The sequence below is a fragment of the Notamacropus eugenii genome, chromosome 4 (genome assembly GCF_028372415.1).
Source record: "Notamacropus eugenii isolate mMacEug1 chromosome 4, mMacEug1.pri_v2, whole genome shotgun sequence".
NCBI lineage: Eukaryota > Metazoa > Chordata > Mammalia > Diprotodontia > Macropodidae > Notamacropus > Notamacropus eugenii.
Window position 1 is genome coordinate 196,101,743 of NC_092875.1, and position 144,179 is coordinate 196,245,921.

A 144,179-nucleotide genomic window follows, 5' to 3' on the forward strand; every position below is an offset into this window, starting at 1 on the left:
GTGTGCGTGTGTATGTATGTATGTATGATGAATCTTTAACTTTTTCCCCAACAGAGTTTACAAAACAGACATAATACCAAGATAAAGATCTGTTTACATAATAGAATTATCATTTTTGCTAAGAACCTGTCTCCTACGCCTTAAAAAAAATGCTGATCATTTAATCCACAAAACAGAGGGCAACGGCTACTTTGGTATGCATTCTGAACAACAAAGACAAAAGAGTTGATAAGAGGAAACAAGAACAACCTTAGAAGAAAGTGACCAAGCCATTTTAGGATTTGTATTTGAAATGGACTCAAGGAAGCCAGACTTTAAGAAATTCAAAGGGAGATAGGCTTGAATTATTTCAGTGTCCCCTCCCATAGTACTTCAGTAGGCCAAACTGGGCCTGAGTCAACTTGAGTCCAACAAACATATATATGCTACTAACTGCTGGAGGAAAAACATTAAGATCATTCAGAAAAACAAACAAACAAACAAACAAACAAACAAGCATGCTCTTTCATAAGCTTTGCCAGAGATAAACATTTTTGGTGAAATGACTGGATGAGCCAAAGGAAGGATGATTCAAGTGGTGATTAAAAATGAATTTCTCACACTTCCATGAAAATAATTGCAATTCTTTCTCATTTTAAACTTTAAAAACACATAGTACGTACCAACTATGTACAAGTTACTATACTAGACTCTGAGGCCAGGGAAAGTGATTAGCATGTAAATAAAGCAGTGGTTACTCCAAGAGTTCTATGCTGAGTTCTGAGGTCAATAACACATGCTCAAAAGAAGGAAAAGAGTTTATCATTAAAGATAAATATGAGTGAGAAAATTGCAGCAATAGTATTGTTAGACTTGTGTCAATTTATATTTAATTTTAATTTAATTGTAACTAAAAATCACAAAGGATAACAAAAATAAAACAATTCCTCTTTTCCCCCTTAAATTTGCTATTAAAGAATAATACTCATTTGGAGAGAATAAAATAAGCCTAGTTAAGAAAGAACTGAGTCCTAGATGGGTAGAGTTGGTTAAAGAAAGAAAGAAAAACAAAGCAACAAAAACAAAAAGAAAAATATACTCAGCTTCTTTAATGAGTTTAAATCTAGTTTTTAATATCACGGCTTCATTATCCCTCGTGGATATTGGACCATGAGTTCCAACATGGGCATAGCTGAAAAAATGGGAAAGAGCTCAAAAGAATACAACTGCAGCTGTTCTTGTGACACAGTATGACTGTTGTCCTATCTCTGATATAGGCTGTATTTTATGAACTCTGACATATTAAAGTATAATCTACTCCAGGATACTCTCTTCAGGGATGCACACTGCAACAGAAATATAGACACAAAAGGAAAACATTCAAATAGCCAGGTTCCTAATAGCCATACTACTCTGACACTCCTGTCAGTATGACCAACATAACATGGCCACAGGTCCAGTTTAGGAACATGAGCCCAGAATGCAGGTTCAGCCTGCATTTATACAGTCTTATATAGTCTTTTTCAGAGGAAAATAAAGCCCAGTATCCTCAATGGTTACAAGCAAAAATTTCTACCTTCCTACCAACCAATCAATTTTCCAGTATTCTTAATTATGAATTTTGTGCCAACATCATTGTTATTTGCACATTTTCAAAGAGGACCAATGACATCATGTATAATGACTTGCATGTGAATTTGATGTAAGTGAGGCAAAGTTGCACAAAGTTGTCAGTCTCATTCTCTCTTCCTAAGTCATGGAAGTCCAGTGGCATAACAGAAGTCAAGATGATTGAAGATGGCCTGGGGTACAGTGGATGACCTTGGTGTTTTTAATTTCTGACCAAGCTCTAAAGCGCTCCATAACACTGCTTTAGCTGGGTCAGTGGTCATTGGAACAAATATTCTCATAAGCCCATTCCACAATGGGAAAATTTCACATGACTAATTAGCCAAAACATATCCCAAAGAATGAAGACACAACAGCAGTAGCAGTAGTAATATTTATACAGTACCTGCTATGCTTCAGGCACCGTGCTAATCACTTTATAAATATTACCTGATTTTGTCTTCACAACAACCTAGGGAGGTAGGTGCTATTATTACCACCATTTTATAGATGGAGAAATTAGGGCAAATAATATCAAAATTCATCTTGAAGAACAAAAGGTCCAGAATACCAAAGGAACTAATGAAAATAAATGCTGGGGACGGTGGCTTAGCCCTACCAGATCTCAAGTTGTATTATAAAGCAGCAATTAACAAAGCCTCTTGGCTAAGAAACAGAAGGGCAGATCAGTGGAATAGGTTAGATACCCAAGACACAGTATTCAATGAATATAGTAATCTATTGTTTGATAAACCCAAGGACTCCAGCTTTGGGGATAAGAACTTAGTGTTCAACAAAAAATCGCTGGGAAAGTAGGATAACAGTGTGACAGAAACTAGGCAGATATCAATATCTGACACTGTACACAAGAATAAAGTCCCAATGGGTACATGATCTAGGTATAAAGATTGATACTATAAACAAATTAGTGGAGCAAGGAATAGTGTACTTATCAGATTTACAGAGAAGTGAAGAATTTTTTATTAAACAAGAGATAGAAAACATTATGAAATACAAAATGGATAATTTTGATTACATTAAATTGAAAAGTTTTTGCACAAACAAACCCAATGCAACCAAGATTAGGAGGGAAGCAGAAAACCAGGAAAGAATTTTTGCAACTAATGTCTGTGATAAATGCCTCATTTCTAAAATATATAGAGAAATGAGCCAACTGTACAAGAATACAAATCATTCCCCAATTGATAAATGGTCTAGGGATATGAACAGGCAGTTTTCAGATGAAGAAATCAAAGCTATCTATAGTCATATGAAAAAATGCTCTAAATCACTATTGGTTGGAGAGATGTAAATCAAAACAATTCTGAGATATCACATCACACCTATCAGATTGGCTACCATGACAAAACAGAAAGATAATAAATGTTGGAGAAGATGTGGGAGAGTTGGAACACTAATTCATTGTTGGTGAAGCTGTGAGCTGATCCAACCATTCTGGAGAGCAATTTGGAACTATGCCCAAAGGGCTACAAAAATGTGCCTACCCTTTTACCCAGCAATACTGCTTCTACGACTGTATCCCCAAAAGATCACAAAAATAGGAAAGGGTACCACATGTACAAACACATTTATAGCAGCACTTTTTGTGATCGCCAAACACTGGAAATCAAGGGGATGCCTATCAATTGAGGAATAACTGAATAAACTGATGAATGTATATGAATGTAATGGAGTACAGTTGTACTATAAGAAATGATGTACAAGCAGACTTCAGAGAGATCTGGAAAGTTTTATATGAACTGATGCTGAGTAAAAGGAGCAGTACCAGGAGAACTTTATACACAGGAACAACCACAGTGTGGGAGGATTTTTTTCTGGTAGACTTAGAACTTCATTGCAATGCAGGGACTTCAAAACTTCCCAATGGTCTCTTAAGGCAAAATGCTTCCACATACAGAGAAAGAACTGTGGAATTTGATCACAGAATGTAGCAGATCATTTTCTTTTGCATTACATTTTCATTTGTTTTATGATTTTTTCCCATTCATTTTAATTCTTCTATGCAACATGACTAAGGTGAAAATATATTTAATACAAATGTATGTGTAGAACCTATATAAAATTGTATGCTGTCTCAGGGAGGAATTGGGGAAGGAGGACGAAAACCGGGGGAGGGAGGGAGAAAAATCTAACTTATATGGAAGTGATTGTAGAACACTGAAAACAAATAAAATAATAATACAAAAAGAAACTGGGACAGAAATTAAGTGATTTGTCCAGTATTGCATAGGTAGCATGTGTTTGAGGCTGGATTTAAATTCAGGTTATACTTACTGCAGACCTAGCACTGTGCTGCCTCCTTGCCTCAAGAATTGCCTGCAAGAGTTGATATATATAACCATTCTATAAATAGAGTTTTATTAAAGGCTTACTATATGTCAAGTGTATCCTAGGTTTTGAGGACACAAATTAAAAGAAAAAATAATTTCTATTCACAATGAATTTGCATTCTAATAAATAAATACATATGTAATTGTACAGAGAATAAATATAAAGAAAATAAATACAAATAGCTAAAAGTGAGTTGAGTGCAAGGCATTTCAGGACGGAGGGCACTAAAACCTGAGGAAATCAGGTTGCATATGGAAGGCTGTACTTAAGCTATATCTTGAAGGAAGATGGAAGTGAGGTGGAGTTTATTCCAGGCATGGGTGACAGCCAGCACAAAAGAATGGTGATAGGATATAGAACATCATATGTAAGAAAAGGAGAGAAGGAGAATAGCTGGCCTTGAATCACATATACAATATACGGCAAAAATAAAACTTGATCCTAGGTCTTCCAAAATCCTAGGATAGCTCTCTATCCATTGTACCATGCTGTCTCTCCAATGAAATGCTAGGCTGCTTTAATGGAAATATAATGTACTAAACAAAGGAGGAAATATTTTACCACACTCTGCCCTTGTCATACCACATCTGGAGAATTATGTTCAATTTTGGGTGCCACATTTAATCAAGGCTATCTACAGAGTAAATTTCATGCAGAGGAGGAAGCTGACTGGGAGGCATATGACAGCTGTATTCTAATATTTAGAGAACTGCCATATGGAAGAGACATTTGACTTATTTTGCATGGTTCTGCAAAGTAGAATTAGAATCAGTGATTGAAAGTTATTACCTGATAGATTTAAATTCACTATGAAAAAGAACTTTCAAGCAATGAGTTGTTCAAATAATAATATACCTCTCAATGTAGTGATTTCCCTGCCCCTACTTGGAGGGATGAGGGGTGGGGATAATTAAACAAAAATTTGTGTTAACAGCTGTTCAGAATATTAGAGAAGCTATTTTGGCATTCAGTGGGAATTTGGAACACATAAGTGTTAAAGTTTCTTCCATCTCTAAGGTTATTTGCTTTTCTTCCCTTTGTTTGAGTTCTTTTAAGATTACTATCCAAACTGGAGGAATTCAAAGAAGTTTAATCCTCAAAAATACATTATGAGTTTGGGAGAGATGGTTTAGAAAAGATTCTGCATTCCAAATTTTGTATTTTTTAGTTGTAACTGATATCTGTATACATTTGAATGTCTCCAAGTAGGTTGTTTAGCCAGAGAGAGGGCTCTGTAAAAGAATACAATGATTTGAATGCAAGTGGATTCAGATAAAAAATAAGACGTAAAATGATATAAGGACCAAAAGACTCATAGCTCACACGCATACACACACATACATATACATACACACACATACATATACATACACACACATATATACATACATACATTTATAATATATGTGTATACATATAAATATATATATATTGCTGTATGGTTCACAAAGCAAGATGATAGAGACCAAAACCTGAAAGATAAGAAGTAGAGGATTGAATCCTGAGAAAGATAAATGAAAAAGAAGTTAAAATGAGGTCCATAATCACAGATAAAGGGATAAAGAGGATGGCTATCATAAAAGGTAAAAAAAAACACTGACATAAAGCAGAATGAAAAATTTATATTGATCTTAAATTTAATATGCCTGGAAACATAACTATATTGGTGGCATTCCTCAACTATGTTTAATTTATGCATAGGAACACTTTCATACTATAGTGAAAATTGCTTTTTCAGTCACTAAAGCTTTCAATGGTCCTTAGGTCCGATGGATAAAGCAGGAATGAGGATTCTTTCTGAGAATCCACAGGGGTCTTTTATAGAGATGAAGTAGACTGACATCATAGACATAAGATAAATTACAATAATATCAACATTAACAAAGACAACTCAAATTTATTTAATATTTTAAAATTTGTAAATCACTTTGCATACATTGCCTTCTTTGATCATCCCATGTTATTATCATCTGTTCTTTTATTTGTCTGGTAATAATTGAAGCAATGGAAGTTAGAGAATGTTATCTATATAATAGATGAGAAGGCCTGATTTAGAGATGCTAGAGCTCTTCTTATTATCCTTAAGTAATATGGTCAAAATATTCTAGGAAATAGTGTATAGTAGACTTAGTGCCAGGTTTGGAGTAACAGGGATAATTGTTCAAATCCTTCTTCTGATACTGATTAGCTGTACAAACCAAGGCAAGTCATTTAACCTTTATACTCTTCAAGTCATTTAACATTTTGACGCTTTGTTCTTGTTCTTTTCCAACTATGGACAATAATAATATAGGCTCTATCGCGCTTATGCTATTTCCTTGCTCTATCAATCTTAGTCCCAGGAATGACACCATTGATTTGATCCACATATTCTGGGCTTGCCTATTCTGTCATATAAAATACTCTAAAATCCTATATTCCAATAGAGGGTCAAAACAAAGGACTTTCCCAAGGCATTGACTGTGCCCAAAAGCATGAGAAACAAGAAATGAAAAGAATCACAGAGAAGATATTTTTTATCCTGTTGAACAGGTGGGAAGGGAAGCTTTAAAAGGGTGAAGAAAGAAGGGTGGTAAACTTACTACCGGTTACAATTTGTAATACTAAACCTCTCCAGACTCTAAAGAAATTCTCCCATTTTGCTTCTATTTTGAAAGTGATCAGAATATAATTTATAGAACTGAAGTATACTTGAAAAGACTTCATAGTTTTCAAGACATTTTTAACAAAAGAATTCCATTTTGATTCATTCTTTCTCTTTACTTTACAACCACTTCTCTTTTCTCTTACACTTTTTTCCAAGCTATTTCACCTTGCAATATGTTAGTGATGATGATTTGCAGGAAGATGCAATATTAACTCATTTTCTCCTAACTATTTGAGTTTAAGACTCTTTTATTTAAAGTACAGGTAGGATCATTACTAGAGAAGAATCTCTCACTTAAAAAAATGAATGATGTTGCTTCAGAATTAGTTGTTTTAAATATGTTCTCCTTTAGTTTTGATTTCAGGATGCCAGTAAGTCTCTTAATATATTCAGCCACTGTTTACTCCTTGATAACATTAAATTCAATGTATCATTACTATTATTATCTTCATCATAATCAATAATAATAAATGCTGACATGTATTACCTTGTTCTTATTCTGCTTTCTTTACCATGCAAATGTTTCTTTTTGGAAATTATAGGTCTATTAGATCAGGTCTGATAATATTGAGGGCAGGGAGTGAGGAATTTTTCAATGATGTTCAAAGTCATTCAAAAGAGATTTGTCTGAAAATCCACAAAGGAAACAGCAAGGAGATGAAGAATCATGGAATTTAGTTAAGGCAATCTAATTCAATAGAATTAGTCTATCAGCACAAATATCATGACAATAAATTGGGTCCAAAGTTCAAGTGGGTGATCAGAAGGCCATATTGAATTTGGAAAATTGTAAACATTTCCAATGATTCTAATGAATACCCCGACATAAAAACCCATCTTTATTTTTTAACACATCTATTTTCAAAGCAATGTTATTTATTAATTATGAAATGTCCTGATCTCTTAAGTAAGGAAAATTTTGGGTGATTCAAAAGATAAAAGAGAAACATATGGGGAATAAATTACAGGGAATAACAGAAAATACATTATTGAGGAAATGTATTATTAGCAACAATTGGGGCCCATCATCTCAGTGATGAATCATATATGACTGTGAAAATGATGCACAGGTTCCATAGATCATTTAAGAAAAACAAACAAACAAAAGTTCTAGCCTGGAGGAAAGCCTCCAAGTGAATCATCTTTGTTTTTGGAAGCATATGAAAAGAATTACAGAGGTTGAGAAGCCATGAATGGGTTATAATCTATGTTCATGGTAGAAGTACTCACATCAATGAGATTAGGGATTCATTGAAATCTTAAAGTATGCTGGAAGATACCCCATTTTCAACAAATATAATTCCTTCCCATGCCTGAATTGCACTCTCTCCTCTGTTGCTTCTTCGTATCCATTGTTTTCTTCAAAACTCAGTTCAAGTGTATTTCCTACATGAAACCTTTCCTGATCCTCTCATCAGCTAATGCTCTCCTACTAAACTCGACCAAAAAAAATCCCTGTGTGTATTCTATACATACTCACATATGTATTTGTTTTCTTCCATCTTTACCCCATTAGAATGTAGGCTCCTTGAAGTCAAAGACTGGGATCAGGAGAGAGCAGGAGTTCTCTTTGTATCTGTAGCAATTAACAAAGTATCTGACACATAGTTGGTTAATTGATCCCACATTACAGCTTAGACACTCTTCTTATCAAACTATTACTTCTTTGAATTCCCTGGACTCTGGGATTTCCAGGACCCTCAAGTTTAGAAGAAACACAAGAGAGGATGAGTTGTTTCTTTGCTATTGGACACAGTCAGACAAAAAAAGAGATATTCCTTGTTACCTTTTCTGCCCACCTACCTCCACACCTGCTACTTGTGCTCCCCACTATTGCCACCAACAAAGAAGAGATGTCTATTTGACATGCTTGGTAAAACATTTCCAAGAGGTTGCAAATGGCAGATGTAAATAAATAGCTAAGCCAAAGCAAAGGTACAAAATACCACGAATGATTTCAGGAATATCTATAGGTTCCTCAAAAAGACTGCTTAGATAACTAAGGGGCAAGACTAAAAAATTCATGTTTTTTCTACATTGCAGATATATCCTTATTGCTGGAATAGGCATTCTCCATTGAAAAGATGAAATAAAGTTCCATTTAAAGTATAAACAATTAAAATAAAGAGCTGCACCAATCAATCATATCCTTTTCTGGTGGTATTTTGATATGCAATGTAATAGAAAGAAAAATGCCATGTATTTTCTTCCATTTAATACTAAACTTTCTTATTTTTCATTAGTAAAAATTAACATGAGAAAAAGAGTGGTAATATTAATCCATTCATCATGCCTAAGTTACTTCTAAGGATATGAGTTAATTCTATTTCAATCAATTACATAGCAGTGTCGTTAGTACCAGACAATTAGTGTTTTGCTCCAGAACAATGAAGTTTAGAGGCTATAAAACATTTAAATGATAATTTAAAAATATTACAGAATTTAGATATTTGCAATATTTAACATTTTGACCACATGCATTACTTCAGCAATGCAGAAACAAACGTCAACTCCCTATTTTAAGTTATTCTTTTTGCTAACTGGTTATGGTGTTCGATCTTTACTCCCATTCAACTAACTTTTCTCTAATGATTTCTTGTACTACTTTCCCATTATGAAATCAAAAATTTAAATGAGTACCAAAATAGTTAGTTATGACTCTCTATAAGTAGAAAATATTTTAAATGCCTACTATGTGAATAAAAGTGTCCCTACCTTGAAGAAATGGATTCACAATTACAGTAGAAACACTTAGATACAAAAAAAGTTTTGTGCCTGTGAGTTTGGAATTAATTACCTCATTTAGCTTTAGCTAAGGTACTGATTTTTTTTTTTTTCTTGAGAAACAAATACACCTTTGTGGTTTTGTTTCATTTTCAGGGTTTTTTTTTTTTTGTCTTATAAAGGCACTAAGCAGAACTAAATGCTTTTCTGGGGATTACATCTCTCTCTCCATTTCTGTCTCCGTCTCTGTCTCCGTCTCTGTCTTCGTCTCTGTTTCTGTCTTTGTCTCTCTGTCTGTCTCTCTGTCTCTCTGTCTGTCTCTCTGTCTCTGTCTCTGTCTCTGTCTCTGTCTCTGTCTCTGTCTCTCTCTCTCTCTCTCTCTCTCTCTCTCTCTCTCTCTCTCTTTCATGGTCTCTCTGTCTGTCTCTTTGTGTGTATATCTCTCTCTCCTTCACTCTCTTTCTTGCTCAGTGTAATCACTTGGTCTTTGGCCTTGGCCTACACAACATGCCCAGAATATACACTAATCACCCAGAAATATATTGCCTGTCACTTCTTACTACTTGCTGCTTAATTAAAAGGCATGTCAGGCATTTCTGAAAAGACTCTGCTAAATTGTCAAATTGAACAAAGAAGGAAAATAATTTTAGATAAAAAAGAGCCTATGCAAATTATATTTCCCCTCTTCTCCCCCACCTCCATCACCGCTTCCTTCTTCTATCCACTGTTACCATCATTTTAGGTGACTTTTGTCTGGCATTTAGAAATGAAACATGATTCTCTTGTTCTCCTCTTGGCAATATTCCCTGAAATTTCTGTTAAGTGTTTTCAATTATATGCCAGTCCCCATAGAATCTCAGTAAGAGTTTTAGAAAGAAAATTTACCCAGTTCTTTGTCTTTTGCAGTTTGAATGTTACCCATATCGCAATGAATATTGATAAATTAAGTACTTTTTTAAAATTAGCTTCAAACCAATAAATTTCTGAAAAACTGAGCAGATATTCAAAGAGGTGGTCTTGTTTTATTATTTTCTAATTGTTGTTGATTTTTGGAAGGATTTTTTTATAGATTTTTATTTGAGAAATCATTTGGTTAAAGGTACTCGTAGAAAAGAAAATTTTTAAAAAATGTTCAGATCATTCTTTGCCATTGTGTGTGTTGTGTATTAATATGAGATAGTTTAAATTTCATATAGAAATCAAAGGTTGATCATCAATTAGACAGTCAAACAGAATTCATTAAGCTCCTACTATGTTCCAGGCATGGTTTCAAATTCTGGGGATACAAAAAAATGGGAAAATCCAAACAAAAACAGAAGTCTACCCTCAAGGAGTTCAAAGTCTAATAGAGGAGACAGCATGCAATGTATGTACAAAATATGTGCAAAGAATATGATTGCTGTCTTTCATCCTTGAAGAAGACCCAAAATGGCATCACTGTGTTAGAGTCAAACTACAATGTGTCTGACTGTGGCTGATCAGACCAACATGAGCTTAGAATGCTCTGTCACAGGTCAGACACAAATAGTCCAGGTGAACATTTGGGGTGGATTCTCTAAATTTGTGCATCTAAGCATTTCTTTTGAGCTACTTCATTTTTGCTTTGCTTATAGAGCACAGCATCTTCTCTGATGTGGGCACGCCATGCTGAGCAGTCCTGTGCCAGTGTCTCCTGTGTCACACAATCAATTCCAAAGTTAAGAGAGAGTTTTAGTGTGTCCTTATATAACTTCTTCTGATATGTGAGTGCTTGTCCTCTATGAGCTCTCCATAAAATAATCTTTTAGGCAAGCATACATTTAGCTTTTAAACAATGTGACCAGTCCATTACAGTTGCACTCTTTGTAGTAGAGACAAAGATGATATGTATGAAAAATTATGAAGAGTCTCAGAGGGGAGATACTAAGGGTAGGGAAGACTGAGAAAGGTCTTGCAGAAGGGAGAACTTTAGCTGAAACTTAAATCAGGGGAGTTTAGGAGATGGAGATGAACACGAAGAACATTCCAGGCATGGGAGATTGCCAGTGAAAATGCTCAGTCAGGAGATGAAGTGTCCCATGTGATGTGTGAGAGAATGATTCCCACATTTTTCTAAGCCCATCTTGATGTCATTGATGGCTTCTGGTTACTTTTGGCTACTTGCTCACCCAATGAAAGTCTGAACATCTGTCATCATTTTCACCTTCCCTTCATCTCTCTTGGGTTGATAGGCAAATAAAGGAAACTTCCACCATAGTCTAGTTCAGTTGGTTGCAACCTTTTCAGCTTGTTGTCATATTTAACGAAGATTTATAATGTGTTTACTACCACAGGACCAAGGGTTCAGAAGAGTAAAACAGAAAGGGGAAAGAGGAGAAGGAGTATGGGAGGGAAACACAAAGCTGTTAATAGAAATGTAAGATTGCATTATGATAATTAGTATGAAATGAATTAGAAATGTGCAGATTTTCATAAATCACATATCTATTTTAATTATTTTTGAGATGTTTGTAATATTAAGACATGGTTGTGGAATATCTAATTAGAACATAAATGAAAATTCTAAATGTATTTTTATATGAAGGAAAACCATTGTATTAAATCATGAACTTCCAAATTCTTGTTGTTATAATTTGGAAACATGCAAATTAATCAAACATTTATTATGTGAACCCACCCTTGTCAGATGTCTATTTTGATGGATTAACTAGTTTGGGAGTTTTATTGCTGAGGAAAATATATCGTTTGGTTCACTTAAAGAAGGAGAAAAATCCTTTGTCACTTACCATCACAATAAATGCTATGACAAATAATTGGTCTCTTTTTACAAGTGTCATTTTGCTCTTTTTTGCATGTTTTACAAATTTGAATTCCTTCAAGGACAATAGTATGTTCTGAACAAGAATGAAATGATTATAGGATGACAGAATTTTTTCTTCCGAGCCATTTCAAAGAGTCATTATGTATACTTTATCACCTTGTAGGAAAATGCTAAGATCATCAAACTAAAAGGCTACCTACTTAGAATATGCACAAAAGGAAATAATTGTGCCAATTGACCAGTTGTAAATTGGAAGTGGGAGTGAGGAGTTTCTGTCTGGAAGTCCTTGCAAGATCACTTTAATGTTATCTGTGCTTGGAAGCTTTTTCCATTTCTCTTTTCTTTGCTGTTCAGTCATTTCAGTCATACCTGACTCTTCATAACCCCATTTGGGGTTTTCTTGACAAAGATGCTGGATTGGTTTGCCATTTCCTTCTCCAATTCATCTTACAGATGAGGAAACTGAGTTAAATAGAAGTCAAATAATTTCCCCAGGGTCATACAACTAGTAAATATCTGAGGCCAGATTTGAATTCTGGTTTTCCTGACTACAGGTATAGTGCTCTATCCACTGCAACACCTAGCTTCTCTTCCCTAGGCTCAATTAATATCAATCTTTGAACAAGATTTCTCTCCCCCTCCCCAATTACATGATAGTGAACACACATCTGAAACTTATAATTGGTTATGGTTCATATTAATGAAGCAATTCAATCAATCAGTCAATCCATAAGCACTATGCTAGGAATTGGAGATACAAAGACAAAAGATAAAATACCTCCCATTTTCTAGGACCTTCTAGGGCTATGCTATGTAAATAGTAAGCAGTGAAAGCTTGTTGAATGAGATTGGATGCTTCAGGAAAAGTTGTCTTTAGTGGTAAGACAAAAATGGAAAAGTCCATGCTCCCAAGGAGTTTACATTCAAAGCCCACAGAGAATAGAAATATTTTCATTCTTTATTTCTACATCCCTAACATCTAGCACAATCCCCGATATTTATACACATTTAATAATTTGTAAAATGTTCATTCATTAAGTGGTTGATTAATTCTGTCAGGAGAAGTAAGCACACACATGTGAGTATGTACAGAATCCACCAGAGATTTTTGTGTTTAAGTACTGCCTCAGACACTTAGTTGTGTGATTCTGAACAAATCACTTACCTCTCCTAGCCTCAGTTTCTTCATCTGTAAAATGCAGATAATTGCACTTACTTAACATGGTTGTTTTGAGGATCAAATTAGATCAAGGATGTAAAGCAAGTACTTTGCAACTTTAAAGTGACATTTAAATTCTAGTAATAATGAGGATGATGGTTAAAAAAAATAAAACATTTAATTTCACATTCCTCCATTCCATGTTTTTGCACAGGCTGTCCCTTATCACCTTCTTTGATGTGGTCATTCCACCCTGTGGGGTCATGTGCCAGTGTCTCCCATATCTCACAATCAATTCCAATATTTTCCACAGAGATGTGAGAGTGTTTTTGTATTGATTTTCCTGGTCACCATGTGAATGCCTGCTTTCCATGAGTTTTCTGTAAAATAGTCTTTTAGGAAAACAACACCTTTGGCATTAGAAAATCCCATCTGAGTTGTGTTCTCTGTGGTAGAGTTTGAACACTTGGCAGTTTAGTTCAAAAAAGGGCCTAAGTGTCCAGAACCTTATCTTGCCCAGTGATCTTCAGAATCTTTCTAAGACAGTTCTAATGGAAGTAGTTCAATTTTCTGGCATTACACTAGTAGACTGTCCAGATTTCACAACCATACAACAAGGAGATCATCACAACAAAGAGATTTACAGTTTAGGAGGCAGTCTAATACCTCTTCCTTCTGAGTCTCCCAAACACTGAGCTAGATTAGGCAATGTATGCATTAATTTCATTATCTATATGTACATTCCTGGAAAGTATATTGTTGAGGTGAGTGAATTTGTCCACAATATTCAAACTATCTCCATTTGCTATAACCAGTGGTTTCATATAGGGATGGTGTGGTACTGGATGGTGGACCTGTGTTTTCTTGGTGTTAACTGTTGGACCAAAATTAGCACAAACAGCAGAGAATTGCTGCATAATTTGTTGCATCTCAGCTTCATAGGCTGCATTGAATTCATAGTCATCTGTGAACAAAAAATCATGCACCAGCTCTCTCCCCTTTAGTCTTGGCTTGCAGTCTTTTCAAGCTAACCATCAGTAAGATGAGAAATATTATTCATTAGGAAATAAATAACATTTAAAATAAAAATATGGCTAATAGAAAGCCTATGTACAAACACATATTCTTATTTATCATTTTCAGTGAAATTTGGTTAATAGAACCTACTGTTTTTCTGTTGTGGAGTGGTGGTGATTAGTTTTAGGGGAATTGTGAGAAAGTTACGGTTGTTCTGATTCAAAACTATTTCTTCATAAGCTGCTTTTTATTGGCAAAAGAACTACAGATAAGAGTTGGAGATTTCTGTTATTTTCATTTAGCCTCAGAAAACCTAGATTTTCTTACCATTGTGTAACTTGATCAGACATAGCTTTGACACCACCAAGTAAGGACTCTAGTAGCCCTACTAAATCAATTTTCTGCTGCCAATAAATATACATGTGCCTTCTTGGTAACAGGCCCTGTAAAAGCAGCAAAGACAAGCGTACTGGTCAGGCATATTCTGTACTTGCACCCTTCTTTCCTTTGCTGACTATGTTAAGGTTGTGTGATTACCAGAGAGAAGGGATCTGGGTAGCTCCTGAAAAGAGCATCATGCTTGTCTTGGAAGCATCATCTCCAACATTTTTTTTTTTTTTTTTACCAAAGGAAGATGCCTTAAAAGAAGTAATATATTGTAAAACTAGGGGACATAGCATTGTTGTTTATTGTCTGATGTTAGGCTATTGGACTTGTAGAAACAGGTCAGATGAGAGTAAAGGAAGACTAGTCGTACCTTCTATGTATTTTTTGCTGCTTTTTCCAAAGAGCATTGGTCTACACTCCTGGAAACTTGGCTTAGTGGCATGCTTTGATGGGAATTTTCCCAACTTTTGGCAGTTATTCAATAATTCCTAAAGAAGACAGATTCCATAGAATTAAGATTGTTGGGCCAGATGTACTGATTCAGGATGAATGAAATACTACTCTGATGAGTGGTATCTGAAATAAAAGATGTTCCTCATTCAAAGTGATATGGAATTCCAGGCAGACAGTGTTGTGAACATCCTGAGATAGCTAGGTTTCAAGTGTCATGACCTTCAACTTTAGAAGGGCTGAATGGCTCCTAAAAGATAAACAATTCTAAGCAGTTGGTTCTAAAGCAGAAAAAAATGCTATCCTATCTCATCACAGAGGGTAGATGGATGTGTATGTGTGTGTGTGTGTGTGTGTGTGTGTATGAGAGAGACAGACAGAGACAGAGAGACAGAGACAGAGACAGAGAGACAGAGGGAGAGACAGAAAGACAGAGAGAGATAGAGAGAGAGAGACAGAGAGACAGAGAGAGAGACAGAGACAGAGAGACAGAGGAAGAGACAGAGAGAGACAGAGAGACAGAGGGAGAGACAGAGAGACAGAGAAACAGAGAGAGAGACAGAGAGACAGAAAGAGAGACAGAGAGATGCAGAGAGAGGCAGAGAGACAGAGAGAGAGGGAGAGACAGAGGGAGTGACAGAGAGAGACACAGAGGGAGACAGACAAAGAGAGACAGAGAGACAGAGGAAGAGACAGAGAGAGACAGAGAGACAGAGGGAGAGGCAGAAAGACAGGGAGAGAGACAAAGACAGAGAGACACAGACAGAGACAGACAGAGAGAGACAGAGGGAAGGAGAGAGAGACAGAGAGAGAGAGAGACAGAGAGAGAGAGATTGCTAATTTAGGAGGAAACTAAAATATCTAACTATTGATTCTGTTCACAGTTATCTCCTTCAATTCTTGGTCCATCTTTCATGAAACATTCTTATTTCTCATTGTAGCATCACCGCTTTCAGTCATATGGAACTGGCAAATGCTATCATATAATCATAGGCTAAGAACCCAATAGAAGCAGAAGAGGTATATGTTCAATGTAGTAATAGGCTAAGCCTTAGGGGTTGTTAACATATCAGCCTACCCTTCCTATATCCATTCTTTGGATGGACTCATTACTCTGGACCAGTGTTGAAAACCTTATCAATTAAAATTTTCTCTCTGGTTTAATTTCTTTTCAGTATCATATTTAAAGTTTAGTTCCCATGAAAGCAATGATGACTATACGGAACTTAAACTTTTAAATCCTTGAAGTAGAACTGGTGAGATTGGAAGTTGATTGAGTCAGTCTTCTATCCAATCCTTGTGCTTAACTGGTCCCAGATGATGTTTCATGCCATCTCACCATTTTCTAAGTCATCAAGTTCTAACCATGCAATCATCATTCCATCTTTTCTTCTTTCCAGAACAATAATTAAGTCAATATCATCATCCCTACTGGAAAAAGACATGATAATTTACTTCTTTGTGACTCCATTCACAGTTTCTATGACTGCTTAAACCACTGACTTTCCAAAAAAAATTTTTTTAATGACATAGCATTCATAGTCATGAGAAATCCACACAGTGAATTTTAAAAGTGGTGTAGCTATGGGACACTTGGGAGAAAACTCATCCATAGACATACTCTTTTCAATAAGGAGAGTCTTCTTTGTTGAATTCTTTGCAAATTATAGTCTGACATATTTTGAGATTAGTACATATGTGTAAAAGGTTATTCCGGTTTAGTAAAATGTAAATAAATAAAATTGTTTATATATTTTCTGTTAACTGGAATTATAAAATAACTCACTTTTTGTGGTGTGCCTTCCCACATAGGTTGCATACCTAGATTCAAATCCAAGCCAAGAACTGTTTTGCTTTTATCTTTGCATCTCCAGTGCCCAGTATAACACCTAGCACATAGTAAGAGCTTAATTAATGCTTGTTGATTGATTGGTGATTTTCTACCTGCTACAAATAAATAAATAAACTAAATTTATTTGGATAGAACTGGAAAGACAAATATATTTTTACTTGAAGCTAATGTGGAGGAAAAAAAGATTCCATTTTAATTAAATAATCCATGAATTTTACAGCATTTGCTGCATCCCTCCTGCTAATTTGAAAGAGGTGTTGCAGCAGAATGTAGTTCCCCATTGAACACTGAGAAAAATTAATATCTAATGTACCTCATTTCTCACCACCATCACAAATATCTAGATCCACTGCTATGGATTTTAAAGTTTTGTTTTCCCTTTCATTGTAAATAAAAGAGCTAGTAACTAAAACAGTTATAAAAGAGGTGAGACACTCAGCAATTTTGACATTTCTTTCTCACTATATTTTGCAGACCACCATTTCCCTAAAAATACTGTGATACTCATTAAATGCAAATGAGATTTTGATATCATTGGAGAAAAATATGCCATGAAATTGAAAAGCTGTTGAATGTAATTTTGATGGAGTTATATAAATTGAGGACATCTATAAGTGCCAAATAATTAATAAGACATCTTGGTATGACTTCCTCTTTAACTGGCAAGCTATACTAAGTTATGTTAAAGACAGATGATAATGACTTGAAAGCTAGTCAGAAGCATAGGACCTTAAATCTTCTCCTGGAAAGTTGCTTTGCTTTATATCAATTGTTCTTGACAATGCTGCGTTGATGGAATGTTTCAATATAAAAGTCTCCCATGCAGACATCAAACACTGGCATTCTCACTACATTTGTGTCTGTTTTATATAGTATATTTATAATACACAAATGATCCTTGAGTGTGGGACTGAGTCAATGAATTTGTGATAATAAAGGTAGTATAAGTGTTATGGAACTTACAGTAAGCTCATTCAGTAATTATAAATCCATAAAATTGATTTTTGTGACCCTAGGATATTTTTGGCATAATCTTTATAGTATTCAGCCTTTATATTGTTTTCTTGTAGACACTTAAAGGTGTTTCTACTAATACGATGAATGATTTTAATGATATGTGAATGATTTTTTTCTAAAATACATAAATATACTTCTCCTATATTTATATGAGGCAACTAATGCTCTAATAGGTTTTTTTTTGAAGTTATATGATGTCTTCAATTAAGCTAGCTGAGAACATGGTGGGGATCTGTGAGGAAGTTGGTAAAATTCTTTACCAGTCACTCATGTACAACTGTGAAGTATTTCAGTCAATAATTATGAAGCTTAGTTGTCTCCCGTCCATTGTCAAGAAGGCAGAGACGCTAAAATTTCAATTTCCTCTCTTGATGTTGTTTTTCTGCCATTCTTTATATCAATGGTATACAAGTTTTCTGTTTCTTATCTCATTCAACCCTCATATTTTCTGTTGTGCTGAATTGTAGTATGTGAAACAATGACAACAAAAAACCTTATGTCACCTTTCTTCAGAGATTCTGTCTTTTATTTCTTTGCTTCTGAAGCCTCTGCAATAGAGATTTGAAGTATTTATTTTGTACCTTTTACATCTTTGATTTCTTTTATTACCTTCATCTTTTGACTTCTTATTTCAAGTGCAAATTGATTTCTAATGCATTTTTGTTTTTCATGATTCTTCCTTTGTTTCTTTTCCATTAATACACCTATGGACAGGTATCAAGTACTACCATGACAAACACAAGTTAAGAAAAGACCTGTAAGAAGGCACTGGAAAATTACATCATTACGTGACTGGTTCACATTTGAATGTCATAGGGACCACCTAAAGGCAGTGCCTGGTTAGCTCTATGGTGTACACTACCTTTAATGCTTCTATATAATCTCTTAAGTGCAGTATTGTATGTTTGTTGATAGTTATAGCAAATGCTATATTATGTCAATAATTCTGGGTACAGTTGGTATCTTAGTTAGATTCATGTAAATAAATTCAAAAAGAGTTGTTGAAATTCCAGTCTAAGTATGTTTATTTCATCTTCAAAATCATTTGAGGTATTGGCATTATTTTTGTCTTCTGACTATTATTAAATAGAATTATTAGATTTTCATTAATTATTTTTAATGACCAACATTCTTCAATTTTTCCCTCTTAGATTTTAAGAGATCCATGATTTGAATTCTTTTTTTCAACTAAACTGAATTTAAGAATAAGATTATTTTTTAGAATTGTCCCTATTTGGATGGCAGCACATTGTGTATCTTATGAACGTGGGATCTTGGCTCCTGTATGGAAAATTTCTTTGCAATTTTGATATGACATAATAACAAAAACAATACTTTATAAAGTACTTCAAGTGATTACAAAATCTATGTCATTTTTTTCCTGAGGTAGATTCTATTATTAGCCCCATTTTATAGTTGAGGATACTGAGATAAACAGAGGTTAAGTGACACTAATTATAAGTGTCTGAGACAGAATTTGGACCTAGATCTGCCTGTTCTGTGTCAAACCTGTGATGTCATTATGATGTTTTATAATAATACTAACTTATTAAAAACATTAATCATGAAATAATAAGCATTCAAGAGGGGTGGAAGTCTTGCCTTCAAGGAACTTGTATTTTGATGATAGTAAACACATACACATGAATAGGTATATACTTGATATGTTCAAAGAAGACAGAAAATTGTCTTAATGGGAATAACATGCATCAGGAATAGCAATTTGGCGAATATGGCTCAGTTGTGTGTGGAAGAGAGTCAAGCTTCAGAAACCTGAAAAGGTATGAAAGGGATAGGTTGTCTTGGGCTTTAAATGCCAACAGCAGAATGCATATTTGGTCATAGAAACAGTAGAGAGACCTTGGCAGACCAATACTTTAGGAAAACTGCTTTGTTAGATGTGTGTAGAATGACTTGGAGAAAGACTTGATGTTGGGATGTCAACTGAAGAATCTTACAAGAGGGCAGGTGAGGAGAAAAACGCCTCAGCACCATATTTCAAGAAATTATCAAATTGGCCATATCTAATAGAAAAAAGATGTCAAACTGAAAAATAATAGAATACATAAGATACCAGTAAAGAGGAATATTATGTTAAAATCACAAAGTTACAGAGTTTTATTTTAAAAAGAAAGAGTCATGTAGGGAACTATAAGGAAAACCTCCATATGTCAAGGATATTCAGTTTTAATTTTAAATTACTATGCATTGATAATGAGAAAGGAAAGAAAATGTTTCACCAGGATACACTGAAAGCAAAACATAGACTATAGGTTGGAATAAAATATCCTGTAAAAGAGCATAGTCCTACATTAATTTTAATCATTCCTTCACAGAAATTCAAAAAGATCTTTGAAATGCAAACTAAAATAAAGGAATATAATAAATAGAAATAAGTCAACATAGTATGAAAAGGCTCGGAAATTAAATCTCTAAATTCTATAAGTGAGAGACAAAGCTATTATCCTTTAAAAATTCTACCTTTTATAGATGTCACTTAGGGAAGAAAAAGAGAGCAGTTATGGGTTAAACCCAGGAAGATTGATTAGATAGAATTATCCTAGAAGTAGGAAGGAGAAATCAAATAATAGTTCTTGAAATGAGGGCATCATAGATAAAGATCATTTATCTCAGCTGAATAAAGAGAGTGTAAAAAAAAAAAAGACATGCCAATAGAAGTACTATAGCATCATTAGATGTGGATCTGAGTTAGTTAGGGAAAAGGTATGTGAGGGTGATGGTAGAGACCGGGATAGAATTGTATTAAATAAAACATTTCCCCAGTATTAATATTTCTGATTTTTTGAGGCTAGTTCATGTCATCTGTGACTGGTTTCCCTTTACCCATATATCTAATTAGCTGCCAAATCTTGATGCTTCTATATCCATAACACCTCACATATCCAACCACTTTTCTTTACTCACACAGCCAGTGTCACTATCACCTGTTCTCCCTTAGGTTATTGCAATGACCTTTTCATTGATCTTCTGGACTCATCTCTTCCCATTTCAGTTAATCCTATAAACTGAGGCAGAAGGGATTTTTCCTTAAGAACAAACATGATCAGTTCATTTCTCTACTCATTAAACTCCAGTGGATACCTATAATAATTGAGAACATACAGAATCACATATGTTCACATATATGTTTGCACATATGCCTATGTATGTACAAACACACATGTATGTACATATGTATATATGTATGTGTGCTCATCCCTCTATGTATTTTCATTACCATCAGCATGTAAGTTTCTTTGAGGGTGGCAACTCCCTACCCCCTTTCTCTTAGTATCCCTAGCATTTAGCACACTGTTTGGAATATCATAACCTGACCCTAAACTATCTTTCTAGCCTCACTGTATATTATCCTCCTCCCTTCTCTTTCTGAACCCAGCTAAACTGGTCTTCTCTTTGTTCCTTACACAGATCACTCCACCTCTTGCCACCATCTACAGTTTTGTACTGTATTTCCATGCATGGAATTCAATCGACCTCTATTTCATGGAATCTTTTTTGAAGATGCAAGTAAATAAAGCAGCACAACCTTCTAATTCCTGCAATTGATAATTCTTCCAATAACCTCCCCCCCAAAAAATACCAAACCTACCTTATATTTAATGACATATTTACTTTAAAAATACTTCTATGTAAATTTATTGCCTCCATTAGAATATCAACTCATTGAGTGGAGGAATTATTTCACTGGTATTTCTATTACCAGCTTTATATGTCTATATACAGTATGTATTTAATATTTATTGACAGAATTATCGAGTAGGATAGGCAGGGAGTGTCTTTGCATATAAAGAAATAATACAATATTAGACTATTTTAAGCAAAACAAGACACAGGGTACCTAGTGCTTTTAAAAAAAAAACAGAAGTTAATAAAAATGGATTCATGAAGGAAGAAATAATTATAAAATTATAACTTTCAGTTAATGTATGTACACATATACATGGCATAAAAAAAACTATTTTGTTGTTAAGGTCCTAAAAAAAATATCTCATGTATCAGATAAATCTGAATAAGTTGGAGCTATGGTATTTATTTGAAACCAAAATCTCTGGAGTCTTTCTCAACATATGTCTTGGGTAAAACAAGGTTGCATACTCTCAAATATTTACTAAAGCAATAAACCAAGAAAAATAAATGTCAAAAATAAGCAATGACAAAAGGAATCAAAATTAAAAAAATAAAAGAAGCAAAATCGTTGTTTATTCCAGATGAAAAGATGATTTGCTTAAAACAAAATCTCCAAAGAGCAACAAGTAACTAGTTGACCAATTAATAGATTTGTTAATGAATTTAATAAAATTTTAATCAATTAAATTTATTATTAGTTAATTATTATCAATCAACAATATATTGGACTAATAGTACTTATAATTAATTCATTATAAAAAATTAATCTACAAAAATAACAGCATTTTTCATTTGACTAACATTTTTGGAAGAATTTGGAAGAAAAATATAGAAGTTATTTTAAGATCATTTATTATATCAAATAACTTAGAGTTAAAGTAGCAAAATTATTTTCAGAAAAATAAAGGCCTAAATAATTTAAGAGCATGCAGTGTTTATGTCTGAATCTTGTCAATATAGTTGTTTGGCCTTCATTTTTTGAAGTGAACCAATGATATGATGTTGAGGTAAAATAGTGAAAGATGTCTTGACTTGGACATGAAGTGAATTTAAATTAGGCAGAGTTTCACAAAATAACCAGCCTCACTCTCTCTTCTAAAGTCATAGAGGTCTAGAGGCAGGACAAAAATCAAGATGACTGGTGATGGCCCAGAATGCACTAGATGAACTTGGCACTGTCAACGTCTGATTAAGCTTCAGGAGCACCGCAGCATCTGCTTTGGCCGCCTTCGTTACTTCTGGAACAAATTGTTCTCCTCTGCCTATTTTACCAGGGGAAGTCTTCACATGCTTGAGGTAAACACCCCCTGACTCATCCACAGGTTTGAGACTACTGGGTTACCCTCAACTGGTTTTAGCCTGTCTACTGAGATGATTTATCAGAGTGTAGCTACTACATATGATGCAGCTTCTTGGAGCCACTGGTGGGGATGATGCTATCTAAATTATTCTATAGATTTAGTTCCATAACAGTCAAAGTTCTAAGAATTAATCTGACAAAACTGACCTAGGCAGAGAAGCTATCAAGAACATCAAAGGAAATTACGAATAAAGATAGAAAGGAAGGGTGATTTGTGTTATCAGGGACTAAACAATATTACAATATCATTATTATAAAAGCTTTTTTAGAAGTCGAAAGATAAGTAAGAAATATAAACAAACTTATACAGCTGCCTGGTGTCTGAAAAACCTAAGAAGACAACTTATTGGAAAAGAGACCCTATTTAAATGCAAACTTATGGGAAAAATGGGAGCAATTTGGGAGAAAATAGGTTGAAACTAGAGTCATATCATTTTATAACAAATTCTAAAGGGATAAGAAATCTCAATGTAAAAAGTCAAACCACTAAAATTACAAAACAATAGAAATTTATACCTTTCTCAGCTATGGACGATCAATTAATTCTTAACAATAGATGAGCTAGAGAGCCTTATAAAAGATGAAATATATAATCTTGATGATATGTTTTAAAATGTTTACTTAAATCAATTAAATATACTTAAATTAGAAGACAATATCATTTAGGAAAAGACCTTACTTTAGAGACCTAAGAGGGGTGGGAAATCTGGTATCCAAAATTTATAACAAAGTGACAAAAATACTTAAGATCCAGAGTCATTCCCCATTATACAAGTGGTCAAAGGATATGACATCAGAAAAAAAATACAAACTGTTGTTAATTATTTTAAAAATAATTTAGAATCACTAATATTCAGAGAAATGAAAACTTAACTCTGAGGTCTTACTTCATGCTTTTCAGATGGAAAAAGATTGGAAAGAGATAGCAAAATTCAGTTCAGAAGGAACTGTATTGGGAAATATTATGCTAGTTCACTGCTGAAGGAGGCACAAATTTTGTTCTGGAAATAAGTTTAGAATTATATGAGATTAGGTGATAAATTCTTTAAACCTCTCCACCCAATGTTTCTTCAATTGGATTTATACCCAAAGGAGGTTCATTATATAATTTTAAAAGATCCATATCTATAAAACTACTTATAAAACAATTATTTATTAAGACACTCAAAATAAGTCTTTCCCAATAATAGAAGTATTGCCAAACTAGCATATGGAAGTAATGGAATATTACTGTACCATAAGGATAGATGATTTAGAAGAATTCAGAGAAATGTTGGGTAGACAGATGTTTAATGACATAGAATAAAGAATCCACACCCAAAATAACACTACATACAATGTCTATGGTAAGGTAAATAAGTAGAAAACTAAAAGTAAACAAAACTAGGGTAAATTGTAATGGACAATGCTGGTACCAAAGATAGGAACCTTAGTTTTTATTAAGCATTTATAAATTGCAATAGTGAAAAGTGACATAGACCATGCTTATATAGTCTATAAGATATGGGTGAAACTCATTTTTGTTTTTGTTTTTGTGAAATGACGTCATTTGAGTGTTTTCTAGGAGGCACCTATTATATAAAAAACAAATTAAATTAATATATTCTGGCTTAGTATAAGAAAAAAATTCTTTTCTACCCCTAGATAATATCTTTTATAAGTATACAAATGTGAAAAAAAGGTCCTTTGGAGGTCATGGGGTTCCCTATTCCACTGAATATATTTAATCTAAGACTAGATAACCATTTGTCATTCATAATGTCTAAGGAATTCTTCCTCAGTTCTGAGTGGGATTGGGTGGTATCAGCACTGGATAAGATGATGTCCTCACCAACTCTGAGATTTGGTGATTTTAGAAATTAAAGGAAATACTAAGTTCTATTCTTTTTTTTTTTTAAGGCGGCTGGATGACACAGTGGATAAAGTACTGGGACAGGGGTCAGAAAGACTCATCTTCCTGAGTTCAAATCTATTTGCACACACTTAGTAGCTGCGTGACCCTGGGCAAGTCACTTAACCCTGGACGCTTCAATTCTTCATCTATAAAATGAGCTGGAGAAGGAAACAATAAACCATTCCAATATCTTTCCCAAGAAAACCCCAAATGGAATCATGAAGTTTCAGGCATGACTACATAACTGAACAACAAGAAAAACAATAACCATTCTTTTTTAAATACCATGTCCAAGAATCCTGATGGGCAATCCTGTGATTAAAAGCTACCTACCTTCTTTGCAATCCAGAAGCACAGAAATACATGAAGCAAGAACTGTTTGTCCAAGAACATCCTGAGCCAATTAATTATAAGGGCTAAAGGGGAAGGGCCAAAGCTTGAACACCCAGTCTATATAAACCCTTATCCAAACGTTATAGATTACATAAACAGAGGGTATGAGAGGGAAGAAAAGCAATTCCCAGAAAGATATGAATGATTTTCAAGCTCAAATTTTTAAAGATTTCTGAATAAGGCATAAACTAATGAAATTGGATCAAGGTCCCAGGGAGAAAGTGGATTTATAAATTTTTAATAGTTAACTTTTAACAAAAAGCAAAAATCAGCACAATTCTATTACTATAAAGTAATAAATACTTATTCAGAATCAATGGATTATTGACATGTGGTAGCCATACAATTTAATCCATCTTTTATTTAATATGTCAAATGTGATATATTTAATTATTGCCACAATAGTTTAGGCATATCTTCGTAGCTTGTTGTGTTTTATGGAAGAACCTCATCTTCATTTTGCAGGCTAGACTGACCACACTTTGGCAAATAAATATTCAGCTTGTAGTGGCAAATTAATCATATCTTGCTGCAGGACACTAAAACTATTGTATTCCTTTCCATAGAAAAGAAAAGGTATTTCACAGAGATTAATCTCTGTTGCCAGTAGAGAAGAGAGCTACTATGTAAATAAAGTTAAATAAATAAAGTTAAACAAATGGTTGTGTATGTGTGTATACACTAACTTACATGCATATGTGTACATGTGTTTCTATGTGTATACACACAGAGCCACATGGATAGAGTACCAGTCAGGTGTCCCTAGTTATACCAGAACAAATATTTCTCACTAATTACTAAATTCACACTTATGTTAAAGACATTTTATTTTAGATAGTAAGAATACTTATTTCTATTTATTTAAACACAGATTTACAAAAACAGAAAAGTCCCATGTTGGAGAAAAAAATAGAAGTGGAAATAATACATATAGTAATTAAAGAGGTTTTTTGGTTAGAGAAGTCATTCAGAACCCTGAATGTGGTTTGTAATTGATTTGCTTTTTCTGCTGTTAAAGGAAGCATTCTTTGTATTCCTCAACTTCTTTTTATTTTATCTGTTTGCTTCATCAAGATTTAAACAAGTCTCCTATGTGGGTTTCACTGTCAGAGGCAGCAACCTGAGGAAACATCTGAGGTGAGCCATAGAATTTGAAGCTTTTAAATATACACAGCTCTGAAAAGTAATTTCAAGCAAGTATCCTGTTGTGGTCCCCACTGATGAGGTGACACAGTCTGTGATGACCCGCATTTTCATCTCTAGTGAATGGACAGCTCCTGTCTCTATAGAGTAGCCATGATAAAATCAATCGTAGTCGTAGGAGAGCTGGTGCATGGCTGCTGGCCTTCTGTCCCCTGTTGAATACACTCGTTCCATATATACCATGTACTTCATATAGATTCTGTTTAGACCAAACTGGGAGCACACATACACACACACACACACAAATATATAATACACATATACATGTATGTGTGTATTATACACACGTGTGTGCGTGCGTGTGTGTTTTGGTTTATTGACTAAATCTGGACACAGAAGAGAAAGAAAGAAAACGGTTGTTCGAATTTTCAGATTACATATTATATATATATATTTTATTTAGCATACGGATGGTAATTATAGGAGGTGTTGGTTGCAAGAACTGAGTTGATCAGGAAGATTTGCTTGAGTGAGTTTTGATTTTGCTTCCAGCAGACCTCCTCACATGGCATTGTTTATGCAAATAGACCCTCTTTTCAGAAACCGTCTGGCTTCAGAAAACCCCTGGCAGTGTAGCATAAAAGCTACGTTGTATAGCAGCAGTTAGCAGACCTGAAAAGGCTGGCTGAATAGACTGATGGATGCAATACGCAGGCAGGCCAACAAACAGAAGTGGCATTCTTTTCGGGGCACCAATGGTGTGTGGAGAAGGCAGCCTACCCCAGAAGTGGAAAGAAAAGGCCTGGAGAAGGGCATAACTGGCCTTCTCCTATAGAGAAAGAAAAGGATCCAGAGAGCGTAGCCAGGAATTTCATACACGAGTATGCTGAAAAGATTAAGGGGGTGGGGGAGCTTTAACCCTTTGCTGGGCCCTCATCATTAGTTAGGATTCAAGGCCATTCGAACGCCTGTGTGTATGCCTGCTGCCTACTTGGCAGACTGGGTATTTGAGACTCTTAGGAAGGCTGAGAATAAGCCTTCTGTTTAATCATATTTCAACAACAGTAACAGCAGCAACTTTGTTTCCATTTTCTTTAGCATTTGTGTCCTGGCTTCTATTTCCTTCGGGAACAAATAAGTCGATTTTATTTACACTGTTGGCTGAACCAAAATAGGAAACCTGAGCATATTTTCCTTGGTAAGAAGGACTTCAGTGAATGATCTTTGGGGCCCTGATAGCTAGAAATCTCCATTTTTAGCCTTTTTTTTTTTTTTTTTACAGAAACACGAACATACACAGAGAATTCGCATAGAGAAATATCAAGGCATGTGGACATGAACACTTTACTTTTGGGGGGAAGACGTTAAAATTAGCAGTTAATCCCAAGAACAAAAGATTAATGAAGCAAAACATCACTGGGAACCAACCAGCAGGAACAACGTATTGTATAAATTTGTAAATATAATTTGATTTTTAGAGTTGTTTTTTTAAAATTCTATCTGGAATGCAGTTTTTCCCACAGAATTTCCCAGGAATCTGTAGCATAAGGCACAGAAAAGAGACATTGGTGAAGACTTTTCTTGACAAAGTAACCAAATAACTGTTGATTCACTGTCCCTGTCATACAATCTCTCACCTTATTCAGTTTTCAGAAATCTCATATCTTCTTCTGGCATGTGATTTTCCCCCTTATTGCTAATTATCAAACTATGTATAAGTAAGACTAGTCAGTGTACTGTCATGTTCATTGAATCTACAGGGGCTGGTGATTTCAAAGCTTCTTAACAGTATTAAGACATTATCTACCATGAAAATTAAAAAAAAATCCAGGCTAATACTACATAAGAGAAATGAATGATGAATTTTTAATTTTAATAGTTCTACCTCCATTGCTTCTGCACTTTTTGAACCAATGAACAAGTTCAAGGTGTATGTGTGTGTCTTTGTGTGTGTGTGTTTCTCCCTTAAAAGGCATTTGGTGATAATGCTCAGGGATTTGGGGGAGTTTTCTCAATGTAAGATTTGGAAATATTGGATCATTATATCCATCTTATACCTTTTTACTTTTTCTTCCCCCCCTCAAAAAAAAGATAAAGCAAGCAGAGAACATGGTTGGATGATTCGTATTTCTGGGGGTTTGACCTTCTTTATAATGAAATTTTTCTTTGTCTAGGTCTTTATCAGATTCAAGAAAAACACATTTGGGGAAGAAAGTTATGGGGCTGGGAGGGAAGGGTTATTTGCCTTCTGCCATCAAGCTAGAATTTTGCATATCAATAAAAAATTAATAAACTAATTTCAGGCATATATGACATGGTTAGTGTGGAAGGCCTATTGTTAGAGAGAAATAGTATATTCTTATCAGTGGATTTAAACAGCTATTCATCATTTCTAAAGGGCAATTATTTGGAATCCATTAAAGTAGAATTCATAATACCCCTGCATACTGAATTTTAAATAGAAATCTGTATTTAGATGAAGGAATACATTAGTATAAGTCATTAGAGCACTGAAAATCCATGACTTGTTCATTTTTCATTCACGTCCTTTAAAAAAAATATACAGAAAATATGAAGCGCTAGGGCTATACATACTCAAAATCAAACAAAACGAAACAAAACAAAAAAAAGAGCAAGAAAGAAAGAAAGAAAAAAGAGAAAAAACCCTTTTATACTCCCTTTGATGAGTATAGTCATGGAATGAATGGGATTTTCATCTTTTTTTGTTATCGTGCTTTAGTTAGCAAAATAACTCATCTATGACAGAACTGCCAGCAATTCAAAACAAAATAGAGGTTGGAACACAGCAGCACCTGTCCTCAGGTGTGTTTCTTCTGGATCTGTCAGCATCTATACATTGGAAATGATTGCTACAGGTAGTTGATCTCACACAGGGCAAAGACCAAGGAATGGCATCCAGAGACTGTTTCTAGCTAGATAATCCCATCCCCTGACTCAGATGGGTGGGGGTGGGGGAGAGTCAAAATTATGGAAGAATTAAAAATAAATGTAGCTTGTTTTACTTTCAAACATAAAGTTACATAAGCCAGTGTTAGAGTACCAACATTCTGCCTTTACAACCAGATTCGATAAAAGGGGGAAGGCTCTTAATACATATTCTTCTTGTACAAATGGTGCCACTGTTCAAAGGTGTGGATATTTGCTCTCACATGTGAACTGTTCCCAGTCTCAATCCATCCACCTCAACATTTTTGTTTAGCACATTTCTAACAAATAGATTGTGCCTAGGTAAATTTCAGTCCAGCCTCTTCCTGAGTAACCATACCTTCCACATTAATGGGGTCCAGTTACTTGAGGTTTACTAGTATGTCTTATTTTTGTTAATGTAAATAGACTAGCTTTTTCAGAATGATTTCTTAATGAATTGTTTATCACAATTAATTGCATGAACATGCATAAGCAAAAGATGACAGGAAGGAGTACCTTCCACAACTTCCTAATTTTCATTAATACTTTGTAATTTTCCTGTCTCTCCTTCTCAAATATATTCGCTACCAAAGGCAAATCATTTTAGAAAATCAAACTAAAAATAATAGTCATATCCTCCACATGTATTGATATGTGTTGGCAATAAATCTGACTTTTAAAAAATACAGCATATGGCCCTTGTGACTTGCAGGCTCATTCAGAATGGTGTGAACACAGTCTGCTCCAGCATCCATACCATTAAAAATGTTTCTTGTCAGGCTACTGAGTTTTAAACACATGCATAAACTCATAGCCAAGGCCCTGTAGGTGCCCCAATGCATCTGTACAACCACCCCTTACCCTTTACAATCCCTGTTGCAGATTAATAACATTCTAGCAAATAAAACTCAAATTACTTTATAACTTAAAAAACTGATATAAAAACACATCTTTTTAGAAACAGTTTATAATTTTTCTTTGTTTATAGTAATCTATTACCCATATGTACACACACACACACACATATATATATAATATACATATGCATTCACATATGTATATACGCATGTATAGATATATAATAGCTTGGGCTGCACTGGATGTATATATGCATATGTGTGCATATACATGTATGCAATATACAAAATATATAATCAATTTATAGATTTATAACATATAAATCTAGCTATAGATTTATATCTACAGAGAGAGCATTGAAGTTTCTAAAGACCTTTGGAACACCATATCCATATGTGTGTGTGTTTATATGTGTGCACATTTACATGTATGCATATGTATATATAAATATATGTATATGTAGGTATATAGTTGTGTATGTGTGTGTATAAAAACCCATTGAGATAAGAAGATCCCAAGAATTCCCGCCTGTGACAATCAATCAATAAGTGCTTTTCTGTGCCCATTTGAGGACAATAATGTTTCACTCATTTTTCTAGAGATGAAGAAATAACCACATATGTATTTGACAGCATGAAATCAGGCCCATTGGCTAAGCACTTTTTTATTTGTTTGCTCATTTTAAAATTCCAGGAAAACATTGCTTCTATTTTCTTAAGCTATGACCAGATAACCGTGCTACCTAGGGAGAAAACTATGCTACTGGAACAAGAAACTATGGTGACAGACCAGAGAATATACCTGAGAAGAGTTCATGATGAGCAGAGTCAGGATTAAATATTGGATTGACATCTAGCAACAAATGTGGTATGATGGGGGGAAATGAGTCAGAATCCAGTCATCTATCATTGTGACCTTACACAATACACTGAATCCTAAACAATATTTTAATTTTGTTTAATTTAAATTTTTAATTTTTTTGTTTAATTTTAATTTAATTTTAATTTTATAAAATAATTTTAACACTGCTTCCATCTTAAAATGCAGTGTTTCAAGTTTTCCAAAAACGTACCTCCAGATACAAACAGCATGTCTGATTTCATGACATTTATTGTCAACACCACTAACAAAACAAAACAATATCATTTATATTATCATGTTTATTGACCTGTATAGTAGAGAAAATATGTGCCTGGTTCTATAAAAGTTTTGTATGCTTTGGAAGGGGAGAGGTCAGTTTTAAAGAATTTCCATGGGTCACAAGAGTTGCAAACAGGTATGGGTGAAAAATAGAAGTAGCACATAGCAGTAGAAGGTCAGCTAGGCGGTACAGTGGATAGAGTTCCAGGGCCTGAAGTCAGGAAAACACTTCTTCCTGAGTTCAAATGCAGCCTCAGATACTTACAAGCTGTGTAACCCTGAGCAAGTCACTTAACCCTTTTGACTTCAGTTCTCTCATCTATAAAATGAAAGGGAGAAGAACATGGCAAACCACTCAATATCTTTGCCAAGAAAATTCGAAATGAAGAAGTGGACATGACTAAACAAAATGATAGGAAGAATACTAGATTAGAAGTAGGAACCGCCAAACCTGTGTGACATGTGGCAAACTAATTAATTTCTTATTCACTTATTTTCTGTATCTTTAAAGTGAGAGATTTGGACTAAAGGATCCCTAAGGTCTTTTTCATCTCTAGATCCTACCTGTAGATAAGTAGGCCAGTTTTAACTAGAAAGTGTTTATCTCTGACAAATAAATAAAATGGGACCTTTTACTGAAGTAAATAATTGGATTACTGTGAATAAATAACCATTTATCGATAGGTAAAGAAGAATTTGGCATAAGCTGTGGGAGAACTGTGACAGAACAAAGTTACAGAGCACTCTATTAAATATAGTCAGAAATCAAATAAATGAATAAGGTAAACGAACATCCTTGTGAATAGCATTGTTTTTCAAATTAGTGTTTAGAAACAAAAGGAATCTTCCTCTTGATTTACAATAGTTCTTTTTTCTGTTTAGCCGTACCTTATGTTCATAGGAAAGACAGAACATTATAATGAAAACGAAGCTGGCTTAGAGGCAAAAGATCTGGGTTCAAGTTTCCCTCTGATACATATGGCCTATGTAACCCTGGGCAAGTCACTTAAACTTATTCTGCCTTCTGGCAACCATTAAGGACTGTAAGTAACAGAACAGTGTCCTTCTGCACTGAGAGAATGAGTTCCTTACCAGGGACTTCATGTAACAAAGAAATCACTAATCTTCTTTACAAAATTTTTTCATAGGATTGGAAGTGACCCTTAAAAGTCATCAATACAATATACTCATTCAAGAGATGAAGATATTAAGGATCAGAAAACTTTGTGACTTCATCAGTCACACAGACAGTAAGTGACAAAGCTGATTGAACACAAGTAATCGGAAACCACACTCAGTGTCTTTTCCACTGAGCCACTTGTAAAGAGGTGGCACACATCTGGTTCATAAACCTAGAATAAGGATGATTTGTGTTAAAATCTGGCTTTAGATACTTTCCAGTTGTGTGATCTTGGGTAAGTCACTTAGTCTCTGCCCGATTTAGGTCCTTTATATGTAAAATGGAAATAATAATTGCACCTGCCTATCACTACTGTTGTGAGAATAAAAATCAATAAAATTTGTGAATTGCTTGGTAATCCTTAAAGTTCTATATAAATGTTGGTATCATCATCATCATCCTCTTCTTCCTCTTTTTCTCCACTTCCTGCTCCCCATCTTATTCCTCCTCAACTATTATTAAATTATCAGAACAAAACATTTGTCTTGGGAAATGAGTGGTCCTTTCTTATACTTGTTAGCAGTTAGCAGGTTAAAATGAAACTCTTACGTGGGCTTTTTGAATGCCTGGGTAGGAATCATTGTCAATGTTCTGTGATTTGTTCATCTGTGAACTTGTACATGGAAGCACTTCCCGCAATGAAGACCACGTCCGATTTCTGCCTGGCAGTCCTGCGAGGAAATGCCTGATTTTCTAAAAATAAAGTGACAAAACTATGTTATACCATGTATTCAGCAATATATCATGGGCTATCTTGTGACAGTGATGAGGTTAATGGTGAGGAGAACCCCAAAATACCGACGGTCCGGGTTGTGCTCCAATGAATTCAACTCAATCCTTCTTAAAGCCAAAGAAAACAAAGTTTATTAAGGATTCGCCTAATTGGGTTGCCTCTTAAGGAGCCTAAGCTTTTGTAACGCTTGTATTCACAAGTGGGCCAGACACAATCCCAGCTAGACAGAGTCTGAGCTGGATGGCATCTGAGCGCCTTCATGGAGGCAAGGTGGGACTTAAATACAGAAAAGAGTATAGGAGGGATCTGGGGGGGTGGTCTGGTAGTCCAGGGTGATGGGAGGAGGGGTTTAGGAAGGATCTTGAGAAGTCCAAGGAGGGTCAAAGACTGGAAACACCTGGAGGCTATCAGGAGATAGACAATGGAGGGTTTGGGTGGGAAGCAGGTAGGGCAATCAAGGGATAACAGACAATGATCACAGATCTGTGTGTGAAAGGCCAGATTCTGTGAGGAGATACAGGAAGAGATCCAATTTGAGTATGAAAGGTCAGATTCTGTGACGAGAAACAGAGAGCACAATTTGAGTATGAAAAGCCAGGTTAAGTGAGGAAATTCCAGGGGAGCTCAAGGAAGTTCCTAGAGTCTGAACCTCATCAACAGGGCCTTTACTTTTACTTGATTTTGCCATTTAATACTTGCATGGTTATTTAAATTTTCACTTCCCAAATTTCTTGACTTTAAGTTTTTATTATTTTATTATCTATTATTATATTTCTTGACTTTCTTCTCTCTTTTTTTCTACCTTCCCTATTACTACATAGAGCAAAACAATCTTCCTAGTCCCTCAGGTTTGAACCTAGGAATGATTATGGATTCTTCACTGTCTCTCATTCCCCTATATGGAATGTGTTGTCATGGCCTGTCAATTATATCTTTGCAGAATACATTTCCTTCTCTCCTCTAACCCTGTCATCACCGTGGTACATCACCTCACTCCTGTATTACTCAGTACCCTGCTGGTGGGTTCTAATTGCCTCAAGTCTTTTCACACTCCAATTTATCCTCTGTTCAGTTATTAAAGTGATTTTCCTAAAGTTCAAGCCCTATTACATCACCTTCTTATTCAATAAACTCTGGTGGCTCACTAGTACGTTCAGGATCATAAACAAAATGCTCTGTTTGGCATTCAAAGCCCTTCAAAACCTATCCCTCTCTTACTTTTCCAGTATTCTTACACTTTACTCTTTGATCCAGTGAAAGTAGCCCTCTGGCTGTGCCATGAACAAGCACATCCTTTCTCAGTTCCAGGCATTCTCTCTGGTTGTCCCCCTGTCTGGAATACTCTCCCTCTTCTATTCTGCCTACTCTCTAGTTTCCTTTAAGTATCAAGTAAAATCCCATCTTTTACTGGGAGCCTTTCTCAGCCCCTCTTAATTCCAGTGCCTTCCCTCTTTTGTTTTCTATTTAATCAGTATATAGCTTGCTTTGTTTATTTTTGTTTGCATGCATTTTCCCCATTGGATCATAAGTTCCTTGAGGGTAGAGACTATCTTTTATCTCTTTTTGTATTCCTAGAGATTAGCATAGTGTCTGGCACATAGTAGGCACTTAATATTTATTGATTTATTGTGGGTTCTTTTGTTAAAAACTCACATTTGAAGAGTGCTTTAAGACTTGTGCAAGATGGTGTGACTCATAGAAGATGTGGTTATTATAATAGTTTGTCTAAACATATCGATTGTGGTAAGACCCAGATTGATACATGTGGATTCTTGCCTACCTTTCACCAAACAAGAGTGTGTGATTCCTCTCTTATGGTGAGTAGGAGAAGTGACTACTAGACTGTTAGGTAGTTCTATTCTCCTCCGAGAAAGCAGTGCAACTGACTAGAATTTCATATATATATAAATATATATATATATAAGTACGCGCACACACACACACACACACACACACACACACACACACACACATATATTACTCCCTGACTTCCAAATTGTTAGGCCAGGAATGTGATTTTTAGGTTCAAAAGCTGCTAACTTCTCTGATCAGATCTCTTAAATGGGGTAGGTACTCCAAACTCATACCCACTGACTTGTCAGAAATAGCAAATAAAATAGTAAAATGAAAAGGAAATAAAAATCAGAAAGGAAGAAAAATAAACTATATAGAATATACCAGAAAATATACAGACCTGAACATTTACTTAGATGAGAATGAGATAAGATCCTCAAACATGACAGAGAGTTCTCGATCCTAAACATGGGGAAATTTCCAGACAAGGGGGAAGCCACTTGGTTCTCCGGAACTTGTTGAGGATCTAGCTTTGCCTAAATGTCTGTCTTCTGATCTGGAATCAAATATATCCTCTCTTGAAGCCAAATTAAGAAACTCTTCTCCAAAGTTCTTTTTCTCTTCAATTCCACTCTTCAAGAAGTTGTATAGAGTCTTGTCCACATTCTCCACATTAATCTAAAATCACATTCTTCAGGCAGCATGCCACAAAATGACACTTATCTTCCTCCCAGTTTGGTTGGGAGTCAGATTACACTTGCAAAAATCTTTTCTCACTCTAATTCTGTGAAGAAGATAGTACAAATACATCTGCTCCCATTTTATAGATGATGAAACTAAGGGTCTTACAGATTTACTGACTTCCCCACAGTTGTGCATGTGTGTGTGTCTGTGTGTCTGTGTGTTAGTGGCTATGTACCATATACACAGTTTTTCCTGTTTCCAACTCCACATGCATTAGGTACTTATTAAGTGTTTACAGACTGATTCAAGTTAATCTAACAAATACTTGAATCTGTTGTCACTGCCTCCCCCACTTATTGAAACTCAGCCACCATTTAATATACTTGATGTAGTAGAATATTATAATTGAAAGGGACCTTTGGCATGATCAGATCAAATCTCTTAGTTTTACAGATAAATTAATGATCAGAGAAATTTAGTGACTGTATAAGGTCACACACCTAATTATTAATAAAACCAGAACTGATTGAGGGGTGGGGTGGGTTATGCCTCCCTTGAAAATCTGTGTCTATTTTAATTCTTCTATGTACTTATCTAAGTTTAAAATAAATATTTTAAAATATGTCTTATCTCTTACTCTCTCAATCAATCAGCAATAAGTAATCTGGTGTCCACAGATCCATCAGGAGTCTGTGGATAGATTTCAGGAGGTCTGTGACCTTAAATGGGGAAAATACATTTTTATTTCAACATAACTGGTTCCTTTGCCATTTTTTAAATTTATGCAATTAAAAACATGATTCTGAAAAGGAGTATATAAACTTTCAGCCTGTCCAAAGGGTTCATACCTCCAAAAAGGTCAAGAATCCCTGAAGTAAACAATAATCTCCTTGAAGGTAGAAGTTGCTTCCTTTTTTTTTTTATTTGTAATAAAAAATGCACCTTTCTAGGACAGTCTTGCATAAAATGAAACATAACAAATATTTGTTAGATTTGAATTTAATCTGCTGGAACTAAAGTCTCTTGTCTCCCATTCCTATTTTCCATCACACAAAGACATCTTTGAAAGGCAGAATCTGTTCTGGTGGGGAAAATATCTGAAACCAATTAAGTATTTTTTTTCTCAAGGTTACCTAGACCTGGGATCAGGGCCAAGATGACTTTGCCACTAACTGTGTGAAACAGTAAAAAAGGACACTCAGCTGAGAATGAAAAGACCTGAGTTTGAGTATCTGCTCTGACATTTACTAAGTGTATAAAACTGAGTAATTCACTAACCCACTAGAGTACTCAGTTTCCTCATTTGTAAAACCTAAAGAGGAACAAGATACAATTCTTGATTTTAAAAGGCTTACAGTCAAGTAAGAGAGATAAGATGTGTGCACAATAAATTCTAATATAAGACTGAATGTGATAAGTACAATGCAAATGAGAACCTTAGAAAAAGTAGAAATCTTAGGGTGATTGAGAAAGCCTTCATAGAAGAAGTGGAAAATTAACAAGGTCTTGAGGAATAGGTGGAATCTGAACAGGCAGAAAGTGGGCAGATGCAGAGAATGCAGAGAAAGTCAGGGTATATTTGAGGAAAGAAAAGTATTCTGGTTTCACTAGAGCATATTTTGCCTCACCCAGACATGTTATTGGTATTCAGTCACTTTTCAGTCTTGTCCAATTCTTCATGACTCCGTTTTAGATTTTCTTGGCAAGGATACTGGAGTGGTTTGTTATCTCTCTCTCTAGTTCACAGATGAGGAAAATGAGACAAACAGTGACTTGCCCAGGGTCACATGGTTAGTAAGTGAGTCAAGATTTGAACTCAGGAAGATGAGCCTTCTTGACTTCAGGCCCTGACTCTCTATCTACTGTGCAATATGGCTTCCTTTCTGTTTTTATGTGGTGCCTCTATTTTTCATCCATACCTATTTCTAACTCTCATGACTCATAGAAATTATTTAAAACTATCCTGCCAAAGAATACAAAACTTTTATAGGGTCACTGACATAATTACAGATACATCTAGAAAGGTACACAGAGATTACATTTCAAAAGTCTAATATACAATGTTTAGGAGTTTGAGCTTTACTCAGTGAGAAAAATGGAATCATTACAGGATTTTGAATATAATTAAACTTCTCACAAAAAGAGACTCAGTCCTAGAAATGAACTTATTGGGGGTGTTGGGGTTTGATTCATCACATCAGTCAATGGGTCAACAAATCTCATAATTATTAGTAACAATCATACTGCCCGTTGTAAGAAGACAGGTTGCAGAATTTTAGAACATGGTTAGCTGTAGAAAAGCTTTTTATTTTTGTTTGTTTGTTATTTTTAAGTTCCCACATACTTATTCATACTTCCCACAGCTGAAACAGTTTATTACAAAAGAGTCAAGCAGAAAAGCAGGGGAAACAATCCACATTGTAGAGCAAATTACTGTCTGAGTTAAACATCATCCTCACTAATGCCTCAGGAGCCAACAGCTGCCTCTTGAAATCCAACTCACTGGGGATCCCCTGCAACTCACCTGAATTTATTTAATTTCTGTCCAGCTCCTTGGAATTGATTCCCAGTGCAAAGTCAATCACAAAATCAAGACTTCAGTGTTTTGTGTTGGTTTTCCTGGGAGATTGAACTACAAAATAACGCATATCCAGCCCATTCCTTTAAATACCTCTGATCAGCTTTTGAAAGTCCAGTAGAAAGATGTTTATTCTAATGCAGGATGTGAAATGAAAGCATTGCTGGTAGACTGGGACTGCCTTTCAGCCCTGGCTTCAACCTTCCCTAGCCATCATCTCAGATAGCAATCTCCTACCTCCTTTTTTTCTTCCTCCATGTGGTAAGGAACAATTATTATGATTAGGATCTTTATCAGTTTCTTAGCATATAATACACATATAATCAGTTTCATAGCATTTCTCATATGTTGGCAAGATAGATGATAGATAGATAGATAGATAGATAGATAGATAGATGATAGATTGATTGATTTCCCACATCTGTATTGATACTCAAGTTTATATCGTGTGTTCCCAACCAGAGCATGATAAAGGCCCCAGACTTTTTGCAGGTTTTTAGTAGTGAACAATCAAACTTAAGACAGGAAGCTTGCAAAAGCAGATTCCAAGTTTCCTTTTCTTGCATGAAGTATCCCTGGAATTCCTCCTTTTTTCTGACCAGACTTTCCAGAAGCAATATCATAGTATGATACAAGGATTCCTCCAATTTCCCAGCAGCTGGATTTTTCCTGAAAATGTTTTCCTCTCAAAGTAAGTTTAGTATAGGAGAAAGTGAGGCTGGTGACTTTGTTCAGCTCTTCCTCACTTAAATCCAGTTCCCTTGCATGCCATGGCATCACCTCCCTGATGTCATGGTCTTCTTCAAGAAGGTTGGTACACATTTATCCAGACCTAAAATGTATTGATATGCTCTGGTAGGAGCATTATTTATATATTTTGTTATCCTCATAATGCTTTCACTACAGTAGGTATTCACAAATGATTTATTAGAAAATAGATATACTCTTCTAGAATGGAGAATAAAACTCTAGTTTCTCAAGATCATATGAAGAAGGAAAGACATTGGAGATTCAGGAAGCAAATATAGTGCTGACCTCACTTATTTTACACTGTAACTACTGTATAGTCCTCTTCTTGTCTTGATCTGTTTCCATTCCTGTGGCCTAATTCACCACTCTCTCCAACAGAGTTGACTGTAAAAGATGTTAATTGTTGGAGTTCAGATAACTCAGAAAAGTGCATGAGTTTACAAAACAAAGAATTTATGGATGCTCTTTCTGTTGTTTTCTTTTCCACTTCTCCCTTTTCAACAACTTTTATCTTTTGCAACATGGGAACTATGAACTGAATTGATGAGAGGGAAAACTCTTCCTTCTCCTACTCCTTCTTTTATCCAGGCTTTGAGAAACTCTTGGGATTTCTGGGGGGAGTCACCTGTCCAAGAGGGGTCTTAGAAATTTTAGCTTGGCCTTGTGCCACTTGGTATAGAACCCAGTTGGATGGTCTTATGCACTGAATCATTGGAAGATTTTCCATCCAGAACAATTTTCTCAATTGAGAGAAGGGCTGTGACAAGTTGTCCCCATGGTCTAAAGCGTCATGTAGTTTAAAGAGCTCAGTTTTCTATTTATAACAGAAGTGCATTGCCTTTACGTTTGCTCTTTCTTTTGTTCATGGGTAGAGAATGGCCTTAAAACACTTCTTATTTTGTTGGCTTATTTGGGGAACTTTGCAAAATGTTTCTTGTTTTGTGAATCTGAAAAACCTTGTTTTTGGAAATCAGTTATTTTTATTTGTACATATGAGACTAGATATGATAATATAGCACTGGCTGTTTTGATGTGAGTCTGGCACTAGGGAAGTAAGTGGAGGAACATTGTTTATGCCTCTTCAGAGACCGTAGAGAGCTGTTCTAAATTTGGGATGAGGACTATAAAAACAATGAATCCCTTTCTGTGCTGAGGAGTATTTAAATAGGATGATACCTGGACTTGTCTGAGCATGCCCAATTTGCCTAATAAGAATACTTCAAAATCCCCAGCTAAATGGGTGAGTTTAATATCCTTTGATTGTTGTCTAAATCTTTAAAATTATCAGGACTGATTCCCCACTCTTTTCAGTCATTCTTATCTGTTGCCATGAGTGAAGATCACAGTTTACCCACATTATCTCTGGACCCCATGAAATAAACCAGTGGAGGAAAGCGTCTTCCTTCTCCTGTTCCCTCTTTTAACCCAGCTCTGAAAATGGCCCTAGGATGTTTCAATATTCCTGTTCTGTATCATTTTTTCTTCTCAGTTTTAAGTAAGAGTGGCAATCCCCTTTGTACCCAGGAGTTGGATCCATGACAGTCATGGAGTCAGGATTCCGGAAGGGATGGTGAAGTTAGCCACTCTGTCATGGAAGCCCTGAGAAGCCTAGGTACCTGGGACTCAAGATGGAGAGCAGTTTTGAATTTGAAGCTTTGACTGTGCACCACAGAAACTACCAAATCCCTTTCCCCTCCTCAGAAATTGAAGTAGTATAAGGTAGGGAGAAGGATTATTTATCCCAAGTATTGGGGAATAAGTTTGTACATTTATGATTATAGATTGAAGGAATATTCTCTTGTAAAAGAGAAGCAATAAATGAATGTATGTGTATATAGACACATATGTATATATTGTGTCTATACACACATGCTGTATATGAAATTTATATATGTGTGTACATATACACACACTTCATGAAGCACCAATTAGATGCTAGTGCAATAGGTAAAAACCATATAATGTCCCTGCTCAACCAAGTTTCTACAAAGAATATAAGAATACACACACACACCCACACCCACATATACATATGGCAGTTAATTCATGGTTTAAAGTAACGTTATACATACATACATATACATGCATACATATATACAAACATGTATACATATACCAAAATAAGTTATATACATATGAGAAATGAGCATTCTAGAATGTAGAGTGGCATTTGAAGACTTGAGGTGAGCTGTTAGAAGGACTGGGTATGATTTAAGGGGAAGAAAATAAAGAAATGTACCATACTGAAGAAAGATCAGAAGAGCATGAGGAGAAATTGGGGAAGAAACGCATGGGATGTATTCAAGAGAAAGTGAAGCAATTGCCTTAACTGGAAAAGAGAACTAGTATTGGAGAGCAATAGGAGATAAATCTGGATAATAATATTAATAGTTGATAATAAAAATAAAATTAGATGATAAAGGGTATTTAAAATAAGTATGATGTCAGTTGAACTTGAACTGAAAAAAAAAATCTTCTTTAGAACTGAAATTATTCTGATCCAACATTAAAATTAATCAAATTAACTAGAAAATAGTTGTTAATCTATTTCTTTGTTTTACAGATATCACGTAATTGTATACACTTGCCATTTTAAGTACTTTAAAACTTAGAGTTCTTGAATTCATTCTGGGTAAGAGTATGGTGGGGGAAGCCACTTAAGCTGTTTCTTATATGTTAGCATTCAGTGAATATTTCAGCATGTTTAAATGGAAAGAACAAAGCAAGACAAAGTTCACCGCCATTTCATAAAAATTCATATAACACTATGATGGAATGAGAAATAACTAAAATTTGCATCAGAAACCAAAAGCAAATACATTCCAAAGACAGAGAGAATCCCATGCCATTCATTAGTGTAGCATACGACTTTTATTTGAGAGAGTCACAGAGTAATATTTAGTGATATAATAACATTGTCCCAAAGAAAAACCTTGCGTATTTTCACTATACAATGATAGGAAAAGCATTTGATGATATGGTATATGTTTTAGGGTTAAAAAAATACATTTGTGGTAAGTTTCCTAATTTCAGTCTTTCACCAAACTAAAAAGCTCTCTTATTGACAAACAGATATGTTTGATCAGTGACTTGTCTCTTTCGACTTTTCATACTTTCCTTGAATTTAATTATGCAGAAATATAAACATCAAAAACAGGACTTTAGAATTGATAGTGCTGAATTTTTTTTAAATATTGCATTTTGTCAGTAGAATTAAGGAAAAATTCTCAGGAAATTGAATTTATATATCAAGGACTCACCATGGGCTTCCATCTTTCTGATAATATTTCTCACCTGTCAGAAATAAACTAATCATGCTACATTTCTACATTATAATCATCATATGCATATGGATTATGCTTTCATTATTTAGTCATGGTTCCTTTAAATTTTTATGAGGAGCTGATTTATTTCATATCTGCAAAGTCAACAAGTTGAGTAATTGAACATATATCCAGAGCTTCAAGAAAGCTTTCCATAGAAACATTCTTTTATTATCTGAGGTCCACAATAATAGCAAAAATAATAGTATATAACAGCAAAGAAAAAGATATTCTTTTTTTTTTCTGAAATGAGTGTCCATTTAATAAACTGAGGGAAGTAGTTCTTATTCCAATTTGAAAACCAAGAATTATTGTTTCTGAGCACACATTAGTCTTTCTGACTACATGCTTTCTACCTTTCAGGTTCAAAACTATTAGAATGAATGTGGCCGTTCAATATGTGATCTGATATGTAGTGACACATCAATGAATTAGAATATTCAGGTTGTGGAATCCATTTCTGAAGGCTTATCACTGCAAATGCCACATAGGAAAGAACAAATCTTGGACAAGGAATCTTTCCTTATCCTTCTGAACTCTGGTTCCTTCACTCTTTTTGTTATTTCCTATTTATCCTACCTATAGCTTGTTTGTACATATTTGATTGTTTTTTGCCTCTTCCAATAAATTGTGAGCTCCTTCAGGACTGGAGCTGTCTTTTTCTTCTTTCAATATCCCTAGTGCTTAGATCAGTGCCTGGCACATAGCAGACACTTAAAAAATATTTATTCATTTGTTGCTCTACTTTGTCCTTCATTCTTGAAGAGGACTCAAGTGAATGAAGTTTCTATCATGCAGATGGAGGCATCCATTTGGATTAACAACCTATAGAACTTTATTTTCACTATGTGTATTATATGATAAGTATATATCATATATATATATATATATATATGCTATATCTATACAAATACAAATATATACATACCTGGAACATGCAGTACAAATAGTGATTTGGGTCCAGAATTAAATGAGGTGAGGAGACAAATGGGATAAATTTCCATCAGAAAATGCAAAGTTCCTTTAATAACCTCAGTATTCCTATGAAAACAAAAGCTATAATATATAATTAATCAGAAACTCTGAAGAACAGATTTAAAAGATACAATCATGGAATTGAGGGAAGAGAAATTTACTTTATTGGTATCCTTATGATGTTGGAGGAAAAGCAAGTAAGACCTTCAGAATGTTGAGTGGACTCCCTATGTTGAAAGTATAGGAACTTTAAATGAAAGTCACACACAGGTCAATTTAGTTGTGATCTGCTTTGTTGAAGAAAACTTCCTAAATGGTAAGATCACAGTCCATTTGAGTACTCCCACAAATGTACCTGGAGCTTTAAATATAGATTTATTTTTTTAGTAAAAGGGTGCCCTGCCTCTAGTAAAAAAATGAAAAAAAAATTATGCCTGACATTTTAGGTAAAATTAATGGAAACATTAAGGAAGAGGCCCTCCTTCATTTTTTTTAAAGTAAAATATTTTCCACTAATAGAAAACTAAGCTGACCCTGAGAAATGGTTTTGAAAAACACTTAGATATACGCTTTCAAGAAACAGTTTGACCTTCACATGAATGAAACATTTTTATCGCCTTTTTCTGTTGTTGTTTCATTTTGATGATAGCAATTTGGACAACAGAATTTGTCTTTTCAATGAAATCTAGCCAGTAAAGTCAAAAAATGATGTTTTCAAGCTAAAAGAAGATACCCATATTTCACAGAATAAGAATAGTGGTTGTGTTCCCTTTGACCTCCCTCTTCCAAGAATAATAGTTCCTATTTAGATAGTGCTTTTCATACTATAAAATGCCTCATATTTTGAGGTAGGTGTTATAAGTATTTTTACTTTCATATTACAGATGAAGAAACTGAGGTATACTGAAGAATATTATTTTCCCCCAACAATATTATCTAAAAGACCACATTTCTTGTAAGAGAAGGAACTGAAAATCCAGACCAGGTCAATTGATCTACCAACAAGCATTTATTAACTTTCCACAATGTAGGAGGCACTGGGCTAATTTTTGGGAAACATAAAGAAAAGCAAAAGATAATCTCTACTCTCAATGAGTTCAAAGACTCATGGAGGAAGCCAACATGTAAATGACTACGTACAAATAAGATTGAGACAGGGTACATTAGAGATAATCAATAGAGGAAAGGCATTGATTTTAATAGGGATTAGGAAAGGCTTCTTGTGGAATATTGGATTTTAGCTGGAACTTGAAGGAAGTTCAGAGCGTCAGGAGGCAGAGATGAAAACTGAGACTTCTAAGCATGGGGAAAAGTCAATGAAATGCAAGGAGTAGTGAGATGGGAATCTCATTCAGGCCAGTGTCACTGAATTGTAGAGTATATGGTGGAGAGTAAGGTGAAAGATGATTGGAAAAATAGGAGGAAGGCACATAATGATGTGCTTTGAAGGCCAAAGAGAAGATTTTCTATTTGAACATAGAGGTAATATGGAAACTGTGGAGTTAATTGAATTGGGATGTCATAGTCAGACCTCTACCTTGGGAAGATCAATTGACAGTTAAGTGAAGAATAAACTGAAGTAGAGAGAGAGAGACTTGAGACATGGAATCCAAGTCAAAAAAAATCTGTTGCAATACTCCATGTGTGAGTTGATAAGTGTCTGATATAAAGTAATGGGAATGTTAAAGGAGACAGAGAGAACATATAAGTTATTACAAAGGTAGAATAGAATGGAGTTGGAACCAGATTGGATATTGGGTAGCAGAGATTTTGAGGAGTAAAGGATTACTCCTGGGTTGAAAGCTGGAACGGCTGGAAGGATGGTGGTATACTCAATATTAATCGGAAAGTTAGAAGGGAGGAAGGGTTTAGAAAGAAAAATAATGAGTTCAATTTTGGATATACTGAATTGAAGATGTCTATAAATCATCCAATTTGAGATGTTTAAGAAGCTGTTGATAAGAGACTGGAAGTTTGAAAAGAGGTTAGAGATGAATACATAGATGTACATTAAATTCATGGAGGCTGATGAGATCACAAAAGGAAACAGTATACAGAAAGAGAAGAGAGCTTGAAAAGAGCCCTGGGGGATACTCAGAGTTAGTGGGCATGACCTGGATGATAAAGCGTCAAAAGAGCCTGAGAAGTTTCAAACAGAATAATGTCACAGAAACCCAGAGAGGAGAAGGTTTTAAGTACAAGAGGGAAATCAAACCATTTCATAATCTATAAAGAGGTCAAGAAGCAAGAAAATTAAGAAAAAAATAGATTTGGAAATTAAGACATTAATAACTTTGGAGAGAGCAGTTTTAATTGAATGGTAATGATTTGGGGAGTTAGGTTGTAAAGAGATTGAAAGAGAGTGAGAAGGAAGGAGGTGGAATCATCTTTTGTAGGCATCCTTCATAAGGAGATTTAACCACAAAAGTGAGGAGAGATCTAGGAGGATAGTTAGCAAAGAAGGACGCAACAAGTAAGGGATTTTGTCTGTTTGAATCTGATGGTAGTGGTGGTGGTGGTGGTGTTAGACAAAGGAGACATGGGCATATTTGTAGGCAATAAAAAATAGTTAGCAGACAATGGGAAATCAAGATAAATGAATGATTGAGAGGGAAATCTACTTGAGAAGACAGGATGAAATAAGATCATTCATATATAAAAGGGTTTGCCTTGGGCAAAAAATAAGGGCACTTCTTCATAGGAAACAAGGGTGAAGAAGATAGATGCAGAAATCATTTGAGTGATATGATAAGAGGAGGAAAGGAGAATAGAGGGTTCTTTGTAAATAGCCTCAAATTTTTCAGTGCAGTATGAGTCAAGGTTATCCTCTGAGAGGATGGGAGCATGGGAAAGTATTGGAAGTTTGAAGAAGGAAGAATACAATTGGAAAAGATACTGTTGAATGGGATAGTGAGTTACTTAGGGAGCTGTGAAATGCCTTGCTTCAGTGAGATTTCACTTGAGATTATGTATTAAAAATACAGTCTACCATACCAGCAGATGCATTCAGCATAATTGTATGATTTCCTCTAATATCACTCAACAGAACGGGAAGAAGACTGAAGAGAACAGATGGTGGGACTAATGCAAAGCTGCCCTTCACAGGGCAATATTCGAGATAGAAAAAGGGGTGAAGTACCCAAGAGAAGAAAGTCAAACTGGTCCACTTAGGGGTCAAGTTGGGAAAAAGAAGAGAGTGTAGTCAGTATAGGGGTACTGAATAGAGAAAGAACTAAGAAGTCAAGGAATTTGAGCCTATATCAAGTATGAAGAATAGAAACTGGGGATTTTAAGACAGAAAGAAAGATGAATGCTAAGATATTGTAATCAGATAAAGATATTTCAGAGTCATTAACATGAAAGGAGTACATACGCAGGTGGTGGTAAGATCAAAGGTATAACAATTTCTGCATGTTTATGTGGGAGAATTGAGGAGTAGGTCATGGAAGATGAGTAAATTGACTTGGCTATATGGTAAAGCCTCCTGATATGAGAAGAAGAATTCAGAAGGAAAGAAAGACTTTGCCAGGCACTGACTTAGTTAAAGAAAAAAGTGGTAAATCTTGGAGGTCTGTAGAGAACAGCAGTCAGAATATTGATGGTATGATATATATTAATTTAATGAATCTTTAAGGAAGCAAGATTCCTGAGTGATGACAAGAAATAGCAGTAGAGCTTGGAAGTTTCAGTGGGGAGAGAAGAATAATCTAGTATTCCCTACCTTGATGAGTGGGCTGAGGGGAATGAGTGAAAATGTGACCAGTGTGTAGTGAACATAACAACAGTAGCTTGACTTACATGACTCTGCTTAGTGTGCTTAACATAAGTGTCTCAATTTTGTAACTACAGTCTATTTTAGGATTGAATAGTTTTGATGAAACTATTATTTTGAACAGGTTATGTTTAACCACTTACAGATAACTTATTTAACTTTTGTAGGCAAATGACTTATGTAACCTTGATTGTTATCCTGTTTAGAGAATCCGTACGTATGCCTTTAGATTATAAAACAACTGAGAAGGAATCTTGTCATGAGTACCAGTAAAGAAGTGCTTACCAAGACCTTTGGGAAAGAGATTGGTGCCTTGTTTCTAGGGGGGTTGACATTTGTATTATCTGTGGGTTGACAGTACTTGTTTGAATGAATACATAGTAGTTGAATACATTGATGAAGTAATAGCCTGATGAGTGTTTCCAGTCCCCCTAATCAACAAGGGTAACGCCAAACTCATTTACTATTACACACCAGGTTATGGAGCTTACACAAATTTTTACACAATCTTTTACACAAGTAAAAAATTGTGGAAGCTCCCTGACTTAGTGGGTAATAGTAAATCAGTTTGGCATTACACGTAGTGTTACACATAGTAATACAAAGGTTGGCCACTGATGTTATGTCATTACAATGGAGCTAGGTCTCAGTAAGAGCCAGAAATTTGAAGGAGCAGAAACAGAAAAGATTTAGCATTTAAAAGTAAGTTAGCTATGGAGCCAGAATTCCAGGGAGCATAGTGGAAGGACTGGAGAGCTTTAGAGTAATTCATCGAGTGTGAGAAGGGAGTGTTGTACTAAAAGAGACAGGACTAAGGGACCAGCAAAGGGAGGGAGATAAAGGGGTTTGATGACAGTCAAGGGTACAGAATCCCCGGGATAGGAAGGGAATTACTAGGTGACCTTTTGTTAATCATTGAGAAATGAGTTCAGATAGGGTATCAATATCTAAAGCTAAGGGTTTGATCTCAGGGTGTAGTTCTTTTAGGGAATTAGCATCTGTGAAGGGAGCCGTGGGAGGAGCTGATAAATTGATATTTTTCTCCTTCCCCTGAAGTCCAGGTTGAGTCAGGAAACCAGAGGAGGGTGTATGATAGAATGGTGTTTCTCTGTCCCCTGGAGGAGCAACATTTAGGGGTGCGTGTGTGTGTGTTTGTGTCTGTGCATGTGTGTGCTGGGAAACCAGGAAACTCGCAGTGATGCCAAGCAGAGAGATCTACATGCAATCTTCTGACTTTAGTATTCTTTCTACTACCACAGAATTAAAAGAAGCTTTATTTAGAACTAGAAGGAACTATACATCCCTTCATTTTACAGATGAGGAAAATGAGACTAGAATGGTGAAGTGATTTGTCTATAGTCAAAAGGGGCAATATTAATAATTAGAAAAGCTGGGATTGGGATCCTGTTCTGAACACTCCAAACCTACTACTCTTTTCCCATTGCTTTCTACTGCTTTATTCCTATATTTAACCACACATTTAATGACCAAATAAGTATTTAATCCCTACTCTTCTGGAACCGAAAATCTAGTAGGAGGGCCAGGTTCAAGTAAGTATAATTTTATTTTATCTATCTATCTATCTATCTATCTATCTATCTATCTATCTATCTATCTATCTATCTATCTATCTATCATCTATCTATTTATTTAACTTTTAACATTCATTTTCACAAAATTTGGGTTTTCACATTTTCTCCCCTTTTGTCCTCTCCCCCATCCCAAAACACTGAGCATTCTAATTGCCCCTATCACCAATCTGCTCTCTCTTCTATCATCCCTCTCTGCCCTTGTCTCCATCTTCTCTTTTGTCCTGTAGGGCCAAATAGCTTTCTATACCCCTTTACCTGTATTTCTTATTTCCTAGAGGCAAGAACAGTACTCGACAGTTGTTCCTACAACTTTGAGTTCCAACTTCTCTTCCTCCCTCCCTCCCCACCCCTTCCCTTTGGAAGGCAAGCAATTCAATATAGGCCAAATCTGTGTAGTTTTGCAAATGACTTCCATAATCGTCGTGTTGTATAAAACTAACTATATTTCCCTCCATCCTATCCTGTCCCCCATTACTTCTATTCTCTCTTTTGATTCTGTCCCTCCCCATCAGTGTCGACCTCAAATTGCTCCCTCCTCCCCATGCCCTCCCTTCCATCATCCCCCCCACCCTGCTTATCCCCTTATCCCCCACTTTCTTGAATTGTAAGATAAGTTTTCATACCAAAATGAGTGTGCATTTTATTCCTTCCTTTAGTGGAATGTGATCAGAGTAAACTTCATGTTTTTCTCTCCCCTCCCCTCTTTATCCCTCCACTAATAAGTCTTTTGCTTGCCTCTTTTATGAGAGATAATTTGTCCCATTCCATTTCTCCCTTTCTCCTCCCAATATATTTCTCTCTCACTGCTTGATTTCATTTTTTTAAGGTATGATCCCATCCTCTTCAATTCACTCTGTGCACTCTGTCTCTATGTGTGTGTGCATGTGCATGTGCATGTGTGTGTGTAATCCCACCCAGGACCCAGATACTGAAAAGTTTCAAGAGTTACAAATATTGTCTTTCCATGTAGGAATGTAAACAGTTCATCTTTTGTAAGTCTCTTATGACTTCTCTTTGCTGTTTACCTTTTCATGCTTCTCTTCATTCTTGCGTTTGAAAGTCAGATTTTCTTTTCAGCTCTGGTCTTTTCATCAAGAATGCTTGAAAGTCCTCTATTTCATTGAAAGACCAATTTTTCCCCTGAAATGTTATACTCAGTTTTGCTGGGTAGGTGATTCTTGGTTTTAGTCCTAGTTCCTTTGACTTCTGGAATATCCTATTCCATGCCCTTTGATCCCTTAATGTAGAAGCTGCTCAATCTTGTGTTATCCTGATTGTATTTCCACAGTACTTGAATTGTTTCTTTCTAGCTGCTTGCAATATTTTCTCCTTGACCTGGGAACTCTGCAATTTGGCCACAATGTTCCTAGGAGTTTCTTTTTTTGGATCTCTTTCAGGCGGTGATCTCTGGATTCCTTGAATACTTATTTTGCCCTCTGGTTCTAAAATATCAGGGCAGTTTTCCTTGATAATTTCATGAAAGATGATGTCTAGGCTCTTTTTTTGATCATGGCTTTCAGGTAGTCCCATAATTTTTAAATTGTCTCTCCTGGATCTATTTTCCAGGTCAGTTGTTTTTCCCATGAGATATTCCACATTATCTTCCATTTTTTCATTCTTTTGGTTTTGTTTTGTGATTTCTTGGTTTCTCATAAAGTCATTAGCCTCCATCTGTTCCATTCTAATTTTGAAAGAACTATTTTCTTCAATGAGCCTTTGAACCTCCTTTTCCATTTAGCTAATTGTGCTTTTGAAAGCATTCTTCTCCTCATTGGCTTTTTGAACCTCTTTTGCCAGTTGAGTTAGCCTATTTTTCAAGGTGTTATTTTCTTCAGCATTTTTTTGGGTCTCCTTTAGCAGGGTGTTTAATTGTTTTTCATGCTTTGCTTGCATGTCTCTCATTTCTCTTCCCAGTTTTTCCTCTACTTCTATAACTTGATTTTCAAAATTCTTTTTGAGCTCTTCCATGGCCTGAGCCCATTGAGTGGGCTGGGATACAGAAGCCTTGACTTCTGTGTCTTTCCCTGATGGTAAGCATTGCTCTTCCTCATCAGAAAGGAAGGAAGGAAATACCTGTTCACCAAGAAAGTAACCTTCTATAGTCTTATTTTTTTTCCCTTTTCTGGGCATTTTCCCAGCCAGTGACTTGACTTCTGAATATTCTCTTAACACCCACTTTGCCTCCAGATCTGCCCAGCCAGCTCTTGGGGTCTGAGATTCAAATGCTGCTTCCCAGCCTCAGGGCTTGGGGCAGGGGTGGGGTTACTATCCAGTGTGAGATCAAGTTCAGGTGCTCAGGTCAGGGCAGCCACACGGGGCTCAGTTCCCTCAGGGGGTTTATGCAGAGACCTTCAACAATGGATCTGAGCTCCTGCCTGCTTTGGGAGCCTGGTCTGCTCCCACCTCCGCTGCTGCCTCCCGAGGGGGCCTGAGTTATGGGGGCACCCCACTCCCCTCTCAGCAAGCCCAGAAGACCCTCTCACCAACCTTTGGGGCCCGTGGGTGGAGGGACCCATGCAGCTGCTGGAGATTCCATCCCTGAAGCCCACTCGGATCTGTTCCTCTCGGCGTGGAGCGGCCAAGGCAGGGCTGGGCTCGGCTCTGCATCCGCAGTGCAATGGACCTTTTGTGAGAGGTTTTCAGGGCTCTCTGCAACAGAAATCTCACCTGCTCTGTTGTTCTGTGGCTTCTGCTGCTCCAGAATTTGTTGGGAGTTCTTTTTTACAGATATTTTATGGTCTGTGGGTTCAGATCTAGCGTATGTATGTCTTTCTACTCCGCCATCTTGGCTCCGCCCTGTAAGCATAATTTTAATTCATAATATTACATGACAACTACGTTAGAGTGGCGCCAAAGAAATATTAGGTCTGAGGAGAAGGTACTTACCAAAAATAGGATTAAGGAAAGAATTCTTAGAAAGGATAATATTAGAATTGGGGTTTAAAGAAGGAATAAGAATATATATTTATTAGATTTGTAACAGTTTTAATTCACTGATTGTAAAAGAATGGTGGTAACTTTAGGTCATTTCTGTGGGACAGCAATAATGCTTTTCATTCATTCAATAGCCATTCATGGGGGATGTACTAGGAGATGGGCACTGAGCTAGATACTGGCAAAACAATAACAAAAATAAAAGAGTTTAAGTCCTCAAAGTGTTTATATTCTCTTAGGGAAAGACACATACACAGAAAAAATGAAACAAAAGTACATTCAAAGTAGTACTGGATGTGGGGGGATCAGGGTAGACTTCCTATAAAAAATTAATCTTGAAGGCAATTAGATATTCTGTGACATACTGAGGAGGAATTACATTTGAGTCTTGATCTTTACTGTGACCATAGTAGTGTTTTATTGAAAGTTTGTTGTTGCAGTTTTATTATTTTTTCCAGACTATTACTTGACTTTGAACTTTATTCTAAAGTTCAGCTGTGTTCTTGGCATGTAGGGCAGAGGGGGTGGTGGAAAGGGCACTGCCCCAAACTTCAGGGTTTTTTTTTCCCACTGCTGTTTTCAGAGCTATTTTGGGGGAGGGGGTTAGGGGGTAGTAGTTTGTGGTTCTTCAAAGGGGGTATGATCCAGTGTGGTTACTGTTCTCCTGCTGTGGATTCTGGTCTTTACCCTTGTAGACTCAAGTGAAACTGCTCCTTAGTATTTCTGATTCATTGTGACTAAAAGTGATATTGTTTCTCAGGGTGCCTGTTCCTTCATGACCAAATGCACTCTTCTCTGCCTTTGAACTGTGTGTGACTCAAACGTGTTTATAGGCAGTGGACTTGCCAAACAGTATCCAGTCCTGTATCCAGGACGTAAAGCTACTGATGCTGTCACCAACACCAACTGTCACTGCTGTTCTTGCATCCATATTGGCTTCAGGACAGCCTTGATCCCATATCACAGATTTCCTTTTGACCTTCTAAGTTATCTTGGGCTGGGAGAAGTTTTACCCTGACCTTTTGCTGGCTCTGCTGCCCCAGATTTTAATCTGAGGTGTTATTTTAAAGTTGTATGGAGGGGAATATTTGGAGAATCTGGCTGCAGTGCTTCCTCTGCTTTACCATTTTGACTATGTCCCTGGAAGTCTGAGACTTTATATTTCAAGTCCACTATTTTCAACATACACTGTGTCAGGTCTGTCTTCTATACTGGATTTGGGGAAAAAAAATAATATTACAATATAAGAATATTCAGAGTATCTCTAATCTTCACTAATCCAGCATAAATAGTATTCCCGTAAAAGGTCTTTTGGGCAGCTAAGTGGCACAATGAATGAAGTTCTGGACCCAGAGTCAGGAAGACCTGAGTTCAAATTCAATCTCAGATACTTATTAGCTATGTGACTTTGGGTAAATCACTTAATCCTATTTGCCTTAGTTTCCTTCTATACAAAATTAGCTGGGAAAAGGAAAATGGCAAAGCACTCTAGTACCTTTGCTAAGAAAACCTCAAATGGAGTCACATAAAAAGTTGGACATGATTAAAATGACTGAAAACAACAAATTTAATTGGTTTAACAAACCAATATTTTCAAAGAGTCAAAGGTGTGGAGGGCAGTGGAAATAAAGTCTGATGACTTGGGTTCAAGTCTTTTTTATGATGCATAACAGCTATTCTTGGTCAAGTTTCTTAAACTTTCAGTTTCCCAGGAAACTATCTAAAAATTTATGTCAGAAAATAGTTACTGATCTACATAAATAGGAAGAGTTTCTTCAAAAGGAGCTCTATACACTGATGAAATCATATAATGATCAAAAGAAAATTTAAAAGAAAATCATGGCCTTGTGGTACATAATACTTTTCATGTGCAAATCTTTTCCCTGCCTTATTAAGAATTCTACTGAATTTCAGACAAAGTCACTTCCTAAGGATCACAAAAAGAGCCAAAATTAGGAATATTGCTTCAGTATAATCTTGAAATAACTTCAGTGGAGGCTATATGGAGACAGGGCCTACAAAAATCTCTCAGCCTTGTTATGTACCATTTTCTTTCTTTTTGTTTAATTGACGTTGCTGGAGACCAATCATTTATCATCAGTTGGACAGCCTGTTACTATTAGTGATGAACCTCTCTGTCCTTACCTGACTGGTCCTTAAAAAGCAGACATCATTTGCTGGAACAGCTCTTCAAGCTTTTTCATGAAGATAGAGCCTCCCAGAGAAGACATTCCACTGACAGCCTTAAAGAGCCCACGAGTACCATCATAAGGCATTCGTTGTCTCATTCTTCCTTTCCCTTTTGCATTTCTTGTCCTATTACTACCCTCCACTTCTGTCCATTCTCACTGGTTATTTTGATGATCTCATATGCAAGTGTGAAGAAGCCAAATGTCATTTGTTTTTTGTTTTTTTTTTTATTTTATTTATTTCATTTTGATTTCAAGAAATAAAACAAGCATTTCCATAACATAGCAGAATAGGAAAAAAGATGATTGTATATGAAATTGCAAATCCATTATATACAACTCTTTGTTCCTTTTAAATTTATAATTAAGTTAGCATGTAATTACTTTTCTTCTGTCCCTACCCCACCAAGTTATGGCTATCATTGGATATAAAAAATGACATGATCCAGTTACTCCATGACAGTTATTTCTCATGGACACATGGATTTCAAGCTGGGAGGTGACTTAGAAACCATCTTATTCATCTCCCTCCTTTTACAGTTGAGGAAACTGAGTCTCAAATAGGTCAATTGACTTATACAAAACCACACAAATAGTAAGTATCCAAGGTGAGATTTCAGTCTAGGTCTTCCTGACTTCAAGTTCAATATTTGATCCTCTATACTGCATTACCTCAAGTTGTGTTAAGTATCATGCTCATACATTTCTTCCGAGGCTGCAGGGAATTAGTAACCCTAACCCTGATCCTACTTAGACAACATGCTTGTGAGTCCTTAGAAAAAAGCTCTAAGTACTACCATTGAAGTTTGCTGTGCTTAACAGAAGCAGGACTGGTCCTGTAGCTTTGCAGATCTTAACTCTGATTTATGAAGAGAGAAAAATAAGACAATACAAAAATGCTATGCTAGTCAGAAATCAGTGAAGTGAGATAAAGAATAACACTGTTCTGATCAGTGGAAGGTCAGAAGTAATCCTCTTTCTCGCCCTCATTTTGAAACTATCAGCAAGCAGTTTGGCAGTGAAATGATGAATTGTAGGTTGTCCTGGTTTGCTAGGTACCCTGGATCTCATTTATTTTATTTTACAAGTCATTTGGCACAATAGTAATAATGACAGTGGAGTTGAATTCTTGCTCCTTAAAAGGATGTTCTGCTTTGAAAATGAATGTTTCGATCAAGGTATTTAGTTTTTAAAAGCTATCTAGCATTTTTATGGCACTTTAAGGTTTGCAAAGTGCTTTACAAATGTTATCTCATATCATCCTCACAACAACCATGGGCTGTAAGTACTATTATTACCCTCATATATAAGTGAAAAAAACAAACAAACAGGCAGCTAGAAGTGGATTTCTCTAGCATCATTCAGCAAGGAAGTAAGTGAGGGTAGATTTGAACTCAGCTCTTTTTGACTCCAGATATGATGCTCTGTCCATTCTGGCATATACTTGCCTAGTAGGAAGTTGTCATCCAGTCACCAAATCTAGCCCCAATAACTCTTCTTTTCCAATTCCATGGTAGGCAGAGTCAGTCTTATGCATAGACATGCTAGATGTGTGTCTACTGGGATCCAAAATTTTTACCCTCTTCAAACTTCCCTCAAATATCTTTCTCATTCACTTGAGACTCTTTTTCTGAATCCCATTTGAAATAGCTTAATTCCTTTTGAGCTTAAGTAGTCTGTTAATATTAAAAAACAAAACAAAACAAAACAAAACCATGACACCTCAGTAGCATTGCAGTCTTCTAAAAATAATGGTTTGGGATGAGCCCTTGATTTGTATGTCTCGAACAGACCAAGCTGAGAGCCTAGGGCAGAAGATCTTATAAATTATCTATAATGGAATAGGACACAAAGAAGAAAAACTTTGATGAGAGAGTAAGAAGAAAGTATCTTGAAACGTTGCCTAAGTAGGACTTGGTGGTGGTAGCACTTTAATATGAAGACAGGGAATAATTGATTTAGGGCAGAGTCTGACACAAGGAAGGAGAAGAGAACACAGAGAGGTTAGTTAGAGGATTAAGAAACACAAATAGTTTACATTTCCCCCCTATCTTTTCTTGAGAGAAAGAAGTAGTATTCAAGGTCTTCTACATTTAAGAAATGAAAGGAAATGATATTATCAAATGTTTTTCAGAAAAGAGTTTATTTCAAACACACACATGCAAAGACTCCTCACTACTCTCCACCACAGGTTAATACATTTGGATTATTTTCTAAAGTAGTATTGCACAGTTTCTGATGAAAAGTAAGCAGTAACTTTTGTCCCTTTGATACAACTTTACCTTCCATGGTTCTATAAATCACCATGACTTAGGCATTACATACACACACATATATGTATGTGTATGTATATTATATATGTGTGTATGTGCATATATACAGAGATGTATAGATTTATAGTTTGTCTATGTATTATAATGTAATATATGCATTTATAGATAATAGTATAATACATATGTATACATATATACACACATAAACTCACATATATGTGTGTATAAATATATATTACATGTATATAGTGAGGAAGAGTCAGGCATATAGCTTCTGTATACATGTCATATATAGATGCTGCTATACATGTATGTATATACATATATGCAAATACATATAAATATTTATTGCTTGCTTCTGTTTACTCTGTAAGGGTTGAGCTGCTCAACGTCAAAGACATATAAGCTTTTTTTGCTTTGCTAGCAAAGAAGTATTTAGTTTAGTGCAATTACCTAGATCTGCACTCTTTGAGATAGTGCCAGCTCGGGGTACTGACTGACAGCTAGGTCAGGCTACTCTGAGGTAGTCTATTAGGAAAGGAGCTTAGGCAATGCTAGGTGCTTTCAAGTTGTTCCAAAATTGAGGATGGACTGTGAAAAGTGAGCCTTTAAGTAAATGGGAAAAAGAAAGTAAGTGGGAAATGTTTGTTGTACATATCAACAAACCACCCCTTCCCAGAAGGGAGTGTCATATACCTTCATTTTCTCCTTGTCAGTGAAGCTTATGATTTGATACCTCATCTTGTCACATGGGAACAGTTCATTTATCTGTCATACAGGCACTGACAATTGTCTCTATGTACTTTGCCTTCAAATTGTGTTTCTCGCTTTGTTTTCATTTCAGTCAATACATAGCTATACAATGATTTGGGAGCTTTTTTATTTAAATCAATGGCCTCTCACAATGCATTTGAAATGGGCAGAAGATAAACTGAGAGACAAATAAAATTAAAATAATTTAATTTTCTTTCTTTCTTAAGAAAAAAGAATAGAAATTAAATCAGCTACAATAAATTAAGAATAAGGATCATAAAATCTATTTATTAAATGAAATAATCAAAATATAAATCAGTTCTATATTATTATCTGTAATGGAAATAAGTTAAATGAATAGATCATGGAAAAGTAAAGTGAAACAACATGGGAGAGAAAAAAACCAAAAGAATCAGTTGGACAGAATCATAGAATTTTAGAGATGGAAAGTAATGAAGAAAGCATTTGGCCACAACTTAGTTTGCACTTTCCCACATAATCTGTTTGGCTCTGTGGCCTCATTGCTGTAGATACTTCCTTAAATGGTTCAGATAGTAGCCCCTTCCCATCTTTGGTCCATGACTCACCATAGAATTTTATGTGGAGCCTTCCTCTAGTTTCCTTTACCTTTGGACTACGTCGGTTGAGCACCCAGTTAGTCAATCAATCAACAAGTATGTATTCATTACCTCCTGCGTGTCAGGCACAACAAAAGCACTCTCCCTGGCTTCAAGGGACTCACACTCTGATGGAAGACAAAACATGCAAATAACCATGCATTCAACATGTGACCTGAGGATATAGAAGGCATTTTCATGGGGAAGGGGGGGGTTGGATATCCCCAACTCTTGCTTTATAACCAGCCCAAATTCTCTTCGAGTCATATGTCTCTATGATGCATAGAGAAAAAAAGTAACCTGATTAGTCTGTCATGTAGGTGCAGGGAGGAGGGGGAATGCAATGTTAATGTAAGGTTAATGAGGGTGGGGGGAAGAATAAAAGATCTTCTCTTCGCATTCATAGGCCTTTGTTAAATTCTAATGAGGCACTAGGTCACAAGCATCATGCCCTCCAGCCCTGAAAAGAGTATATATACTCTGAGATGAGGTTTTGCTTCGAGGTTTATTTTTTGGAAGAAGATTGGTATGCCAGATGAGACTTTAGGTAGCTGCTAAGGTCCCCCACCCTCTATCATCTCCCACTCGCTTTGAAAACGCAGATGTTGGTGCTTCTCTCTCTGGTAACGATATATGCATTGTCTACGGTCAGATAGTTGGAAGCCCTATCTTTCTGTTTGTAATTTCTGTCAAGAATCTTGACTTGAATTCTGATGTCCCTTCTATTGCTAAATCCATGATATTGCTACCCTCGATGGTGGTAGAGCCAGGGACCAGTTCTCAGTCTATTGTACTGGACTTCTTTCAGTAACAACAAACATAACTACACACACTTGGAGAAGGGGCATGAAGAGAGTGAGCAATATGGGCCCTCTGCTTTTTTAGAGAGATATCTCTATTTTATGGGTTTTATTGTTGTGTTTTTTTATCTTGTTTTGTTGGGTTATTACTGCTAAAGATTGAAAATCACCAGACTTTAATGGAAAGAGAACTGGACTGAGGCAGAAAAACTGAGTTCTAGTCTTAGAACAGCTTGTGAATACTTTGTCAAATTACTTAACATTTTTGGTACTCAAATTAATGGATTGTAAAATAAGAGTATTCAGGCTAGGATCCTACCTAGCTCCTGTTACTGTTCAGTCATTTCCAACTATTCTTGATCCTATTTAGTGTTTTCTTGGCAGAGATATTGAAGTGGTGTGCCATTTACTGCTTCAGCTCATTTTATGGGTGAGGAACCAGAGGCAAACAGGGTTAAGTGACTTGCCCAAGGTCCTACATTTAGTAAACTTCTGAGGCCACATTTGAACTCCTGAAGATGAGTCTTCCTGATTCCAAGCCTCGTGCTGCATTCACTCTGCCACCTAATTGCACTTCCTAGCTCCAGGTTTCTACAATTTGTAGAGCCATATCATACTAGAATAGAGATACTGCCCTGGGTTATAAGCTTTTTAGAGAGTAAGCCATCCCTTTTACGGTGACTTGCATTTAGGCATGCATATTGTTGCCCTGTCTGCTTAAGTAGTTTTCTTATAGGCATTTGTAGGAGTATTCCTGCTTGATGTCTGCTTTTTGAGATTGGATGAAATTAAATTGATGTTTAGATCTGACTCATTGGCCAGATGTTCTCCACTGATCATCAATAAGCATCAAGTGAAACAGTGACTTCAAGTAATACAAACAATTCAACTTGTTGTTGTTGCAATTATCAGAATATTTTAAACAAAAATTTTTTTCCCCTTAAATTATGTGGATAACTATCTCAGCCTGCCCCTTCATTTTGCATGTGAAGATACAGTTGGAGAGAAAATGAACAGCAAGGAACAAGAGCCACACTTGGCCTCTAATTGGTAGCAATCATTTTCCTTGTTTTCAAGTAATTTAGGAACACATGTATGTCTGGTGCAGTGAAGATTGAGCCTGGCATGGGGGAAGGAACTCCTTAGATTCATTCATTTAGCTTCATTTCCCCCATCTGCAAATGATGATAATAATTTTGTTCCCTCCCAAGTCTAAGGCATTTGGGAGAATGAATGAGGTACTCTATGTAGATTCTTTGCAGCTCCTGGGGAGGGGGGACTGGGGGAGAGACACTCTATGCATTTGTGATAATCATGTGCATTTGAGTTTTTCCTTGTGAATTCATTGTTTTCAGTTGGTACTATGCAGGCTATATTCCTGAGTTTTATTCCCATATGAACCACACAAGTGTCTCACCAATGATTGGAAGGGGGATCAGGAAAGATAATATAGGTTAAGAAAATTCTTTCATATTAGTGAAATCAACAACTCTGAGCCCATGCCTAATCAATGATAGGACAGTAACATGACTTTTACATGCAAATACAGCAGGCATATTGATATTTTAAATACACACACATACATATATATGTATATATTTAATATTTTATTGTTCCCAGTTGCATACATATTAACCCTTATGCTCAATCTTATCCTCCTGAAATCATGTTATCCTTACTTGTGTACATATTACGTCTCCTTCAGTGTAATAGAAAAACCTGATTTAATGATAAAAGGTCTATAAATTGTTTTTCAAATGTAAAAGTGATGTATAAATAAATACTAGCTATTATTACAGAGAGCAAGGACTTTACATTTTTCTCTATTTATCTACAATACCTATTACAATGCTTTGCATAGGAGGCAGTGAAATACTTTTGGAACTAAAAGCAAATTTTCGAAGGATGTCAATTTCATATAGTCAGACAATTTTGAAACTTCCCAAAGTGTATCTTAACATACCAAAAGTTCTGCAGAATTATAAAAGAAATAAAAGACATTCTATAACATAGAGAGTATAATGCCACCCTAGCTGTCTATGAGCTTATCACCAAATTTACCAGCATACAAATTAGAGCCTGCCTTGATTCAGAGTTAACTTTACTTATGGAACTTAAGGTAGCAAGTTTTTGTTGTAAAAAGAAAATAGGGGAAGAATAAAAAATGCTGACACAAATAGAGAGTCTGGGAAAAAGATGAGGTCATATTACTTCCTCTGAGATGATCTAATCCTCAGTTATAAATGATGGTGAGCAGAGCATGGGAGCCTGCAGAGGATGATATTTTGGACTACAGTCATAGCCTAGGTCAACAGAGGTGAAATCTTAAGGACTGGGGAGACCATAAACCTCAGGGTGAAGTCAGTGAAAAAAAAGGAGCTAGTCAGACATGAGTAATGTGATAGTGGGCTGCCATGAAGTAACTGGCCACTTTCTGGGTTTGAGACCTTTGAAGATAAAAAGGAGAGGATCTACTATGAGTTCTTATAGTCAATAGATAGTTTATATATATATATATATATATGTACATATATAAGCACACACACACACACATATATACACACATGCACATACGTACACACATATATGTATTTATATATGAATATGATGAAATAGCACTTTATATGGCATTTTATAGTCTATCATTTTATTCTCACAACTCTGGGAGGGAGGTACTATTCTCATAACATTCTATAGATGAGGAAACTGAGACAGAAGATATGGGACTTTCCCACTATCATAGAGCTGGGAAGTGTCTAAAATATCTTAAGATGGACATGAATTCTTCCTGACTGTAATTCCAGCAGTCGCCACACAGGATTATACCATAGTATCATCAGTTTCCACAAAGTTCATTTGGTTTACCTTGTCTGTAAAATGATTGGATCAGAGGACTTTTAATGTACTTTCTAGTTCAAAATTCTTATTTTATTCGTTTGGTTGTTTCCTTATTTGTTGTTTCCTGAATTTCCATTGATTGAACTATCCACTAAGAACATTTAAGTAAGGTTACAAAAAGAGAGAATGGGGCAGTATTTTAGTAGGAAAAGTTAACAGGCTAGACAGAGGGATTAGATAATGACTTCCTAACAGAGATCATAATGTGGCAGAGGACAGCAAATAGTTGTGATCCCGGGGAGACTTCAGGTTTCCTGACATTTATCCCAGTGGGATAAATGCCCAATAAGGCACCATAGATTATAAATTTTGATTTAGTTTGCTGACAATATCATCATTCTGAAGAGAGGAGGTATCAACGTAGGAACTCATCTACCAACCAATATTTTTATAAGGACGTGTTCAAAAATGGAATAAGAATTGAGGGTAGGCAATTTATACAAAAGACCAGCAATGTTCTGTAATAGATAACGAAAGAAGATGAATCACCAGCATCTACTAATGTTTTCAAAACATTCAAAACATGTGCTAAAAAACCACAACCTAAACAAACAAAAAATCAGTAGAGCAATTAGATTGGCAGAGTGGACAGAGCACCAGGCCTGGAGGCAAGAGGACTAGAATTCAAATCCAGCTCTGACAACTACTAGCTGTGCAACTGAGCAAGTCACCAAATTTCTATTTGTCTGGTTCCTCATCTGTAAAATGGGGATGACACCAGCATCTACCACCAGGTTTGTTGTTAAGATCAAATGGAATAATTGTGAATTACTAAGCATCTCACCTGGCAAATAGTAAATACTATATAAATGTTAGGAGTTATTAGTAGATATGACAAAGTGTCTAGTTACTCTGGGAACAGAGGAAAGAATGGGGCCCCTATTTTATGTGAGTGGGGAGATAAAATGAGAGAAACAAGGTAGAATTATTTAACTCTATTTCTTTCTTCCTTTTTTAATCATACCTTCCAAATGAGATAGAAAGAACAAAAAATGCTCAAAATGAAATTGGAAGCTTTGAGGTGAAAAAATAATTGAGAAGAGAATTCCCAGAATTATTTCAAATCACATCCTCAGGAAAATCTATATTTCAAGTTGCTACAACATAAGAAAACCCCAGCAAATATATTTCTTGATCTTGAAGAATCATGGCAAACAGAAGTGCCGCTGAACTTGAAAGACTGAAATGTTATCACAATTTTCAAAACAGAGAAGGCAGATACTTCAAGCTTTAGGCCAGTTGGCTTTGCCTCAATTCCTCATATTTTGGGGGAATATGATATTAAATGATGTTTTCTGATTTCTCTGAAAGGAAGGAGATAATCACTTAGAATCAGTGGGCATTCATTAAGAACAAGTCATGCCAGGCTAACTCAGACTAATTTTATTTCCGTTTTTTTTTTTTTTTGGACCAGATTATTAACTAGTAGGTCAGGGGGTATTGTTGTGGCTATAGTATATCTGGATTTCAAAAAAGATATGACAAATCCTCCTACTACATATATGCACACAAGGTGGAAAAGATGCAGAAAGTTTAGTTGTACAGTTGTGTGGGTTCAGAACGGGGAAACTGACCAAGCGGTAACTAATCAATCAGTGTCAATCCCAAAGAAGGACTCTGAAGGAGAGGGGTAACAGTGTTTTTCATTATTCCCATTCTGTTCAAGATTTTTTATCAGTGATTTTTTCAGCTGCATAAAACATATGTTGGTCATACAAAATTTATAGATATCCTAAAGCTAGAAGTGATAGATAATACATCATTTAGTAGAATCAGAATTTTTAAAAAAATCCACAATCTGAATGGTAGACTTTAAGCTTTGCTAGAGATAAATGCAAAATCTTATGCTCAGGCTCAAAAATCAGTTGCAATATTACAGCTTGGGGTAAGATGTGACTATAAACAAGTCCACATGAAAAATAACAAGGAGTATCACTGGATTGTAAGATCAATGGTATCCACAGTATAATGTAATAGCATTCACATACTAACATAAACTTAGTATGCATTAATAAAAATGCTGAATGAGAGAATGCTTAGTCTTGCTGTTCTCTGGTCTGGTCAGATCCCATTTCAAGTTTTATGTTCAGTTCTTGGTATGACATTTTAAAAGGGGCCATTAATGATAAGCTAGAGCATTTATAGAGGATGACAACCAAGACGGTAAGGGATCTATAATCATACTATAAGTGGAGATGTATGAGGACCTTTAACTTAGAGAAAAGAAGGAGTGAAATAATAGCTGTTTTCAAACATTTGAAGGATAGTCATACGGAAGAAGAATTCAATCTGTTCTGGTGTCTGAGAGAACAAAACTAAACCTAATGAGGAGAAATTAAAGGTAGGTAGATTTCACCTCATTATAAAGAAGATATGTTTAACAATTGGATAGATCCAGAAATTGACTATGCCTGTTTTGAGGGATATGTGTTGGTGGGAAGTGCCCCTGTTTCAGACATCTTCAAGCAGAAGCTGGTAACTACCTTTGGAAGATATAGACAGAGTATGGTATAGTCAGAAGGATATAGGTTCTGATCTTGGCATTGTCATTCATCACCTATGAAACTTTGGGAAAATTATTCCATCTCCCAGAGATTTTTAACTCATTCAGTCCTTCTACAGCAATTTGAGTAAAAATTCAAACTATCTAATTCTCTAATTATCATATATTTCAATTATTATAGATTTTGCAATCTACTTTTTTGATAAAGTCATGGACTGGCTAACTTCTACTCATCACTGGCTACAGGAAAGACACTTAGGGATTTTTGTACAGAAGGAAAACAGAGTCATAGTAGGGAAATAAATAGACATATTACATAATACATAACATATTGGTTGTTGTCCTTTGTTTTCAAAGAGGACCAAAATGGCATTACCATGATAAAGTGAAATTTCAGTATGTCTGACTGTGGCTGATCAGACCAATACGAGCTCAGAATAGCGCGTGTGAGTACTTGGAGTGGGCACTCCAAATTTGTGCATCCTATGTTTACTTTGTGCTGTCTCAATTCTGCTTTGCTCATAGAGCACAGCACCTTTCTGATGTGGGCATGCCATGCCGAGTGGTCCTATGCTGGTGTCTTCCATGTTGCACAGTCAAATCCCAAGTTCTTGAGAGAGACCTTGAGAGTGTCCTTGTGTCATTTCTTCTGACAGTCATGTAATGGTCTGCCCCTTGTCAGTTCTCCATAAAATAGACTTTTTGACCAGCACACATTTTGCATTTGAACAACAGGCCAGCCCATTGGAGTTGTGCTCTTGGAAGCATAGTTTGAATGCTTGACAGTTCAGCTTGATCAAGGACTTCAAGGCATAATAGTAAAATGGTATGGGTGATGTCTTTTGATTTGTGCATAAATTGGATTTAAATGAGGCAGAGTTGCATGAAGTCTTCAGCCTCTCTCTCTCTCTCCTCCAGAACCATCATAGTCCAGTGGTAGGACAGAGTCAAGACTGCTGGCGATGGCTCAGGATGCAGTGGATGACCTTGGTGTCTTCAGTGTCTAACCAAGCTCTAAGTGCTCCACATTGCCTGATTCAGCTGCCTTCATGACTGTTGAAACAAATTATTCTCACCCGCCCTTCCACCAGAGGAAGTCTTCACATGCTTGGAGTAGACACCCTCCTTACTCACAAGCGGGTTTGTGAACCCTTGGTTACCCTCAACCTGGTTTGGTCCATCTGCTGATATGGTTTACCAGGATGTGGCTGCTGAGCATGCTGCAGCTTCTTGGAGCCACAGGTGAGAGTTGGGTGGAATAAGTGAACACCAAAGATGAAAAGAGCCCCCAGAAGGGCTCGGCAGGCATCACACCAAGGTACTAGTCCTCCCTGAACACACCCTACACCCCACAAAACATATAATGGGCACTTGATAAAAAGATTTTGAATCAAAAGTTGAATTTAGGGAAAGAAAATATTATCTTCCTGCCCACTGACCAGAAATGTGACACTTTGAAAGTCATAATACTTGCATAGTCTTAACTGAATGCCATCAGAAAGAGGTAAGGGCCTAGAAATGTAATATATAGAAACTATATATGAATTGTAGGTCCAAAATGAAGAACTAGAAAGATCATTGTGTTTATCTGCTTTGAAATGGACACTTTGGTATGTTAGTTGTTGAATAATGACCACTAAAAGCATGGAATATTTAGATTTCTACTATAAGAATGAAAAGTTCAAAATTATTTGTTGAGGGAGGGGATGATCTGTCTATAATTTTTGAATTAATGGAATAGCTTCCAAACAGCAATTTGTTTTTCTGTTCTTTTTCCCTTTCAATCTGTCCTTCACACATTGCCAGACTAATACTCCAAACGCATTTATCATGTCATTTTCTGTGCCAAAGCATTAACTGGTATTTGAGGCCCTCTGAAACATGTGCTACCCTACCTTTTGACACTTATTTCATATTGTTTCCACCCACATAATACACTGTCTAGACAAACTAAATGACTTACAATTAATTACACTCACCATATCTTTGTTCATGCTATTAACTGTGGTTTGAATACTCTTCTTTTAAATTTTCCACCCTTAGTAACTTTGCATCTTTTAAGCCCAACAAAAATTTTACCTCTTCTCCAAATCATTCCTTTTTTCTCACTTGTCGATGACCTCCCTATTTCATGCATCATATAATTTGTGCCCCAAATATGCATGCCATGTATTATTTTGTATTTTAGTTATTTTAAACTTCACATTTTCCTACTAAACTATAAGCTCTACCAGGGAGGAATTCAGTCTTGTCTAAATAATGATTTTCCTGCCCCCCAAAATTTGTATTCACTTTGAACACAGAAGGAGCTTAATAAACATTTATTGAATTTAACATATAGGTGACTGAAAATTTGAATAAAGCCACTGACTTCATACTCACTGACATAGAAAGTGAAGGATCATACTGAACTTCCTACTAACAAGTTCCAGCTAGATGAAGATACTGGCTAATTGACACATGTAACTTTATAAGATAAATAATTTCTCATTTGTAGGACACATAGGCCCATGTTTCTGTGCAATGCCAGGCCAAAACCACTGTTGCTAAGAATCCTGTCAGATTAAATCAACCTGAAAATATATAATTGTGACATCTTGTTCTCATTGGTACAGTGCGTGCCATTGTAGTTATTATCTCAAAGCTCTTTCACTCAGAGGAGCATCTGTGTTTAATTATATTCTTTTATGAGGCCTCATTTGTAGGCACCATCCCCTTTCAGAGTGGGTTTTGCTAAGGAAAACGAGGTCATTATTTGTGAGACTATCCCTAGTAATCCTAAACATTAAGTCTCTGTGCAATGTCCTTTTAAATAGGTCATCATGTGGAGTCACAATACCATGTTCTTGCTTTAAACTCCTGAGTGATCATCTGACAAATGAACTGATTTAACCATTCATTCAGGCATGTGTTCCACTTAGTCAAGGCTCCAGGGATGAAAGAAAAGCAGTAGATATCTGACTCTAAGAACCCAACCTTAGTAGATATAGCACATTCATCTGAAAAATCAATAAGCAGTTATAACTTATGTTGAGATTTCTATCATCACCTTCACCACTTAGATTCAAAGATGTAAGGACGATGAATGGTTATCATGGAACAATTTCTATAACAACACTGGAAGAAAATAACATTCACTTTGGGCATTTCTCTGTGCCTAGATAGCAATGGTCAACTTCTGTCCTTTCTTTCCATTCCCACATGCACCACCCTAAATTAGGTCTTCATCACCTTTTGCCTAGAATATAGTACTGGCTTCCTCGTTGATTTCCATATCTCAAAGCTGCCTCTTCTCCAAGTCATCCTTCATTCATTGACCACAACAATATATCTAAAGTATGATCCTGACCATATCTCTCTCCTATTTAATACATTTCAACAGCTTGGCATTACCTATAGAATCAAATATAAGCTGTTTGGCATTTAAATGACCTTGTAACTTGAGCCCAGCCTACATTTCTAGCCTTATTATATATTACTCCTATTTTTATGGTCTATGATCCAGGCATTCTTGCAGTTCCTCAAGTTTATCTCCAATTTCTACAACTTTGTATTTTCTGCCTGGAATGCACTCTCTCCTCTTTCCCCTTGGAATTCCTTATTTCCCTCAAAACTAAAACTGAGTATCACTTTCTACTTGGAACTTTTCCTGATCCTCTATAACTACTAATTCCCTCTTCCTGCCAAATTACCTCATATTTATTTTATATATACTCATATGTGTACATATTATCTCCTTGAATAGAACATTAATGAATCAGTCAATGAACAATTACTGAACAACTTATTGTGTGCCAGGGACAGTGCCAAGCTGTGAATATAAACAAAGGCAATAGAAAATCCCTACCATCATGGGCCAAATAATAGATCAGATTTTAATGGGGGAAGATAACATTTGACAAGAAGATGAAAACAGAGAGGGAAAGAAAAAGAAAAGGAGTAAGGAGAGATGATGGAGAAGTTCAAAATAGTGTATACAGCTGGGTGGGAAATGAAGAGAAGACTAGCCCGAGAACCAACCTTAAATGGTAGCTCTGATAGGAGTTCTTCACCCTCCATTCAGAGGAATGGTACCAGAGGAAGAGAGTGTTAATGAAGTATGAGTTAGAGAATAAACTATTTCATTTTTGCCTTTGTATTTTCAGCCCTGATCACAATACCTAAACACATGGTGTGTTTTACTCAGAGCAGCTAGGTGGTACAGCACATAGAGTACTGGGCCTAGAGTCAAGAATATCTGGCCTCAAACACTTACTTGATGTGTGACCCTGGAGAAGTCACTTAACCCAGTGGTAAACCACTACAGTATGTTTGCCAGGAAAACCTCAAATGTGTTCACAAAAAGACAGACACAACTGAAATGACAACAATAAATACTTGCTGATTGATTCAGCAGGTTACATTAGCAGGAACATCATGTGATATCTGGTGCTTATAACTTTAATTGACAAAAAAAAGTTACTCAGCTTACATGGTACTTTCTTTGAACCCCAGTTCTAAAGATATATTATACTCCAGAATAATGCCTCCATACGTTATTTGGAATCTTAAAATGAATTGAAGGTTATGGTGTTTTCACCTCTGTCTTTATAAATATGTTAGAACTAACATCATATGCTTCATGTAAGTCAACTATTTGCCAATAATAATAGACTACTTTAAAATAAAGCTGAAGGAGATATCTCTTTACTCATTTGGTTTAGATATTTGCTCAACTGAAATAAGATTTCTAATACCAGAAGACTCCAAGACAAACCAATTAGAACATTCACCTAACATATATTAATATTTTCTCATATCCAGACCAGAGAAGAAATCAGTTTATATTTGAAAAGGTTTTTCCAAATGCTTATGGAGAAATCTTTTGCTTTCCTTCTACATGGAAAAGCTAGCTTTTGATGGCATCATGGCAGGTGTTTCTACCTTTTCTTTATAGTCCAGTTCAAATGTCAGTATCTTGATGAAATCTGATTCAGTCACTAGAAACGGTCCAATCTATTCTAGTACTTTTTAACTCCTTTATGTAATTGATAAAATACTTCATTGAAATACAGCTATATCCAGTTCAGTCAGCATCCCTGTGCTAATGATATACACACTTACTCTAGGTTAAGGCTTATAATACAACCCACAAACAGCATAACCCCTAGCCAGGAGGAGCAATATGATAAGTAGAATGCTTAAAACCCTACAGGTGACTTCCAGAACCCTATTCAGCAGTTGAGGTGTAAGGCATTTGTTTATCAGTAATTATTAGATTATTGCCAAAGTAGGGGTTGGTTTATTGAAAGAAAGACCTAGGAAGGAAAACCTAAAGCAGAGAGCTATAGAAATACAGTTATGTTTCCTTTAACCTAGGTTTCCAAGTAGTTGAGAAAGGTAAAGAAAGTTCCCACGATGGAGAAAAATGGTGTGTGGGGCGGGGAGAGAAAGAGACAGAGAGAGAGACTGAGAGAGAGAGAGAGAGAGAGAGAGAGAGAGAGAGAGAGAGAGAGAGCAGAAGGGAAGAACTTGGGGGAGAAAGAAAAAGGGAAAGAGTGAGGGGGAGACAGATTTTCTACTTGATTTGGGGTGAGGGAAGGTGTATGTCAATTAATTGTCCTATGACTTCACCTATCCCTGAAACTTCCCTAATGAAAACATCCTTCTCTGGCCATCATTCCCCTCTATGTGTTTGCTCCTCTGATAGAATATGAGTTTCTTGAAGGATAGAGGACTGCCTTGCTGTTTGTATGTGTGTTCCAAGCAATCAGCAGAGTGTCTGCTACAAAACAGGTAAGAATTCATTTGTTTTCAGACGTACATGAGACTCTTTCACTGGAACAGTATCTAAGGCTTCTGAAACTATGAGGATTGAAAGAAAGAAAGTTATGTATCTATCTACAAGCTATAATACTTTGGCAATGACCTGACCAAGACACATGTCCCTCCTTATCTTTCACCAATGGAAGTAAAAGACTGAGGCAGCAGCAGAGGAAACTTAAGCAGGCAAAGTGAAGTGTCCACTGATTTCCAACCATTAGCTTAGGAGGTTGAGTTGCCAGGGTTTAGTCCAGATGTCCTCTTGCCTTGCCTTGGATCTGTGAAATGAATAAAATGGAGATCATATTGGAGAAGAGATTTGCTACCTAGAATTAGAGGGCAACATAGAGGAGGAGAAGAGATCCTCACTGAGAAACTCTAAGATGGGATGCAGATAATTATCTTCAGGACATCCTTTAATCAGAAGAACTATCATGCTTTTATTATGGAGAATTAATTTCATGGGACTGATGCTTTGAGACCTGAAGGGTACTATAGTTCAATTGACATAGAATGTATAAAGGTCATTGATTGTTTTCCCCTGCTAACAAAAGTTGAGTGAATAAATTGGTCAGTGTGGTTCCACATGTGGCAGTGACTACCCAGTTAAGTGATTTTCCTCCAGATTTCTGGGCAGGAGCCCAAGACAGTTTAGCCAAAGAAACCAATGATGAAAATGAGTCTAGTCAAGCAATGAAAGGAGTGGAGAGTCATACTATATAATCTCCAGGATTCCTTCCACTTCTAAAAGCTTAATTTGAGATGCTTCAAATCATCCCATGGCCTTTTATGACATGAATTTCTCTGTCACAAGGTTTACCGAGTTCTTTGCGTATCTAGCTTATCTCTTTTATTATATTGTTAGATTAGTCAATTCAAGTATTAATGATTCCCCAGGGTATTTATCACAGGCCCTTCATCATAGTAGGTCCTCAATCAATATTTTGATTGCTTGTTATATTAATTATGAAAATGATATGATGATTCAACACTTTGCAGTTTATAAGACTCATTGATGAGTCACTACCCTTGATGTTGGCCCCAAACGACCTATGGACTTAATAACAGTTCCTGGTTTCCTCAAAAAACATTCTGTGAGGTAACTAGTGTAAGTATTAGTATTTCTATTTCGTTGATGAAAGAACTGAAATTTTGAGAAGACATGACTTGACAATGTCCATTCAATTAGCAAATATTGAAGGCAAAATTTAGTATAGCTTTCTTATCAAGTTTAGCCCTTTCTACTCATAGAATACTTTAGCTCCATACCTTCCTCTCTTCTGTTTCATGCAAGCTATGCACTCTTCTTTGTGTCTACAGATACAAATGAATTTGGAAAAGGGGAGAAGAGAATTGGATTTCATAGAAAAATCGAAACAACTGATCATTAGCTTTATTTGACTGGGTTCAAGAGTAGGTTATTGGAGGTCAAAGTATATGTTTGCAATTAGTAGATAAACCACAGAAGTGGGTGAACTATTGTCCCAGAAACACGGCTGAAAGTGTGCGGGCATGTGACTAAAGCTAACTAGACTGGCTTATATGTAATGCACCAGAGAACATAAGCTGGCAGGCAAGGACAGAGACCCATCAGCTCCACCGTGTTCCTATAAAAGCACCCCTGGAAAACTAGAAACTTGTTCAACATCAGATTAAACAATGTGGGCAAATATAGGAGACAAAAGGATAAATAAGCATCTTTGCTAGAAATTGTGACCTTTATCATGCCTCTTTCTTTCAGGAAGCCCCAAGGCAATCCAGAGGCCCATCACCTAGGCCTCTGGATACATTCGAGTAATTACGATTGCTTATGAGGCTATTCTGTTGACTGAACAAGGGCGCAGTATGTGGAATGACACTTGATTTGCCTTTTTGACATCGGCTAAAAAAATGAGCTATGATATCATTAATCGTATTAACTTTGTAAGTATTGTGTGAGTACCACGGGGGATCCCAGACTTCAGCTGACACCTTTTTCCAAGATCCAAACTGGAAGAGATTTCTCTTGGGGCTAGCATGAGTGGGGCCCTTGTGATTTCAGGAGGCTGGAACTGATCAAAAAATCTCTCCCTTCACAATCTTGCTGGCACATCTTACGTCATGATTTCATGCATATAAGGACAAATCCATAGCAAGTGAAGTCCTGAACAAATACTGATGGTGAGAGTATGATTACTTAGAGTGATAACTCTTTAGAACCATGAGTCTATTTGTTTGTCTGTTTTTTTACATTTTGAACCAAAGTGCAAATCTTATTTTTTAACTGTGTGTAAATAAGGTTCAGAGACTAAAATAACTATGAAATTAAAAAATAAAAACTCATTTTTGTACTTTTCCTATATGAATCTTAGAGTGATTTGCTAATATTTTCTGATATTGTATTATTTCATCTTTATATAAGAAAAAAATAAAGCCTACATATCAAAGCAAATAATCCAGATACCTCTAACGTCCAGGCCATTGTTTCTCCCTACTTTGCTTTTAGAATGTCAAGACATGTCACAAGGGTTTTCAACTGAATTGTTCTTTGAAATGTTAAATGTTATAATATGTATGTGCATTTGGATTTATCAGTGTATATCGCATTAAACTTACTATTGCACATCTATATTCTAAAAATATTAAAAATAACAATGGAAATGCTTTAACCAAAAATCCAGTCTTATTTTTAGATTTCTTAGGACAACTTGCAAATTGCGCATCAGGAGCATCCATTGAAATATTGAAGGCATCTTCAGATACAATTACTCTGCAGACAAAATAGGGCTCAGGAGCATCTCTTGTTCGCTGGATTTTGACTTCTCCCTCCTTCACTGATCCTCCTCTGTGACCAAAAAAAAATAAAGTTGGGGGGAGAGAATGAGGATATTTCCCTCAACAAGCACTGCACTGTTTGAGGTTCTGAATCTTTCCACCCTATCTTTGATATCACTTGGACCTGGAGTCAGACACTTAATAGCCATATGACCCAAGAAAAGGGATTTGATCTCTCTTCACCTCAGTTTCCTCATCTGTAAAATAATGCTAATTTTACAGGAGGTTGTTATGAAAATAAAATGAGAAAACATATGCAAAATTTTTATAGAAATACAATTTGTATAATCATTACGTGAATGCAATTTATATATATAAATGCAATTAGAAATGTGGTACTTCTCTGTCCCACTGCTCTCTAGGGCCTACTAATTTTCAATGAAACAACTTTTTGAAATAATTTCATAGTCTAAACTGTTGTTATATAGTTGTGTCACCTCACAAGTGAATATATCACTCAGAAGTGATTAAAAAGACCAAAGAATACAGTGTGGTTGCTGTTCCCTTATACAGTTACTTTAATCCTCTTGCCCCTTGATTATACCCTAATATTTGAATAAGATTTCTCACATCTAATGCAGCATTCTTTTACCTTCCACATCTGGATTAAATTATCTGCTTTCCCTCTCCTGTGGCCCAAGGAGGAAGAATGTTCTATCTCACTTGGGTTGCAGGCATACTCTTTTGTCTTCTGGTAGGAATCATGCTAACTGTAGCTATCTAGCTATCATATCAAATTGATTCCTAGCCTAGGAATCCTGGAGTCTCCTTATCTCTCTATAGAGCCTATGACATAGCTTGACTCTAGTTTAAAAAAAAAAACATCCTGGATTTTGTGACTTTCTATCTTGTTTTCTCTTTAGGTTATTCTTAGTCTCTGTTATCAGGCTCAATCCCTTGACCTGGAACACTGAACTTGCCATCTTGAGTCTTTTCCCTATTTCTTCTGTGTTCTCTTGGTCAATCCTTCTCTTTATTAGTTCAATTACTGGGCCTGAACATTCTCCCCCCCCCCCCTTAGCATATAGTCTTAACCCTCTATTATGAATAACTTCTGATGTTAATATAAGCATTATTCATTCTACTAACCATCCTGATCTGGTTAAATTCTCTTCTTTCACTAGGCTGGGTTATCATCTTTGCAAGATACTCCATCCCATGATGCATAATAGATATTTACACATGAAGTTAACCCCCAATAACTGATTATCTGTTTTAAAAACCAATAATAACAACTTCAACAACAATAACAGCATTTATACAATGATTTATAGTTTGCAGATCACTTATTTTATTCTCACAACAACCCTGAGATATAGGGGCTTTTATTATCACCATTTTGCAAATGAGGAAACTGAAGCACATGGAGGTTATCTTATTTCCCCGAAATCATATAGTTAAGCATTTAGAAAGGTCTTGAGTTCAGGTATTCCTGTCTCTGGCATCAGCACTTTATCTGTTGCACTAACTAGCTGCCTAGAATTTTATAATTCCTAATATTTCATAATTACATATTACCTCACATACTTCCAGTCTGGGTGGTTGCTCCTAAATTCACAACATTTAAGAGAGAGGTTACTTTATTATGAAAGATTTCAACTGCCAGTGAAATGCTAAGGTCCTACGGTCCTTAGGATGCAGGGGGGAAACAAACAAACAAGCAAGCAACAAAACAATGGTAATATTTCTTTGGTGTTATTTGCACAGATAAAATCATATCAATTTCTACTATTGAATCATTTAATAGTTCCAAAAATTTTGGTGGCAAGAACTCTCTTTTCTGGGTCATAATACATGTGCCTATAGTGCCTACAGAAGCAGTTGTGATGCCTCAACTGTAGGGATTATTTCCTGGGATGATTGCTGTGGCTACTGGGTGGGAAATATTGCTGTCCTTAAGACTCCTGGGTTCAAGGTCCTGAACTGCATACCTCAGGATCTGAAGGGAGATGGTGGTTAAGATGCGATGATGACCTGACCTGTCTGGCACATGCTGTCTCCTATATCTTTCCCATGGTGTCTTGCACCTTCAGTTAGGCTGGCTTACATGCCTTGAAGAAGCAATTGGTTGGCAGTTGGACTTCTCTGCCTGAAAGGGTTGTTCTGGAACTAGGACCCTTCTAGGGCTGCTGCCATATCTTGCAAAAGAAAAATCATATCCCTTAATTTTCTAGAAGCTTGTAAATCTAGTTGTAGTGACAAATCATTAAAATATTATTATTATTATCAATTCAAGGGAGAAGATGATCGATACAAATATTAGTGGCATAGATAAAAAGTGGTATTGAAGTGAAAGGTAAGAAGAAATCATTGCCATCTGGACTGTTCAGTTAATTTTATGGAGGAAATGAAACTTGATATATAATATTCATTTAGGCAGAGATAAAGAGAAAAAGCCTTATGGGAAAAGAATGGTTGGAGTAAAGGTTTAGAAGTACAAATTCAGAAGCCATATTTGAATAACAGTAGAGCCGTCTATCTGAAATGCAGGGTCTGCGTATGGAACTAATGAAGCTGAAGAGTCACACTTAAGTCCAGCAAAATTTTAAGGAGTTTTAGATGTCAGACTGAGGCAGTATTTCAGCTTTTGGGGGGTCATTTATCCTTTTAGTCCTCTGGTGAAATGTACAGATCCCTTCTCATAATGTTTTTAAAAACAAAATAAAATATGGAGAAAACCAATTATCTTTCAATAGCTATCAAAATATTTTTAAAAACAAACAAATTCACAGATCTCAGTTACGAGACCCTGGGCTAATGATAGCATTGTGCTGGTAAATGTTGGGGAAAAATGCAAAATATATTTTTGAGTTTAGCCTGTATTATTAACACTTTTTCTCTGTCTCTTAACTACAGCCATTCAACAAAACAACAAATTAAGTCCTGATTTATAATATTTGCCAGTTTCCAAGGTGTAAATAGTCATATTGAAAAGTTAATAATTGGCAGTTCAAGCTGACTCTCCTATTCTCAGAATGAGTAGCTGGGGCTCTCTATATGGTGAGCTACGTAAGGTTTTTGAACAGAGGAAAGGCATGATGAAAATGATGAGGAAAATGAATTTGCAGACTGAGACAATCAGAGTAGTCAGTGGGCTATTGTAATTGTACAATAGAAAGAGGCAACTTGGGATTGAACTAGTGGTATCAATAGGAGGAAAGATGAAAGACAGTATAAAAAGAAGTGCCAGCACTTGGTAATTTATTGGATATGGAAGGGAAAGAAAAAGAGCCAGTAGTGGCTCAAGGTTGAGGTCTTTAAACTTTGGAATCAGGATATATTTTTGGGAGGAATATGAACTTGGATAGGAAAAAGCATCTCTATTTTTATAAATGTTTTAATAAACTTTATTTGTAATTATTTTTTTAATTCTGTGTACTTTATCTCATAAATTTAAAAACATTATTCTGACAAGGGTTCCACAGGCTTCACCTGATTGTCAAATGGGCCCATGACACAAAAACAAGTTAAAAACCAGGACTTTAAAGTTTCTTTCATTGGGCAATTGAGTGTATCATGATTCCACTGACTCAAATAGGAAAGCCTCAGGGTGGAAAGAAGGGTTTGGTTTTAGACACGCTCGGTCGGAGTTGATGGTGGTTTATCTCATCACTTAAAATTTGTACTTAATTACTAAAATTATAAGTTTAGTATTACATGTGTATATACTAAGAGGCAGGGAGGTATCATGGAAAGAAAACTGGGCCCAGAATCAGACGAAGTTTGGTTTGAAATGCCACCTCTTACACTTAAACTCTGTGTCTTTGGTTAAGTTGCTTAAATGTTTTGAGCCAGTAAAGTGCTGATAGTTATATGTGTAGCGCATACTTGATGGGGTTGTGGTGAAGGTCAAATGTCATAATATTTGGCAAATGTTAAAATACTGTATACATATATAAATACCAACTGTTATTATTACTGCTTGTTATCCTGTTGTATTGAATAAACTTACAATAATGCAACGTTGATGCACTATGGGTAGAGTTGTACATTTGTTTGAACATTCTGAAAAGCAAGAGAAAATTTTGATAAATATAACAACCAAAATGCTGACTTGACTCAGAGGCTCCATGGCTATCATATATCCTAATAAAGTTGAAGATGGATAGAAAAGCTCATATGGACGAAAGATTCATCCAAGCATTTTGTGTAAAGAATCAGAAACAAAGTAAATGCACTCAATTGTGGTAGGTCTAAACAAATTGTCATACATGGATGAGATGGAACATTATTGTGCCATTAAGAAATGATAAATGTAAAGAATTCAGAATGTGAGAAGACTCACATCAGCTGATGCAACATGAAATAAACAGGATGAGAAAAACAATAGACAGAAGGATTACAACTATGTAAGTTGAAAGAACAACAACAACAAAAAAGGAAGTGCTATATAATTATAATGACCAAGCATGACCGTAATGAGGAAATGAGAAAAATATACTCCCTTGTCTTTGCAGAGGTAAGGAACTATGGGCATAAAACATTGCCTGTTCTGTCATATTCAGCTCATATCTTGGATAGTTTTATTAACTTTGTTTTGGTTCTTTCATTTTCTTCTTTCTTATTAGGGACAGCTTGCTGGGCAAAAGACAGAAATGGGATATCGTCAGAAATGAAGAAAAATAAAAAGCAAATGATATCAAACCATGTTTAATCACACAAACATGGTCTTAAAAGTGGACTTGTAGACCACATTTTACTGATATGCCTTCAACTTAATTAAATTAAATTGAATTCAGCAGATGCTTATTAAATACCAGAATGCCTGCAAAACATCGGACTGAATGTTTTGTACCTGGTTTGATTCATTTATTTAAAGAAATGTACATTTGTTTCTGAATTAGTTAATTCCAGATGCTACCAGACCAAAAATGAAATAAAAGTTGTAGGAAAATGGTTTCTCATCCTATTATATTCCACTAGAAACTACTTAAGGTTTCAGAGGAAAGCTTAATTTTCCTTGCTTGCCCTCAGAACAAGATGTCTAAATAGCCTGAAAAAGTTTTAATGTCCCAGTTGTCCCATACATGTTCTTCTCTCTGGTATGGGAGAGATGAAATGAGAGAAATTCACAGAAATTTAGATTTTGTTTTCAAAATGAACCTCAGTACTTACCTGAAGTTTACCTCTCACACACAGGCCATTAGACTAGGGCTTGAGGATAAAAATGAATCTACTGCTTTTGCTTCCTCTAACCAGACAAATATTCATGGCCTGGTATTTATGTGGCACCTGGATCTAGAGAGATCAAAGGGCTTCCCAGAACACAAATGTGAAGTAGGCACTAGACCAGTTTTATTCTACTTGGTTTGAAAAATCACAGAGAGCCCCACAGCAGCCCACAAGTTAGCAGCAAAGTTAGAAATGAAACACTTCCTGTCTTCTAACTTCTAATTTAATACGCATCCTCCCACCTCAACACCATTGACACTAGGCTACAATGTCTTTTCAAAGTATCTTAATCAGTAGCAGATGTGAAAAGTGTCCCCTCCGACTAGAAGTAATTCCTTTGAGAAAAGGAGATCTATCACAGATAGGACTATCTATCATCCTTGCCTCAAAATATTGAATCCAAGATGCAGGTGGCCAGGTAAGTGTCATAATCCAAAAGAATCTGAGCCCTCCAGACACTGGACACTTCTGTCTCTGTTGTAGCTAACCGAGCTGCTAATCTGATGATTAATTATCCCAGAAAGAAAGAAACTGGGAACAAACCCAAAGCCGCATCTGTCAGTCTGTTATCTGTCTCTCTTTCTCCTCTCATACCTACACCTATATTTTAATCTGAAAATGCTCCTCTGAAATCTCTCCCCCAATCCTTTCATGAGGTGAAGTTTCATCAAACCGCATCATGTGACTCTCCAGGAACATAACTGAATGGGTCTGACTCATCGTCTGGGAATTTTAAATAGGCATGGTCTTCCATGAGAGTTAATACTTAAAAACACACATACACACAAACCCAGGCAGTGAGGGGGAAAAAAAAGAAAGAGAGAGAGAAACTAGAGAGGAAAAAACCCAAGGGAAACTGTTGCTTGGCATAAACATGGGTCAGAAGGCGGCCACTCTATTTTTCACAGTTAATTACCAGGTGGAATTACCTTTGGAGAGAGGGTGGCTGCTCAGTGCTTGGGGAGCAATAGCAGTAAATCTCTAGTTTGTATTATGGAGTCAGCCAGTTTGGATTAAGTGGTGAGAGAAACTGCCCTCTGAAATAGTTGACCCTGATTCCCCTCTGAGAGTTGAGCTTTCCCCTCAGAATCAAGGGACATGTGTGCCCACTAGTGGTCAAGCACTCCAGAGTATGCTCAGCTAGCTCTCAGGAGCCCAGGCCTTGTCCTAGCTGGTTTTCACCTTAGAAATGTTGCCTGTTCCCAAATTTGGGTATCCGAGGAGAGCTTTGAATTATCTTTGGCTGGAGCGTCAATCAACACGCTCAAGAGGAACCTCATCCCAGTTAAGGTAGCACAGAGGACAAATTCTGTCACTGTCAGAAGAAAATTTTCTTTCTCACCTCTAAAACCAAGCCCCCTGTTGATGACTGGTACATTTTAAAATGAGAAAAGCAGCTGTTCCTTAGCTGTTCTTAACTTAGCCCTAGCTACTTGCTCAAACAAGGACCTGCTCCTGGCCTTCTGCTGCTGCCTTTTCTATTTTCTTATAGGCTTCCTGCCATAGGACCACTTCTTGGATCAGAAAATTTATGTGAATAGCCCTTTCTTCCTCAACCAAGTCCATACTTGCCTGCCTTTTATGACAATTATAACTCAAGTTTAAATAACTCCCTATAGTTAACAAAACACATTACATTTTAATCTCACAACAATCCTACAAAAGAGACACTCCAGTCATAATTATCCTTATTTTGCTGATGAACAAGTTGGGGATCAGAGAGGGTAAACTACATGCCATGGTCACCCAGCAAGTTAATTTTCAAGATGAGATTCAAACCCAGTGCTCATTTAGTTACTCTTCTTGCCCCAGTCTCACTTTCCACTCTCATTGGTTTACACTGTACTCACCTACACAAGAGCTCTGCTCTGGCCAATTTGGATCTTTCCCTAGATATATTTTGAATTTTTCCTACTTCTGACAATTTTTGATACCATTCCAAGAAATATTCTTACCATCAGGCTCATTTAAGAAAACCTCAATCATTCTTCAAGGTCCAGCTCAAATGCTCTTCACAATTCCATGAAACAATCACTGATCATCATAGCTAGAAGTAAGACTACCTTCCTTTACTCTCCCATAGTGCTTTAATTGTAGCGGATACAGTGTTGGACCTGGAGTCAGGGAGACCTTAGTTAAACTTGACCTCAGACATTTACTAGCTGTGGGACCCTGCATGAGTCACTTAACTTCAATTTACCTCAGTTTCCTCAAATGCAAAATGAACATAATAATAGCACCTACCTCCCAGGGTTTATTGTGAAGATCAAATAAGATAATAATTGTTAAGCACTTAGTACAGCACATGACACATGGTAAGATGTATATACATGTAAGATATTATTAATATTATGTTGGTACTGTAACTATTTGTGTGTGTGTATGTCCCTTAAAGCATAGTAGGTTCCCAATCAATAATTTTGAGTGAATAACACAGGAAGTACTAAAATAAGTATGCCATTCTTAATTTACAGGCTAAATTACAGCCAAATTCAATTACAGTCCAGAGTGATTTCAAGAGTTGACAGTCAGACATGTAGTGACTTGAGGTGAGCTGTCTTATTTCAGAAAGATTCAGCACTCAGCAGGCTACCCCTGGAATTTAGGAATCTGCCACGAATTGGCCATAATGTGTTATGTTCTGTCATCTAAGTTAAAATGTTTGTTTTCCTTGGTATCTAAGATCTAGCTTTCTGCTAGAGCATTTTTTATACTTGCTTAAAATTATGCACTTTCTCTTTTCTTTGTGTATAAAGTACATCTCTTAAAGTTCTTAAATGTATAACCTCTTAAACTCTATTTTAGAGCTGTGTCTATTTTAAAAAGAGTTTATCCTCACTCAACCTGAAGATACAACTCAATATCGTTCCTCCCAATGAGGTTGCCATTTCTTATCGTTTCTTCTTAAATTCCTGAAATCACCTTTGAAGAGAAATTTGACTTTTTTCTATACCTCCAGTCAAATTTGTGTCAAGGAACAACTTTTAGCATTTTATTCTCAACTCCAGCTTTGAACTGGTGTAAGTCTAAAAGTATTTTAGACTTAAAAGTTTTCTAAAAGGTTTTTTTTTCCCATAAGGAAGAAGCTGCCTAGGAGATGAATAAAATTTAGTGGTTATCTCCTCAGGAACCTAAACAATATCTTCTGTGCAGCCCTTTCAAGCATGAAAAGAACATGTAACCTCCCTCCTTATCCTTCTACCACCAGTCCTTAGGAATTTATTGTCTTCAGGTTCTCTTCAATCATAAGGAGATACTTTAAAAATAAATAATTTATTAGTCATTTGCAAATTTTCTAGGTCCATTGGTTCTCTCTAGTCCAAAGCTGCTGGTCTGATTTCCATTTAAACTGATATTGCTCCTAGTCATCCCCTTAGATAGAAGTGCTTTCCTAGTTCCTTCAGAAAATCTTTTGTAACTGAATTTAAAGCTCTAAGATCCAATGAATCCTGGATAACGAATATCAATCAAATTAAATAGATTTAATGGTGTCATCCAAATACAAGTTCAAAATGAATTGTCAATATATTATATTATCCCTAACACAAGAAAGAAGCGCCACCTCTGGTCAGTTTAGGAAACTAAACCATTCTGCTTTCTCACCCAAGAAAATGTAGCCGAAGATAATGACTGAGAAACACCAGAGGAATGATGGGAGAATGAGACCAAGGTTTAATGGGCTTGGAGGCTTTTCCAGATCCCTCCCACCACTTGACTGGGAGGGTTTCCTAATTCCCCTTTCTGGTTTTTTTCTTCTTTTTTTCATTTCACACTTGACAACATTCTCATCTCCCATGAGTAAATTTTATCTCTATGGAAATCATTCCAAAATCTATTTATCCAGCCCTGATCCCTCTCCCAAAGCTCTGTCACTAAGTGTCAACTAGACATTTTGAAACACATGGACATATGCCTATGCGACCATAGGTACCTGAAACTTAACCTTTCTAAAGAAAATGCATTTTTTTTTATTCTAAGCCCATATCTCATACAATTTGCCCAGTTTCTTCTTAATACCCCACTATCTTTGCAGTTAGGTGGCACAGTGAATAGAGTGTCAGACCTGGAGTAAGGAAGACTCATCTCCCTGACTGCAACAGATTCTTATAAACTGTTTTACCCTGTATAAGGTACTTAACCCTGTTTGCCTCAGTTTCCTCATCTGTAAAATGGGCTGGAGAAGGAAATGGCAAACTACTCCAGTAACTTTGCAATCACAAAGAGTAAGACATGACTGAAATAACTGAACAACAATCCTTACAGCTCTCCAGGTTTATAAACTTATATATATATATATATATATATATATATATATAATATTATATTCAACTCCTACCTCTCAGAACACATATCTAATAAGGTGCCAAAGCTTCCCAGTTCTCTCCCCATATCTCAAATCTATCTCTCTTTATATTTTTGCAGTCAACGCCATCTTCCAGGCACTTATCACTTTTTACTAGGACTTTCAAGGAGAGCATGCTAATTGATGTTCCCTCATTAATTCTCCTCCCTCCCCCACCCATACACCTTCTAAGTAATATTGCTAAAGTACAGGTCTGATCAGAGAGCTCTCAAATTCAATAAACTCCACTAGTTCCCTTCTGCTTCTAAGATCAAATCCAAACTGCTTCTGTTTGACCCTTAAAGCATCCAATGGATGGGTTCCAAACTACTGTTCCAGTATTGTCTATATTCTTTCCCTTCTTACACTCTATGATGCAGTCACACTGACTTTCTTGGTTATGTACGATATTCCATCTCTTATCTCAACGTCATTTTACAGTCTGTTTCAACCCATAGCTACAATGTTCTTCTTTACCCCTGGCTATTAGAAGCTCAACTGTTTTCAAAAGCTCAGCTCAAATGTCTTTTCCAACATACTTCAAACATATTTTGTGTATGCTAACTCCCCAAATAGAAGGTAAGCTCCCTGAGAAAAGAGGATGTTCTATCTATGTCAGACCTTGCACAACATACAGCTTAGGGGTCATTTACCAACCACAAAAGGATTTCAGGTGGCCCACAAAAAATTTTAGGTTGTCTTTGTGCACTCTCTCCTGTTTGCTATGTGATTCATGGCAGCCAACCATCCTCAGGCCATCTCTATCTGTGGCCTAAAGAAGTTTACAAACTGTACAAGTTTGATTCATGTTATTGTATGATCAGCATCCAATACAGTGCTCAGAACATTTTGTTGTTGTTGTTCAGTCAGTTTTTAGTCATGTCTGATTCTTTATGACCTCATTTGAAGTTTTCTTGGCAAAGATACTGGAATGGTTTGCCATTTCCTTCGTAAGTTCATTTTTATACAGATGAAGAAACTGAAACAAAGTTAAATGACCTGCCCAAGGTCACACAGCTAGTAAGTGTCTGAGGCTGAATTTGAACTCAGGTCTTCCTGACTGAAGGTCTGGTGCTCTATCCACTGTGCCACCTAGCTGCCTCCTCTGTCAATAAAGGAATGCTAATTGCTTTAGGGACCCCAGATGTCTCTAGCAATCTTGGCTAGAAAATCAGAACTATCCCAATCAGGCTCCAACCCACCCCAACCCTCCCTTAGTCTTCTCCTTGGACCAAATCACACCTAACTTTGACAAGGAGAGGGAAGGAAATCTGTCCCCTAGGGAGGGTGCAACTCAAGATGATACATTGCTCACCTTTAAACTGGTTAGCTAGCAAATGCTATCACATTATTTGACCATGTCTTTAGTTCAGAATGGAGGAGACTGACTTTAGAGCTAGCCTGAGAAATCAGGTTTGACTAAATGGGGAATAAGATGAATTACGGATTAATAATAAATATTAAAAGATACAGCATGACATTAATTTTCCTCCGATGTATGAGTAATATATAATTATGTATGTAATATAAATGATATGATATGACTGGCTCTAATATAACCTAATATAACCCAATGTCATATATGATATAATGCAAATTAAGATGACATGAGATCATATAATATGTCATAGCATAACAATATAACATACATAATACAACATATAACATGGCATGGTATGATATATGATATGATATAAATATTCCACATAATATTACATAGTATATCACAATATAACATGACATGACATAATATTGTATAAGTCACAATGTGATATACTCTACACTACTCCTATACTATATAAAACAAATGTGGTATAGTATTATTTAATAAATATAGCATGATGCGATGTGATGACATAATACAACAACATAGCAACATAAGATAACATTAATAATATATAACAGTGTATTACATAATGCAAGGCAATATAACATATCACATTGTAATATAACATGTACATAAATACATTATATATGTATAATTAACTGATACATGGCCAGTTATTTTAGTTTCTCCCAGGAGTATGCTGATTAATGTTTAACAAGTTCTCAAAAGACGAAACAAAGCTGTGTGTACAGGATCATTTTAGTTTCAATGTGCATAATTCTCAATCACTTTCATAAATCTAGTCACAAAATAATAATATTCAGTCCTGATTTGTAGCATTTGCCAATTTCCAACAAGTAAATGCTTAGATGAAAATTAAACAATTAACTCTCAAGAGCAGAGAACACTATTCAATAAATCCCAATTTTTATTTGTTTTAGATCACTTCATTTCTTTATTGTATACCTAGATCTTCATGTTTATCAGCATGGACAATTTGCTTCATTGATTTAGATAAGTAATTCATTTATAACTTATAATCTTGTTGCCTAGAAAAACTTCATTTATCCTATTCATGTATGAAATACAGGTTTTTAGCATCCCATGATGTGTTTACCAAGACTTTTAAGTTGCAGAGTAGGTATTGCTCAATATCACTAAAAGGTTTTTCACATTCCAGAAATTCCCTATAAAATATTTTTGAAAGAATAACTTTGGATGACTAAGTTATTTTCAGTACCACAAATATAGAAATTAACTACAAAGGAAGATGCAATCTACATCCAGAGAAACAACTAAAATGGAAGTATGTATAGAACAGATTCACACGCACATACACACACACACACGCATGCATAGCCAACTCTAGAGCAGTGAGGGTGTGGAAGAAAAAAGGAAAATAAAAGAAAATTATGTAATAACTTCATCATATTTAAAAAGAATAGTAAGTTGTACATAATAGATTTGCTGTTTTATATGCAATCACCTTTTTTTCTACTCTGTTATTTAATGGAAATGCTTGTTTTAATTCTTTGGCTCTGAATAAAATAAATAAAACATTTAAAATTTCCCTCTATCAATGAAACACCAATTCCAGTACCAATTCATATAGCATGAGTGTTAATATATGTACAGCTTAAAAAATCATCTATCCTATTTAATCTGAGATCACTGGAAATTCATGGAGATCAGAAAAAAATACAAAATTCCTTCTTTTACTTATCTTCACACTGTGAAAAAAGAAAAGGGATAACCTATTGAGACATTCACCTTGACAATGGTCTTCATTTAAATATTAATTTCCAAAGAAATTATGCTATAGAATTAGAAATTAGGAACAGAAATTTCACAAAATTATGCTATAGTCAATGACAGTAGGAAATAATAGGGATAAATTAAAGATCTCAGAATAAATATTGACCCAGGTGGGTGAAAAGGAAGAAAATTATTTAGACTTCTCCCCTAAGACAGATGCCCATGCTATAATGCCTAGTTGTCATCTCCACAAGATATCAGCTTTGACCAGCTCAATTCTTAGATCTCCTTTCTGGCTCCTGTTTAAGTAACTAAATGCAAATGACTCCAACTTTAAACTCAGAATGGAATAAAAACAATTTATTTCTTTAATTACTCTCTAGTCGTTTCTTAGGATCTAAGAATGTAGAGTTAGACTTCTACAAAATAAGACAAGGAAAAAAAAAGATAGCCAAGAGCTTGCAGTGTCTCTCTACATTTCAGTGATGCACTAAGTTATCATGAAATCATTAAAGTTAAAGGAGCATGGTGATCTTTTAGTCCTATACTAACAGATGGGGAAACAGAGGTTCAGAAAATGGAGGTAACTTAATGGAGGCAATGGCAGTTAGGTGGTTCAGTGGATAGAGTGCAAGACCTAGAGTCATCTTCCTGCGTTCATATTTAGTTGCAAATACTTAATACCTGTGTGACCTTGGACAAGTCACTTAACCCTATTTGCTTCAGTTTCCTCATCTGTAAAAATGAGCTGGAGAAGGAAATGGCAAACCACTTTACTAACTTTACCAAAAAACAAACAAACAAAAAACCCTTCAAAAAACAAATGGAGTCATAAGGAGCCAGACATGACTGACAACAAATGACTGAACAAATCCAAGGTTATATAGGTAAGATAAATAGCAGACCACATTTCAAACCCAGGTCCAGTGGCCCAAAATCCAGGAAGCTTTCCACTACAACAATCTGTCTTGATTGGAGGAAGAGTGGGGTTAATGACCTTCTATTGTTGTATTCTAGACTACCTCCTCCCACTCTCTTTCCTTTCCTCTGTCTCTATATTTCTCATCTGGAAATTTAGAGACTGGGAATGTTAAGTATAGAGGAATATTTGGCTAAAACTACAGGGACTTGGTGAGGAAGATTTATGGAAAGACCCCAAATTTAGTACTGTGTTGGAAATGCTGCAAAGTTCTGGAAACCCTACAAAAGAGCTGGTTTTTTGTCTACATGCAACACGTCTGGGTGTGGTCACAAGGAATTCCCTAAAATGGGAGGACATTGACATATTCTTGTTTTTATAGAAGTCCATGAGGAAATCAGATTGATTTAATGAACATTTGCTTATAGATAAACCTGCAGTGCCTATTTTAAAAAGGCAAGAGAAATGATAGTGTACATGGCTAGAGAAAAACTAAACTTTCTCTGCCATATTCTTTTTAGATTGCTTTCATTTTTTGAGGATTATAAAAATGTTCAATAATAATAATTTCTATTATATGGTATTTCTCTGTTGCTGAAGCGATTTTCTCAAAATAGCCTTTGGAGTTTGAATAAACTCAAACTCAAAATGTTAGAGGTGTTAGAGTGAGACTTTCATGTTTGTCTAGGACTGTACAAACATAAGATTTAATTAAATAGAGTGGACTCTGGGTAATTGGAAGGATAATGGTTACCTCAGCAGTTTCCCACAGATGAGTTCTATTTTGGACATGTTGAGCTGAAGATGTAGATTTGATATTTCCAAGAGGAAGCTGGTGATCAGGAACTAGAGTTCAGAAGAGATCTTAGTTTGCATGGAAAACAATTACCCAGTAAACCCCGGAGGATATTTTCAAGAGATAGAATATAGAGAAAGAAGGAAAAGATGCCCCAAAAGAGAACATTTTGGGACATTCATGGCTTGGAGGTGGGGTGTAGATTAGGCACAAAGAAACTAAACAAGTGTTCAGAATAGTAGGCGATCCTGGAGAGAATATCCAACAATATTCTCATTTGTCTTTCTTTCTACGTGTTTGCATAGGTTTTTTGAGTCTCCTTTGCCTAATTATCATTTATCACCCTTCTACTTTACAGCTCTATCATAGGTCCTCTTCCCTTTTCTTTCTATATTTTCTCACTTACTAAATTCTACAGCTAACATGACTTAAATACCATTTCTATGCTAATGACTCACACTTTATTATATCTACTCCTAATCTTCCTCTTGACCTCCAGTCTCAAACATTGAACAATCTATTAGAGATTTCAAACATTTATTTATCTTAAACAAATCAGAACTCATTCTCTTTTCACTTGAATCAACCCACTCCTTTTTGATCTCTATTACTGTGAAGGACACTGTGTAAAGCCAATCATGGCAGCTCACCTGAAGACTGCTGCTGTGAATGATTTCAAGGGTCTAATCATATAGCATAACGAACTCTCTATATCATAATAACAACATCCTTAATCAATACCAAGTATCCAAGTAAAGTGCTTTTTCCAAATACTTTATCATCCACCCCTAGGATACAGCAAGGAAACTTTTCTTAATCAGTACACAGTCTCCAAGTAAAATCCTTTCTTATCCTGACACAAGCCTGACTTCCAAACCCCATGGCTCCTCTTCTGTGGGCCAACTGCTCCCAACTCTTGCCTGGGTTCGCATGAAGTTCAGCTCTCTCCTTCTGGTCCTTGTCTCAGCTCATGGGAACGGTTCCACTCCAAACTCTTCCTGCTTTTGCCTGATGGCAGGCTCCAGGGGCTCCTGCCCACAGCTTTGGTTTCTAGGAAAACAAGGCTTAACAGGACTATAACAATATTTATTAACATTGCCAGCACCATCATCTCAATTCATTCATAAAGACCAACAGACAGGACTTCTATCTGAGAAATCAAGACAGAACAACAGACAAGAGTTCCTGCCTGAGAAATTAACACAGACCAACAGACAGGACTTCTATCTGAGAAATCAAGACAGAACAACAGACAAGAGTTCCTGCCTGAGAAATTAACACAGACCAACAGACAGGACTTCTCTCTGAGAAATCAACACAGACAGACAGGGCGTCAACATCACAAACATTCTTTCTGCGAGGCCTCCCCACAAGCAAGTTTCCCTAGCCTGCTCACAGTCACCTCTCTCTCAGTTCTGCTTCTGAATGCTCCTTCTAAAATATGTGTGCGTGTGTGTGTGTGTGTGTGTGTGTGTATGTGTGTGTATTGTTTCTAAGCAAAGACTCTTGACTGATTCAATCAAAGGCAAGACTCAATCAAAAGCACTTGATTGGCTAAAACTCAAACAGCAAATGATCCTACTTTGCTATTACACTTTGTCATCTTTTCTTTTATCCAGGCTCACAACCTAAGTATCATCCTTGACTTTATGCTCTTACTCTTCATTATGAATGTTAGATTAATCACCAAATCTTGTTTCTGTCTCCAAAACATGTCTCACTCAAGTCTCTTTCTCTCCATTCAAACTATACCCTTCTTCAAGTCTTCATCACCTCTTAAATGAACTCATGTTATAATCTACTATTATATTTGATCTGGATCTCCCTACCTCAAGATTTTCCCCACTCAAGTTCATACTTCTCACATCTGCCAAAAGAATAGGTTCCCCACCATTCAGTAAACTGCAATGGCTCCCTATTACCCCTAGCATCAAATATAAACTTCTCTTTGGCATTCAGAGCCCTTCTCAGTCTATCACTTTCTTATTTATCTGTGCTTCTTATTCCTCTCCATATAACTTATGATTTAATAATACTGAATAATTTGAATGTACACATGATGGAATGATGCACTATTTCTCATCTTTTTTTCCTCTTTATGTCAAATATCCTTCATATCTGGAATGGTCACCCTCTTCATATCCATCTCATAGAGCATTCAGTTTCCTTCAAGATTCAGCTTGAGGCACTTTATATAGGAAACCTTTTCTGATAGCTTGTCCCACTGGAGAAATCCTCATTCCCAAAATACCATGTATTTATTTTATACATGTCATGTATATATTTGTATATGTATTTTTTGTCCCCTTTATTAGAATGAAGGTCCTTGTGTGCTGGAATTTCTTTGTATCCTTACTTCATAGCACATATGATTCCAGGTATATAGTACTTGGTAAATAATTGCTGATAAATTGCCTAATTGATCAAGAGGGTCATAATTTACATAGAAGTCATTTAAGATGAGGTTTGAGGAATAAAAGGCTACAAGCTTTAAAAATTAAAGGATTTTTGGGGGGGTGAATTTTGAATAAGACAGCTTCTGTTCTTAGAAGCCAGATTGTACGAAACTAAAAGTGAGTAGGTCATGAAGAAATGAAGACAAGTATATTCGCTTTCTCTAAAAGTTTGACTATAGAATTGAAGAAAAAATAGAATGAAAACTTGAGATGTTGGCAGGAAAAAGAAAACACATTTAAAGAGGGAAGGAGAATGTTTTATGCTTTTAGGCATCAGAGAATGTGCTAGTAAATGAAGAGAAGCTGAAAATAAGAAAATGGGGATGATCAAAGTTCTCAGGGGAGACAGGAGTCGATGGAATCCTTGGTTTGAGAAGACAGATTCCACTTGGAAAGGAGGAGGCATTCTTATTGTGAAATCTGACTAAGGGGAAAACTGGGAATGACACGTATGCTTTTGAATTGTTGATCAGGGGAAAACAGGGATCTCACAACTGATATCCTCTATTTTCATAGTAAAGGTGAAGATAACATCCTTTCTTTAGTTGAAGATGGGGGAGATAGGAAATAATTTAAGAGGCTTGATGAAAAAACTGGCTTTGAATTATCCCTAGGGAAATACGCTGGAGTCAATCAGGAAAGAACTCAAGGATTGTCCTGTATCAGTGACAGTCAGGTGATGACAAGATCACAAAAATTCAGGAAACTCAGTCTTCAAAATTGCAAATTCTAGCAATATTCAGAACATGAATGGGGGCAAAAGTCAGAGTGAGAGTTAACTGAGTTTTAGTATTTTGCAATATATGAATGTAAATAAGGAAAAAAGAAAAGTGTATTCAAGGGTAAAAGATAGTATCTATTTGAACTGGCCAATTAGGGAGTAAAGGCCAGTTGGTCAGTAAACAATCATTTATTAACAGTTTATTATGGAAAAAAATGAGAAAACAAGAAATTCATGTTTTAGTAAAGATAAGATCATGCAAAAGAAAAGAATTATTTCAAGAACAATAGATAAATGTAATAAATATCTGGATGGGATAATATAGACAAATGGAATAAACTTCAAAGAAATAGAGATCACAGAATTTTGAGCTGGAAAGTGTCCTAGTAATCATGTGGTCCAACATACTCATTTCATAGATAATGATAACAATGATGGTGGTGGTGGAAAGGATGATAAGACATGTAAGGAAACTGAAGGTTGCAGAGCCTATGCCACTTAATAGCTATCATTTAATAATAGCTAACACTTACATATAACATCAAAGTTTGCAGTGTTTTACAAATATTATCTCATTTTAGCTTCACAACTATACCAGAAGGTAGGTGCTATTTGAAAATCTATTTTACAGATGAGAAAAAAAATGAGGTGAGAAAGAGGGTAATTTATTTGTCCTGAGTCACACAGCACTAAATGTCTCAGATCTTTTTGACTCCAAGTTGGGCACTCTATCCATTGAGCCACCTAGTTTACTTGCCCAAAGTTATATAGCTAAAGAAAACCTTTAAAACTGACTGTTTTCAGTTTCTGTTAAACAAAGTTATGTATCTTAAGGTTTTCTAGGCATCAGCCTTGAAGTCATATTTGGCTCTTCTCTCTTTCTAATCATATTGATCCCAAAAGTTGTGTATTCCTTTAATGTTCTTAATGTTCAACATCTTCAGTATCTTGCTTTTACCCCATACACATTTTATCTTCCCTAGTTTAGGAAGATACTTTCATTGAATTTATTTTAAAAGCCTTTTAATGCATCCTTCTTTCTCTTCTAACATTCCTATATTCAACACCTATGCTCTCCCTCTCTTTCCTTGACCCTCAAATTACAAATTCTTCATATGCAAATTCAAAGATTTCCACAATTTGTCTCTAATCAACCAGTTCAGTATTATCTCATATATTCCTCTTCCAGCCTTCTAATATTCTAGCGACCTAGATTTCACAAAATCCACTGTCCTCCTCTTGTTCTCTTCTATCTTCTTCCTTTGCTCAAATCAACAAAAATGCCTGGAATGGACTGCCTATCCTTGCCTCCATATTTCTTCCAAAAGTCACTCCCTTCACCTCATAAAATCAAGGAGGATACCATTAAAACTCACATAACAAAAATGATAGGATGAAAACAAATGAATATACCTTAAAATTGTCTATGAAACTTGACAAGATCTGAGTGACACTGATTCTATTTAAATTCAGCTCCTGAGATACTTTGTTGAAAGTGCTGACCATATTCTATACTTGGGCCCAAAGGGGAGGAAACAAAAAGAGCTGTGCAGACAACTTTTTCCCTTTCAGAATATAATTTTTAAAATATTTGGCATATATACTTATAATGAGGCATTTTATTGTAAAGTGCTATTGACCTATGAGTCACCATAGTGCATAGATGTAGAGGCTACTTTTTAAATTGTTTGCTTGACAGATTCATAGTCATTCAAAAGGTTCTATCTACACTTGTTCTTAAGGAAGTTTACCGATCACCAGGTGCCCTAGGTATTTAGATTAGGTGTTTAACTTTAAAAGGGTTCTTAAAGTTGTATAATTTCACACATCCTTTATTAGGCAATCTGAACTGTTTATGTTGGATTAGATCCAAACATTTTAACTCAAATAATCTTTAAACTCTTTAACATTGCTTTTGTTGTATCTGACAAAAGATGTGAAGTTCAAAATCCACAACTGAGGCATTTTTGAAGCAGCAAATTGAAATAAAACTGTCATGTATTTCTTTATCCCATATGTCTCTATGACTTATTATGTGATGATTTTTATTTCAATATATTTTATGGCACATATCATATTTTCTTGTATTCTCCTTCTAGCAATCATTTCAGAATGGCTGTTTTTCCAACATGAAAGCAAATGACAGAATTTTTCTTCTTTGGGATGACTTTAGCTAGCTTAAGCAGTATCACAAGAAGACAGTTTATAAAAGATATTTCACAATGAGTAAATGGAAAATAATAACTCAGATTTTCTCTTATCTATACTACATAGTGTAGGAACCCTTTTGTGACCACAAGATCAACTTCTATTCACAATGGCAGGTAGGGCTCCTCAGAGGTTGAACTCTCAGAATACAAAAGATGCCCCTAGTAAGGAGTCAAGGTTTCTAGTAGTATTCTTCCTGAGCCCCTATCAGTGTACTCCCCATTAGCAATTAGCTAGGCAGAATCAATTAAATGAAACTTTTGGTCAGATCTATTAGCCGTGACCCATTTATGAGGCAGTAAGACATGTGTCTTGATTGCTCTGATCATGCCACCCAGAAGAATGAACCTGATGATCACTATAATTGAAAGCCATGTCTGGAATGATTTTATAGCCATTATGTAGCTAAACACAGAACAACAAATGTCTTGTTGATATATTTCTCTCTGATCATCTTGTTTTTTCTCTCCAAACTAATTAAGACAGCAATGCTGTTTTTATGTAATTTTTGGTATCATTCTTCAAAGCCAAACAGAATATTCTGCACCTAGTAGGTGTTTAGTAAGCATCTGTTGATGTCAAAGGCCAATGAAGACTTATGCATCTTACCAAAGTGGAAGCTGCATTAAAGTTGCTATTGCCATCATCTCTTTTTCTTATCGGACCACCAATAAAATTGGGTGAGAAGGTGAAAATATAGAAAGTCTTGTCCTCAGATAGCTTCATCTAAGTGAAATATCAAGTGAAAACATTATATAAGAGGGTAAGAAGTAGCAGAAAGAAAGAAAGAAAGAAAGAAAGAAAGAAAGAAAGAAAGAAAGAAAGAAAGGAAGGAAGGAAGGAAGGAAGGAAGGAAGGAAGGAAGGAAGGAAGGAAGGAAGGAAGAAAGAAAGAAAGAAAGAAAGAAGGAAAGAAAGAAAGAAAGAAAGAAAGAAAGAAAGAAAGAAAGAAAGAAAGAAAGAAAGAAAGAAAGAAAGAAGGAAAAGAAAAGAATCTAGGAGCTTTAAATGTAAATGAAATGATAATCACCAAAAACACTGATCAAAGTGTAATGATGTAAAAGTTAATCAAGCTCCTATGCAATTAACTTAAAATTACTACCATATATTGTATGTGTAATCACATTCTTAGCAACATATTACATTTAAGATAGATGAAACTGCTTTTAACAAGATGCTTTTAGGGATCTGCTGATAGATAGCTGCACCAATTTCATAATTAACTTTTTAAAGGCTAGTTCACATTTTATGTTCTTAATTAATACTTCCTTAATTTTTGATAACTTCCATATTATATTAAGTGCCAATTAAATGCCAGGCAAGTATTAGAAGAGGAAGACCATCTAAGTTTCAGATTCAATGCTATTTTATCATCAGACCTCCCTGCAGAAAAGCTTTATAAGCACTTCTAGCACTTGATGCTTTCCTGCCTTTCCAGGTTTCTAACACCTCACTTCTCTCTGTATATAATCCTGGCCTTGGTCTACATGAAACTGGCCCTCTTGTTATTGTTCACAAAGGATACTTAATATATTGAATCTGCTTTTTTATAGACTGTCCCCATGACTGGAATTCTCTCCCTTCTCATCTCCTTCTCTTAGCTTCATTCATATCTTAACTAAAATCTCACTCTCTCCAAAATGCCTTTCCTGATCTCTGAAATGTAGTGCCTTCCCTCTATGACTATCTCTAGTTTGTCAAATAAGTCAGCAATTATTTATTAAGCAGGTACTATGCTAAATACTGGGGATTAGAAAGAAAGAGTCAAAAGACAATCCCTACCCTCAAGGAGCTTACAGTCTAACGGGAGACACAATATTTAAGCAAATATGGCCAAAAAAGTTATGTGTGGAATAAAAAGGAAATAAATAAGGGAAAGCACTGGAACTGAGGATTTGGAGATGACTTCCTATAAAGGTGGAATTGTAGTTAGAACGTAAAAGAATTCAAGGAGTTCAGTTGATCCTGTGGATATCTTGTTTGTCCATGGTTGTTTGCATATCTTCTCTCCCATTAGATTTTGAACTTCTTGAGAATAGAGACTCATTTTACCTTTATTTGTATACACAACATGATACAATGTTTGTACATGACTAGTAGTGGCTTAATAAATGTTTAGTCTAAAATAGTCCCATTTTTGTCAACTTTTTCTAATAGATGTCTCTGAAAAAGGAATCAGAAACAAAGAGTTATTTATTTTCATGTGTTAATATATACAATTACTACAAAGAAGTGATCAGAGTGATAGTCAAGTATTGTATAAAGTGCTATAGCTGGGAGTAAAGAAGACAGATTCACACCCCACTGTCCCATCTATAATCTCAATGACCTACAATAGAAATCAATACCCACGCTATATTCCAAACTTTGTGTTAGTGTTGGACAAAAGTCTTGTTTCCAGGGGCAAGGGAGTATGTGAAGGAGTAGCATTTGTAAAAAAAAATATCAAACATGGGCTCTTGGAAGATAAGACAAGAACTTTGTCTTTGAACTAAGTTATGAGAGTAACAAGTCATTCTAAGGGATATAGGGAAGAGTATTTTCCAGACATAGGAGACCATCCATGCAAAGGTGTAGACATGATAGATAGAGTATCATGTGTGAATAACAGCAAGAAGGCTAATTTGACTAAATGGAAGAGTATGTGAAAGTGATTAATGTACAACAAGACTGGAAACATAGTTCTAAAAAAGCTAGCTTTAGCCAAGAAAGAAAAAAAGAAAGAAAGAAAGGAAGGAAGAAAGAAAGAAAGAAAGAAAGAAAAGAAAGAAAGAAAGAAAGAAAGGAAGGAAGGAAGGAAGGAAGGAAGGAAGGAAGGAAGGAAGGAAGGAAGGAAGGAAGGAAGGATGGAAGGAAGGAAGGAAGGAAGGAAGGAAGGAAGGAAGGAAGGAAGGAAGGAAGGAAGAAAGGAAGAAAGAAAGAAAGAAGGAAAGAAAGAAAGAAAGAAGAAAAGAAAGAAAGAAAGAAGAAAAGAAAGGAAGGAAGGAAGGAAGGAAGAAGGAAAGAAAGAAAGTGATTTAAAGCATAAGCATTTACAAAGAGGAGAAAAAAATCATCGTTATATATGTCACATAATCAGTGAAGAACTTACTTGAGACCATTAATAGTTTCAATCAATTTACAATATACAAAATGAATCTATAGACATTATCATCTCCATATAGCAAAAATAAATTCAAGAGAAAATAATAGAAAGAGAAATTCCATCCAACAGTCAAATTTTGTTAAATATATATGGGAGGCATTCTAACAAAACTTCTATATGTATATTTAAATACACTCTTTAAAGAAAAAGAAAGGCTAGTCATTTTAAGGTTGAGCCAAGTCAGTGTAAAAAAGTGGATGGGGAATACAGAATACTATATTCCAGACCTATAATGCTGAATAACTTATTAGCAATACTGAGAATATATTACATTGGAAAAGAAATAGACTTTTAATGAAATAAGGGATTTACAAGCATTCTTCATGAAGGAAGCAGAGCTGAGTATAAATTTTGAAATAAAGACACAGGTGTCAAAAGAAACATAAAACAATTGGAAAACACTAAACAAGAATGAAGCTTTTATATTGTAATAATTTTAGGGGAAGATACAAAGTATCTCCTTAGGACCCTATAATCATCAAGTAACAGAGAGGGAGTAAAATATAACAGATAGCCTGGGAGTGTTTTGTTATATTTTGAAGGTCTTTTAAAAAGAAAGAGAAAAAAAGACAGAAAAAGGAATTCACTAGGGAAGATGAGGGGAGAAACAGTAAGGGTAATCACAAAAATTATAATCTGAATATGAAGTTGTCTTTTGTCCTTCATTTTCAAAGAGAAACAGTGACATCACAGTTTTGGGTCAAAAGAGTAGTGTGTATAGGTGATATCTTGACTTGCTTGTGAATTGGATTTAAGTGAGGTAGAGTTGAGCAAAGTCATCAACCTCCCTCTCTGTTCTATAGTTATGAAAATCCAGTGGCAGGACAAAAGTCAAGATAAGTGGTGATGGCCCAGATTTCAGTGGATGACCTTGGCATCTTTCTGGTCTGTTAGAGCTCTATGAGCTCTACAGCAACTGCTTCAGCTGTCTTGATGGCACTCTATTGATATAGAGAATTCTAATTGATTTTTGATGACAAATTCACATTGGACTAAGTACAACAAAATGCAGCCTTTAAAATTCATCTGTTGTACATGTGTTAAACACATGACTAAAATACAGATTTGACAACAGATAGAATTTTGTACATTGACTTGTTGGAGAATCATTATTACCTGAGGTACTCATTGGTATCACAGTGAGATGCACTGCTCAGCATCCAAATCGAAGAATTGCTTGTTGATAGGGAAATTTTGTAAATACTGCTATTGCATTGAGCCCTAGAACACTGCCCTCAATGAAATTCAAATGCATTTGGAAGAGATCAATCTAATCATTTGTACTGGGAAAACAAAGTAGTTGAAAAATGGTTATTTAAAAATGATAATGAGTGTTGAATGAGGAACTCATTGAATTCAACCATTTTTGTGTATACCTCACACTGATGCTATAAATTGATAATGAGTTAGACGCCAAAGTGAAAAGAAGCAGATCAGGCTGGATTACATCTGTAAAATTATCCAGTGTTTTTGATGAGCCCTTACACCCTTACAGCCCACTGATGCAGAAGACAAACTTTTACTTATTCTCTGACAGTGAAGTTTTGCGGGGAAAATTCAGGGACCATCATAATCTGAGAAGAGATAAGATTTTAGATGAATTATAGGGGAAAGGAAAGACAGTTGTTAGTTGCAGAGCATGACAATAATTTTTAAAAGAAAAGAATGAGATGAATGAATATCATTGTTAACCCCACTACTGCTACTTCAGTATTTTTCATACATTAATTTGATCTTCATGAAGTTGATAATTTCATCATTACTTTACAGATGGGTAGATTGATGTTGAAAGAAATTAAGTGAATGACTTACACATACAGATTCATACAATTATTAGGTGTTGGAGGCAGAATTTGAAGCCAGGTTACTCTTATTTCCAAGTCTAGTCCTCTCTCCATAAGAATTGAATGAAAGACAAATTGGAATTACAGGATGAGAAGACGTGGAAGGACTGTGATCATTAAGGTGGAAGGAAGAATTTGCATACTAAAGAAAGCACAGATCCATCTAGGCATAGAAGTCACTGCCTTAGACATTGTAAATTCTCTCAATGAAAATTAAAATGTGTCATGTTACCACCCTACCACTAACCTTGTGAAGGTTAGTAACAATGAAGTGATGGCCATTCTTTTGGCATCTACTGATTACTTCTGCCATTTGACAGGAAGAATCTGTTTGGTTTTTGTTGTTGATGCTACTCTTATTGTTATCTTGATCTACATGAACTAAGTAAGGGCACGTTCACCGTATGAATGTACCGATACTGTAAAAAATCAAAACTAATGTTCTACAAGTTTCCTTGAGTTGATGTGAATAAAACATTGAAAATATGATTGATTTCTGTCATTTTTGGCAGTTTACCTAAAAATGACTCTTCAGACACTTGGCATTATTCTATAAAGAACTATTAAATTATGTATTAAGTTATGGTTGACCCTAGAATGAGAATTCCTTAGGAAGTGGGGAGGGCAGTAGTAATGGATCATATACTTTCTTTTATGTGTGCCATTTGGTTCCTAGCACTCATTAGGTATAAAATAATATTTATTGAATTAAATTAAATATATACATGTATTATATATCTATGCATATATGCATTTTATAATATATTGTATAATATACCTTTATATGGATAAATGCATTCATATTTCTATAAACATAAACACACAAAGAATATCCCAAAGGGCTTTTAGGATACCCTCTACATGTTATAAATATATACTTGGTCATATGTGTATATACATACATGAGCATATCCATATGCATATGTGTACTGTATGTATTTGTGTATCTGGCATGAGCAAATTGAGGGCATGATAATAGAGGTAAATGAGAGAAGCTTGCTCTGTGTGCATACACAAATGGAAAGAGGAATGGGGGCATTTTGATAAACAGGACTTCAGTCTCCAGGGTCCATTTCCCAAGCAGTCAATTCAGTTAGAAAAATAAAATGTCATTTAATTGGCAGGGAAATTGCTTAAATTCTGTGTGACAAGCTAATAGAAATATATACTGCAGATGGAAAGGAAAAGAGAAAAGGATGTAAATTAAATGTTAATTATGAAAATGATTAAAATATAATAATGTACAAAATTAGTCCAGCTCCACAGTAATTGATGCAAAATTGTATAAATTTGTGATATGTAATCACAATCAAAGTAAAATTATAAACTTAAAAAAATTAAATTGCTTAAAATTGATGCTTAGGTAGTATTGTGTTGACAGCTCTCTACTAAATCCACAGAAAAAGCTAGCTTGATACAAAATGACTTGTATTTAAAAGTCAGTTCACATTTTAGGTTAATTGGCATCCACTTAAGTTTTGATGTCTATCTTGTTAAATATAAAGTTAATCTTTATTAGCACTGAAAATGGAGGAGGGACTTAAAGTACTTGGAATCAAACATTTGTTAATCATATAAAGAATATTACTCAGAAGTGGCTAAAAAATTGGTGAGAATACTTGCTCTCTTTCCCTGATGTAATACTCACCTTTCATAATATGAATGCAGTGCACCTATAAAGAATAAGCTCATCAGAATTCTTTCAGATGGCTCATGATTAAAAATAATAAAATCTATATATGAAAGAAAGGAACCAAAAACAGAACTGGAGAAAATACTGTCACTTGCCTTCTAAATATGAAGGTAAACTACCCTGTAATCATTTCCACATATATATTACAAAATTCTGATATCTCCTTGCAGTGTGAATGTGGCCTTGTGTTCTTGAAGTATTACTCACAGTGTTAGAAACTCTGGCAGGATCTAGGTAGCTGGAAAATAGTCCTTGTATCCATGTCTACAGGATCACTATAGTCAAGCTGAATTTAGAGTCAATGACTCAAGTGCTTTAAAGGGATAACTTTTTTGTTTTGGTCAAAACATCTCTCAGTTTCCTTTTAGCAGAAAGGAACAAGGACTCTAAAGTAAAAAATTGTGGATTCAAATGCTGACTGTGATGCTCATTACATATGTAGTTCTTAGGAAATCACTGAGTCTCTCTAGCGTTCAGTCTTCTCTTTTGTATGATGAGAGATTAAGACTAGATGGTCTCCAACTTCCCTTTAAGTTCTTTCTAATCTATAACCCTATAAAATAGATTGTAAAGGACTTTTGATCTGCAAAAGGGGAAGTGGGGAAGTAAGGTATCAACACTGATGATACCAAGGAACCGTTCAAAGTGATTTCTTAAGCTTAATTATCTTTGTTGACTCTACTTTATGGTTCTTCCTCTTTGATTTTGAAAGAGTAAGTTGTTCTACAAGCTGTGACGTGATTGTGATGGAATACTATTGTGCAATAAGAAGTAATGAGGGGGATGATTTCAGTAAAAGAATGGAAAACTTATATGAACTGACACATTGTGAAGTGAGCAGAACCAAGAAAACACCGTACATAGTAACAGCAATATTGTAATAGTGATTAACAGTGAAAGACTTAGCTACTCTGATCAATATACCAATGAAAGGCAATTCCAAAGAAATCATGATGAAAAAGTGGTGGCCTCTGGCATGTGCTGAGGCCCAGTGGAGCTGTTTTTCCCAAGGCTACTCTGAAGCACATGGAGGTCTCACAACTAAAGGATGCCTGATTGCCCAGGGCTGTGCTGAAACATGTGGTGGTTCTTAGAGCTGGGGTCTGCTGATTCCCCTGCCTATACTAAGGAGCGTGGAGGGTCCTGGTGTTGGCATTTCCCTATTCTTAGAGTTTTTAGTAGAGTGTAAGGTATAGATTAGTTTTTCCTTACTGTAAAATGTTGAAAGCAAGGGATACTACAAAGAGTTAATTTGAGAAGCTAACATCTAATTAAGAAAGTAGCGTTAAAGAATGGGATTTGGATATCTAAATCATGACTTAGAATACAGAATTGACAGCAACCTGACCAGAAATAGAGAACATCTAACAGACTGATAAAAATGTTTTTCCAGGTATCTTTACAAATATCTTCAAAAGGACTTTAATATATATATATATATGTATATATATATATATAATATGCATATTATATATATGTATGTCAGATATATATATGTACTTGTATATGTGTATATGTGTATACATATATGTGTGTGTGTATACACACACACTAATGGCCACTTAACATATGCAAATGACTGGAAAACACATAATATATTCTAATATATAGTATAATAATGTATACACATTATCATATCTAACATATCATGCAATATCATGGACACATTAAATTTTATAGAAAGTAGAACCAAAAATTAAAATAAAATTAAAAAGAAGAATGAGGTATGAAGAAGGAGGATTGCAGTGGTCACATCCCAGAGAAAGATAGAAAATATAGACATAGCAGCATTTGAATCTCAGACCCCAAGCGCTAGCTGGGCAGAACTGGAGGCCAGGTGGGTGTGGAGAGGAAACTCAGAAGTCAAGTAACCAGCTGGGAAAATACCCAGAAAAGGGGGAAAAAAATAAGACCATAAAAGATTACTTTCTTGGTGAACAGATATCTCCTCCCTTCCTTTCAGATGAGGAAGAACAATGCTTAACATCAGGGAAAGACATAGAAATCAAGGCTTCTGTATCCCAAACATCCAAAATAAATATTCCATGGGCTCAGGCCATGGAAGAGCTCAAAAAGGATTTTGAAAATCAAGTTAGAGAGGTGGAGGAAAAGCTGGGAAGAGAAATGAGACAGATGAAAGAAAAGCATGAAAAGCAGGTCAACACCTTGCTAAAGGAGACCCAAAAAAATGTTGAAGAAAATAACACCTTGAAAAATAGGCTAACTCAATTGGCAAAAGAGGTTCAAAAAGACAATGAGGAGAAGAATGCGTTAAAAAGCAGAATTAACCAAATGGAAAAGGAGGTTCAAAAGCTCACTGAAGAAAATAGTTCTTTCAAAATTAGAATGGAACAGATGGAGCTAATGACTTTATGAGAAACCAAGAAATTACAAAACAAAACCAAAAGAATGAAAAAATGGAAGATAATGTGAAATATCTCATTGGAAAAACAACTGACCTGGAAAATAGATCCAAGAGAGACAATTTAAAAATTATGGGACTACCTGAAAGCCATGATCAAAAAAAGAGCCTAGACATCATCTTTCATGAAATTTTCAAGGAAAACTGCCCAGAGATTCTAGAACCAGAGGGCAAAATAAATATTCAAGGAATCCACAGAACACCGCATGAAAGAGATCCAAAAAGAGAAACTCCTAGGAACTTTGTGGCCAAATTCCATAGTTCCCTGGTCAAGGAGAAAATATTGCAAGCAGCTAGAAAGAAGCAATTCAAGTATTGTGGAAATACAATCAGGATAACACAAGATCTATCAGCTTCTACATTAAGGGACTGAAGGGCGTGGAATAGGATATTCCAGAAGTCAAAGGAACTAGGACTAAAACCAAGAATCACCTACCCAGCAAAACTGAGTATAATACTTCAGGGGAAAAAGTGGTCTTTCAATGAAATAGAGGACTTTCAAGCATCCTTGATGAAAAGACCAGAGCTGAAAAGAAAATTTGACTTTCAAACACAAGAATGAAGAGAGGCATGAAAAGGTAAAGAGCAAAGAGAAGTCATAAGGGACTTACTAAAGTTGAACTGTTTACATTCCTACATGGAAAAACAATATTTGTAACTCTTGAACCTGGTCAGTATCTGGGTACTGAGTGGGATTACACACGCACACACACACAGAGACAGAGTGCAAAGAGTGAATTGAATAGGATGAGATCATATCTTAAAAAAATGAAATTAAGTGGTGAGAGAGAAATATATTGGGAGGAGAAAGGGAGAAATGGAATGGGGCAAATTAACTCTCATAAAAGAGGCAAGCAAAATACTTTTTAGTGGAGGGAAAAAGAGGGGAGGTGAGAGAAAAAACATGAATTTTACTCTCATCACATTCCACTAAAGGAAGGAATAAAATGCACACTCATTTTGGTATGAAAACTAATCTTACAATACAGGAAAGTGGGGGATAAGGGGATAAGCAGGGTGGGGGGGACGATGGAAGGGAGGGCAATGGGAGGAGGGAGCAATTAGAAGTCAACACTCTTGGGGAGGGAGAGGCTCAAAAGAGAGAATAGAAACAATGGGGGGCAGGATAGGATGGAGGGAAATATAGTTAGTCTTACACAACACGACTATTATGGAAGTCATTTGCAAAACTACACATATATGGCCTATATTGAATAGCTTGCCTTCCAAAGGGAATAGGTGGGGAGGAGGGGTGAAGTGAAATTGGAACTCAAAGTTTTAGGAACAACTGTCGAGTACTGTTCTTGCTACTAGGAAATAAGAAATACAGGTAAAGGGGTATAGAAAGTTATCTGGCCCTACAAGACAAAAGAGAAGATAGGGACAAGGGAAGGGAGGGATGTTAGAAGAGAGGGCAGATTGGTGATAATGGCAATTAGAATGCTCGGTGCTTTGGGGTGGGGAGAGGGGACAAATGGGGAAAAAGTTTGGAACCCAAAATTTTGTGAAAATGAATGTTAAAAGTTAAATAAATAAATTAAAAAAATAAAAATTAAAAATTAAAAAAAAAAAAAAGAATAAGCTATGCCAGACTGACCTCATTTCCTCTTTTTTCTTTTCCAGTAGATTACTTAACTACTAGTGAGGGAAATGATGTAGATGAGCCTTGCCTCCTTGCCTCAATTTTACCAAAGGTTTTGATAAAGTATCTCATAATGTTCTAGTGGAGAAGATTGAAGGATATGAATTAGACAAGAATACAATCAGAATAATTCAGGACTTGTTGGATGGCTGGATAAAAAGAATAGCTGGTAATAGTTCAGAGTCAACATGGCAGGTTTCCAGTGAAAGGTCTCTGAAGTCTGTGTTTGACCCCATGCTGAACATTTTTATCACTGACTTGGAAAAAATATATAGATGGTATGGTGAGTTTCAGATGACCTAGATCTGGGAGAAATGGCTAACACATTGGATGACAAAGTCACTTGATCTTAACAAGCTTAGTTACTAGAGGTATATATTGACTTAGAAAAGTACATATTAACATTATGTTTTATTGGCATTTTACTTTTTTTGTTAAATACTTACATTTACCTTTAAATCTGATTTGGGATACACTTGGGAGTCTGATACATTCAGTCTGGAGAGCATTGGGCTAAATAAGTAGCTAACATTTATATAGTATCTACAATGTAGAGCAGGTACTGTACTAAGTACTTTACAATAAATATCTTCTTTGGTCCTCGAAACAACCCTGAGAGGTATCTATCTATCTATCTATCTATCTATCTATCTATCTATCTATCTATCTATCTATCTATCTATCTATCTATCATGTATAGACTACAGGAAGAAAGTCATATCCAGTGAGACCAGAAATGAAGTTTTCAATGAGATGGTGAAGGGCTTTTAAAAAAGGAATTTATGGTTGATTCTAGAAATGATGCATAATCATTAGATTTTGTTGAATAAGAGAGTGGGATAGTTAGGTATGGGAATCAGAAAATTGATTTGATAACTGAGTAGTAGACTGATTTCAGTTGGAAGAGACTTGAGTCAGGAAACTAAGTTATGAGGCCATAGTAGGTGTGATAAGGGCTTAAACTTAAGTTGTGACTATATGAGTAGACAGAAGAGGTCAGATGTTATGGAGGCAGAAACAATCTAATCTGGACCTTAAGTATGATCTGCATCTAAGATGAAGCTCCAAAGTTTCTGGTAAACAAGAAAACCTACTCCAAAGTGATTTAATTCCCACCATGACTTGCAGCCCCAGTGAATCTCATAGCCATCCCTCTCCACCCTTCATTTCTCAGAGCTTCTACAAAATGGCTTAGATTGCCCAGAGAAATCTGAATGGCCAAGGTTCTGGTGCTTCCTTATGCTAACTCATGAAGAAGAGAAGTAAAGTTTTAGCTCTTATTTTGAGCCTTTTTTTTCACCACAAAGAATGAACTTTGGATGGAAAAAGATGGAATAAAATGGTTGATAGACAATTGCTACTGAATATGAGACAAGAAGAAGTAAAGGAATGTGATGAATTCAAGTTACTTGGCCTAGAAAAACTGTGTCCTCAGGTACTACATGAAGTAATAGACATTATTTCTGGGTGACTGCCAATTACATTTGGGGGATTAGAGGAAAGTGGATAAGAAAAAGGCAAATATTCTGACTTTCACAGATGTAAAGAAAGTGGAATCTGCAAATTATAGTTCAGGAAGTTTGACTTTCTTGGCACAATTTGAAATTATATTATTCCAAATATGGCTAGTGAACATCCAGAAAAGCAAGTGGGAACTGAATTTCATCACATTTTTAGCAGGGTAATTGAACAGGGAAATGTTCAAGATCCAGTTTGCCCACATGTTGACCATGCACTAGCCTAAGTTTCTCCTGTTATTCTTGTGAAAACAATGGAAAGATGTGGGTGAAACAATGGTATAATCTGGCAGTTTCTGTGTAATGGACAGACATAATTTGCAGGCAGGTCTTTACCAGGGTGCCCCAGAAAATTGGGCTTGAACTCTTATTATGTATCATTTTTGTCAGCGATTTGAATAAAGGAATAGGTAGGATATCATTAAATTTAAAGATTACACAAAGCTAGAAGGGATTGTTAACATACTGGATGAAACTGAAGATCCCAAAAGATCTTGAAAAGATAGAGCCCTGTAATACATGCAAAAAGATAACATTCCGGAGGAATAAACACACTGGAATAGCCTTCATTATTTGGACTAAAAAAAATGACTTCAAAGGGAAGAACAGGTGATAGAGAGCAGGTCATTTGGAAAACATCTGAGGTTTTTGTTTGTTTGTTTTGTTTTGTTCTCTTTAATGTATTGTGATCTCCTTATACCAATGTAATCTCAGGCTTCTAAAGTCATATCGCATACAGAATTTGTGTTGAACTCAGAGTGCCGGTTCTTAGGAAAGTTATTGATCAGCCAGAGACCATCAAGAAAGGCTAAATCAAGCGTATATAGACTTCATGTTCATCCCATAGCAAACTTATTAACGCTACGTATCTGGCACTGTAGTAAGTGCTGGGAATATAAATCAAACTCCTGCACTCAGGGAGCTTATGTTCTTATGGGAAAACACACATAAAAGGAAGATAGAAAGTTAGGGTGGAGGAAGGTACTCACAAGGGTGGAAAAGTTCAGAGGTCAGAAGTAGAGCCCAGAATGGAAAAAAGACATGGCTGGCTTGGACACTTGCCTGAAAAATGGAAGTTCTGGGAAGAACAAACCATTCAGAAGAAGGGTACTCAGGGGCACAGTATATTAATATTTTGAGATGGTTGCAGAGGAAATGTGAACCTGAGGAGTAAGAAGCCTGCTGTGGCCTGATGAAGAAATCCTGGAGATTCAGGAGTGGAGTCCAGAGAGGAATAAATATTGTGACCATCAGTTGAAAGAAAGGATAATTTTTCTCTGGTGGAAAAGAAGAATCTAGGGGAATATTAAAAACTGTCTTCAGATATTAGAAATGCCATTATGTGTAAGAGGGATTAGACTCATTCTATTTGATCCCAGAGGAAAAAAGATATAGTAGGAACAATAAGCTGTACTTGGAAATTTAAACTTGATATAAGAAGAACATTACTACAAAGATATCCCAATTCAGCTGAGCTACCTCAGTGCTTAGCGGATTCTTCCTGACTAGAGATTCAGGGATACGTTGACACAGTGACCTCACTGGTCCTCTCTAATTCTGTGATTTATCTGCAAACTACTGAAATGAGTCAGGGTTCTACTTTGCTTCTTAATATCCTTCATTTCATTTTAATACTGAAACTTTCTGCTCCCGTTTTTCTTTTATTCAATATTTTTCAATCAAATAAACAGCAAGTATTTATTAAGCACCTACTATGTATAAGGTACTGAGCTGGGTTCTGGGACTACAAATACAAGGGATGAAAAAAATTCCCTACACTCAGAGTCTAGTTTCTAATGGTGGGGGGTAATCGAAAGCACACAGACACACAGTATGTATGTGTATGTCTATCTGTGTGTGTGTGTGTGTGTGTGTGTAGAGAGAGAGAATCAGAGTCAATACTGATAAATGCAAAAGAGTTAAATACAAAGTAGACTGGGAGGTAGGGCACTAATAATCAGAGGGAATCAATAAAATCTTAAGATAGAATGTTGTACCTGAGCTTAGGCTTGAAGGAAGAGATGAATTCTATGAATCAAGTTTAAGAGAGTATTACACCAGCTGACATGTAAGTGGTACAAAAGAAAACGACAAATGATGCAATGCCTTGTCAATCAATGAGTCAGTCAAGTAAAGTCAAAATTATGAACATTTATTAAGTGCTTATTATGTGCCAAGTACTGTGATAAGTACTGGGTATGTAAAAAGAGGCAATGATTTTCATTTTTTCTTCTGGGAGGGAGATTTTTCTATGTAGTAATTACTTGGTCATAGTAAGAATACAAATATCACACACTCTGTACACATCATTTCCAATCTATACCCGTCTCCATAGTCGATGGAAATGAGATATCTAATTCTTAGTGAATATCTTGCATCTGGACTGCTGCTTGTGGACATTTTTCTCTTTATAGCTACCATTTTCTTAGCTCATTTTCTTTTTTCTTTTCCACTACAAATATTTATTATACAATCTCAACTTGGTTCTCATTGCAGCAAGGTAATCCTTTTACACCTCCCCAATTGATTCGCATCCTCCTTAACAGAGTGATTATTTAAAATCTTTTCATTTCTCTCTTTTTAAATGAATTAATTTACTTTAAACATTGTTTTTGTTTTAAATTTTGAGTCCCAAATTCTATTTTTCTCTCCTCCCCCACCCCGCCATGGAGAAGGCAAGCAATATGATATCAATCAAATGTGAAATAATGCCAAACTTTTTCCATGTTAGCCATATTGCACAAAGAAGAGCAAAAAAATAAAGTGAGAAAATCATACTTTAATTTGCAGTGAGTTCATTCATCAGTTCTCTCTCTAGAAGTGAATAACACTTTTCATCACAAGTCCTTGGGCTTGTCTTGATCAGAGGAGCCCAGTCTTTCAGCTGATCATCATTACAGCCTTGTTGTACTGTGCACAATAACCTTCTGGTCCTTCTCACTTTGCTTTGCAACAGTTCACATAGGTCTTGCCATATTGTCGCTGTTGTTGTTTTTCCTGAAATCACCCTCTGTATCATTTCTTTCAGCACAATAGTGTTCTATCACAATCATATGCCCCAATTTGTACGGCAATATTAATTTTCTTATTATTTTCAAAATAGCATTTATAGTGCTCCTTGAAGTTTTCAAAGCACTTTATGCTATCTCATTTTATCTCCACAACAACCTTAGATGGGAGGTGCTATTATTATATACCCATATTACAGATGAGGAGACTGAGATATGCAGTTTCCTGCCCAGGAAAATGACTTGCTCAGGGTTACAGCTATTTAGTGTCTGAGACCACATTTGAACTCATGTCTTCATGAATCCAAGTCCAAAACACTACACTCTATGTCACCTAGCTGTCTCATTAGCATCTTGATAGTGTCATTCAATTTCCTTTCTATTCTCTAATCCTGTCTTACAAACTTGTCTTACTTATTTGCTCTTTCTCCTCTTCAAGAACCTGCTTCTTCGATCATTCTTTTCCAGACTTTCTCCTAATGTGGAATAGTTCCTTCTCCTAAAGTCTTTTTCCTTTTCTTCATGCTCCTCTTCTCTGTATGTCTTTCTGTTCAAACTCTTCTCCTTTGTCAGTCTAGAACTCCTCTTGTCTTTCAGTAATGGTCCTCACCTTTCCCAACACCAATCCTTTTCTTCCTCCTTGAACTTCTTTTCAAGTCCTCTCAAATTTTTTATTCCTAAAACTTGTCTTAGTCTTTAACCATCTTAGTTGTCAAGTCCTCCAAACCACCTTTCTAAATACTGCTTTTATTCCTTCCCCTCCTTTCCTTCCTTCAGCTAAATCTGTTCCTTTCACACAACCTTTTTCCATGGAAGCCAGGATAGTAATCTCTTGATACCCATTATTGTTACACATAGCATTTTTGTTCAATAGTGTTTACCGCTGGAGAGCAAGTGAAGGTTTTGGTCTTAACTTCTTAAAATTTCATATGATACATAGCCCACATTATTTCCTAAATGACCTATATATAGGATTTGATATTAATAATTTCTGTGTTTCTGAACATGCTTTCTTTAAGCTTCTTTTAGTTCTATTACTTTTTTTTTTTATCATTTTTCTGTGTTTCTAGAGACAGAGAAATTCTTTATTCCCCTTCCGGCTTCATCTATCAACCCATAGCAAAATATGAAATATCTATTTTTAGTTATACTTGTCCAGACCGGCAGGACACCTATTTACAAAGTCTGTGATGAATCTGGCTTTTGTTTGTGCCTCTTCAATTCAGAAATCATTGTGTAAATCTTATAAGTTTTGTGTAGGAGCCCATAGGCTATTGGCAGTGGGTTCATTTCTAAAATGGAAAACAAATATATGCCCATCCTCTTCCTGCTGCTCTCCTTTTTTGGGAACACTTCTATTGTCTTACTTGAAGATTTTAGTCCCAATAAATTTGGACTAGGAATTAGCACAAAGATCTTTACCACAAACACTGTAATTCAGACAAACTTTCCATCCATTCCTCTTAGGCATATTATTTTGCAATATGATATTATGAAGGAAAAATAAAACTGTGGAAAATGAGAATGAGAGTAATTAAACAAAAAAAACCTAGGATTATTGATTCCAAAGACCAATCTAAATATTCTTTAGATTCATCTTAGTATAGGCCCTCACTAAGTCGTTGAGAAGTCAATTCATTTTTCTGAATCTCAGCTTCATTACATATATGGAAATAATAATACCTAAATTATCTACTCTAGAATTCTTGTGAAGATCAAATGGGACAATGTATTTGAAGGACTATGCAAACTATACACATTAATACTGTCTGCTGATGAATATCTTTTTTCAGTTTCTAATTCTGTAATATAATGTAAAATATGCAGCTATTATAGATGGAAATATCCAAAAAATATTGCCTAGAAGAGGTACTTTATGGCTTTTTATTACTAATGATATAAGTAGTGGGGCATTTTATATGCAAATGGAAACTTTTAAACAGTTTGAAAGCTGTTTACTCTCTTAGTAACATAAACATCCTCCAGGCAATTTTGCTTTTATCATTATTATTAATTTATTTAGCACAGTCTTCCTTTATATGTAGAGAAAACCCAAGTTTCCATCCAGCCCACAACTGAATTACTTTTAATTTCAAAGCAGCAGGGTCCAAATTAATGAAGTTTTACTATACAACTATAATTGTGGTATTGCAGGAAACATGTGTCCCAAAAAAAGATCCTGAAAGCAATCTTTAGCCAACTCCATGTCTCATGAGAAGCGTTTAAGTCTTGAAGTTTTATTCTTCTACTGAGATATTTTTTTAAAGTTACTTTACCGCAGAAATCCCTAGTCATTAGACTAAAACCTACTGTTTTATTTAGGAGATGTTTAATAATATTTTCATGTTCCAACTCTACAGCACTGGACATCCTTCTAGAGATATAATAGCATTCAGAACATAGAGCAGAGCCTAGTCAGCAGCATCAACAAATATATTCTCAAAGATGTGGCTGCCAATACTTTCTCTTTCTCTCTGTTTCCAATGATCATAAGACTTCAAAGAAATGAAAAGGTTATTTTTTTTAACTCTAGGTATTATGTAATGATGCTATATAATAGTGAGTAGTTGAATATAATGAGCTAAGGAAAATTAAAATAAAATATTAAATGAACTGAAAGAAAGCTCATCTGTTGAGTTGATACTCTATGGAGCACGGACAAGAATCTCCGAGAATGAGAAAGTGTGTATTGACAGAGACCATAGCTTTCTAGAAGAGATAACAGCCATTGATAATCTAACTCAACTAGATGATGAAGGCATGACAAAGATAAATAACTGACTCAAGATTATACTGAAAGTTGTGGACTGAGTTGTTAGATGACTTCATTTTTGTTCTCATTCTTTACTCGCTCAATCAAATGGTTTCTTTCTATGACTTTTTATCTGTTATCATGGAAAAAAGCAGGCTGGAGTAGAATAGTGGAAAGAAAACTAAACTGGATGTCAGTAAATCTCAGATCTGGTCTTACTCTCTTACTAACATATATAATTGAACAAGGCACTCTATATTTCTAACCTTGTTTATTAATTCATGAAATAATAAACTTGGATGCAACATAGGATAGATTTAGAGCTGGATGGAACATTAAGAGACCATCTTCTCCAATCATTTCATTTTACAGATGAGAAAACTGCTTAGAGGCTGACTTCCCAAAGGTCACACAGGTAAAGGCCAAGATTCGAACCAGTTCCTCTGATTTCAAAGCCATTGTTCTTTATGCTGAACCACTTTCCTTCCCATAGTACCACAGTGAAATATTCTTCTGCAAAAAATATTGGTTTCCCTTCCTCCTCTTCCTGGAGATCTGCAAGGAAAGACCCAAATGACCACCTAAGAGTATGTTACTCAAGGATGATTTGACTTAGTCAATGATGTCTGAAGTCCTTCACAGTTAGGAGACTGTGACATTATGTTGTTGCATCTCAACAAACCTTCCACTGAAAAATAAGGATATCATATAGTCATGCTTATTATAGAGAAATGAACGAGATGAATGGTAAGAATGGTATTCAAAACCACTTATTCAGAGCATCAATGGATTAGCTTCTCTTCATTTGGATTATTTAACCACCTCATCTCCTGCATGGCCTCCGAGTCCATTAGAGCTTATCTTACACAGCATCTGGTCATTTATCACTAAGGTTCTTCCAGCTCTAAAGTTCCATAAGAATGGACTATTCTTTTTATCATAGTGAAAATAGTTTTTATACACTGATTATGTGAAAGAATTCTAAAAGTGTTACTATAGGATCATGATTGTTGCTATTATTTAGTCAATTCATTGTACCCAACTCTTTGTCATCCAATTTGGAGTTTTCTTGGAAAAAGTACTGGAGTGATTCACTATTTCCTGCTGTAGTCCACTTTATATGGGAGAAAATTGAGACAAACAGTGTTAAATGACTTGCCTAAAGTCACATAGCTTAAGTGTCTGAGACCAGATTTGAACTTAGGTTCAAAACTGACTCCAGAGTCAGTTTTTTCTATACACTTCTCCATCTAGGATCATAGAGGTGATCTATTCTGAATTCCTCTTATTGAGTGAAAATACACTAAGGATACTGAAGATTTTCTAGAGCCAACGGCCTAGATTCTAATCCCAGAAAGATCTGCTACTTTTCTTAGCCAAGTCACACCCCTGGAGTTCAGTTTCTTTAATGGTAAAGGCGTGACATTAGATGACCTCCAAAGTTTTTTCCATCTCTGTCAAGGACACAATTATCCTGAGTTCTACAAAAAAAAAAAAAAAAAGACTTGGTACCCATAGTTCAGATGTTTTGCATTTCTAATCAGAAGTGTCTGGTAGTCACATAATTCATAGTTTTTACAAATATGACTTGCCAGCCCATTGTCAAAATGCTTTAGTTAAAGCCCAGCTGTCCCTTTATCTCTGACCAGTCTTTCTTAGATTTCTTGACAGCATAGTTTCTAAGTGGGAAAAGAGTTCGAAAATCTGGTTCTATATTATCAACAGATAAGAATTTTTCTTTGTCCAACATATCTCCAGCAAAATATAGCTCACATTTCTATGGGATTTGGGTGCTTAAAAAATACTTTCCTCATATTGATCTTACAAAATAGGTGCCTAAAGCTTCACCCACATTAAAAATACAGATGAAGAAACTGAGACTTGTTGCTGTTGAGTGATTATCTCACAGTAACCCAGCTAGGAAATGTCAGCCCTGAGAATTGAACCCACATCTCTTGACTTTGTTTTTTGTGCCCAGTGTCTTTCCTTATAGCTCAGAAATAATGGAAATATGACAATCATGTTTATGATGGCTCAAGCAGTACTTTACAGTTTACAATATTTTCATGTATGGTATTTCAATTCATGCTCAGAAGAGGCCTCTGAGCTAAGCATCAGTTTCATTTTACAGCCTGGGTAACTGATATTTAGTGAATATGTTTTAATAATTCTTTAATTTTTCATTTAATTTAATGAAGGACACTTGAGGGAGTACATTATCCCCTCCTCTTTCATTAATCTAGGTCAAGTGCTTTCTGGATGGTCTCTAGTACCTCCAGTTGAATCTGCAGCAAGCATGGCTGAGCAGTTCAGGCCTGTTCCCAGAATGCAATGAATGCCAGCAACATGACAGGGAATGTCAAGCACTTCATGCCACACTTTCTCTGTAGAGCCAGCATATTTATATAAGCTGCTGGATAGAATACAAACAAAAGAAAGCACGGTTTGCATAGTTTGGGAGGAGCTTGTCATTCTCCATCAGGGATTTAATGACAGCTCTGCCCAAGGAACTCAATAAAGAACTGATGGGGAAAATGTTTCACTTTTTTTCCTATAATGCATACAAATACTTAACATTACAAACTGTCTGTGCCCAAGCCAACTCCAAATACACTTAATAGCAACAGCTGCTATTTTTTCTGCTTTTGACAGAATATCAGTGTCCAAATGCTAAAACTTACTGGGTTATTGGTAGAGAAGAGAATTCTAAGAGATGGAGAGTAAAGAGGATATTAATTAGGCTTCCCTGTATACTTATTACTTTGCCTAATGTATTTGAAATCTGATTCAAAATAGAGACAACTGAAAACCTTGTCTGGCCCTGAAAGTCTAATTTTCATATTTTCTAGATTAGCAGATACATTAATGCCAAGGAACTAAAAATGAGTTGATTGTCTTTAGTTCAGAGGCAACTTTTCCAAGCCTTCTCTGCCTCAGAAAAATTTTCTCTCTAAGTTATGCTGTGCAGAATTTTATTTAATTGATGGAAGGAGATGGTTCCTATGTACTCACTGACTAAACAAGCATGTAATAAGCACCTACTATATGTCCCTCAAAGGGGAGAAAAAATAAAAACAAAACAAAACTTTGTAATAAACCCTGAACTAAATGAACTTGTTTTCTAATGGAAGGAAACAACATGGGTACAGATAAGCAAATATCTATCTATCTATCTATCTATCTATCTATCTATCTATCTATCTATCTATCTATCTATCTATCTAAATTCAATGTAGCCTTCGGGAAATATGGAAGGCCCCAAAAACATAGCTTGTGGAAAAGCAAGAAAAGCCTCACCCAAATGATAACAGAGTAGCAGAGATAGAGGTATAACGTTTAAATTCAAGTGACATTGAAAGACACATATAATACGGATCTTGAGATCCTAACTCTAAAAGTAGAAGGGACCTCAAATGCCGTCTAATCTAATGCCTTCATTTTATAGTTATAGAAACTGAGACCAAAGGAGTTTCAGTGATTTACTCAAATATTCCACAGGTAGTAAGTAGTTTAGAAGGAAATGAGCCCAGGTACTCTGATGATAGGGTCAGTTTTCTTTAACCAAATACAACTGTACTGTAATGGTAATGTAAATGGGAAGATCTTTCCTATTCTTTAACAGGCTCATGTTACCTGCCTGGGTCATGTGGAAGTGTGAGTCACATGGAGCCTGTGGTGGGGGGAGCTTGCTGAATGGGTGGAGCAGGAAGAGGAGGAGCTAGAGCAGAGATGAGAGGAAGAGAGCGAGAGAGCAGTCAGAGCTAGGAAGGGTGCAGGTAAGCAGGCAGCTGACTAGCTGGAGTGAAAGAGCTTGTTTGTGATTTATTTAATGGAGCTGGTTTGTGGGCAGTGTAACAGAGGGAAGGCTTGGGGATGGTGTTACCCTCTGCATTGTTATTGTGTATCCATTTTTGTTACTAGGATGAATCTGGCTTTCTGGTATCTGAGTAAATATTTTGGTTCTGGCTTCGATGTGAAGAGTCTGTTATATTTTGGGATTCAGAATTGTGCTGGGATATTCATGGCTGCTGTAGGCACTGTGAATATCACACTGGCACTATGCATATACAATTTTCCTTTGTAATATAATTGTATCTTCATAACCTGCACAGATATCAAATATTTTTAGCCATTAACAGCTTATTTCATTTTTAAGTTATACTGTCATCAATACCATCATCTTGTGTACTTTATTGGAAACTGAGTGAAAAGAGTTTTGTTTTCCAAATTGTGTCATTTCACAAATGCAGCAGAATGTAGTTAATTGTGTCATAACCTGACTGGCAACTATTCTCTCAAGGGATTCTGCTGCTCTCTGTCTTAGAACTTTTCCCTAGGTCACAGGGTTTAGAGACAAGGGACAATGGTTGTTAGTAAGTTCCATAGTATAGTGGGTACTTGATGGTTGTGGCTCATTGTGGCAACTCCTTTTCTTCACACCTGGGAGATATCAGTTCTGTCCTGAAGGTGCTGGTCAGGACAAAGTAATCCTTAGTGGCCTTAAAGACACAATGAGCTTATTTGTAGGAATCCTTCCCAGCATGACTCTTGAAGATCATAAAAGTTGTTTGTGATTCACTGGGACCTGCTTAGATTGCAAGAGTCAGTTTAGTTTCAGGGCTGCACCCACGTGGTAGTTGTCAGCCTTCAGATCTCCCTAATTCATTTGGTCCAAATTAACCCTCAGAGGGGAAATATGTTGAATATATCAAATGAGCATTCTGAAATCCTTGGACTAGACATCTTTCCAGGATCTTTTACCTACCGTTCCTCCAGCCTACACACCATATGTATTAAGTTACTTGGTACTAGAAAAGCTCTGAATTGTGAGCAATGTGACCTTGGGTAGATTCCAATATCTTCAATCTGATAGGTGGGGAACTTTGGAAAATCAGTTAATCCCTCTAATACTCAGTCTCTTGTACAGTTTCTGTGCAATTGGGCAAAGATGTCCTGTGCATTTTATAAAGTGATTGTGAGAGTCAAATAAGATAATGTATGCGACAGTGCTTTGAAATCCTAAAGTAGCAGGCACCTACCTATTATGCATTATATTTATATTCCATTTCATTTTCTTCAATTAACCAAAAACTATTTTCTCTCCTTTCCACACTCACCATTGCAAAAAGAGGTTTGGGGGAGGGGGGGCAGGCCAGGGAAGAAAAGTAAAATCCTTGAAAGAAATATTCATAGTCAAGGCAAATGGATTCCCATATTGACAGTGTCTAAAATATAAGTATCAAAATCTGTGCCTTGCATTCATCATCTCTCTATAAAAAGTTGTATAGCATATTATACCACTGGTTCTCTGCAATCATGATTGGTCATTGAAGTGATCAGAGTTCTTAAGTCTTTGCAAGTTATTTGTTTTTATAGTGTTATTCATATTCATACAACATAAATTGTTCTAGTTCTGTTCACTTCACTTTGTTGTTTCATATTTTTTTATATTTGTCTTTTTAGCTTTCACTGAAATCATTCCTTTCATCAATTTGTATAGACAGAATAAGGAAATCTATCTATCTGTAGACAAGTCTCACTATTGGGTAATAACTATATTAATACTAGAATCTGTCAGTAAAAAGGGGTACACTTTAGTGGTGACTCAAAGGACATTGTCACTGACAGCCAAAGTTCTCTGATCCATAGGGATCTATGCATTCTCTTCTCATTCCTGACTGGACAGTCATAAATTCTGTATGTTGATATCAGAAACATTAACTATGTTGGGCAGAGACTATGGATTTCTATATGTAGCACGGTAAAAGGTGGAACATGTATCAAATGCAGAAATGAGTTTCAGAGCCAACAACAATGCCACATCATGGATATCTGAGGAACAGGCATTTTGTGGTACAAACAAAGCAAATACCAGGCACTAATTACTGGGTTTGCATGCAAAGTATCAGGGCTTAGAGCATTGGATGAAGGGGGTGTGGGCCATGTTTCCACAACAATGACAGCATGTGAGGGAATGCATCTGCTTCAGGTCTGCATAAAGCACCTATGTTGATAAATTCTCTAAAGAAAAAAAGAAACATAATGAGAAGCAGTGATTTACCCAGTCATTGGGAATGTGTGCATGTGTGTGTGTGTGCGTGTGTGTGTGTGTGTGTGTGTGTGTGTGTGTATTGGGGGAGGAGTGGTTATGGGTTCTTTTCAGCAGCAATACCTTGGAGCAGGGCTAAAATGACAGCTTTAGAACATTAGCTGAAGCTTGTGATCTTGATATCAACCAACAATGAATTATGGGAGAGAGAGAGAGAGAGAGAGAGAGAGAGAGAGAGAGAGAGAGAGAGAAGAGAGAAATGGATCTAGGACAGGGTCACACATTCACAATTGCATAGGTTGCAGTATAAGGGAAATTAGAATTCCTCTTGTCTATACATGAGGAAACTAAAGCCTAAAGATTATAAATGACTTTTCTAAAGAAAAGACAAATTACTTGTCCAAGGTCAATGGATCATGAATCCATAGATATGATATTATAGATAATAAATATTAATTCATCAGCCTTATTAATGCTTATATGTAAATTCATGAAATTCTTTGAAATCTTATTTATTCTTCTTGAATGGGCACTGTCTGTTCTTCAGGAAATGATGCTGGAGAATTGCTTGGCTTGTTATCATGTAGCAAGTGGGAATAATCTGGGAAGTCAGACCATCTTTGTCGAGTAACTAGGGGAATAAACCTCTGAAATTTCAATCTAGTTTTTACTAAGCCAGTAAGATTGTGTGGTAATTCAGACTGATACCTTCCTTCCCAGTGCCATCGAAGCAAGAATAAAGGCAGGAGATCTTACTTGACTTTGTGGAGTTAACAAGATCATAGAATCATAGAGGACCTTATAAAAGGCCTTAGAGGAAAAATTGGAGTATTATGGAGCCGAGACAAGGTATTTAGTAGCCTGAGGTTATTACACTTTTCTAAGGTTATAATTTCTTATAATAGTTGCAAAATGAGAAATGGAAAAGTAGAGTTATGCTCCACTCTACCTATAGGACATAATTCATCAATGATACTTTTCTACCATAATAGGGTTATATGAAGTTTTCTCAGGAAATTTTCACACAATTGCCATTTGTTAAGGGCATATCATGTATAATATGATTTGCATTTTGGTGGCCTATAAAGTACTATAGTTGATGCCCTATTCCCAGCATTTTTACTAACTCATAAGCATGCAATCTACCTAGAGAGGGAGACAGAGAGAGACAGAGAGAGACAGAGAGGATAGAAAGAAATAATAGAGGGAAGGAAGAAAGGGAGGGAAAAAGGAAGGGAATAAGGAAAGAAAAAGGGAAGGAAAAAGGAAACTTGTGTAATATATTTTTCTATTTTTTAAATGATAACTTAGAGTGCTTAATTTGGAAGGTTAAAGAAACAATTTCTTATTTTCAGGTTTATTTATCCTATGTCTGGTTGGCACATATTGTGCAAGTTTTGCTTTGAATTTCTCCAAATGACTGAAAAGAAACTTTTAGTTCTTATGAAAATAAAAAAAAAAATAGAGGGAGAGGGTAGTATAAAACCACTAGGTAAATTTCTGGCCAATTCTTCAAGGACATTAAATGTAAATGGCTTCATTTCCTTTGATGACTCATTAACTGAGTTACTTACAGTTGGACTTTCTCCAGTAAATATGTAGTGGTGGTGGTGGTGGTAGTGGTGGCAGTAGTGGTATGCATGTGTGTATTCATGTGTGAATGTATGTTTTTGCATATGTATATGTGGAGGGCTGTGTGTACCCTCAGAACATTAGATTGTTATTTAATGGATTCTAATCTATCTTTGGAAATCCGAACCCTAAAATGACTTGTTTTTGTCTGATTTGTTTTGTTTTACTCCTAGATTGGGAGTGTAAAGTTTCTTAAATGTGGGAAACCTACTATATTCCTCTAATACCCTCCCCTTTTGCCATGTATTTAAAAACCTGGAGTAATTGAATTCCATTAAAGGAAATCAATAGACCTAGCCAAGTCTATCTATTTCCTTGGTCTTCCTTTTTGTCCAGTTTGTGATCACCATCCCTGACTGTCCCCTGTCTTTTGTGATGCCTGGCACTAAGAATGCTAGAGTTGCAGAGGATATACCAAAACCACTGAGGTCATTTTATAAACACACTGTGTTTAAACAAAGCTCTGAGATTCTAGTCCAGTAGAAGTTCTGTTCTGGGACAGTCCCTCCCATTCCTCACTCTCTGCCAGCACCCCCCCCTCCCAATTCTCTCTTGCTCAATAGATGGAGGAAGATTCAATCAGACAAGTTGCTGAGTTGAAGGTCAAAATGAAATTATTTTCCCACCCCTTTTCATTTTTCTAAGCCAAACATTTCACTAACACAGAAAAAAAAAAGTTTATCCTTACTTGCCCTGGAAACCCTGTTATTTTCCTCTTAAACAAACCACTGTATGCTTTGGAGGTTTGATCCCACTGCCATCTCTGACTTCCCTGGATTTGTTCTCTTCTGATTTGCTTCAATTTGTACCACTTGCTTTGTAAAAACACAAACGATTTCTGGGACTGGCCCATTTCCATGAAGGGCAACTGGAATAATTTTGATTTCTTATACACAACCCTGGTACTCCATAGCAAACTCATTTCTAATTCTCTTAAAAGGTTTACCTTTTTTCTCTACATGTTATTTCCACATTGTTTTACTTATTTGTCCATCTTTTCCTTTAATTTACAGGTATCTAAATACTATAGTACTCAATTACAGTTTTTTTTTTAAATACATATGCAAGTGTCCATGGCCCCAGCTGATTGGGGTTACATGGACATTACCTATGAAAGGTTAGGAATCATGAACAGAATGTTATAATAGATAAATGAAATCTTCCATAACCTTTGCATTCGTCTCTGTTTTTTTTTTTTCTTTCCCCTGCCTCCTTGAGTGAAGGGCTACCAGTGTGCAAGCCGGTAGAGAGTGACAGGATGCCTGCTTCCTGAATGATAAGGAGAAATGAATGAATTTCACAGACAGTCTGTTAATCCATCACCTGGCAACCACCACACCAGAGACCAATCCCCATTTACAGCAATCCATGTACAGCCTCCTGAAGTCTTATTTAAGTAATATCTGGGCAATCTGTGAATGAAGCGACCCAGAGTCATATATAATCATCTTAATGGGATTCACTGACAGATATTAGCTCTTTCTCTGCTAACCCAGGGATAGAATTTTTCATTTTTCTTTCCAAAATGTTAGCTATTATTAAATTTAAGATGTGGCAGAAAAATAATACTCCCCCCCCTCCTTGTATCTAACAATTGAAATGTATAATACTATGGCATTTGCACAATATGCTTAATTTGCAAATGGTTATCAACTGTGTAAATCTTAGCTTTAGAGAGATCTATTTGTACTTCCAACTTTTTAATCATGCAGATGGTTTAATACTGAATAATCTTTATTCTTCCGTGTTCCCAATCCATTTTCCTTTTACAACTTTTCTTTCCCCGAAGTATTTTCGGGGAAGTGTCACTAGAATGGGTCTAATAGAGCCCTGAGACTTATGTAACTAAAGAACAAGAGGCAATCTGACCTCTGAATAGTCAGTTCACCATTTTAACAGGAGACTAAAACTATTTCTCTATTCATAGTCCTCCATCAAGTAAAAGGACATGCAAGCACGGGCACGTATGACCATAGCAGTACAGCCAAACCTTACTCTTATGTTTACTGGAAGGTTTACTTTTAAACCTTTCAAAATTCAGGGTTCTCAAACATATTTCTGTATATTCACTGAAGACAATTCTCATTATCAGAGAAGTATTATGGGTTCTGACTATTAATTATTCAGGTATTAGGTGCTACAAATATTTATTGTTAAGCGAGGAGACAGCTTTTAGGAGTCTAACAATTTTGGGGGTAAGGGTAAACCAGAAATTTGCTAGATTATGTATTAAATCATCTGCTGCTACCCTTCTGGTTAGAGACTTCTACTGGCTACTGCCAATGATAACATAGCTTGTGGGGATGATTCAGATTCAAGTCCTATAGAGTCAATGAAAGCCACTGACAAAAATATGGATTGTTTAGTGTATTTTAATAATAAAAGCTAAACCAGATCATCCAGCTATTTATTATCTACCCCAAAACATACCTTTGTGTAAGTATTTAAAACACTGCCATGTGGAAGAAGAACTAGGCTTGTTTTGGCCTGGAGGACAAGAGAAGCAGAAACCTATAGAAATTGTATCCAGGCAGATTTCAGACCTTTTTGAAGGGAAAAACTTTCTTAATAATTAGAGCCATACAACAAAGGAATAGTGGTAAGGTGCCCCCACTTCCCTTTTAGAAACCTTAAAATAAAGGAAAATTGTATCTATGTAATTACCCATGAGATGTATGTCTGTGTTACAGTTAATACCTAATAGAATGTTCATTAATAATTTACCAACTAATACCATGCCAGTTCTAACACTACTTTCTGTGTTGTTCTATTGAACAGATAGTTATCTTTTGACTACACTGGGGGCTGTTAGCAATCAAAGTGGCTTTCACTGAAGTTGACAAAGTAATGAATTGTGCTTTCTTATCCCCTTCTACTCAAAGTTCTTGTACTCTTTTGGTTTGCTAAGACTTTGAATTTTAGGGTAGGTAGGTAAATAAACCATTAGATCAAGAAATCATATTGTAACACAAGTGCAGTCTAATTTAAGGACTTTCTTGGATTGGTCAATAAAATTGAAGAATTTTACTCAGTGCAGACTTGTGATTTGTTTTTGTTGTAAGGGAACTCCCAATGAGGAAATTTCCTCCACCACTGCACATCAGCATCTGCTCTGCAATTATAGTTTTAGAAAGCTGCCTGGGACAATGGAAATTTAAGGGATTGGCCATGGTCATAGAGTCAGTATATGTAAGAAGATGGACTTGAACCCAAGCCTCTCTGATTCCTGGGCAACTTTCCATTAATTATGCCTCTATAACTAGAGTAGTTGTAACTATTTGAATTAAATGCTTCTTTGGAGGAGAGTAGAAGATAATTGATCTTAGGCGAAAATATTGAAAATGGAAAAGAAATAGCTTTTTTTTTCATTTGGAAAGGAACAGATATTGGTTCCTGCGCCAATATATGTTTGTGGGTGCCTCTGTATGAAACATGGATATTGTCTAAAATCTTCTACACTTGGCTTCCACACACCTGTTCAGTTCTTTGATTTTGGCAGGAAACTCCCCATTTTGTTGCAAAAGTTTTCTGCTACTAATTTCCATTAAAAATCTCTTTCATTCTTTGTCCACTGTACTAGAACCTACATTTCTGTTATGTTCCAATTTCTCAGGTCTCATGAAGTCTAAGTTTTTGAGCCAAAGCATGAAAAAAATTTAACTAGACACCATAAGTCAAATAACCTATCTGGTCCTTATTTCTGCAGATGAATTTATATAGGAGATTGAATGAAGCTAGGATAATTTGCTGTAAAATTGTAAAAGAAGAGTTGGAGTAGGGAGACATCTGCCTGATAGCATCTTTAGGAAGAGTTTCAGGTAATGAAACATATGTAAACATGGCACCTCAGGACTTTCCCAAGACAATTTTGTCTATTGGTTATATATACACATATACATGTGTATATGTATGTGTATATGTATATATGGTTGAATAGCTAGCTAGTTAGATGTGCGTGTGTGTGTTTGTGCATGTGAAGGATGCTTTGGAAACAAAAGGTTTTAATGACTATCCCTGTAACTTTATTACCATACTTGGCAGGGATGTAGTTCATATCCCCTGAGAGACTGAGATATGTCAGTTTCCTGGTTCACATAGATGGTTAGAAGGAAAAAAGGAAGGAATGAAGGAAGGAAGGAAGGAAGGAAAGGAGGGAGGGAGGGAGGAAGGGAGGAAAATAAAGATGTTTGGTAATACTGTTGAGTTCTTTCAGGTAACATCTTCACTGAAGGTTCAGGAGAGATAACTATGTGGGAACAGAAAGAATTACTTGTGTTTAGAATCACAAATGATAAGAAATAAGAGGGTCTTTTCTTGTGAGATCAAGAGCAGTACAAAACTATGAACAAGTTCATCTTTCAGTTTATAAAACACTAGATTTTTGTGGTTACACAAGAAAATAAGGTATATTAAAGTCTTGGACTTTTTCCCTTTCTTGATCTCCTAACATGGAATGAGCCAATCTATATCAGTCTCCAGAGTACAAGTGATACCCTGGATGAGGGGAAAAAACATTACATCATTGTGGTCCTTTCAGGTGAGCAAACAAAACCAAGATACAGCAACTCAGGCAGGGTTGGGCTTTGGACCTTTGCCCTGACATACCCTTGTGTGCTAAACAACAACATGAGGGAATTTCCACCATAGCCCAGTGGTGTCCCTTGTGTCTGAGCTGTTTCCTAATTAGGACCTGTTACCCTACCTGACCTACTCATTTCTACCAGCTGGTTTTTCTATCCAGAAAAGATGTGGAAATATGAACTTAAAAGATATCTATCATCTTCTTTGTTATTTTTGTTAATGTTTTTATAGTCCAGTCCCTGAAGATGTCTTCATTCTTACAGAGAATTCAGTGGCTCTTACACATAAGAAGATCTATATTATCTTTAACCATTCCCTTCTGCCACATTGGTCTATCAGAAGCAAATTAGCCTATGAGGGTTTTAGTTGTTTAGCTTTTTGTGAAAAAAAACTGCCTTTTGCACTATTAGCTCCAGTTTGACTTGTGCATCTCCTTTTCCCTGAGAGTCATGTGGCCACAAGCCTGGGGTCACTATCATCCTTTCCCTGCAGCTCCCAATCATGGCCCAACAATGTTTAAGCTATTTTTAGCCTTCTAAACCTGCCTGATCTACACATATTACAGGTTCACAATTTTTTAAAGGTCTTAAAAATAAAGTAACTAATGTGTGGGGATAGGAGCATATGGTGGATAGAGAAATGATCTGAAAGTCTGGCAGATTTGGATTCCAGTTCTACCTCTAACATGTCTTGGTTGTGTGTCACTTGGAAAGCACGTAACCTTCTGGTTAAGTGACAACTCTCTAACCGTTCATAGACAGTATAGATGATCTTGATCTGTACTGGAAGAGAAGGTAGGGCTGATTCCCATCACCATCCCACTAAAAGGTAAGAAGAGAACAATTCCCTCTGCCCCCCAAAGCATCTGGAATCACTTATGTTGGGGCTGTCAATTTTGTTTGCTTAAAGACAGAAGGGAAGCCTCTGCCTTTGTATCCCAGGGAGCTGTCAGGAGTCAAGGATACTGTGGAAAGGCAAAAGGGATCGGGAGAGAGGATGCACTTCTTCAAAATTCTGGAGGACTATGTAAAAACATCAGGAGGTAGCCTCTAGTTGGTGTAGATTAAGTGCTCATCCTGAGAGTGGATTATGGCAGCATTGAGGGTCAATTAGTACTTTTCTTTTGGTGAGACTATTTTAGCACTTGGATGTTAGTCAATGTTTTAGAGGGGTACAAAAAACCAGTATGTATGTGGACAATTAGCATTCAGATGGAGAAGTACATAGAGGATCAATTGAAAGAAGAATCTGGGAAAGTGTGTGGTCAGAAAGTACTTTTCCCTCTAGGCCCAGTAAGAATCATATGGACCCTAGAATTTACCTCAATCTCTTCCTTGGGAGACCAAGTACAATATGAAATTGAAAGAAGGATTATTTTTGGAATTGAGGACTTTGTGGGGCTCAGGCACTTCCAACTACAGCCTCCCTACCACTTTCTTGTTATGAGTCTATCTCAGTAGAAAAAATTAAAGTTCATGGTAAAGAGAGGGAAGAAACTAGAGGGTCAAGAATGAAGATTGATAGACAAGAATACTTTGTTTTCAAAAATCAGAAATGTCAGGTCAAGGAAGTTTCTGTCTAGAAATAAGACCCCAGTGGATATAAGGTTTAACTTGAAGTGTCCATCTTGGGAGGATTCTAGCAATTTCAATTATATAAAAATCATTGATTATACTGTTACTGTGTACTGAGCACTGAGGATGTTCTTGTTTTATTTCTTAAGCTCAGAATTAAAGAAATTAAATTAAATTAAATAATAAAATAAATATGGGCAAAGAAGACAATCCTTATTCTACTGGAGCTTGCATTTTAATGAGGGAAGACCACAGAAAAGGGAACTGGGAAATGAGAGGAGTAAAGTTTTGCCTAGCAAATAGAGATGATACCTGTAGAGGGAGTTGAGTGAGAAACTGAGTATTACTGGGGATCCTTAAGAAATGAGGTCCTTAAGGTGGGGGCTGACCAACACATTAATAATAATCATATCTAATAGTTATATAACACTTGAAAATTCACAAAACACTTTACATATATTATCTCACTTGATTCTCACAAGCACCCTATTTTTACAAATACCCATTTTACAAATGAGGAAACTGAATTAGCACTAAAGGCAATCTCACCCAAAGTCATTTACTTAGTAAGTCTTGAACTAGCTCCAAGTTGGCCACTCTATCCACCATACCATTTAACCTCCATTTCATATTGGAATTAAGGGGGAATTAAGAATTTAAGAAGGGAAGGAAAGGTAGAGGATGAGGGAGTCAGTCTTCAATAGTACTTAGTTCTTTGTGAGAGGAGTAGTATAAAGAAGTAGTAGGAAAATGCTAGGGAAAATACTGACCCAAGATGCACAGAAGAACATTGTCAGAACCTTTGCAATGTAGCCCCACAGCCTCCCCCCCTTGCCTCCAATGGCTACATAGTGCTCTTTCTGAGAACAATCACTTAGTGTTACTCCTACCCTGCCTCAGTGAGATAAGCTCATGATGAAAAGTTTTAAAATCGAATATGTTCTCATAAAGTATATCTCAATTCGTGGATTTTCTGAGCTCTTTCAGGTTCTTGTTAGAAGCCTCTGTATAGCATAGCAGAGAGAGTTTTGGACCTGGAGTCAAGAAGAGAGTTTAAATCAGGCTTCACATACTTAATAACCTGTGTGACCCTGGGCAAGTCACCTAACTTTTGTCTTACTCAGAATCTTCAGCTACCTAACAGAATTGTTCAGAGGTTCAAATAAATATTTGTAAAGCACTTAGCACAGAGCATGGCACATAGCAGACACTTTTAAATAAATGCTTTATTTAGAAAGAGTTTGGAGATCAGACAATGGTAGGGGAGAAAGGGATTTGCTTGTGTCACAAGCTGAATTGCTGATTAATAGACTCTTTAATAGACCCCCCAAATCGTCCTTCTTTAAGGACTTTCTTTCTGGGTCTTCTCAGGATTCCATAATAGAAGGTACAAACATCACTTAGGACTCACTCCATCTTAACGACAAAAGAAGCATATAACTGGAGAAATTCAAGAACAAGGATAGTAGCAGGAAGTAAAACCTAATATAACCACTAGCATTGCACCACAGGGCCCTCTGGCCTACATCCCAAACACTGGAAGCCACCCACTACCCTACTGTAATTAGAATAGACTTTTATAAACAGACGAAAAAGACAAGTTTCACTACATTAAATGGGCCATGTTTTAAACACTCATCTGCCTAATAAAAGGTCCCATTGTTGAGAATTTTTGAAGCACTATTTCCTTAATGTAATTTGACACTTAAGCTAACATATATTTGTGTGCATACATATATATGTGTTTATATGTATATATACATATATGTGTATCTACATAAAGTGTTTATATATGCAGACATACACATATATGTGTGCATTTTTTATTTTATTTTATAGGGAATTTTTTTTTCTATTTTCTTTGTTTTCTCTTGTCATTCTTCTCTGATTGTCTCTATCTATGTCTCTCTCTTTCCTCTTTTCTTTCTCCTCTTCCTTCTCCGCATGTTCTACAGTGAAATGTAGAAAGACAGCAGTTATTATTTGTTATTATTCATGTAATAAAAATTGAGTCAAAAATAGCCCCAGAGATCACCTAATCCAATCTCCACATTTTACAAATGAAGAAACTGAGATTCGGAGGTTAAGTAGATTTATTTAAGACTAAACAGTAAGTAAATTGAAACTCAGGTTACCTGATGCTTAATCCAGTGCTCTTTCCACCTTATAGCACACTGCCTTGGATGTCTCTGGAGGAGCAAGTGAGGCTGGTGACCTGCACAGCCCTCTCTCACTCAAAACAAAGTCAAGTGCAAGTCATGTTATCATTTCTCTGATGTCATGGTCTTCTTTGGCAATGAAGGACAAATACAATGCTACCACGAAGGTGTCTATAGAACAATTTCATTCACAATGGAGGCTTTATATTGCTCATAGATCATGTTTTGGGAGCATTTTGTGTTCTTTCAACATTATCCATAATGTAAATTTTAAAAAAACCTTCAGAACCAAAATTCTTTTGCATTTCAAGTAAAATAATAAGTTCAAGAATATTCTTCCTTTTCATACCTGTACACACATGAACTATATAACTATGTGTGTACATACCATCTTCACCACAGGGGTGTATGTGTGTGTGTGTGTGTGTGTGTGTGTGTGTGTGTGTATTGGGAGATAGATGACAAAAAAAGGAATCCCTGTAATTGATATAAATTACTTTAAAATTGATCATTTTGCAACAGGAAGAGCTTTACTTGACCTCTGTTTTCTTAACAAGAAGGGGATTGTGCTGCTGCTGCTCTGTGGTGCAGGAAATTTTGTAATGTATGATTAGAGTGACAGAGTCCAGGGAGTTCACCGGAGCCAGCTTTTTAGGCATTGATGAACTTGTGAAATACAGAAGCCAGACAGGTTATTCTGCTGAATCAGTCAGTTCTTTAGGGTCCATGTTTCAATTTCTGTCATCCAAAGCCAAAAAAGAAACCATAAATACCGTCAGTGTGCAAGTTAAAATGCGTGCTGCTATGATATATCAGGGGATTGAAAGTGCGAGTGTTATCTGGAAAAAAATGATATGGACTATTTTAAGCAATGTTTTATTTTTCTATTGCCTTGCATAATTTTAATTTCTGGTTTCACAAGTTTTCTTACCCTTGTTGAGGTGACAGAAGACATGGTTATGCTTTTGGGAGGAGGAGAAAGAGGATTTACAAAGTGAATTCTTTTAGAGATCCTTTCAGATTAAACTTTCCTGTACAATGTTGGTCTAGTAGCAAAAACAATAGATTTTGAATCTTATGATCTACATTTAAGTCCCAGATTTATTCCCTTGGGGTTGCTTTGATTTTTGGCAGGTTGACTCAGTTTTCTTCTCTGAAAAATGAAGATGATAATCAAGCCAGTCTTTATATTGGCTACCTCATTGGATTACCATGAGGTAAGAATGAGGTAATGTATGTGATAGGAATCTATCACACTTATAGATAATAATTTTGACAGCACTCTATCGTATTCTGTATCAAAACTGTATATTTAACTATCCAGTGTTATATCATCATCCTTGTTATAGAAAACATGCAAATAAATCAATACTGGTTACATTTTAAATTGAAGCCTGTCCAGATTTTAATGCTAAACTTTTATGATTAAAAGAAATGTATATATATATTTCAGATACATAGTCTCCTGATAGCATTGGTCTTTTATTTTTCTGACACATGGTTGGAATCTCTCTTCTGGTTTAGACACTAGCGATGTCATCAGCTATTATGAGGAAAGACAGTTTTCTAAATTCAGGCCTTGAAGGAGGAAATCTTTTCACTTCACCTTTAGTAAGAATTTCATTTGTAAATCTTGGTGTCAACGAAATATACTGAAGAAGACAATGACTGAACACTGGAGCATAGAGATATGGCAGAAGGGAATTAAGTGCAGCAAAGGCTAAGAGTGTTGGCAGTTGCTGTCTGTTTGGACATGGCACCCTTCTATAATATGAATCCCTTTCTCATAATTCCATCATGGATAAATGTCTCTTACCTTCCTGTACTCATCAAAAACACATTTTCCAATGGAAACTATTGTGCTTTCTTTGTACAATGAATTAGAATGTTATCTTGGAATACTGGAAATCTAAATCATTGCCCAAAGAGTGTACAACACTATGTTCTCATCTCTTTCAAGGAAAAAAATCCAAGTGTTTTTCTTCCTTTTCTTTCTATCACTAAATAGAAAAAAAAGAAGTCAAGGCCAGGTCAAACTGCAAAATCATTGACATTTTGCTTCCCCTTTCATTTATCATTTAGTCCTTCTGGTCCTCTTATCTCCTCCTAGGTATCTTTCTTAGGTCTTTCGTTTTCCAGATTTTGTTCTCAGTTCATTGCAATAATTCCCTTCAGCCCAAAATAACAACTGAAAACTGATAAAGCCTCATAGAAGTACTATTTCCTATGTGATATTTGTATTATAATATGAGGCACCTGAAGACCAAATATTCTCAAAATCTAATAATGTGTTACCGATGGAATTTCAGGTTCTATGTAAGGTGTGAAGAAAGGTGGGCAAGAGATCTATACCAAACTCCTTCAATAGGATTCTTCTTCCATCTTTTCAAAGCACCAACCTGAATGAAATATATCTGAGAAGCTAAGGAAGTATGGTGGACACAGTGCTTTACTTGGAGACAGAAAGATCTGAATTGAAGGCATACCTTGATCACTTTAGAGCTATGCCACCCTAGCAAGTCATCTGATCTCTTTTGGCCTGTTTCCTGATCTATAAGATGAAGAAGATAATATTACTTACCTTCTAAGGCTAGTGTGATGATCAAGTAAGATAATATATAGAGAGAGTACTATATAAAAAACAGCTTTTATCATAAAAGAACAAGGTTTATTAAGTGCCTAACATATGCTAAACAGTGTGCTATGAATTCAGGATACAATCATCCCTGTCAATAAAAAGCTCACATTCCAAATACAGAGCCAACACATATACATATAAAGATACACAGAAGATACATAAAATAAATACAAGGCAAGTTTGGGAGGGAGGGCACTAGGAACTGAGTTAGGTATTGAGTGGTCACCAGCTAAGTGGGGGCTACCTGTGTGGGTAATGTTGGTCCCAGGTGGGGCTACTACCTGGATATTTCAAGGGCACTGTTCTCCAGCAAAGTTCGAATTTTAGAAGGGACCAGGCTTGCCTTCAATGCCATCTCCTGTGCTTGTCATCCCTTGACAATTGTTCAAGGTCAGAAAAGGTGTGAAGAGAAGAAGAGTTAACCAAGGTGATTTGTACTTGTGGAACATGAGAAGTCACTGTCAGTGCCTGAGAGTCATAGCAGTCATAGTAGATTTCTATTTAAGATACAAATATCTTGTGACTTGTGTAAAGCGAAGAAGAATCCACCCCTTCTGAATTCTCTGTTTCATCTAGGTTTCTGTGAAAGAAGACAGTGTGGTCGATAGAAAATAATACTGTATTATAGTCAGAGGAAATGGAAGGAAAAAAGGAAGAAAAGAAGGAAAGAGGAAAGGGAGGAAGGAGGCAAAAAAGGGAAGGTGGAAGGAAAGGGAAAAAGAAGGAAGGAAAGGAGGAAGAAAAGAGAGAAAGAAGAAAAATGTAAGAAGGAAGAAATGAAAGAAGAAAATGGGAAGGAAAGAAAGAAGGAGAAAAGGAAAGAAATAAGCATTTATTAAGCACCTACTACAAGCCCAACACTAACTTAAGCTTTTTACAAATATTACCTGATTTAATCATCACAGCAACCCTGGGAGGTAGGTGCTATTATTATCCTTATTTTACAGTTAAGGAAACTGAGGCATAGAGGTTAAGTGACTTGCCCAGGGTCCAGACCCAGTGCTCTGCCCACTGTACCACTTATGTGAAACAAGTTTCAGTCATGGCTCTCCTATTATCTGTGTGACCCTGAGCAAAGTTCCTAAAGTTCTATTTGCTCATTTTTTTTTCAGCTGTGAAGTGGTTATAGTAAATGTTACTTAAATTGTCCACTTGCCCAAGAGGCAGCACAGTAATGGGAAGAATCCTAGATTTGCAGTCTTAGATTTTGAGTTGCAGACCAGGCTCTGCTACATTCTACCTGTTATTTAAAGTGAATCTCAGTTTTCTCATGTCTAAAATCATTGGGCTGAATTAAAAAGCCTGTGAGGTCTATTCTAGCTTTAATCTATGCTCCTACCTCACAGGGTTGCCATAAAGAAGGTGTTTTTGAATTCAGTCCAACAAACCAATCCAACAAACATTAAGCCCCTCCAATGTACCAGGTACTATGCTAAGCTCTGGGGATATAATTATATATACACATACATGTATATGTTTATAAATATATATATATGTATTATATATACATATATGTGTGTATGTGTGTGTATGTATGTATGTATATAAAATTTATTTAAAGACTGTCCCTGCCCTCAAGGAACTTACCCTCTAAAGAGTGAAACAACACATGAACGGAAGAAGGAAAGTTGGTGATGCATACCAGAGAACACTTGGAGTGGGAGAGGGGAGCACCTTGTTCTATGGATTTGAAAGTAGGCAGAACAGTAGATGCAAAGTGGAGTCCAGTTTCTGCCCTCCATAAAGGAAGGCACTGGGAAGAGTTTGGTATTCCTACCTCTAGCCCTCTAATCAGAGGGGAAAAGAGGCTGAGGGATGTAGTTCACTCAAGACTTGAGTTAGCAGAAAGGTTTTGAGGTTAGACATGATGAGTTTATTCTAGGAAGATTGTCTTATTCCCTGGAGTTGAACCTGGGCAGAGTAGTAGATGCAAAAGCCTGTATAAAGGAAAGAAAGAAGGAAGGAAGGAGGGAAGGAGGGAGGGAGAAAGGAAGGAGGCAAGCAGGGAGGGAGGAAGGAATGAGAGTTTCTATTCTCAAAGAATGCAGCCTGATGGTACAGTGTGCTTCAGTACATGTATGTATCTAATGGTAGAGACAACATGCAAACTATGTAAAAACGAGACATAAAGATGATAAATTGGAGATGAATAACAGAGGTAAGGCGCTAGCATTTTAAGGACTGGATTATCAGTATTATTTGCTTTTAAAGGCAGAAAAAATTTTTATTTGTCTTATTTCTATTTTCTAGAACAATGACTGGCATATAATATATACTTAATAAATATTGTTAAATGAAATAAGATAAAAAGTTTTATAAATATAGGTTATTATTTTTGTAAATTACTCAATCACTCCCTATACATGTAATTGTTTGGTTACAGATTCAAAAGAATGAGAGAGATCTGACTCTCGGGGAATTTACCTAGCTATGATTTATTGATATTGAAACAAAGGGCATGTTTTCTTCAATTACACAGTTTTCTTCAATTGAGTCTCAGTCTTTTGTCTTGCTATCCGGGGATCCTAGGATATATCACACTTCAATAAAGAACTGGCCAGCCCTAACTAAGGCTGGCATGAGAGGCCCCAATAACCCTCCAGGGGTGCATTCTTTTATACTAAAGTGGTAAATAAGCTACTAAATAAGCTACTCAGGTCCAACTGAAAGCACCAGTCATGAGTAAGTTAGATAAGAATGCATACCCAGGTTGAAACAATTTCTTGAGTGCCTAGTGGTTATACTTTAGAACTCATTAGTTATTTTATTTCTGTCAACAGATACTTCCCTCCCTTAAGCACTCCCTCTAGTAATCTAGGTGGAAGTGGCCACTGCTGACTAGCTTGTACTGCTAGGTCTTACCTAGGAGATCACCAGCAGAAATGTGCTGTACATTTATGGAGACAAAATAAAGGCAGATTACCCACAGATTCAGTTTTCATCCTTGCACGTTCACCAGCTAGTCTAAGCTACTTCCTGGCTATACCACCTCCCTTAACCAGTTAAGTGGTTATGGCTAGAGAGGCATTAGAAGGGTTTCAGAATAATATTATGTATATGACTAATGAATACAGTGATTCCCATTTTCTACATAAATTTCTGAATGTCCCAGTGTGTTTTCCCAAATATCTAGAAAAAATGGACTCATTCATTATGATTGTCCCTTTTTTGATTTTAGAGTATAATCTATTTACTTCCTCCCTTCCCCCCCAAAAGAAAACAAAAAGCCAAATAGGAATCTTTCTGATTTCTTTCTAGTTTCTTAGCTACCACTGAGAATGATGAACATGATCAGAAAACCAGTCAAGCCCTGGCTGAAGCTATGCTCACAGCCCTCCCTGGAATATGACTGTCAAACTATCCTGTAAGACTTATGAGTTTTGTGCAACAGCGATGATCTTTAAGTATGATCTGGCAGACAAACGTCTCAGATCTTTTTTCATGCTTGATTTGGAGCTAAGTTGGAGCAGATAAGGCTGGTGCCATTTCTTCTGTGCTTTGCCATGAGTCCTCTATCCTAATTGGGCTCATTCTATTATGTGGCAAATCATGAGCAATTTTATGAACAGGTTATTGCAACATAACCTTAATCCTCAAATTTAAGCTGATCTAATTGGTGGGTGGCCCATTGATAATAGGTCACCAATTGCCTAATTATGAGTCAGGGAGAGCTAAGTCCTGCCTCAGCAAGAGTCCTTTGAGTCAGGTGATACATTGCACCATATATTACCTCTCACCTGGTCTTAAGCTTTCCTTTAAAAAAATGTCAAATGAAATTTGTTGTTTGGGCAGTGTTGACTCCTATAATAACTGATGCCACATAGTCCTTAGTTTCATGAAGGTACTGATTTTAACTCAAGAAGTGACTCTATATTTATAGCAGATTCTTATTGCTAAAGTTCAACATTATGTTTGAATTTTACTGCTAACGCTAAAATTTTTGTGAAGCTATGTTAGCTTTAGGGCAGCGAGAAGGCACAGCGGATAGAGTGCTGTGTCTGAAGTCAGGAAGACATCTTTCTGAGTTTAAATCTGTCCACAGACACATAATAGCTGTGCCTATAGCTGTGTCACTCAACCCTATTTGCCTCAATTTCCTCATCTGCAAAAGGAGATGGAGAAGGAAATGACAAAGCATTCAAATATCTTTCCCAAGAAAACCACAAATGGGGCTGGACATGATTGAAAATACTACATTCACAAATACAGAAATAGTAAGACTCTCATTCTCTACTTTCCCTTCTCTTAGATGCCAACATGATTTTCCTAAATTCCAAGTCTGATCATGTTACCCTACTACTCAATGGAACCCATAGGACCTCTGGGATAAAATATAAAGTTTACTAATTGACATTTAAAGATCTTTATAATCTTGTCCTTTCCTGTCATTTCACTCTTCCTATGCACTCTCCTCCATACACCCTTCAGTCTAGTCATATTGTCTTACTTACTCCAAACAAATCTCCCATCTCCCTTTGCCCTTGTGCTGCCTGTATTCAATGTCTGTCATCTCAAAGCTGCCTCTTAGAAAGCATGGTTTCCTTAAAAATTCCATCATATAACCCCCTCTAAATATAACTTTCCTAATTTATCCATCTGCTTAATGCCCTCCTTCTTTAAACTATAGATACGTTTTATAAATACTCATGGATGTTCATGTTCTCTCTCTTATTAGGGTATAAGTTTCTTGAGGGCAGGAAGTGTTTCACTTTTGCCTTTGTAGCCACACACACACACACACACACACACACACACACACACACATACACACAAAGTTTTCTGGAATTTAATAAGCCCTTAGTGATTGATGGATTGATTGACTGATTGACCTAGTGGCCAAAATGGTCATTTACTATTTTTTTTCAAAATATAGTATGTAGAGATATTTTCTGGACAAGACTGCTTAGATCACAACTTTCTTAGAATATCAGTTGCAGTAAGGCTACCTTGTGTTGGCATCCCTTTTGATGTTTCTTTCATACTTCTAGAAAAGAATGGTTATCCCCTAGAAGAAAGAAATTGCATCTCATAGTTTTTTATGCTCCCAGTGAGTAAAATACATGGACTTATATGCAATAAGAGATGACTAAATGGATGATTATGCATCTAACAAGCATTTAGTTTATTAAGCACCTTTTAGGTGCCAAGCACTGTACCAGTTGCTGAGGTTGTGAAGGCCAAAAAAAAAAAAACAAAAAACAGTCTTTACCCTCAGAAATGTACAGTCTACTGGGAGAAATGATTTTTTTGTAGTTTTAAAATTCTGCATATTTAAAATAAAAGACAATGCACACACATGGGTAGATGCAAAATAATAGAGGGGGAGGCAGAAAGCAACAAGTAGGTGACTTTGACTGGCATGAAGTTTGTGAAGGAAATTAATGTGCACCAAGTCTGGAACAATAGGCCATAGCCAAACTGTGAAGGGCTTTTAAAGCTGAACAAAAGATTTTGCTTTTGATCCTATAGGTCAGATGACTTTTATGTTAAGTGTGAGACATATTTTCTTTGCTGAAAGGGAAGAGGGAGGGGCACCAAAGTTGGCTTGAGGAGAGAAAAGCACTTTTGAAACAAACTGAGGGAGTGAGATAGAACCAATCAGGAAAGGGACTGGATGCAACAATGAAGGTCCAGTTGGAGACACCATGGTATAAATTTTTAGTGGGCCCAGTCATCACAGTTGTGTTGATGGCTAAGAAGTATGTGTGTTGTAAGTGGGAGTACTGTAGGAAGGAGGTTTGGCTAGGGATGAGTGGTGATAGGAAAATGTATATATGTGTGTGTGTGTGTGTGTGTGTGTGTGTGTGTGTGTGTGTGTGTGTGTGTGTGTGTGTGTGTGTATAAATGATAGGAACACAAAGGAAGAAAGTAGTTTAAAATTAATTGACAATATGGTTAAAATTTTGAAAATGAGGATGATGTCCAAAATGTATCGATATATGGTAAATTCTTTACAGAATGTTAATTGTCTTGAGAGTCAGTCACCATCATCACTGTAATGCTAATGACTGAGGTGAATGCAGGAAGAATGTAGAGTCATAAAATCTCAGTTTAAAGGGAGCTTATTTGGACCAACTCCGTCCTGATACATGAATCCTCTGGATAATATTGCTGACTAGTGATCATCTAGCTTCTATCTTAAGACTTCAAGTGAATGGAAAAATCTGCTTTCCCTACCCAACTCACCCCTACACAGTTCCAATAGAAAGCAGTCCATTCGTTATGTCACACTTCTAATTATTGGTGTATCTCCCTCTTCTATTAAGCTGAAACTTATTCTTGTATAATTTCTATCCAGTCTTTGGACTGCTTTCTGAGGATATCTTAGGACAAAATTAAAGAATCTTACAAATAGAAGGGAGTAGAGAGGTCATCGATAGTCATATGAGAATTAATTGTACAAGAAATAATTTTTATATTGTTTTATTTTTTGATAGAAATCACAATGTGCCTGTTTTTATGGACTTTGTGGACACTAGATTGATGTAATGCCTAATATTTACTAGATTAAATCAAGTTGAGTTGGTTTCCCAATTTATAAGTAATTCTTTGTAAGTTGAATGCTGGAATTAGTGTCACAAAGATAAGTTTCATTGTTCTCTTTTGGTGTCTTTTAACTTTATGTATTTTTAAGAATGGATGTTACTCTAAGGATGCATTAAAAAAATGTTCTTGAAGAGTATACTTCAATGACTACTAGGTACAGCCTAGTGGTTATTAGTATAGATCAGGGTGAGGAACCTGTAGCCTTGAGCCCCCATGTTTTCCAGGTTTCCCACACTTGGCATAGATATTTCAAGCCTACAATGAAGCAGCAACAGATATACTGAAATACAATGGAAATTGCAGTCAAATACACACACACACACATATACACACACACACAAACACGAGAAGCTGACAATTACTTCCTGAAAACATTTTAATGACCCCACATCTAACAACCAAAGATATTTAGCAGAGACTGGGAGTTCAAGAGGTTGGTATAGATTCATCTACATTTTCTGTAACCTCAGGCCCATAAACATTTAAAAATATTTTAATAACTGCATTTCCATGTGATTGATGTCCTTTGTAATTTTATGGATTTTATTTTATTCAGATTATAAAAGTGAGCTATGACATTAAGGAAAGAACATTTGCTTTATAGTATGGCATTTTTTCTTATGTATTTTTTTATGCTTATTTATTTATTTTTAGTTTTCAATATTCATTTCCACAAAATTTTAAGTTCCAAATTTTCTCCCCATCTCTCCTCTCCCCCCACTCCACGACACCTTGCATTCTGATTATCCCTTCCCTCAATATGCACTCCCTTATCACACCTCTTCCCTCCCTTATCCCCCTCTTTTTTTGTAGGGCAAGATAGATTTCTATACCCTATTACCTGTACTTCTTATTTCCCAATTGTATGCAAAACTAATTCTCAACATTTGTTCCTAAAACATTGAGATTCAACTTTTCTTCCTTCCTCCCTCCCCACCTATCCCCATTGGGAAGGCAAGCAATTCAATATAGGCTATATGTGTGTAGTTTTGCAAAAGACTTCCATAATAATCATGTTGTATAAGACTAACTATATTTCCCTCCATCCTATCCTGCCCCCCATTTCTTCTGTTCTCTCTTTTGACTTTGTCCCTCCTCAAAAGTATTTATTTGTAATTACTCCCTCCTCCCATTTGCCCTCCCTTCTATCATACCCCCACACCCCACTTATCCCCTTCTCCCCTACTTTCCTGTAGTGTAATATAGATTTTCATACCAAATTGAGTGAGCATGTTACTCACTCCTTAAGCCAAATGTGAAGAGAGTAAGTTTCACTTTTTCCCTCTCACCTTCTCCCTTTTCTCCTCCATTGAAAAAGCTTTTTCGTGCTTCTTTTATGAGGGGTAATTTGCCCTATTCCATTTATCCCTTTCTCCTCTCAATATATTACTCTCTCACCCCTTAATTTTATTTTTTCAGTTGTCATTCCTTCTTATTCAACTCTCTCTCTCTCTCTCTCTCTCTCTCTCTCTCTCTCTCTCTCTCTCTCTCTCTCTGTCCATATATATATATATGTGTGTGTGTGTGTGTGTGTGTATATGTATATATAATATATGTATACGTATGTGTGTGCATAATCCTTCCAACTACCCAAATACAGAGAAAAGTCTCAAGAGTTACAAATATTATCGTTCCACGTAGGAATGTAAACATTTCTTTAGAAAGTCCCTTATGATTTCTCTTTCCTGTTTACCTTTTATGCATCTCTTGATTCTTGTGTTTGAAAGTCAAATTTTCTATTCAGTTCTGGTCTTTTCATCAAGAATCCTTGAAAGTCCTCTGTTTCATTGAATGAACATTTTTTGCCCTGAGGTGTTATACTCAGTTTTGCTGGGTAGGTGATTCTTGGTTTTAATCCTGGTTCCTTTGACTTTTGGACTGTCATGTTCCAGGCCCTTTGATCCCTTAATGTAGAAGCTGCTAGATCTTGTGTTATCTTGATTGCATTTTCACAATACTCAAATTGTTTCTTTGTAGCTGCTTGCAAAGTTTTCTCTTTGACCTGGGAACTCTGGAATTCGGCTACAATGTACCTAGGAGTTTCTCTTTTCACATCTCTTTCAGGAGGTAATTGATGGATTCTTTCAATACTTATTTTGCCTTCTGGTTCTAGAATATCAGGGCAGTTTTCCTTGATAATTTCATGAGAGACAATGTCTAGGCTCTTTTTTTGATCATGACTTTCAGGTAGTCCCATAATTTTTAAATTGTCTTTCCTAGATCTATTTTCTAGGTCAATTATTTTTCCAATGAGATATTTCATATTATCTTCTATTTTTTTCATTCTATTGTTTTTGGTTTTTTTTTTCTGTAATTTCTTGGTTTCTCATTGTAAGGGGCCCAGAGGGTCCCAGGGGGTGCAAGTCAGAGGCAAAGCCTGTTCCCGTGGGAACGGTGCTGATGCGCACCCTGGCAGAAGCTCTGTGTGACCCTGGAACCTGATGTTCCTGCAGATACCAATGTCCTGTACAGTAACGTTACAAGTGAGCCTGGGTACCCAGGAGCTAGCTGCAGGAACAAGATAAGCTTTCTTCCTTACTGCGGGTGTAAGGATGTGGAACAGTCATGAGATGGTGAAGTAATGGGATGAGCTCAGCATGTATGTGATTGGTGGATCAGCCTTTATAAACCCTAACCCTCAGCTGAATAAGGGGTTGTTGTTGCCTGGATCATCTTGTCTCCAGTCTCCTTCCTTCAGGGCCCACAGAGTAGAAGCCTGTGGGTCAGGGGGATCCAGGGGTTCGGGCTCTGACCCCGAACAATTGGCGCCCGAACAGGGACCGGAAGGGAAACCGAGGTCCCCCTGCAAGGCGTGGGCTCGGAATCGCACGAGAGTGATGCCACCTGCATGCTCCAGTCAGTGCCCCGGTGGTTCTGTGGAGCTTGGGAGAGACGTGCACTCGGCTGACTGGGACAAGAAGAAGAAAGTTACAGACTGTGAGTAACCCTGCTTATAGATAAAACAGGTAGAGAGCTTAGTCCAGAGAGATTATATCCAAAGCTACAGAAAAAACGAACAGGAACTTATACAGATGGCAGAATGGCTATGACAGGATTGCCCAGAACTGCAGGAGTGGAAGAGATGATGCAAAGGTGTGAAGATGTAGGTTCGGTAACATTCGCAGCTCATGTGAAGGAACAGGTAAAGAGACAGTATAGAACTGAAGCTGCCAGCATGAGACAAGGACAGAAATGTTATAGCTGTGGAAAAACAGGTCATTTTAAACAAGACTGTAGGAGCAAGCCAGGAGTGAGGCCTAAAACACCATGCCCAAAGCGTAGAAGAAAGGGTCATTGGCCCTCAGAATGCCGAGGAGCCCTGCCACAACAATACTCTGGCCCAGGACCTGAAGGAGGGACAAACCTGACAGCATGGAGAGCCAAGCCCAACAAGGAGACTCAACGCCTCAGACAATGGTACCGAGTGGCCACAGTGAAAGAAAGAAAGCCACATACCTAGGTTGTACATAGTGTCTGTGTCTGTGTTCTGTCTTTCTGTAATTTGTGTGCATGTGTTTGTGTGTTAATACCGCCGATGCCCTTGTGCTGGTTGGAATGCAGTTATCTCTTTTCCTCCCCCTCTGTTTCTCTCTCTCTGATGGCTGCAGCATCAGGGAAGAGAATGGGAGAGAGAAAGAGAGGAACTCCTCTTGTTTAGTTTCTGTGACTGCTAAAGTCAGTTCAGGTCAGGTCAGAAACACGTACCAAGAAACAATGTATGTACAGTTTTAGTAGGGGCTGCTATCTAAGCCCACTAGAATAACTTGGGTAGTACCTTGAAAAGTTGTTGGTAAAATTCTCTCTCTCTTTCTACCTTTTGACCCTGGCCAGGTTGTGAAGGTGGGGAGACAGACCAGAAATTGGGGAACTTTTTCCCCTCATCTTATGGAGGCAACCCAACTAGTGTTTTAATCATCTCATGTCTCACCAAAAAGAGAATAAGTTTCTTTGCTGTAATTGTTTTAAGTGTATGATGTCACTTCTCATTGGATAGTTCAGACAGGGCAGATTCACAAAGTTTTGGGGACTGGGGTAAGTACAGGGACCGAAGGCCCCCCGTAGCTGGGAAGAAGGACCAAACGCCCGTAAGCGAGTAAGGTGAGCCCCGCTGGGAGCGGGAAGAAGTCGCTGTTCATCAGCGCAGAGATCCCCGCTGACCGCGGGAAGAAGTCGCTGCCAGGCAGCGCAGAGATCCCCGCTGACCGCGGGAAGAAGTCGCCGTCAGCCGGTGCAGAGATCCCCACGCGCGTAGTGGGAAGAAGTCGCTGATTAACAGCGCAGAGAGAGCCTCGCAGGAAGCGGGAAGAAGTCGCTGGGTAGCAGCGCCTCGCAGCTAAACGGGAACCATGGGTCAGGGGTATAGTGTCCCACTGATCAAGCCTGAGGAGAAGGCAGTGCTTGCTAGTCACTTATGAGTGTATATTGGAACTGTGAATAATGGTACCTACAGTTCACTGTTTGGGTTACTATTGTGTTCCTAAACTGTAATAACACTGTCTTGTATTGTACAGTAAGTGATCGTGGTATTCCAGAAATTGTGTTACAAAAGGCTAGAGATGTTGGGAAGCTCGTGTAAAGCAAGTTATGTTATTGTAAACTTTACCTGTCCTGTACCCTTGTCTTATAGTGTTATGTGATTGCCCTTCAGAGTAACCAGGTATTTTCCCCCTACGTTTTGCAGTGCTAGACTGGTTCTGCCCATTCAGAACAGTCCTCCTATATGTTTGGGGTTTGGCAAGCATGGGATCCATACCAATTCCTTTTAGTTTGTAAAACTGCCAAGGCCTCTTTCATGTGGACAAGGTCATCAGTCCCAAGAAAGATATTTGTTTAGCTTATATAATTCATAAACAATGAATGTGACTTGCTCAATAGTTGTAATAGATAGAAAAGATTTTTAATAATTGACTTTTACATCAGGACAAGTTTTAAATTTGAGAAGGAAGGATTGTAAAGGAAATCCCATATGTATGTGAGCCCTGTTAATCTTCATTGCTTATTGCAACTCCATGAGTATAGAAAGAACTGTGTCTGGTTCTGAGCTGTGAGCAGTGAAACTTGCTGTTTAAGGTAAAGGCATTTGGGACTATAGCTAGTTTCATTTTACGTTTGAGTTTGAATTTGGGTATCGTTGCTTGCATTAAATCAGTATCTGAGAGAATTGCCACAAGTTACTCAGAAGGACTGTGATCCTGCACTGTTAACAGGTGAAGTTTGTATCTGGATAGGAAACACCGAGGGGACAATTCTAGACTCACTCTAGGATGGGATCCTCCTGGTCAGTTTTTCCCTTGTGTCCTGGAAAAAGGAATGTTTCTCACCTGACTATTCCTGAGTCTGGCTATGGAATAGATACTGCATGGTTTGGAGTATTGCACTGTTACCCAATTCAAACAGAGTCAGGGATGTTTTACCCTGTCTTAGTTGGTATGCCACATGTCCCTGCTTTTCCTTCTATAGCAAATTTCTCTGAATATAGCAAGTGACCAGCAACATATGTGAGCCCTTTTGTACTGGGAACACCAATATTAGTTTTATCGGAACACTGATATTATTTTACCTGAACTTGGTATGATCAAACATTTCTGTACATTCCTTTCACCCTAAGATGTCCTCATTGTGTAGAAGCATTTTAAAAGAAGTACCATTTTTCTGTACTCAGTCTTATACTGTTACCAACACGAAATTCCCCTGCGCCTTTTCCCTGGGCATTCTGTGATGATTACAGCTTTGGTTCATTTGAGGAATGTTACTTTCGCTTTCCCTATCATTGTAAACGGTTTTGTCTTCAAGTGACACTGTTGTAAAGGCACCGGACAGATTTCTGGAAGATGTGCTGCAGCAGAAAAGATCTTGCTATTTTGACACGCAAAGGTTGAAATCCATGTGTGCATGTATTCTCCACTTCATTTCTACGAGTTTTCTTCCAGCATGGACATAAACAAGCCTGTGCAACATTGCTGGACGTCTCTTCAGTTGTGCAGTTCGAGTTAGGGGTCTCTTTTGTGTATGGCCCTACAGCTCTGGTAGTGACGCTATGCCTTGTGTGCTACCTGTCTGTGGTAGGAAGGTTGTGGAAGGTAAAGCAGTCTGGATGGTGGGTTCAACAGCTTTGGATGCATAACAGGTTTGATTGACACTAGGGAAAGCAGACGGGAAGGTGGGGTGTGTGGGGTCATCAAGGTCCTTCATATCCCCCGATCGTTGCTCCAGGTACTTTTGTGCCAGTTTCAGGGGGTTTAAGCATGTAGGGACAGTGTGGGGACGTATGTTCAGAAGACAGCAGAATGACGTAACTACCATTTTTAACCCCTTCTGGTCGATTTTGGCCTTTGCTTGCTTCACCTCCTTGCCAGCTTTGTCTCCTCCAGGTTTCGTGTCTTCCACTTTGGAGATACCGGTTCTGGCTCTATGTGACTTACTGTCTGCGGCTCGTTACCCTCTGGACTGCTGTGGCCTCTCCACTATCGGGACCTTGTGTGCCTGGGACGGCTCTCCGTCCCCTCTCATCAGGATGCCAGCTGCAGACGCTGAGACCTTCGTCCCTTACGCCGTAGATCTGGGTTCTTCTCTTCATCAAAAAACAAAAAGGGGGAGTGACGTGGGCCCTCAGTTTGGCCGTAGTGGGCCCTCAGTTTGGCCAGATGTACTTGGGCCCTAAGACTGAATTCGCATTGTATACAGTTGAACGTATGTCCTCGGACCCTAATACTGAAATCACTTTTCCCAAATACCATCTCAGGCAGTTTCTCCCTCAAGGACACAGTCTGCCCCAGCAGCAGCCGTTATCTCCCTCAAGGACACAGTCTGCCCCAGCAGCAGCCGTTATCTCCCTTCCTCCTTCCTCCTGTAGTAGTCAGCTGAACCTATAGGATTCATGTGCCAGTTACGTATTACTGTTCACTGACCAGTCATGTGTATCCTAGACTCAGTTGTATTTACATTGTCACTCAGATGTCAGATGTATGTATATTGTTACTCAATTGGAACAGGACCCTCACTTATTAGGCCACCACTCCTTCAAGACCAGACACACCACCATGAGGTATTAAGGATGATATGTATTGTACTTTATCTCGATGTATCAATTCTCAATCAGACCCCTTTGCTATGATTATACAGCAACCCACATATGCTATGTTCCCTGCTAAGGTAAATCATACTTGGTATCAAACTCAAGAGTATACATTCTCTGTAGAAAGAGATGGTGCAACATCTGGCTGTTAGATGTGACAAAAACTATGTATTAGCTGTGTTGTGATTGCTTGTTTCTTTACATCTGCTATGGCCTTAGGCCTGCTAATTAGCTATATGTACTATATGTAGGAGGGTTAGCACGAATGTGGGCAGAGGTGCAGAGCAGTATAATAGTAGTGATTGTGATGGGACAGATACCAGACTTCACCTGTATAGAACTACGGACTTGGATCAAAACTGTGGCTCCCCTGGAATTGCTTGTATGGTACCTCAGAGCTGCAAAAACAAAAAGGGGGAGTTGTAAGGGGCCCAGAGGGTCCCAGGGGGTGCAAGTCAGAGGCAAAGCCTGTTCCCGTGGGAACGGTGCTGATGCGCACCCTGGCAGAAGCTCTGTGTGACCCTGGAACCTGATGTTCCTGCAGATACCAATGTCCTGTACAGTAACGTTACAAGTGAGCCTGGGTACCCAGGAGCTAGCTGCAGGAACAAGATAAGCTTTCTTCCTTACTGCGGGTGTAAGGATGTGGAACAGTCATGAGATGGTGAAGTAATAGGATGAGCTCAGCATGTATGTGATTGGTGGATCAGCCTTTATAAACCCTAACCCTCAGCTGAATAAGGGGTTGTTGTTGCCTGGATCATCTTGTCTCCAGTCTCCTTCCTTCAGGGCCCACAGAGTAGAAGCCTGTGGGTCAGGGGGATCCAGGGGTTCGGGCTCTGACCCCGAACACTCATAAAGTCAGTAGCTTCCATCTGCTCCATTCTCATTTTTAAAGAACTATTTTCTCTAGTAAGCTTTTGAACTTCCTTTCCCATTTGGCTATTTCTGCTTTTTAAAGCATTCTTCTCCTCATTGGCATTTTGGACCTCTTTTTCCAATTGAGTTAGCCAATTTTTAAAGTTGTATTTTCTTAAGCATTTTTTTGGTCTCCTTTAGTAAGCTGTTGACTCGCTTTTCATGATTTTCTTGCATTGTTCTCATTTCTCTTCTCAATTTTTCCTCCACCTCTCTTACTTGATTTTCAAAATCCTTCTTTGAGCTTTTCCATGACCTGAGACCATTGCATATTTATTTTGGAGGTTTTGGAAGCCTTGACTTCCACTGATGGTAAGCATTGTTCTTCCTCATCCAAAAGGATGCAAGAAAATACCTGTTCACCAAGAAAGTAACCTTCTATGGTCTTATTTTTTCCCTTTTTGGGGCATTTTCCCAGCCAGTTACTTAACTTTTGAGTCCTTTGTCAAGAAGGGAGTATACTCTGGGGATCTGTAAGTTTTTAGTACCTCCAAGATGGCACAATCAAGGGAGAGGAGATTACTCCTCTTCTGGCCTTCCCACTGGTCTGGGAGCAACCAAAACTTCTCTGCCCAGAATCTGTGAGTAGAATTCCCTCTCCACAATGTCCTCCAGCTCCACCAGGACAACATTCCTTCTCACCCCAGGGTCGTGCTCAGTGCTGAAATTCAGAGCAGCTGCTCAGTTCCCCCAGGGGTTTTAGGCAGAGGGCTCCAAAACTGGACCCTGGCACTGCAGTGGCTGCTGCTCTTGGTCCAAACCATGTTCCCCTGTCCTGGGTGAAGGAGCTTTCTCACTGATCTTTGAAGCTGTCTATGGGGTTTGCGGGTTGAGCAATCTGTGAACTGCTGCTGTCAGTGGTGCCCTGAAGCCTGTTCCAGGTCCTGTCCTTACTGTGCCAGTTGGCTCACTCTGGGCTACACTCCACTCCATGCCTGGTCTGATAGACTTTTCCTGTCAGCCTTCCAG